This window comes from Lathamus discolor, chromosome 4 (assembly GCF_037157495.1).
Source record: "Lathamus discolor isolate bLatDis1 chromosome 4, bLatDis1.hap1, whole genome shotgun sequence".
Taxonomy (NCBI): Eukaryota; Metazoa; Chordata; class Aves; order Psittaciformes; family Psittacidae; genus Lathamus; species Lathamus discolor.
Window position 1 is genome coordinate 80,769,542 of NC_088887.1, and position 144,179 is coordinate 80,913,720.

A 144,179-nucleotide genomic window follows, 5' to 3' on the forward strand; every position below is an offset into this window, starting at 1 on the left:
TTTCTTAGGAATTGCACACCTAGAAATTTCTCATTTGCTATAACATACAAAGCAGTGATAAACCATTAGCATTGAAAGTTACTAATATGTGTTATCTTCTGCTGCATGTCACCTGCAGTTAAAGATATTTCTATCATTTAATTGTTTATTTGAAACATATTTGCATCCATTTCTATTCTCTACAAGTGTATTCCATATTTTTTAATCTTTCTGTGAATGTGTAAAACATTATAGCAATGGTTTATGCCTTTAAAATTCATGGGGTTTGCGGTTTTCCAGTTTTTCAATTAAAGCATGCTCCTTTGAGTTAGTACAAACTTAGAAATACAACATTTTACTCAGAGTTTGTAAGAATCCCTAAAGTTTAAGATAATTCATAATCACTTTTTTTGCATATTTGCACACCAGACATACTGCTCTATAAAATAAATTTTATCTATCAGTCAAAAGAGTTATTTATAGCATGGTGATGTCATGAACTTGCTTATTAATTATCAATTATTTTTATTCTGTTCTCACAATGGGACATTGTCTTGCTTTTACTTCCAACACATGCATTGAAGTTTTTTTTATAGATATCGGATTTCTATCATGTATAATGCATTATACGTTCTAGAAAATGTACATATAGCTACCCTAAAAATGTACTTATTGAACACAAGAAAATATTTTTTTCTATAAATTTTATTTCTACATTCATATCCATTACATATCACAAACTTCTAGGCATCTATTGAGTTTTAAAATTTAAACCAACCTACAATCTCACCTATTTTAAGTGTTGACTTCTCCAAAAGGAATTTAATTGGTTTAAAGTAGTTCTTAAAGTGGCTTAATTTCCATTTTCAGACTTGTGCACTTACACATTTTTCTTAACTCTTTCACCTTTGCTTCACACACAATGACAAAACTCTTATTTTCATTATTTTTTTCAAAATCCTTTGGCAGTTATCACACCATTTCAGATTCCAGGTAATTCCATTAAGATTAGTTAAGATTTTTTTCTGAACTTTTCACACACATTCAAGACTGATTTTTGTCAGTCTTAAATTTTACTTCACCTAAACAGCAAATATACATATATATGTATTAGCAGATAGGCATAGACAAATAAGCGGTGTTTAGTCAGAATATATCCTCATGAAAACGATCAAAGAAATTTGTGAGAACAATTCAAAAACCCTAATCTATCATTTAGGTATATGAAAAATTCTTAGAAAATGTATTCAGAAAATGTATGTCTTTTTAGCATTCTGAAAAGCCAGACAAAAGCACTATTAGGCTAATAATGAAATAATTATCAGATGAATTAAGGGTGTGTCACACTTTTCATCCCATAGCCATATGGCGTATCTCCTCAATTTGAAACCTGAAAGGAGAATCATTAAATAATGACAATCCACAGTGGAAGATGACCCTGACTATATCTTTGTCTCCTCAGAGCTTCTCCTTCCCAGGTGTTCCAGCTTTAAGCAGCCTTAGCAGAAGGGAACTTCTCAGAGAAGAAAATGTACACAATTGAGCTATCTTCCTGCCACCACAATAAATGTCTCCATGACTGATGTATCAAAATCCTGGAATTATCTAATCATATACTTCAGATGTAGCACACTTTGTGGAGTATGTAGTATGTCAAATGCCAAACACAAAATATGATGAAACCATGCAATCATTACCCGCATAGCTCATCTGTAGATACTCTCCCTATGTGTGCTAGGGGTTTACAAAATATTCTGTGTGGCCTACAGCTGCTCTTCCCAAAGCTTTCTCATAAATCCTTAACTGGATTGCGTAAGTTCTGTTTCATATCTGCCAGCCCCAAGCTGATATTTTGGACTATCACAAGGCACCTCCAAAAGCATTAGGAAGTTATTTTTACACAATTGTTTCCAAAATTGGATGCCTAAAGACAGCTGAGCGTATTCATCCCTGTTACCAGAGGACAAAAACACTCATATGACATTCTTTCTGTTTCTGACATCTCAGTGCTGATCCTCAAGATAAACCTTACAAACCAGATTTCTGAGAGACAAACTAAGGAACTAAACTACATGCATGGGTTTCAAGGCATAGAACAATTTTCATTAAAACCTTTAGTCATTGCATGTTTCACAGGAAAAGATTTCCACCTCACCATCTCTAAGGGATATATTATCTGTGTACTTGGTAACCCCTCCTCTGTTTCACACCTTTTTTTGCCCAGTTTTTCTAATCTATGTATCTAAACATAAACTATTATTGGCAGCACCTATATTTAGTTTTGAAGGCAATTTCTTCTGTTTCGTGTACAAAAAAAAAATCTACTTGAAAACTCATCTGTTTGTTAAATCGAATTGGTCTAATAAAGCTGTTACATCTCTGTGCAAACTTAATCTGGTTATGTCTTAAGATCAAAGCCACGGCAATGCTATTATTCCATGAAAAGCAATTTCAGGTATGCAGTACGAAAGTCACACATGTATAAACTGTAGAAGTCATATTTAAGAAGCCTGAAAATTCACAGACATAAGATGATTTAAATATGTCTGTGAATCACCATTTTTTTATGGGCCTTCAGTTAGCTTGCTTTGATCTTTTTTCATCCAGGCAAAGGGCAAATAATGACATATTACCATCTGAGGCAAATAATAAATAAATAAATACATTAAAAGATTTGCAAATCCAATACTAGTCCATCTACTAGTTTGTTACAACACCAGGAAATCATATTAACTGATCTATCTTAAGGAAAATTCCCCTCTTGGTGCAGTTTTGGTTTGTTTTTTGGTTTCAGGGGAGTTTTTTGAGACTGTAATACATACCACAAACCTAAGCTGTGATAGATTCCTTCATAAAAAAGGTAGTTGATCAATGTGGTTTTGGATTGGCTTGTCTAAGTAACATGAAACTACAAGGAATTCGAGGCTATTAAAATAAATTTGTATCATTAAAAATATTCAGATTGCTCAGCCTGTATTTTCTACAGCCTCTCCTACAAATGCCTGACTCAAGTACAAATTCTTCAAACCCAGTCAAAATATTACACCATTTTGTGAAAATCTGACACATTTGGGGAACCAGATGCTCAATTAAGGGTTTCTCTCTTTATTAAAATAGCATTGCAACATATTTAGCTAAGGTTGGCAGAAGTCACTTGGGAGAACCCAGATTTCCATCTGGAAGCAGCACTGAAATATCTGTGTGTCTAAAATTAGCCTGTTCTGACAATCCAATTAAAAAACATGAAGGTTGCAATCATGACATTGCACATAGAGATGTTAAGCTAAAAAAAGAGCAGGTTTTAAAAGTCAGATCTGAAGTATTAAAGAATTGAATTATATTAAGTATTCAGAATCTGAAAAAAAAGATTTTTTTATACCCATAGTTGTACAGAATATAAAGTCAGAAGGAGTTCAGAAAAGGCCAACAGGACTTCAGATAAGGTCAACAGGACCAGGGAAGTGATTGTCCCACTGTACTAAGAACTGGTGTGACTGCATACTATGAATACTATGTTCAGTTTTGGGCCACTTACTACAAGAAAGACAGCTGTATTCCCAACTCTGGTTCATGGAACTCTAAGAGTCGCCCTGCAAACTTACAGACTGCAGGTTGTTAGGTACTCCTACCCCTTTTCATTGACTTGTGCGAATGATTTTTGAATGGGCAGCACTGCTACTGCCAGACAGGTGCCAAGCTACTCGGTGCTATCTGCTCTCTTCCTGTGCTGAATGGACAAGCAGAGGCAGCACCTTTCAAAAATTCTAAGAGGAAGAGTCAGACTTTCACATCAGAGGATCTTGTGAACAAGAGTGGCTGACCATCACTGACATGACCGCATCTCCAAAAGTGGAGGAAAACTGTTGTCAAGAGCTGGTGAAAAATTAAAATAAATAGTGGTGGCTTGAACGGATCTATTTATTGTTTTGATCACCAAAAAAAATAATTTTAGTATCAGAGTCTGGAACCTTGATCCACAGACGACTCCAGTGAAAGTGAAACAATCATGTTAATTTCTTTTCCTCATAGCTCATGCCCTAAGCACACATTCTAAATGAGTCCGCTGAGTCAGTTATGTAAAAGTTAATTGTTTTCTTAGGATACCTAATCAAAACCCACATTAATCAAAAATGCAAGTTAACACCTAAGATAATTCTTCAAATTACAGTAAATCCATTATGTATCGGATCAACACCTAAAGATTCACTAGAAGAAGCATTCTGGTTCTAATCTGTACACTACTTCTATTTTATAAAATGAGGATAAATGTTATTAAGAATATGTGTAAAAAACATGTAATGGGAAACGCTTGAAGGTTTTCTAGGCCTGCCATTATAACTATTGTTATTACAAATCAATGCTTCTTTTGCATTTCATGTCTTTAAGTGAGATGTTACCTACATATGCCCATGCAGGAAAACCTGCATCCTCTTTCATTTCCCAAATGCTTGGGAGACAAAAAGAATATGAAAATACATCTGGTGAAAGAAATTTAATCACATATTGTTTATAATGTCACTCTTTGAGGGACCTTTTGTAAAAAGATTTTTAGAAACTGCTTTAGAATCATAGAATCATAGAATAGTTAGGGTTGGAAAGGACCTCAAGATCGTCTAGTTCCAACCCCCCTGCCATGGGCAGGGACACCTCACACAAAACCGTCCCACACAAGGCTTCATCCAACCTGGCCTTGAACACTGCCAGGGATGGAGCATTCACAACCTACCTGGGCAACACATTCCAGTGCCTCAACACCCTAACAGTAAAGAATTTCTTCCTTATATCCAATCTAAACTTCCCCTGTTTAGGTTTGAACCCATTACCCCTTGTCCTGTCACTACAGTCCCCGACGAAGAGTCGCTCTCCAGCATCCCTATAGGCCCCCTTCAGGTACTGGAAGGCTGCTATTAGGTCTCCACGCAGCCTTTTCTCCAGGCTGAACCTGGGTCGGAGCAATCCCAGGCACAGCTACAGGTTGGGCAGAGAAGAGATTCAGAGCGGCCCTGTGGAGAAGGACTTGGGGGTGCTGGTCAATGAGAAAATGAACATGAGCCGGCAGTGTATGCTCGCAGCCCTGAAAACCAACCGTATCCTGGGCTGCATCATAAGGAGCGTGACCAACAGGTCGAAGGAGGTGATCCTGCCCCTCTACTCTGCTCTTGTGAGACCTCACCTGGAGTATTGTGTGCAGTTCTGGTGTCCTCAACATAAAAAGGACATGGAACTGCTGGAATAAGTGCAGAGGAGGGCCACGAGGATGATCAGGGGACTGGAGCACCTCCCGTATGAAGATAGGTTGAGGAAGTTGGGGCTGTTCAGCCTGGAGAAGAGAAGGCTGCATGGAGAACTAATAGCAGCCTTCCAGTATCTGAAGGGGGCCTATAGGGATGCTGGGGAGGGACTCTTCATTGGGGACTGTAGTGACAGGACAAGGGGTAACGGGTTAAAAATTAAACAGGGGAAGTTTAGATTGGATATAAGGAGGAAATTCTTTCCTGTTAGGGTGGTGAGACACTGGAATCAGTTGCCCAGGGAGGTTGTGAGTGCTCCATCCCTGGCGGTGTTCAAGGCCAGGTTGGATGAAGCCTTGTGTGGGATGGTTTAGTGTGAGGTGTCCCTGCCCATGGCAGGGGGGATGGAACTAGATGATCTTGAGGTCCTTTCCAACCCTAACTATTCTATGATTCTATAATCATAGTTAAGTTAATCTGCTATTTAGGAAATCTGTAGAGGGTTTCCTGAAAAGGAATTTTTCTTTGGTAAAATGTGTTAAAAAACAATATTTCTTAAAAATACATCAAGATAATTTCTAAAAACAAAATACATCCACAAAGCACTGTCTTTGTACAAGGAAAATGTGGAATTCTAGGCTACTTACTGTGAGGCTGGGTAACTCTTTTTGACCATAATGCCACAAATTGCATCCTGGAAATCCTGGTACAGTCCTTGTGATTAACATATGGGAGTACAGGCTTGAAACCCTAACCTGCAAGTTTGACGCAGAACTACTGAAAAGTGATAGAAATTTGAGGGTATGTATAAATTAATATATCAGAATACCTAACTATATTACAGCATATAGCTCCACTTGAAGCACCTGTGTCCACACACACGAGTATGAGTAATTGTTCTGAAAGAACTGGTTCATTACAAAAACTGCAGTTGACTAAAGAATCACAGTGGCCCCTATTTAGCACTCATTCTATATAACAAAAGACTTACTGTTACTTATATATGTTAACACTGTCAGATAAGACTAGAAAGTGTTAAGTATAGAGCATTTGTTTCCTCCATCCTTCTTCATATCTTCTGCAATATCCTGGCACTTCAGAACTGGTATGTTCAAAAATATTTTGATGCCTACAGAGGAAAATAAATTTTGAGATTTCTAAAAAGTTCTCAGTGGGGGGACATTTCAAGCTTCATCATCTTGTTTAGAATACAAATAAATTTGCCAATCACAAAATTTCCTAAGAAGTAGATTTCATCTCAAATATTTGGATTAAGGGAGGGGGTAAGATAAGAAAATTAGTGATAGAAATACATAATCATTGTGAAGATAAGAAAGGAAACAGTTCCCAGTGCAATTCATTCTAAAAAGATGGCCTGCTATAGAAAGGATATAAAAGAATATAAATGTTTCTTCAGTCTTTCTTTTTTCACTCTCTGAATTTAGCAATAGTCTATTTTCCTTTCTGCATTCATATATTTGCACAAAAATATTTTTTTGGCAATTTCATTGCCGTTCTCTCTGGTTTCCTTTCTTTTCAGTTCTCAAACTTTTTATTCATAACAGGTATACTGAACTGTCAGAACTGATAAGTGCAGATATTCTTAATATATATATATTTGTACGGATATATCTGTGTGCATATATATAAAATTATATAATTCCAAAAAGCTTTAAATTAATCTCACAGATTTAAAGCCTTAACAGTAAGCTGACTATCCCTGAAAAAAATTATAGAATCATAAAACTCAACAACTACTTTTATTTTGCTTGTCTATTATGCAGTCTTTGCAGAAGAAACAGAATAATAAAACAGATGAATTATATTCTTCATAATGTAAGCCTGTACCCTACAAGCTCTTTTTTTTTAGTAGAAAAAAACAGCGCTCCAAATTTTGAGATCTCAAGTGCTTTGAAAATCTTAATGTAAGTATTCATCTATGAGAGTAAGAAGAGCCTAGAGTCCCTACCTGTGAAAATGTGGTTCTTAAGATGAAAGATCTACTTCACAGCAGGTGAAATAGATGAGGAATACCTATAAGTACTAACTGAACAACCACAATGAAATTTCACATGGTTACATAGATTCAGGATTTGTTATTTTTTTCCAAGACATTAAATAAGCCAGTACAAAACAGCTACAGAACTTTTCTGTATCATCATAACCTATAGATGGCCAGTGTCCTATTGCTTTTTAATTTTAACAATAAAAAAAGAGTTCTAAAGCAACCCCTTTCATATTATTTAAATTGTAAACTGAAAAATCAGAGCTTTAGGAGCCCATCTCTTGCAAGATAAACTGTTGGAAGAGTGTTAGAATTCTACCTTAAAACTCTTGGAAGGCAATTAGAATTCTCCCTTGCAAAGAAACAACTGTTAAGCACAAAGCGACTTCTAACCTGAAATAGTTTGCATAAAAAAACAGAGTTGGTATTGCTTGTTAGTTAGACTCACAAAAAACACATCTGTTAGAATTCATGAGACTGACATCCACAGACTCCTTGCTCAGTGTTACAGTATGAGTCAATTTTTGTGCTGTGAGAGTTGCTACTTAAAACTGAGCATAACGAGCAAAATCCCTAACAGCAGGCTGTCTTCTGTTTGCATAAGCTATATCCTAGACATGTTCCCTTTGTCCTTTTGAGTATTTCACAGCTTGTCCTCTTTGCCACGTTAGCCACCAATTGCGCTCTATAATAAAACTGTAATAATGTGTATTTCAGATCAGTGTTGTGATACTACTTCCATTTAAGAAGACACAATTATTTAAGTGCTCTTGTTGCTATAAATGATACATATCACTGACACCTGTTATGTGCTAGAACTCCCCTCATCAACATCTGTTCTAGTGTCATGCAGTGGTGTCCTGTGTATTCCTTCTTCTTTCAGAGACTACCTTTATTTACTAGCATTTTATACTTGAAAGCTGTAGGTTTTTCTTTTCCTTTCCACAGGAACAAAATCTGTACAGTACCCTGTGGGTCGGCACAAGAGATACTTAACTAGGCTGCTGTTTCCTGAAATTTTCCATGGTATTCTATAGTGAGTCATCACTATATTCTTTTAAACAGTTTCCTGTTTTACACAGAAAATCTTTCCAAAGCACAGGATTTTATTTTTTTTTAACAGAATCTTCTCTCTTTTGATGATCTAATACAGAGAATAAGGTATAATTAAAAGTGCAAAAGAAACAGAGATTCCCAAATACAACTGTTGCAGGAACTACTGCCTTATAAAGATCACTTATATCAGTTCACAGCAATTTTTTAACTTCAGTAATAACCTGGACCTCACTAAAAGTCATATTACATCTTTTTGCAATAATTACACATTCTCCATTTTAATGTTCCATAAACTATTGCCCTTTTGCATTTGAAATATATCATGACATTATTTGTTTCAGTCTCAGTAAAGTTCAAAATAATCCAGTAAGACAGTCTTTGCCCTGTTACTGGCTGCTATTTTAAGTACATCAAAATGTTGGCATGTCATTTATAACTAAAAGTGTTAAATAAAAAAAAAAAAAAGAAAAGGAAGATTTGTGGCTGAAAAAAAAAAAAAAAGCTATTAAAAGGTTATTTATGTGATAGAAAACTCATCTCCCCACTCACAGAGGAGCGCAGAGGCTCAGGGCAAGCAGGGGAACACAAAAAACTAGTTGGAGGAATAAGCACCACCCTGGCCCAGGGGTCAGCTGAGAAGCACATGTGTATCTGGGTGTCTGTCTCAGTATCTGCTCATCTGTGCCTGAGACAGGTGAAGGGCAAAGATCCTGGACCAGCTGATGAACGGACTGTACATGGAATCCCAGTTACTAGGCGGATCCAAAGTGTCTGTGTGTTGGTGCATGTTTGCATCCCTCATGGGAGCGGGACTGCAAGACAGGGGCTCAGAGCAGCTGCCAGCAGCTAGGGAGACTGGAATCCAGGGGCAACTACTGGGCAGATCGGACGTCTGAGCTAGAGGGACCCACGGTGCACAGTTGTATAGATACACATACATATTTTCCATTAACTAGCCTTTATCCTAGCCAGCCACAAAGAGGAACAGGATGAGGTTGTTTGTGCTGTTTTCATGTGAGTTCTCTGTGTGTCTATTTGTGATTGGTGTGGCCAGCAGCATACTTTGATATGTGTCTGTTTTACATGTTTATCTCTGTGTGTGCCAATTAGGAATACATGCTCAGCCTCCCTCCTGGTTTGATATGGGTATGTGGAGCCAAAGCAGTCTTTTCTCCGCTGGTCGATTGGATCTGACAGCTCCCAAATACAAAAATGTAGACTGACATGATGATCTCAAATAATACTTCACTTCAGGTTAAGTCTGAAGGATTTGTTTGTATATCTGATCTTATTTTGGTGCTCTCAAAATATTTTATTTGTAACTGTAGCCTTTTGATTTGTTCTTATTACAATTATATTGAAGTCAAATTCATTCGTATAATTCGTATAATTATTGTGTTGTTTTCTATATCTGGAGATGTTTATTTTGAAAGAAACAAAATGGAGTTGGCAGAAGGAAAACAGTGTATACAGAACAAATAACAGAAAACTATTCTAGAACAAAATGTACAGTCTTCTGTGGTGCAGTATTTTAACAACTTATTCACAAATTTATTTAACAATTTATTCACAAGTCTTTTCTGGCTGTGTAGTAAACATGCCTTCTTTTCTAAACAAAGAAGGGCTGTGAAAGCATGTTTAAGTAATGGACTTCTTGTTTTATACTCCCTGCTCACACACTGCCTCTGTCATAGGCTTTTCCAGCAATCATCTCTTCAACTTATGAACCAAAGGGCTACTTCACTGTAGGGTAGGTGTTATGTATGGGACGGCACCAAATGTGTTTCTTTGCCTCTCCCAGGCACTTTGGCATCCTTTATAGAATCAAACTGAACTTCAGTCTTGCAGGAGATTCTGTACTATGAAAATCACAGTGTGTTAAGCACTCAATCACACCCAATCAGTGTGTTGCGCACTCTGGTACAGAGAATAAAAGTATTTTCACTATTCTAGACACTTTGAGCTGAAAGAATAGAAAACCCTACTTGTGAAACATTATTTAAGTCTTAGTTAATAGGGACATTATATGGTTGACAGCAAGGATTAAAGGCCAAGTGTGGGCATAGCCAGTCTGCTTTACTGTTGTTTAAGCTGATTTCAGATACAAGGGCTCCTCTGCTTTTCTTTGGGACTCATGGACAATTTCTTATCAGAAGCACATGTGAAAATACTGTCCTAGGCTTAGCTGTGTCAGTCATTTTTCTCCTTCTTAGTAGCTGGTGCAGTGCTGTGTTTTTGACTTTAGTCTGAGAACGACTCTGATAACACCGATGTTTTTAGTTGTTGTTCAGTAATGTTTACTCCATCAAGAACTTTTCAGTCTCATGCTCTGTCAGTGATGGGGGGTGCAAGAAGCCAGGAGGAAGCAGAGACAGGACACCTGAACCAAACTAGCCAAAGGGGTGTTCACTACCACAGCATGTCATGCCCAGTATAGAAACTGGGGGCAGTTACCTGGAAGGCCCAAGATTGCTGCTCAGGTCAGGTTGGGTATTGGTCAACGGATGGTGAGCAATTATATTCTCTCTCCTTGTTATTTCCCTTATTATTATTATTATTGGTGGTAGCAGTAGTGGTTTGTGTTATGCCTTAGTTACTGGACTGTTCTTATCTCAGCCCGCGGGAGTTACATTCCTTCAATTCTCTTCCCCATCCCTCTGGGAGTGGGGGGAGGAAAAAGAGAGGAAAGTGAGCGAGCTGCTGCGTGGTTCTGAGTTACCAGCTGGGCTTAAGCAATGATAAATACCAGTGTAACTGTCTGTATTTATCAGACTTCAGCAAAATTTGTCTTCCATAATGTCATGCTGGTACAGACATACAGGACAGAGAGAAAACCAGACACCTTTTGCAGGGGAAATCTTGCTCAAAAGCAGTCCACTGTGCAAGATTAACCTTCCTGAGCTGCAACAATAATGAGCAGATCTATCTTCCTTGAAAAAAACACCCTCATTATAGTAAAAAGATGCTTGAGTTACAGCTTCAACATTTATTGTAAATAATCTTTGTTCAAAGCTTGCTAAATCAAGTTTTGCCATGAGTGAAACGTTTTTGCCTTAAAGCTAATGAATACATCTTACATATTTTGATGTGCAGCCAAATATATTTTCCATGTTGGTTAGATATAACGGCAGTTACTGTAACTGTGTGAACAGCCGAGCATTACCTCATACTTTATGAACTCTAATGAACATTATGGCATTGTTCCCAGCTTGGTTTTGCTTATAATTATTTTTTCTTAATGAACTTGCATATGTGGATACAATCAAAAAACCTACTTAGTGGAAAAGTCTAATTCTGTTGATTTGAGAAGAATCTTAAAAGCAGATCAGGCATATATGCAATCAGGTATTATTGCAGCCATCTTTGCTTAGGCTGCTCGCTTCAGGTTGAACCCTTCTTGTTTCTTCTACTGCCCTGCCCCACATCCCTGTCCAGACCAAAGTTTATACTGTTAAGAAAAGCTGCTCGTTGCTGTAACTGTAGCCATTTTCTACCAGGTTTGCTGTTTTTTGGTTGATTGGGTTTTTTTTCATTCTCTCCTTCTTCATTCTTGCTTACCATTTGGAAAATAACCAGTAGATTTATTAGCAAAGTAGGCTTATCAATAGTAATAGGGTTTGCATTCATTTTCACAGATGAAGCCAAGCCTAAAATAGATGATATTTCATGGTATTACTTCATATCTCACTAGTGCTTACACCCAAATAATGTAACTCAAAAGAAAGTTTCAGAAATTTCAGAATGTCTATTTCATCACATAGCCCACAGACAATCTGGCTTCTACTGGAAATGAAAATTTATCATCCTTAGTTTCTTTTTCTTTTCTTTTCTTTTTCTTTTTTTTTTTTTTTTTCTGAATGTTACAACTATGAAAGACATTTAAAAGTGTACAAGCTATGGATGTTTCTGCCAAATACACCTTAGATGTATTTTAACAGTTTTTATCCTGTCTCCCTGTAATAACACAACATTGAACTTGAGAATCAACCCCATTCTTACTCTAAAAATGCTTATTTTGGCATTCCTTGTTATATATATGCCTGGAAGTGACTTCCATATCTAAGTCTCTTGTTCTTTTTGCTGTTGTTGTTTTGTTTATAAACAACTTTAAACTGTGGCAGATATCGGATAATAAGTAGCAGTTCAATAGACTAAATTAAATTTAAATTCAATGTTATATTATAATTTATTATGTGAAAAACAAGCATATATATTTAATACTGAAGGAGGCTTAAAAAAAACACCCTTTCCTTTAAAAACATAATTAATTTAGAATTATTTTTATTTAACTACCAGAGACAAATTCTTCAAAGAACAATGCATAAACTGCATATGTTATTTCAAAACTCTTTACCATTGTGGTTTGTTTTTTCTTTCTGATTACATGAATATCTGTCAACACACGAGGTATTTTACACTGCAGTTATACAAATGCAATTGTGATTGACTTATTAAACAAAAATATAATTAATCAAATGTTAACATCTAATTGGACTTTAATACGGGACTCTTTTGCATGGCTAAACAAATCTGATTATTAAACAGAAGTGTACAGTAACTGGAGAGGCTTCAATGCGTGAATGCATGAAAATCTTTTAAAAGGCTATGAAGTCTTTCATACTACTAAACTCACTTTTGATGAATAACTTTTGTGGAATCAAGCTGACTACTGAAGACTATGTGTAAGGTCTCTTTATGTATAATAACATGTAATAATATGCATAAATAGCATATGAAACAGTATATATAAGCTTTGGTGTGTGGAGCCCATGCAGAAAGACATAAATAATTAGAGACTTCCATTATCTCTCCCAGGCCTTGACTAGTTCAAAATGGGATTTCTTTTCTAAATTGTTAGAGGGCTCTAGTATATTTGATGAGCAGTGATGCAGATGAGAATTTCCCCTTCCATTTTTTTCAGAGGAAATAAGACACACTGGTGTGCCCACTTTATCAGTGCATTCCAAAGTTGGAATTCCGGATTTCAGATGGCAGGTTCTTGAAACCTTCCTAAACTTGTAGAAGACAGTTTTGTGATGTTGATGGGTCAAGTATCTCCTCCTTCAGCTGGAATATTACTGACCCCCGCCAGCCCTGCTCACATTTTTCTTGTGCTGCCTAATGCAGCTTATCCCAGTTGTATGTAGTAAACAATAGGCAGTCATGGATTGCTTGCTGGTGTTTATCATGGAAGAGAAAGAAAAGAGATATTCACTTAGATCATAGTGCTTTTCACCACTTCTTGCCCACCCCTTGACACCTAAAGCCTGTAAAATCTACCCTTAATATGATTGCTGAAAAAAGAAACTGACTGCTATGCAAAGGTGACTGGCTAAAATCCTCAGGCATGGTCTGTGGGAGACTGATGACAATTTAATAGAATAATGGAAAAGTGAATAAATGAACTGGGTGACATAGGACTGAACAGATAATAAGGCTGTCAGTAAATAAAGTAAAATATAGGCTCCTATTAAATAATTTGCCCCTTTTCTTTTACCCCTTCAGCTAACATTAGTCACTGCTTGCTCAAATATATCTTACAAAGAAATTCAATGGCTTAAAAAATTAGCCTTTGGGAGCTTTTTCTATCATGGATTAATTAATGTTTCTCAACAAGATGAGAACTTTTGTTATACAATTTTCTTTAGAAAAAAAGACACAGGAAATTTACATAACATTTATGGAACAAATTACTGAATTTAAGTAGACCAAATCTTGTATGCTTTTGAATATTGCTACTTCATTCTGATAAGGCTATAAATTTGTTCTGAAGTAGGTTTATTCAGCTAAATTTCTCAGTCAGCACAAAAATTTAAAACAGCAATTTACAAATGGGCACTTCTAGAATGAATACACACGAGCAGAGTGGAAGCAATCATCTGGTATTTAATATAATTTTGTCTGATAGTTGACTTTATTGTCTGCTTGAATAAAAAGGTGCAGAATCTCCTATAATTGCAGACTAACTAATCCAGGAAGATTCTTTCTAATGAAGCACACTTCAAAATTTTTTGTGTATTAGTTTAGCAAATTTTTTCCTTGTTTATTCTGTAACATATTCTATCTTCACTGCCTCTAGAGTTATTATGAGACTACAGATAGTGTCTTTCATTGACTCCTGTGGACTGTTTGGTACCTTTAGAGGTTTGTTGCACCTCTTAAACAGTGTTGTTAATTAGGGAAAAAAAGGGAAAAAAAGACTTGATTCTTTCTCTTTTATCTTCTTGTTAAAGTGCTTTTTAATCTAGTACATTTTATTCCGCTTTCTGTTTCAGTATGGGCTATTGGATAGAAAAAAAGTATATATTATTTTCTGATGTCTTTACCATGATTTTAAAATCAGTATTTTAAACATTTTATCCATGCTTATGACTATTCTGTATACACCACTCAAAGAGATTTAGCAGTAAGGTTGTATTGCATTTCAAAGGAGATTTTTTTTTCTACAGGAGGTGCATTTTATGAAAGCCTTGTATGCTCATAGTAAATGCAGATTTTTAATTCAAAAATGATTATTCAGTTGTGTTTTTTTCTGTTCCATTACCTTTATTTTTGTTATTATCCTGTCATTTACACAAACAGAGTGGAAAAGAAGCAGCAGAGTAATAAGGAAGGTGAAGCATAAAGAAGTTAGATAATAATGAAAAAAAAGTGTGCAAGCTAAGGAAAATGGACAGAATATTAAATCAGTGACAGGATGTAATCAAGAAAAGGGAGAAAAAGGTGGTGTATACTTAGATTTACATTCTAAATCCTAGAAGAATAAGAGAGCAAATCCACCATTTCCACTGAAAAACATTTTGTAGGCTGATGGTTAACAGAAATCAGAATCAGTTTGCTAACTGTAGTATGTAAATGGAAAGGTAGAAAATGTGGTTTTTTTTTTTTTTATAAGAAGAGGAATACATTTATGGAGAATTTTCTGCAGTTAAAGACGCAATATTTAGTAAAGTATGGTATACTCAGTCACACAAGTCTGAATAGAACTCAAGATTTTCAGTTTCAGATTTTAGCTAACATGACTTTAATGGAAGCAGAATCTAAACAGCTAAGACACTCTCAATGCAAAATTATCTATTCTGAAGTATTCCAAGACACCTGTCTTTTGCTTTTATCATTTTGTTTCTGACAGATGCAGATAGACAGATAAGTAGCATCTCACAGTGCTGACTGGTGACAGGGTTCTCATTCCCTTTAGATTTGTAGGGCTTTGTAAGGCTTTGTGGTACCAACCTTGAGACAGGAGTAGTGTTTTTCTGAAAGAGCAGACTGTGACCCCTACTCGGTGATCTCAGAAGAGCATGCACTTGTAGTTTCCTTAAATAGTTTCTAGGAAGCTTCTATCAGATGGCTACCTTTTTGTGACTGTGGTGGGTTGACCTCAGCTGGCAGGTAAGACCTCACTCTATTGCTTTCCCACTCTGCCCTGGTGGGACAGAGGAGAGAATTGGAAAAGCAAAAATGAAAAAAATGCACAGGTTGAGATAGATAAAAGCAGTTTAATAAGTGAAGGAGAAAAAAAAATAGAAAAAGAAACTAAACAAAAAAACAACCAACCAACTGAAAAACAAACGAAAAACAGAACAGAAAAAGACCCCAAGTGATGCTAAAGCTCACTACCTCCCACCAGCAGACTGATACTCAACCAGGCCCTGAGTAACAGCTACTTTGTAAAAATTTCCACCCCTCAACTTATATTGCTGAGCATGGTGTTGTATGGTATGGGATATCCCTTTGGTCAGGTAGGGACAGCTGTCCCAGATGTGTCCCCTCTCTGCCTCTTCTCATCCTCAGCCTCCTCGCTGGCAGGGCAGAGTGGGAAATAGAAGAGGTCTTGATGCTGTGCAATCACTGCTCAGCAATAGCCAAAACTATTTTGGCTCCAAATCTAAAACAGAGCCTCGTATGAGCTGCTGTAAAGAAAATTAACTCCATCCCAGCCTGACCCAGTGCAGTGATAAAAGACATAACCTCAAAATAAATACTTGATGCCAAAGGTCAGTGGTGTTACCTCCTACAGAAAGTTCACAATATGCTAATTTGAATCTGATCTACGCAATAAATTTCCTTTAGAAATGAATTTTCTGTTTGTCAAGAATACACTGTGTGGGACTAAGCCATGTGACTGTAGGTGTGAAACCAACTACTTTCTGAGAACTTGCTCAGTGGAGAATGCTTAATGGTCTTAAAAAGTTATGCATATTAAAAAACATCAAACCATTGTGGCGAAAAGAACTCATCAAAATTATGGACAGATAAAAAAAGAAAAGAAAACCATCCTGGTTTAGTACTATTTTGTTATTCTAATAAATTTTCTTGTTCACAACTAGTGAAAAGGGATATTTTTTTCCAATCATTTAAACATATATTGTACTAAAAAATGCAAAAGCTTTTAAAAAAGAAGCTGCAAATTCTGTATATCCTGAATTGTCCAACCCATTCTTTATAAAACAGTAAAAAAGAAAAAAGGGTATGGAAAGGATGATATTTTGAAAGGAAATGTACTGTGACAATAGCTGATCAGCCATTCATAATAAAGATCAAAGAAATGTAAGGTGGCTGCTATTGGAAAAAAAAACATCCAAAATTTGGAAATATCTCCTTACCCATTGATCCCTTTGTTGTAAATTTCAGATGCTTATTTGAGTCACATCTTTAATACATGAGTTCTGTGCTGGAACAGCTTTCTAATACAAGTTGTTTGCTCACAGGTATCTTGACATAAAGCAGTAGAATTCCTCTAAATTAGAATTCCTCTAAAAAAATGTGGAAATTGTGTTCTTTAACATTATGACCCATATAATGGTCACCCAGGAGTTTGTCTTGTGATTTGCATTTATTACAAGTTAATTTTAGAATACTATTCTCTGACAGTCTTGTCATTCTCAGATAAGAGCAGGTTCTGAAGGATAATGTTAGCCTCAGTTAATACCCTGAATCTAAATAGCTGTCTAAAATTCTGCATCATATGTGGCATAGTAGTTAATTTATATGGTAAATAATTCTCTTTTTTCTATAAGTACAGTATTTGTACTCACCAGATACCTGCAATAATATTTTTAAATTAATAAATAAGGGATAAATAAATAAGGGATAAATAACTTCAATATTAGCCCATTGTTTCAAGCTCTTTGAGAGCTAGTAGGTGGTGGTTTTGAAGATATTTTTTCACCTGCAACAGATGCACTTATATTTATTTGCATGCTCTTTTATTTATGGCTGGAATGTTGAATAAAAGATATCTTTATAAGGAATGTCCTTGGGCTAGACCTTTACAGCCATCAGGTGCTGTAAACCAAAGAATAGAACAATATGCTTGTTTTAAAATACTAAACAGTCAGGAAACATTTATTTGGACTAGAATGAAAACATATGTATTGTCAGATTGTTAAATTGAAGTTTTATCCTGAGTCAGCTAACATTCCACACATGTGTGTTCAGGAGTCAGAGATCCTTGTTATGAGGATGTTTAGTGGTCACTGAGTTTTGTTCCCTGCCATAACCCAGAACCATTCAAATATCGTGCATCATGTGGCTCCAGAGATACTAAAGCTACAAAGCACAGCCACTCTCTATTTTCTGTTTCAAAATTTTGTGACTTTGAGTTATTTATGATTTTTACAAGATATCAGAAGTCTAAAGCTATCTGTCACAGGAAGAGAAGGGGGGAGGGGAATGCTAGCTAGACATTTACTGTGTGAAAACAAAATATTCTGTGACTGACTTCATGGAAAATTCATTCTAGTAATAAAAATTATAATCTAGTGATGTCAGACATGTAAGCAACACCAACCACCTTAGAGTTTCACAAGCATTTCACAAAGCTGTTATGATGACAAATGTAATCTATCCAACATTGTTTTAATTCCTGAGGCCAGCCTTGCATGCTTCCGCACACAACGAACAGCCCAGCATTCCCAGAATTTTCTCTATGGACTTACAGAGAAAGCAAAAACTTCTTTTTGCCCTTGCATGGCTTTTGCTTCACTGGCCTGAAGCATAGAATAAATACAAGTATTTTGAAAAAAATGTAGAAAACTCTCAAGATTATTACACATTAGACTACTAATGGCTAAAAAGTCCTAATTTCCTGTCTAAATACATGCATGATTTAATTAATACAATCATAGAATGGTTTGGAGTGGAAAGGACCTTAAAGGAAGTCTAGTTACAACCCCCCTGCCATGGCAGGGACACCTTCCACTAGACCAAGTCGCTCAAAGCCCCATCCAACCTGGACTTGAACACTTACTGGGATGAGGTATCCACATCTCTGGGCAACCTGCCTCATCACCCTCATCCTAAAAAAAATTCTTCCTTATGCCTAATCTAAATGTACTCTCTTTTAGCTTAGAAACATTGCCCCTTGACTTATCACTACAGGCCTTGGTTATAAGTCTCCTCTGTCTTTCTTACATTTGAAAAGATGCAGTCAGGTATCCCCAGAGTCTTCTCTTCTGCCGGCTGAACAGCCCCAAGTCTCTCAGCCTTTCTTCATTGAAGAGATGTGATAGCCCTCTGATTATTTCTGTACCTGCTTTAAGAGGTCCATGTCTTTTCCTGTGCTGAGGGCTCCAGAGCTGGACTCGGTACTCCAGATGGGGTCTCACAAAAGCAGAGTAGAGGAGGAGAATCACCTCCCTTGACGTTCTGGGCACCTGTTTTTTTATACAGCTTAGGATATAACTGACCTTCTGGCCTGCAAATGTATATTGCTGGCTCCAATTTTTGATCCACCAGTATCCCCAAGTCTTCTCTGCAGTGCTGCTCTCAATCCATGCGTCCTGCAGTCTGTAGATTTATACTTGGGATTGCCCCAACTGAGGTGAAATTGCACTTAGCCTTGTTGAATTTCATAAGGTTTGCATGAGCATACCTCTCAAGCTCACAAACATTCTTCTGGATGGTATCCCTTCCCTGAAGCACGTCAGCTGCACCACTCAGCTTGTCATGATCTGCAAACTGGCTGAGGTTGCTCTCAATCTCACTGTGTCATCAATAAATATTAAATAGCACTTGGATATTGAGCCATTGACTGCAACTCTTGGGTCATGGCCCTACAGCTAATTCCTTATCAAACAGCACATCCATCAAACTCATATCTCTCAAATTTAGCAGCAAGATTGTTTAGGGGTATCATTCCAACTATTTTGTATAGAACTATGTCCTGGGTTCAGCTGTAGTAGTTATTTTTCTCCTTCTTAGTAGCTGGTGCCGATGGCGGCGAAAAGGTAGAGGAGTTGGGAGTAAAGTTGAGCCTGAGAAGAAGGGAGGAGTGGGAGAAAGATGTTTTCAAAATTTGGTTTTATTTCCCATTATCCTTCTCTGATTTGATTGGTAATAAATTAAACTAATTTCCCCAAGTCCTACCATTACCATACTTGCCCATGATGGTAGTGAAGGTGAGTGATCTTTCCCTGTACTTGTCCCTGTCTGTGGGACTCAGGTATGCCATTTTCTGTGATGTCTCAGAAAATCTGCCACAAATTTTTACCTTCTGCTCAAAACGGCCAACTGAACCAGGACTATTGTGGCCACAGAGCCTGTGTGTTAGGGGGCTAAGAAGTCCTAGTGGGACAAGATGCTATTTGGAGATTCATCAAGAACAATCCACCACACCTCATGGCCAGCCATGAATGCCCTCACCCCCTCACAAAGACAATTGGCATAAAATGGATGATGCGGAATGACTCAGCGAAATTCCAAGTATAAAAGAGCGTCACTCAAGAACCCATGTGTGCACCCACAACCAACTGCTGAGGACCATTATACAGATCCACGGGGCACCACAGGGTGGTGACTATCTCTACTTTTAACCTTTTTTTTTAACCTCTCTCTCTTCTTCTCTCTTCTTCTCTCTCTCTCTCTCTCTCTCTCTCTCTCTCTTCCTCTCTCTCTCTCTCTCCTTCTCTCTCTCCATATGTTAGATAATTACCCCCGGGATTGTAACTAATAAAAAGTTACAGGTTTAAGTTATCGTTACTGTGCCTCAATTGTCCTTTGTCCAAACTCAGGGATCTCAAATTTACTTCTTTATCAGTCAGGATTCTTAGGAAGGGCTTACTTTATTTGCAGGTGGGTAGAGCACACCAGTAAAACTATAGGTGGGCTCCATTTGGGGCTGACTGCATTGTGTTAACTGTGGGTTGCTGTCAAGGGACAGTGGCTGGGCAACCACTTAAACCTTGCACTAGTGAAAACTAAGTTGGAACCTGATATTTTAAATTGGCATCAAGGACAGGATCCCTCGAGTTTCGGAAGGTACCAGTAACCTAAAAAGGAATGGCTGCAGCTATGGAAACCAGGGAAGTTTTGTATGAGTTCTTAAGGAAATTTGAGCCATACCCCTCTCCATGAGGGGATGAGTGGGCCCAAACAAACTGGTATCAGTTAGGAAAGGTTGTAGAGTGAATTGAGTTATTGCAAAAGGAAGATAGAGTAAAAAAAAGGCACAGGTAAAGCTATGGTATGTGCTATTTTGGGCGCAAGCTTAGTAGCAGCTGTAGAAGCTAGAGAGCATGATCTGAAAGATCTAAATCAAACACCACAAGCACTGCAAGCTTTAGTGCAATCATTACAGGAGCAAATAGCAGGTTTGAAACAGGAGAATGAAGGGTTCAAGGAACAGGCTAGAACATTACAAGAAAAGATCTTAAATGTGTGCAAAAATCCTGGATAGAAAAATAAAGGGCAGAAAGCTGTCAACAGGAAGCTCTTTCCTGCTCTGACAATTACCATAAAAGGCAACGTATACCCTGCCAAAGAATTAGAGGAAGTTAAGGCTCAGTATGACTCCCCACAGGAATCTCCGCAATCTTTAAGACCGCTGATTAAGGTAGAATGTGCTTATGGACAGGATGAGGATCATACCCCTAAAGTGTTAAGCAAGGAGGTGCTGTATACAGCAACTGAATTAACAAAACTAAAAAAAGAATACTCACGTAACCCTAAGGAATCTGAGGCAGAGTATGGTTGGAGAGTGTCATTAACCAGTGAAGATCAAATAATGTTAAGTGAACAAGAAGCTGAAGGATATTGGGGGCCGGGAGTATTTCTGATCCCTGGAGAGCCCCTTGGTGGTTTACACAGCAAGCAGTTTATTGGGCTGGAGGCCTAAATCCATTAAAATTGGGAGACTCATAGGATCAATAGATCAGCTGGTGGAAAATGTACAAAAGGCAGCTTGCTTACAGATGATGTATGATCGGGAGCTAAAATTAAGGCAGGAATCCCCAGTGATGATACCAGTCGATCCAGAAAGAATGACTCCCCTCATTAGAGGCTTACCAGATTCATTAAAACCTGTAGGAATCCAATTACAAAATGCTATTACCAACACCCTGCAGAGTGCCTGAGTATCAGTGGCCTTAGCAGGAAAACTAACCCCAGACCTCCGCACTCCAGGACAAAATATCTGGACTTGGGGAGAGGTGTTTCAGGAATTAATCAATTACAGATGGAAATATGATCCAATAAAGTCTGAGCCCAAAATCGTTAAGGCATGCAGAGGCAAAGTTTCCCCGAGCAAAAATAGTATCTCCGAGTTTGGATAGACTAAAAAAGGACAGAATATCTCAGAGAAAAGAGTTATGAATAATAGTTAAACGGAAGGGGGTACCTTTGAAATATGTGGATGGGGTCCCTACGGGGCAACTAGAGAAGATGATATTAGAATAGCCAGAGAAAAACACAAAAATAACTACCAATGGTAAGGAATGGACAATACAAACTACCGCTGCTGGTGTCAAAAATGTGCCTTCTGCTTCTCTCACCGTAGCAGAAGTGTTCTCTGAACTTTCTCCTCCGAAGGAGGAAAACTGATTCTTTCACCAGTCTCTAGTGAACAGATGGGTGAAGGGTGGATGTACATTAGGCAGCTCACTCTTACGCCAAGAGGTGATTTAATCATATATATATATCATATATTATTAATCATATCAGAGACCGTGTATTAGGGGGCTAAAGAGTCCTAGCAGTATAAGGCGTTAATTGGAGATTCATCAAAAAAAAATCGACCATATCTCGATGACAGTCATGAACGCCCTCTCCCCCTCACAAAGACAATTGGCATAAAATGGATGATGCGGAATGACTCAGCGAAATTGCAGCTTTAGAAGAGCATCACTCAAATACCCGTGTGTGCACTCACCACCAACTGCTGAGGACCATTAAGAGATTCATGTGGCACCGCAGGATCCAGGGTGGTGACTATCTCCACTTTTAACCTTTTTTTTTCCCTCTTTCTCTCTCTCTTCTATCTTCTCTCTCACTCTGTGTACGTTAGACAACTACCCTCAGGACTGCAACTAATAAAACAATACAGCCTTAGGTTACTGCTACTTGCCTTGGTTGTGCTCTGTCCAAATTCAGGTATCCCAAATCTATTTCTTTATCAGTCAGGATTCTTAAGAAGGGGATTACTCTATTCGCAGGTGGGTAGAGCACATCAGTAAAGCTATAGGTGGGCTCCACTTGGAGCTGACTGCATTGTGTTAAATGTGGGTTGCTGTCAAGGGCAAGGGGCCGGGTGACCATTGAAGCCTTGTGCTAGCGAAAAATAAGTTGGAACCTGACAGTGTCCCACAAGTCTTTTGTTATATATTCTTTCCCCTGTTTAGCTGAAGAGAAGGAGTGATAGAGCAGCTTTGGTTGGCACGTGGTCTCTATCTGTGGTCAACGCACCACAGCAAGTCAAAGAAATAGGGACATCTGTAATTTCTAAGTAAGTTTAATTGCTTATCAGTACCTTTGTTGTTATTGAGCATATTTAAATCACCTTCCTACTTCTATTTTATTTTTTTGGTCACATTCTTATAGTCTAAAAATATATACTTATCTTCTTTTAAACTGTATTTCCATCCCCTCAGGGATCGGTGTTGGGACCGGTCTTGTTTAACATCTTCATCGCTGACATGGACAGTGGGAATGAGTGCGCTCTCAGCAAGTTTGCCAATGACACCAAGCTGTGTGGTCTGGTAGATATCCTGGAGGGAAGGGATGCCATCCAGAGGGACCTTGACATGCTTGTGAGGTGGGCTGATGCCAACCTTATGAAGTTCAACCATGCCAAGTGCAAGGTCCTACACCTGGGTCGGAGCAATCCCAGGCACAGCTACAGATTTGGCAAAGAGAGATTCAGAGCGGCCCTGCAGAGAAGGACTTGGGGGTGCTGGTTGATGAGAAAATGAACACAAGCCGGCAGTGTGTGTTTGTGGCCCAGAAAGCCAACTGTATCCTGGGCTGCATCAAAAGGAGAGTGACCAACAGGTCGAAGGAGGTGATCCTGCCCCTCTACTCTGCTCTTGTGAGACCTCACCTTGAGTATTGTGTGCAGTTCTGGTGTCCTCAACATAAAAAGGACATGGAACTGTTGGAACAAGTCCAGAGGAGGGCCATGAGGACGATCAGGGGACTGGAGCACCTCCTGTATGAAGATAGGCTGAGGAAGTTGGGGCTGTTCAGCCTGGAGAAGAGAAGGCTGCATGGAGACCTCATAGCAGCCTTCGAGTATCTGAAGGGAGCCTATAGGGATGCTGGGGAGGGACTCTTCATTGGGGACTGTAGTGACAGGACAACGGGTAACGGGTTAAAACTTAAATAGGGGAGGTTTAGATTGGATATAAGGGGAAATTCTTTCCTGTTAGGGTGGTGAGGCACTGGAATCGGTTGCCCAGGGAGGTTGTGAGTGCTCCATCCCTGGCAGTGTTCAAGGTCAGGTTGGACATAGCCTTGGGTGGGATGGTTTAGTGTGAGGTGTCCCTGCCCATGGCAGGGGGGATGGAACTAGATGATCTTGAGGTCCTTTCCAACCCTAACTATTCTGATTCTATGATTCTGCAAAGTGGTTTGAAATTGAAGGTACAGATAAATGTGCTATCAGAATGTACCCAGCATTTGGTGGATCTCTTTCCACTTTGGTCCTATTTGGAAAAGAATAATTAATTCAATACCACATTTCTCTCCTGCCACCCACAAAATCCATTCCTCATTCCTATGCTCTTTTTAGCAGTTAGCTTGTCTCCTATCTCTTTGTTTTCACAAATATATAGAACTGAAGAGTTTGACATTTATACTAAAATGTTAGCTTAAGGATGGTAAGCCACACTGCCTGGGTGAACACCTCTGTATTTAATTTTCCAAATGTTAAATCATTTTGGGCAGTAAGTCTTACAAACATTGTAACCAATTTTTTCTTATTTAGGATTTTCAGAACATCATGTGGTCACAGTAGCTGCTTGTAATAGGCAAGCTTCACATAAATGAAACAAGATCTATTGTGCTTTAAGACAAAGACTGTTGTCAAGTGCTGATGCAGAGCACAACACCCCAGAAGGGAGAGGAGAAGCATTTTGCTGGTGACATACACCTCCAGCAAGAGCTTCCAACTATTGAGCTGTTGCACAAAGGAATTAATGATAGGCTTTCAGAAGAGCCAATATAGTCTCATGGAGCCAGCCGTTCTTTTCTAATAAATGTTGGGGTGAGAAGATCTGGCATCACTGGCACATTCCCATCTCCTTTTTGAACTAGTACTTGACAATACATAGTAAATACTCTGCTGCTTACCTACAAGCATACTAAGTTCTAAGCAATACTTATGTGGTGCACATGAGGTCTTAAATAATTTCAGAAGCAATTTTACTTTTAATAAGTATGGTCAAAATGCTGTGTAACAATCAAAAAGAAACTTATCTAAACCATCATTCAGCACAACTTAGCTCACTAGCTGTCCTGGGTTCTGCAGTAGCAGTCATTTTTTCTCCTTCTAACACTAGCAGTCCCTGAATTTCAGGAGTGACTACTGCTTAAAGTCAACATTCAGTCAACTCACCACTTCTTGATTTTGTGTGTAAACAGAGCAACATTTGTTTGCTAGCTTACAATAGCAAAATCATATAAAGGGATGAGGTTAATGTGTACTTTTCAAGCATAATGATAAATAATAAAATATACATTATACTTAAATTCATTTTTCAGGTGACTATCGTTCACACAAGGATATAATTAACTGCTGCAGAACAGGATTTTGATGACAAATCCTGCTTTTCAAATGAATTATAGAGAAAGTTTGTTTAGAAAAATAGACAGCGGTTTAGATAGTATTTGGACAATCTTTCTAATTCCCTTTTTTCTTATAAAATTCTATTTGACTTCATACCTGGTCTATGCTTTGTGCAGACAATGATCTCTGTGGGATATCAGTATACTGTGTATTGTATTTCAAAAATGCTAACCACAAAAATGAAGGGAAAATCTTATTTGCTTTATGATTCCAAAACCAAGGTCTTCTGTGTCTACATAGTAAATTATTTTCCTTCATATTAAAAAAAAACCAAAACATTGGTTTAATGCATGCATCTTTCATTTCTGAGGATCTTCAGAAATTTCTGAAGGTTTCCTCCATACATGGAACAAGAGCAGGAAATATTCTATCCTCAGAACAAAATTTGGTTCCTGTCCGCAGTTCATAAAGCTGGCAAAATACATATGTTTTTTACTTTAAGCTTCTATTTGCTGTTTCCTGAATAGGTGCTAGGGTAATTATGATTAAGGTCTTTTTACTGGTGGGATAGTTATTCATGAGTAGTAGTTAAAAGTGGAAACAATAGGGTCCATAGGATCAACTTTCCCAAGCCTTATGAAGAAAAGGGAAAAAACAACCAAAAAACCCCCCAAAACACAAAAAAACAACCTAACAAAAAAAATAAACAAAAACCCCGCCATAGATGAATCCTGTAAAGGATGAATGTTGAATAAAAATTCAGGGGTGTTTTAAATGCACTATTTCTAACATAAGCTTCCATAAGGTCAATATACTCTAATATATGCAGTCTTACTTGGGACAAGAGCTGGCACAGAAATTCCTTTAAATCTCCACAACAAGGGAACAGTAATATGACATATAGTGATAGTTATCAATTTCAACTCATTCAGGTGAAATTTATACATTTTTGCACAAAAAATAATGCAGTCATTCTAGCACACCGTATTATTAGCTACACTGATACAATTTTCTGATCTTTTATTTCATTTTAATGGCTTCACAAATATCTATTTCTTCATGCAAGAAGCTACCCTTCACTATTTATTTTTTTTTTTTAGAAGGAATGAATTGCATAGTTTACACAAGGGGCAGTTTAGCACCATTTAAGGCTGCTGTATATTATGTATATTTTATAGCATGAAGCCAGGGATAATAATTTGCAAAGATAATAAAATAAGAAAGCAGTACTTGATTTCACTGCGAATATTTGAAATAGGATTTTTAATTGCCATTTCCTTTGGGAGATTAAAATATTAAAGCTATGCTAGTCACACAACCTATTCTTATGTTAGTACTATGCATAAACATCTCAATATTGATTTTATTTCCCAGCATCTTTCATATAAGCTACCCATTAGCCACAGGCAGATGCTGATGTCATCTGGCCCAAATAAGATACTGACAAGGTAGTATCAAGATGCTCAGAATGTTTGTCCAGAGTTCTCTTTCTAGCTAGGGAAAGCAACCTGGATCATCCTGGCCCTGGAAGCAAATTTGACACGTATGGTCAGAGCCACAAGTTTAGGTTATTTTTCTGATTTAGATTGTGGTGATCAGCTGCAAGACAGGATTGGCTTGCAAGGATCCTCATACAGCCCCAGTCACCTGGTTTGCATACCTTACTATCCCTTTTCCCATCTCTTGACCTTACCTTCTATTGCTACATATCTCTCATTTTCTGCCCTTTATTCCCAAATAAATGACCCATTCATTCCATCTTTGCTACATCCATATCCAAATTTGGTTCATCTGATGCTGTTCCCTGAAACATCTCTTTCATATGTAGTATCGTGATGGGGTTACTGAGGCACTACTGGCTGTGGATTCTGCTCTCCTAAACGTCCACAATACTCCCATTCAGCTGCCTGTGATGTCTGGCCATTTATCTCAAACCACTCTGTTAGGCATCTGCACATACCTCGGAGTGTTATCTGTAATGTTTGTGTCTCACTCTCTTACTTATAACATCCAGCAATTTCTGATCTCATGCCTTACAGTATCTCATGTCCTGTTTAGTTAGCTTAATCTCAGGTGAGTGCCTAGTCAGTGCCCCAGCCATTTGCCTGAAACCCTAGCATAAACATCCTCATTCGGGCATCAAGATAAAAAAAAAAAAAAACAAAACAGGTATCGTATTGCGGAACTGTATTTTAAAAGAAATGAGTTTTGCCTTCAAAACAAAAAAACCTTAAAATCAAATCTAACAACGAATATTACAATGCAAACTAAACTAATAAGCAAGAATTTTCCAGTACTGCAGAAGAGATTTTAATATTCACAGTCTTTTCCTATTGATAAGAAAAATTATTTATTCGCCTTTAAGAAATTTACAAATTTGTCATGGGTTCAGCAGTAGCAGTCATTTTTTCTCCTTCTTAGTAGCTGGTGCAGTGCTGTGGTTTTGACTTTTGGCCTGGGAACAACACTGATAACAGCAATGATTTTAGTTGCTGCTCAGTAATGTTTACTCTGACCAAGGACTTCGTGAGTCTCATGCTCTGCCAGGGAGGAGGGGAAGCTGGGAGGAAGCAGAGACAGGACACCTGACCCAAACTAAGCAAAGAGGTATTCCTTACCACAACACGTCATGCCCACCATATAAACTGGGGGCAAGATCATTGCTCAGTTGGGCTGGGTATCGGTCGGCAGGTGGTGAGCAGTTGTATTCTCTTCCCTTATTATTTCCCGTATCGTTATTGTTATTGGTGGTAACAGTAGAGGTATTTTGTTATACCTTAGTTACTGGACCGTTCTTATCTCAACCTGTTATCTCAACTCAGAAAATGTGTCCTTGGCAGTCATCACAAACATAGTATACATATCTGACATGCATTTTCTAAATTATTTCAGGAACACAAACTTAACAAAGGATTATAGAATTTCTTAATTTCTGTATTTTTAAAATTTGAATTTTATATTTACAAATATACTTTTCTATTCAAATATCCATAAATAGTAAAAATTAGATATTCATCAGCAGCAAACAATATTTTGCATGGAAAAGGTGGCTGATGCAATGAAAATCTGAAATACTGTTTTATAACATAAGCTTACTGCCAGTGCTGTTGTCCTAAATCTGTGTTCTTTCACCCGACATGGATGAAGCCAGTAAACACACAGGGTCAAGGTTAGAATCATAGAATCATAGAATAGTTAGGGTTGGAAAGGACCTCAAGGTCATCTAGTTCCAACCCCCCTGCCATGGGCAGGGACACCTCACACTAAACCATCCCACACAAGGCTACATCCAACCTGGTCTTGAACACCGCCAGGGATGGAGCACTCACAACCTCCCTGGGCAACCGATTCCAGTGTCTCACCACCTTAACAGGAAAGAATTTCCTCCTTATATCTAATTTAAACTTCCCCTGTTTAAGTTTTAACCCGTTACCCCTTGAGGTATTTATTTATTTAAAGTCTGCAGAGATAGGTGTTAGGTGGTAATTCCTCAGTGCTATCGCAATAATACTTCTCAAATCACAATTATTTACACACCAATAATTAACTTATTCAATCTTCTAATACATATGTATTGTTATTATGTTATATGATTGATTAAAACTCACTTACCTAGCATGTAGATTAATACACATGCTCACTATAATTTTCAGGATTTTTCACTTCCTTTATCTTTTGAGGAAGTGGTACACCTGGGGTAGGTGCTCTAGAGTTAGTGGTTGTGATCTTCCTCTGCCAAAATTACCTTTCCCCTAGTTCCATCTGGTTTTGGTAGCCCTAAACAGTACTTCATGGACTGTTGTCCTAAAAAAAAAACATTATTCACTTCTATGGTCACCATCTAAGACAGATATAAATTGCTACCTATTGTTAAAATTGGAAGAAGTCCACCAAAAAGTTTAGCAAATTTAATGTTAACCTTTAAGTTCTGGCATCAGTTTAAGTCCTGACACCAGTGCCAATAATGTTCTCAATTTTGTTGTAATAAAACAACTTCCTCACTCTTTATTAGATACCTGTATTCTTTGTGTTGTACAGGAACCTGTAACTGTGAATCTGATGTGGACACAATTTATTTTTCCACATAGAGGTTTTGATTTTTCTCAGTTTTGGTGGAAAGAAATCATGCAGTGTTTAAGAGATTAAAGTCTTAAGAAAATTAAAAAAAAAAAAAAATCTTGTCTCTTTTAATCTTCCATTCTGTGGGGTTTTGTTCAATATGTTTTGTGTTGGGTTTTTTACATAAAAGAGAAAGGAGGATAATCTTGTGCTATTTTCTTGCTTCCTGTACTAACATTTAAGAGAAGGCTGCTTGGAGACCTCATAGCAGTCTTTCAGTATCTGAAGGGGACCTACAAGGATGCTGGAAAGGGCTTCTTCATCAGGGACTGTTGTGATAGGACAAGGGGTAACAGGTTCAAACTTAAACAGGGGAAGTTTAGGTTAGGTATAAGGAAGTTCTTTACTCTGACAGTGGTGAGGCACTGGAACAGGTTGTCCAAGGAAGCTGTGAATGTTCCGTCCCTGGCAGTGTTCAAGGCCAGGTTGAACAGAGGCTGGGTGACACTGTTTAATGTGTGGTTTCACTGCTCATGGTGTGTGGGGGGTGGAACTAGATGAGTGTAAGGTCTTTTCCAACCCGAACTATTCTATGATTCTATGATTCTGTTATCTGTTAAAAAATGCCAGTGATTTTTTATTTCAATAGCATCCAGTAATAAGTATGTATTACAAAATGTTTTGTGAGTTACGGCTTCCTTTGTTAGAAGAGGCAGAAAATTTTCTGTAGCCTAAACTTAAACTTTGAGCCTTTGATTTTTATGCCATTTAGGAAAGTGATATTAAGAGCATCCTGTTATAACATACCTATTAAGTATTAGAGGCACCCTGCTCTTCCCTCATCATCCTTATCTACAGTAAGGTATAGAAGATTCCTTGACTCTTTCATGATAAAGCCTGTTTAGTAACATTCACCCATGCTTTTGGTACTTTCCTGAATCTGATTCATATATTTTTACATATATCTCAAAGTACTGGGAGATGGGAATATAATTTTATGTGTGACATTTTGGCCTGCTGTCTAAACTAATGTAATTTGTGGTGTGATTTGCTTTAAAAGGTGAGGCTCGAACATTGTAAGGCAACGTAATAACTCATCTCTCTATACAGTATAATGTGTTTTTCTGTTCACAAAAAGCATAGCACAGCTGCCTAAATAAATCAGCAAATTTGCTGGGTGAAGTAGTTTTGTAAATTATCATTCAGTAACACTGCCAAAGACAGTATATTGATGCTAATGAACCAGTAATCTGTATAAGTAAGGTAAATTGCCTGAACTAAATTCTGTGCTAATTTACAGTCTGTGACGAATCAAAGAAATCATAAATTATTTGTATTGTCTGTTCCAATTCCTTAATAATTGCATTATTAATAATTATTTTAGGTCTATTAATTGTTAATCTTATGGATAATTTATCCTAACTGATAATTCCAAATTTTCTTTTCAAGCAAATACTTTATTTTTCTTTATAATAAAACCTACTTCAGCAAAATAGAAAAAACAAACCAAACCAAACAAAACAAAACCAAACCCACAGAACTCATTATTTTACCCCGTATGTAAAATAAAACATTGCAAGTAAATTTCCCCACTGCCTTTAAGTAAATCAGTTTGCAACAGCTGGAAATATAGAAAAACTCTTTTGAAATAGGCTGGCACCCCAGGCACCAGTACACCAGGGGCCAACCATCAAGAAAGCAGCTTGGCAGAAAAGGTCTAGAGGTTCTGGTGGACAGCACATTGACCATGAGGTAACAATGAGCAGTTGCAGCAAAGGTGGCCAGCAGTATCCTGTGCTGCATTAGGAAGAATATCATCAGCAGGTCAAGGAAGATGATTTTTATCTTCTATCCAGCACTGGTGATGCCAGATCTGGACTCCTGGATACAGGTCTGTGCTCCCCAGTGCAAGGGAGACCTAGGCATACTAGAGTGAGTTGAGCAAAGTGCCATGAAGATGATTTAGGTCTTACAGTATCTGTCATATGAGGAGAGGCTGAAAGAGCTATGATTGTTCAGCCCAAAGAAGAGGAGACTCATTGGGAATGTATCAGTGTTTAGAAATACCTGGGGGTGGGGAGAACACAAAGACAGACTTTTCTCAGTGGTGTCCAGTTATAAGAGAAAATGGGAGCAAATTGAAATACAGGAAATAACACTTCGACATAAGAAAATAACTTTTTCACCATGAGGGCAACTAAACACCGGAGGATGTTGAGTGGAGAGTTTTGCGATGGAGTTTCCATCGCTGGAGATACTCAGTCCCTGACTAGACGCAGGTTGGAACAACTTGTCCTAGCTCACTGTGCTTTCAGCAGAGGGGTTGGTCTAGATGGTTTCTACAGTTTTCTCCCAATAACAATGATTTTGTTATTCTGTTAAATCATTCTGCACTAAAAATAATAAATTGAAGAGCAGAGGACTAATTTAATTTAATGTTTTTAGTAGATCCATTAATTTATTGGTGTAACTGTAATGTAAATTTGAAAATACATATATGGAAACAGGGAAAAGTCAGACTTTTAGGAAGAGTTAGAGCAAATTAAAAAAGGAAGCATGACTCTTGTCTTTCATATCCCTTTCCATGCTTATTATTGTTCTTTGTTGAAGTTTTTGTTTAATGCATCTCTGGTTTAATTAACCTCATTCAGCTTTATTTACTTAAAAGGTATTTGTAAGCTAGATTTTAAATCTACAGTTCATTTGTCATATATGATGACTTGCAGGCATCTTCACAAAGCAATTTATTCAATCTAAGTCATATGTCTACATTAGTCAAGAAGTGCTTTTTTTCCATCAATAGACTACAAAGCCTAGACAACCATTAATAATAGACCTGTAAATTTTATGTGGATGATCTCAAGTGAGATGAACACAGAACAAGTCATTGATAACTCAGTAAAGATTATCCTACTTTAATATGCATGCAGATGTAGATGTGCTGTCAGAAAGATTCTGTGGCATCTTCAATTGCACCTGTCTGTGAGACTGAAGTGAGTGTCAAAAGAAACAAGCAGTCATTAACTTAATTCACAATATTTCTGAACTTGGAACATTCAGACCATTTTTAAGTTACTCTATCCTATTTTCCTCCAAGCAATCTTGTTACTTCTGAAGCTTAAGGGACAACTTTTCATGTTGCTTCTGCACACATCAGTCTAAGAAAGACTTGACAGTCAATAATTACACTGAACCTCAAAAATGTATATTTATATTGCTTAAACTGAAGCATCACAATGTAAAAAAAAAAAAAAAAAAAACAACCCCTCAAAAAACCAAACCAACAACTGAAACTTTGATAATGGAAAGTTCCTATAAAGACATCACCAGACTGATGACAACCTTTCTAGACAGTTAACCTCTTTTTAAGAGGTTGATGGCAACTTCCTTCAGTTTTTAATAGTCTGAAACAAAATAAAAGTTTTCATTATCATTTCATACATGAGGACTAGGTTTGATGAAATTGATGATTAGAAACTAGTACGCCAATCTCATTAGATTATTTCTAATGAGCTTAAAAAAGCTTCAAATTTCCATTAAGCATTATCTCAATTACAGGTTTTATAGAGAAAAGAATGTTTTTTTTTTCACTTGCTCTTCTGTTCATTCATAGCTTTACTATGTTGTTCTTTTATATTTAATTGATATAAAGTCGTGGCTTAAGCCCAGCTGGCAACCCAGAACCATGTAGCTGCTCGCTCACTCCCCCCTGCTTCCTCCCCCTGCTCCCAGAGGGATGGGGGAGAGAATTGAAAGAATGTAACTCCCATAGGTTGAGATAAGAACAATCCAGTAGCTAAGGTATTACACAAACCACTACTGCTACCACCAATAATAATAATAATAATAATGATAAGGGAAATAACGAGGGAAGAGAAAACCATCACCCACCACCCTCAGACCGATACCCAGCCCAACCGAGCAGTGATCATGCACTTCTGGGTAACTGCCCCCAGCTTATATAGTGGGCAAGACTTGCTGTGGTATGGAATACCTTTTTGGCTAGTTTGGGTCAGGTGTCCTGTCTCTGCTTCCTCCCAGCTTCTCCTCATCACTGGCAGAGCATGAGACTCAGAAAGTCCTTACTCAGAGTAAACATTACTGAGCAACAACTAAGAACATTGGTGTTATCAGTGTTGTTCCCAGGCTGAAAGTCAAAAACACATCACTGCACCAGCCACCAAGACTGAGAAAAATGACTGCTACTGCTGAACCCAGGAAATAAATATAGCCCAAACCTACATCTTTGAAACAAATAAATCTGGACTATCACTGCACACATAATCTATGGAAAAAGACTTAGGGTGGAGCTGCTTAGCATATTCCTAAAGGAACTGAATTCTATATTGTTGTCATCATGTTTTGAAGAGTTTAGGAAGAATTCATTGTCAGAATGGGGAAATATTTGGGTTAAATAAGCCCTTCATTCTGTAGCCAAAGTATAGTTGTGATAGCAACTGCATTTGTCAGGAAATATTAGGATGTGTTAGCCTTGAACCCAAATAAAGGTAGACTAAATGTGTACGCAACAACAGTATATAAGCACAGTGTAATATTCTGATAACCCAGTGGGTCACAACATCTATGCATGTTACACAAGTATTTGTGCGATGCTGCCACCCAAGGAGCAAATATATGTGTAGCTGCACATAACAGGGATATGAGCAACAAAAGTGTTGTGAAAGGACAAGACAAACACAAGGGACTGCAAACAGAGAGAATGCCCTGCCAAGCACTCAAATAGTATAACTGGAAACTCAAAACAAATGAGATAAACAGTATTAGCAGTAGGTGGAATCATTCTTTTGGGGGAGGAACAAGAAGCAAAATCATTAGGTGCAAGTGGAGCAAACTGGAGAAATTAGAGGACAGCTCATTTCACTTCCGGCTTCCCTCATCAAATAACTCTCAAGGATGATCACCTTGTTTTTCACAAAGAAGAACCAACCAGGAGTGCTGCCATCAAAGCTGGAAGCATCAGCTCTGCGTTATTGTGTACTCACAGTTAATACAGAATACCTATGTCAAGGATTAATGGTTTTGTCTAGGTGGTGGTAACAGCTAGTAATGGGGAAGAACTCTTGGAAAGGAGTGTGCTGTAAATCAATCTAATGAAGCTTTATTTCAAGGTTTAAGACCGATTTGTCAGTGTTCAAGTCACTCCTGTCACCCTGATTTATAAGTCCCTAAATGATATATAAATATATTTGATTGCAACAAATCTAATAGCCATTAAAATTACTTTTTAGTTCTGTCAATTACAGTATGTTCTATTTTTTTTTATTGAATGAACATGCGCCACACATATTCATCTTTCCACAACAAAAAATGCTTTTATATTTAAGTTATTTAAGATAAAATACAAAGTCTAATTTATATATAATTTGAGATTACAGATGGAGGAAAGAACAGATCAAAGTTTTAAATTATCCAGGTGAATGTGATATGGCACATAAATTATTTATTCACTTAATTTCTGTTGCCAGTGACTGGAATCCATTCATAGTCAGTCAGGATTTGTAAAACAAAGTGCATTGATGTATTTTTTTGTACTTTTTTTTTCCTTCTCAGAATATTCTCTACACTTTTTTTATTCTAGAAATAGATGTTATAGAATGGCGCGTACTGTTTCAAAGACACACAGGCATACTTTTCAGAAATTTCTTCCTCAAAATGTAGGGTTTTTCATACCTGAATACATGAATAGTAGGAGACCTAATTGAAGAACTTTCAAGTATGAAAACCTGCTAGGACTATTTAATAACAAACAAAACACTATTAGTGGATGAAATTAATTTTTGTACAAAGCATTCTATGAAATCTCTTTCTGTGCGGAAGACCTTGTTTGGAAGACTTTTTAGAGTCAATATATTTCATGAGGTTAGTGCCAGGCCTCATAGTATCTGCAATGCTTATTAGTCATTCTACAGAAGTTGTAAAATTGCCCTTTTTACCTTGCAGATTTGGAGAAACCAAATGTGTTGATTGCAAACCTATAGTTTCATGGGTCATATGATGTATGCTGTTACTTCAGCATTTATTCTGGATATATTTATATGTATTATATACTGGTCTGGTTTTGTCTGGGATACACTTAATTTTCTTCCTAGCATCTGGTCCAGTCCTGTGCTTTGGCTTTAGTATGAGAACAATGCTGATAACACACCAATGTTTTAGTTGTTGTTAAATAGCACTTACCCTGATCAAGGACTTTTCAGTCTCATGCTGGCAGAGGCCAGTGAGGAGGGGAACGGGAAGCCGGGAGGAAGCAGAAAAAGGACACCTGACCCAAACTAGCCAAGGGGGTACTCCATACCACAGCATTTCATGATCAGTATATAAACTAGCGGGAGGTACCCAGAAGGCCAGAAGGGACCAGACACTGCTCAGATTGGGCTGGGCGTTGGTCAGCAGGTGCTGAGCAGTCATACTGTGCATCGCTGCTGTTTGTTGTGTTGTTTTTTCTTTTCTAATTTTATATCTCTGTCCTTGTTATTTCCCTTATTAGTAGCAGTAGTAGTAGTATTATATTGCACTTTATTTTAATTATTAAACTGTTCTTATCTCAACCCACAGGTTTAACATTCTTTAGATTCTTTAGTACCACTGTTCCAGATTATTTGAAAGAGAACATTGGCCACTTTCTGCTCCAAGAGGAAAAAAGGCTAGAGTGTAGGGCTGAAACCATGATGACAGGGCTAAGAAGAGCTTGTGCTAAGAAAAAAGAACTCCAAACCCATTAGAACACTGGTGGGAAGAAAATGTGAAAACCATTTCATACCATCTTCTGGCCTGATGTAATGATGATTTTAAACAAATGTAAAAGTTTTTGTTTATTAAACTATTAAATTTTCCCCATCCAAAATGTTCTTTTCTACTTCTCTCCCTGAAAACTAGATGGGAAACTAGTTTTCTTTCTTACATTGTAACAAGTATCACTTCTTAAATAGGAAGCAAATTTATCAGAATATTACATCAAATGTAAATGAGCAAATCTGTGTAGCCATTTAAGAAATATGGAAATTAAGAAATTTAGTGCTCCATATGTCACAAGAAATTTCTAACTCACCCGAAAATATACCTTTTCTCAGTGGTATACAACAGTAGCTTAAATACAGGTAATAACCTCTTCAGTATGTTTTTGCTCCTGGAAAATCAGTTGGTTTTGAATATTCAAAATTATCCATTCAAAATTGCTTCAGCAACTCCTAAATACGAGCAGAGACTTTCTTTACTTTTGTTTAATCTAGCAGCATGACATGCACCTGCCTATGGCATACACTTTTTCATTGAGTGCTATGATGTTATGTCACATATAGACAGGTTTCCAAGTATTATATTGATTCTGAGGATATTCTAACTCCTATTTCAGATACAGGCCTTTTTATACAATGCTTTTCCACCAATAAGCGGACTGAGACACTAAAGACCACAGGTAGCTCTCAGTTAGATACATATTCCTAAGTGAAAGAAGTTTAGAAAAAAAACATTCTATTTTCATTAAATTTTATGCCCGTCAATATTTGCATCTTCATTTGAAATATTTTTGTTCAAACATTGAATCATAAGACTCTCTTTCCATGCATGTTAATAAATCAGTCATAAGAGGTCACTTCTGTGCATAGATTTCACACCTTCAGTAGAATTTCTCCGGTAAATTTACTCTGCAGGATCAACATATTACAGTGACAGTCCAAATTTATCATTTTATATGATATCTCAATAGGAATTGTAAAATAAATTACAGCCTGTAGTATAAACTTTGATGGCTCTTCCAAAGAAGACATTCTTTCTTAAAGGCTATAGTTGAAGGCTTCAGAAAGAATTAGAATGGAAACAATGGAACTGGATGTGAGTATCAAAATACAGACTATTATGTATTAGCTCATTTATTCTGGTTGTATGTAGAAAGGTTGAACTCAGCCATGTATGAACTCAGAATTCAAGGCCTGGTTTAGTTTTATTGTGCTAAAAATGTGTTTATTTGGATATAAATGTCATGAAGATATCATTAGACTATGTAAAAAGTGAACAGATTAAGGGGTTTGGATAGAAATTGATTAAAAATAGTTAGACCATACGAATTATAATATACTGACTCAGTGAATATGTAATGATTAACAGATTCTTGCTGTAATGTCAAACTCCATCCTTGTAGCATTTTGGTTTTGTATTCTTATAAGTAGTGCCTAAAATCTTACTGTACAAGATAACCTCAATAAAAGAAAATATTGCATAACGAAACAGAATCTGTAATCCTTGATCAATAACTATCAAGGTAATTTTGCAAAGTAGGACTACTTAAGAGTTAAAGTATGAAGTAAAGCAATTTAATGGAAAGGGAAACAACATTGAAAAAATTACAATGTAATCAATCATGGTGTGCTAAATAATAACCAACAAATAATAATTAATGAAAATTATATGCAATATGCCTAATACAGTAATTTCAGGAAAACATTGGACTCTGCAACCATATTTTAAAATACACATGCATGTATGTTACTGAAATACTGAACCAGTTATTCATCAGAAACATTATGCTCTAGGGAGGAATGCAAAAGTTAAGAAAGGCCATAGGGACATAATTTAGTATATTTAAATGTCGGACATGAATATAACCTTTTGACACAGGATAATATCTTGAAAAACATTTAGGGAAAAAGTGTTATCGAATATTTAGATATTATACTATGTAGCTGTCACAGAAAACACTTCCCTTAATAAGAAAAATGAAAAAATAGCCATTTAGACTTTCCACACCAGCTTGCCAATATAGCTTGTGGTTTATGAGAATAGAGGAGCAGGTTGTTTGCCTCTACCTTTTACCTTTTTTTTGTTGTTTTTGTTGTTTTTGGTTTGATTTTGGCTTTGGTTCTTTGGGTTTTGGTTCTTTTAATGAGAAAGTCTGCCGTTTTCTTTCCTTTGGGGATGAACAGAACATAGCTTAGAAGAATATTCTTTTCCTCAATTGATGTGTTTTGTATCAAACCCAGCAAATATCACCTGAGAACTTTGGCTTTTATCTTGGGTTTTAAAGTTCATTATAAATTAAAATTTATACAAAGGCATTCTTATCCTACATAAATTGAAGACACTATTTAATGTAAATGAAATGAGTGCTATAACACAGAATATCAGTGTTGTTGGATTCCCATCCCCCTCCACCCCTTAGTATCTGAGGCGGTCTTCTTGATTTGAAGTGAGACAGGTAGAAATCAGTGACTTCAAAAACAGCCCACAACTGTATATAACATTTTATTATTAACTGTATATGACATTTTATTATTATATATACTCAGATTAAATGGGTGCTTCAAAAAATTAATACGCAATAAAATGCAATGGCTTTAAAAGAACTGGCTGTGCAAACAAGTGCTTTCTCACAGGAATTACTCTAGGATATCTGAGATATGACCGTGTGGTTGGCAGGTACAAAAGTTGTAGACAGACAGTTTTCCAGAAAGGTACACAAGAGTTCAGAAAGACTGCTCCATAGGTGATGTTTTTATACAGAAATACTCACATCCAGCATAATACAGTTGCTTAAGGGTATTTAGTCCATTTCAGTCCATGATTTTGGGTGTCCAGGCATCTGTACATGGTTGGCAGATATGACATAGATTTACAGAGGGACAATACTCTACATTGTTAGCTGGAGTCCACAGAAAGCTATTTCACAGTCTGAATGACACTCGATGCCTATTTAGAAGTAATTGGATCCTGTGCCTGCAAGGAGACATCTACATTTAGGCATGCCTGTGTTGAACTGAATCCCATCTCAGATAATGAAATAAAAGCTAAACCTGTACTCTTCATTACAAGAAGTGACTAAGCAAAGACAGAAGTAGAGATATTATTACACTTTGATTCTGGCATGACTATTGTTCATGTTATTGAGTGTAAGGAGGCATAATAATGTATATTTAATGTGATAAGTGTTTATAAAACAGTTAACACCAAATGATAGTTTATATGTCACATTTGCATGTAATACAACATTCATATTTTTTTCCAATCTCACCAGGATACGGGGGGAAGAAGAGGGAGAGTGATTGAGCAGCTGTGTGTTCTGAGTTACCAGCTAGGTTTAAACCACGACAGGGAGATAAAGTAACTAATCAGTACCTAGTCAGTAAAGTTACTATTCAGAAGTAAGTAACCAGGTTAAGAAAGGGTGAATTTGATTGGTGCAATAGTTGCATGGCCTGTTTAAGTAGTGGACTAAACCACTAGCTAACAACAGACAAAATCCCCTGACAATCATCAATCATATGCTAGCTCTACCTTTTTAATACAACTTAATTAATTTTTCTTTATTTTCTTGCCTAAAAATGGTATGAATAGCAGAAATGTAAAATATAATAAATTTAGTATACATAATGCAACGTATTTATGTATGATGGTACATATTTTGTCATAAAAGTAGATATAATAATTCCCAACTCCAGCTAAGAACAATGTAATTAGAGAAAGGATACTGCTGCTTTGATGTGAAGGTGTCTGGCAGATATCTCAGAGGATTATTGAGCTACCCATTTCTAAGCAACTTTTGTCTCTAACAAAAAAAAAAAAAAGCCAAGGGTGAATTCTGCTTAACAATGGAATGCACAGTATGCATCTAAGCTGTGTAAAGATCATATAATTAGGCTTCCATTCTTACCTGGTTCGATTCAGTTAATGTTAGATGCTCTGTGATTTTGTCGTTACTGAAGGAAAACAGTTTTTTGTGATATAGTGTAATATATACTACATATTGAAAGATTTTAATAAATAGTAAATAATTAGAATCAATCTACTCTCAGAATTTTAAAAACTTCTGACAAGTTGGGGTTCTCACATGAGCAAACATTGTACAGAGATTTTGGATATATAGATTATAGGAAGTATTTTTTATATACACATGTATATGCTGATATATATCTGATTCAATGTCAGGTTGTAAAAGATCTTTAAGGTCATCAAGCACAACCATTATCCCAGGACTGCCAAGACCATCACTAAACCATGTCACTGAGGGCCTCATCTACATGTATTTTGAACACTTCTGGAGACAGGGATTCCACCACTACCCCCAGGGTCCTTTATTGCTCAGCTGCTTTCCAGCCACTCTTCCCCAAGCCTGTCGCATAGCATGGGATTGTTGTGACCCAAATGCAGGACCTGGCACTTTGTCTTCCTTTATATTACTCAGTAAGTCTCAAATGTCTGTCTATGGCAAATAGTATCTTTCTTCTACAATTTCCATAATGACACATGCCCCAGAAATACTAGTACAAAAAAGTCAGAGAGGAAAATATGACCGTATGCTGTATTTGGTCCTAGGTACAGTGAAAACTTTCTAGGTGTTTTCTGTTTGTTTTTTTTTTTTTTAATGAGATGAGGAAAAGGCTGAGTACTTAGAGCAACAAAAGTAAAAATAGAGGTGGGATACGTAAAAAAAGGAGTGAGCAGAACAGGCAATGTCACCTCTCTAGATACTTGCAGATTCCTTCATGGTACATAGGAGACAGGTTCAAATACTTCCCATTCTTTTTCACTAGAGACGTATATTTCTTCACCAAAATAAATTTAGTTAGCTACAAGTGTGCACAATGAAAATATCTAAAACTCTTAGAAGAACAGGGAGAAGTAAAGCAACAGTCATTCAAGCATGCTGGTATCAAAAAAAACTATTGCATTACTCAGGGTTCCTTCTCCTGACAGCATTTTGTGGCTACAAACTGAAACATTAAATTTGTCATGTAAACGTCTGATGTGAGTTATTATTAAAATCAGTTATGTAAGGTAACATATAGCTCCCAATATTGTATATTGGGCATTTTCAAATTCTTGATTCATTTCTTTTCCTACCTCTTCACGGAATAGCTACATTTTATTATACACATTGACAGGCGGTTAAACTGAGGCCATAGCAGGAAAGGAAGTGGCTGGGGCTCAGATTTTTAGCTAGCTTGCTATCTAAACAGTAAGAAAGCTTATAGCACAAAGCAAATAAATATATCAGGCATTTATAGAAATCCCACTCACATCTACCTATGTCTTTACATGCTCAATTAGCTTTGAAAATTTGGCCTTACATGCCTAGACCAGTGTAATATATGGAGTTTACAGCACAGTTGGAAGTTGAATACAATTTTGCTAAATATTAGGTTAAGCTCCTTAACCACTAGAAAATACTTTGTTGGGAAAGGATCTAAGCATTGACGTAGTATAGAAACATTGTCTGAATAGATAGGCATGGTGCTTGGAATGCCAAAGCCCAAACAGCAGTCAGTGAAGGTTTCTGAGGACTCGAGATTCAGAGCGGCCCTGTGGAGAAGGACTTGGGGGTGCTGGTCAATGAGAAAATGAACATGAGCCAGCAGTGTGCGCTTGCAGCCCAGAAAGCCAAGCGTATCCTGGGCTGCATCAAAAGGAGCGTGACCAGCAGGTTGAAGGAGGTGATCCTGCCCCTCTACTCTGCTCTTGTGAGACCTCACCTGGAGTATTGTGTGCAGTTCTGGTGTCCTCAACATAAAAAGGACATGGAACTGCTGGAACAAGTCCAGAGGAGGGCCACGAGGATGATCAGGGGACTGGAGCACCTCCTGTATGAAGACAGGCTGAGAAAGTTGGAGCTGTTTAGCCTGGAGAAGAAAAGGCTGCGTGGAGACCTCATAGCAGCCTTCCAGTAACTGAAGGGGGCCTATAGGGCTGCTGGGGAGGGCCTCTTCATCAGGGTCTGTAGTGACAGGACATGGGGTAATGGGTTAAAAATTAACAGGGGAAGTTTAGATTGGATATAAGGAGGAAATTCTTTCCTGTTAGGGTGGTGAGACACTGGAATCGGTTGCCCAGGGAGGTTGTGAGTGCTCCATCCCTGGCAGTGTTCAAGGCCAGGTTGGATGAAGCCTTGTGTGGGATGGTTTAGTGTGAGGTGTCCCTGTCCATGGCAGGGGGGTTGGAACTAGATGATCTTGAGGTCCTTTCCAACCATAACTATTCTATGATTCTATGTATTTGCATAGTTACATATAGCTATATGCATGTGAATACAGTTATGCACACATATATACATATGAATGAGGGCCACAAGGATGATAAGAAGGCTGGAGCACCTCTCATATGAAGACAGGCTGAGAAAATTGGGGCTGTTTAGCGTGGAGACCTCATAGCAGCCTTGCAATATCTGAAGGGGGGCTACAAGGATGCTGGAGAGAGACTCTTCGTTAGGGACTGTAATGATAGGACTAGGGGTAATGAGTTTAGATTTAAACAGGGGGAGTTCCGTTTAGATAGAAGGAAGAAGTTTTGTTAGTTCTGTTGCTGTGAGGGTGGTGAGGTACTGGAAGGGGTTGCCCAAAGTGGAAAATGCTCCATCCCTGGCAGTGTTCAAAGACAGGTTGGACAGGGCCTTGGGCAACATGGTCTAGTGTGAGGCATCCCTGCCCATGGCTGGGGAATGGAACTTTAATATTAATATGAATGACAGGCTGACCAAGGCTGATAATGCTATGTAGAGTTCTTCCTGACATACCTCCAAATTTTATTATGCTGCAGCATTCTGTCGTATTTTTATACATCATTTTATCTGAATACCCTTTCTTCAGCAACTTTCAGTTCTAAGTTTTAATGTTATGTAAAAAGTTTCACAAAATTCAAGACAGCTTTTTTGTTTTCTTTCTTATTTTTTTCCCACCCTCTTCTGGGGAATTTCTTTAATTGCAAAAAAGATGCTCCAGATATGGAAAGTACAAGCCATATCTGAAATTTGAAAAAATAAACAACCTGTGTAATGTGACATACTAAAAAATTATTTTCTTTTGAGTATGATATATATTCAGGATGTCTTTTCAGCATGCATTTAGTATTACAAACTTAGAAGCAATCTCAAAACTGTAAAACTGTGGAAAGATTGACAGCATATAACACAAGCATATTAAGCTACAAGTTTGGTCTGCCACAAATACCGGTGTAGATTCTGACACTGACATTGATGAGTCCTGTGTATTGACAGCAAAAGATGAAAGACTGAAACACAGACACAAGGAATCCTCTAGACATGAGTCCCTTGGCACCAGACTCTTTGACAGCCCTAATTACCTTGACTAGAAAATGAATGTCTAAGAATGTCTATATGGGTTTGGATTTTGTACTATAGTTTGTCAAAACTGTTATGTCTTGTTAAAGAAGTATGAGAATTTCACTTCTTGGGGAAAAGATTGTTTTTACCAACATAGCACAACTTGAAAAATGTTGAAAACATCTTACTTAATCATAGAAACTTTGCATTTTGTTTCCTAAATAAATCTGAAGTGAGGTTAGACTATTGCTTAATTTTGGATGGCCTAATCAGGGGGAACTACATAGAAAATGAGTGGACATGAGGACTGTGATCTAATGCAGAGGATACAAATGTAGGTGTCACAATTCCTGCAGCTTTTACCAACTTGCACAGAAACTGGTTCTTTAGCAGAAGTCTCTCCATGCCTGGATAGTTACATTTATTCCCTCATGACAAATTTCTGAACTTTACCATTAAAGTCTTGCTTTTGAAAACCTAACTTAAATATCTACCACATGATATTCAAATAGTATTTACTATTGTAACTCAGATAAGAATGTGTAAAAAAATGCATTCCATACAGTAAATGAATGTATGTTATGCAATTTGTTAATGTCAGCATAAGGCTAGTTAGAATAGACTTGTTTTATATGTGTGTTTTGGCACTTCTCCTATAAATAAGATAATTGTCTTTTCCTTTATTTTTTAGAAACAAATAGCAACCATAAACAGAATAATCTTAAAAAATATAAAAATCTCTGCTCTAGCAAGCATGCTTCTTTGTTTTTTTCTTTGTATAATAACCATGTTAATGATATAGCAAAATTTACATATTCTACATATAATCTATTCTATATATAATATATTCCACATATAATCTAGTCATGTAGAAGTGTAAAAATTTTACGGTTGTAAGAACTACAAATGTAGAGCTAATTAACATTAAAAGTAAATGCTCAGCTTGAACTACTTAAGTTCTTAAATGAATTCTTTTAATTGAACAAATGAGACAGCCACAGTTCCTGCAATTCAATTAACAGAAATAAAATTTATTATATTTGTTTAAAGATAGTCCAAGATTTAGACACTGACCCTTTTGAAAATGTTTTATGAATATATATACAAAAAAAGGAGATAACAGAACAAGAAACTTTTCACCTCATAGTTCTTCCTCTGTTTAAACAATAGTTACGTCGCAGATGACTGATACTTATTTATTGACTTAATGTAAGCAAGAGTAAGTAACAGTGCTGGGGAAAATAGTCTAGATAATCAAAACTACATTGTGTAAACTATTCAAATTATATTAACTAGAATCCATTTACTTTTGCAGTATTAGAGTCTCTATCTGGCATCTGTTGTGAGAAGTTTCAACCCAACTGTAGCAACTCTATTCAAAACCCACTTAATATCTAAAGTTTATAGATATATGGATATGTCTGTTTGGGTGCAAATATTTGCTTGCATGTGTTCCTGTGAGACATGCTCAGCTTTGCTGCTGGTTGAAAGTGCAAATAGGAAAGCAGCAGCCAGGTCTTTCAGCCTGGAACAGAAATCCTGGATCCCTGGGTACGTTGGAATGGGCTCAGCAGCTGGGCAGAGGAATTTTGCTCCTAATGCCTCTTAGCAGTAATAAGAAAGACAAGGCATATCCTATTTCTGTCAGTTTTCAGCCATTTTGAACCAAGGAACAAAAAATTTGCCTAAGGCAGAATCCATAACTCCCTCATCCTCATTCTAGGAGGATGTATTAGCCACTTGACTATTTCTAATTTCCAAGCAACATTAAGTACTTTCTTTTCAAAATAAATTTAAAACAGGATTTATATTTTTCTCCACTGAGTAGAAACTGTAGTGTTCTAGCACAATGACAGATGGCAAAATCAATCTGTGCACTCCTACCATAAATTGCAAAAGCAAAGGCAAACTAAAAATCAGAACCTATTATAAATTAGCCATTATTTTATCAATCTTGTTTCAATCTGCGTGTTCAAATTGCAACTAGATAAATTTGGAACAATCTATAAAAGGGCAGTTATGCAAGAAAAATATTGTGTGATGAATTAGACTCTTCCTGTACAGCATCCAGCTGACTGCAAAATAAGGATGCAATTTCATGCCTTTACAAGTAACATTTAAAATAAGGTGTAATTTGAATTTCACACTTGTCAACAGTGATCATGATCTAGCTTAGCCTTTTCTTGGGTGAAAATACTTTGCCACTGGATTCCTAAGTTTATTATAGATTTTGTCCTTCTGACATTAACTTCTGTTTTGACAGTCATTCCTGATTAAATTCAGCCCATCAAAAAGTACTAAAGATAGCCCCACCAATTTACCAGAACATTTATTTTCAGTTTATGTTCTGTCTGGCAAAGAAGCAATCATACTTAGATTTTCCTTTATAAGGAGGAAATCTTGAAACCTTACTCATGATAATCCTTGAGTAACAGCACTCAGTTCAGTTGGACTACTTGCCACACTATCTTTTCTCAGCCCGAGTTAAGGTATTTAAGGTATTAGAATATGTGACCTGACTACTGTTTTTCTTGCGGGACTATAAGCATTGTCGAGATGTTTAAGCACCCATTTAGATTCCATGCAAACCCTGTCAAAACAATGTTACCTTAAGAGGCTGAGAAGGAATTAATTGCCTCAACAGAAATATGCAATATTGTTTGAGACCATGACAAATACAAGACATCTATGATGTCTTAGTACATAAGACAAAATTAATGGGATTCTCTTCCACAGCTACAGCCAAAACTTTGGTGGGGAACCACAAGATGCAAAGTGAAGCGACACTATGAACCTACATGAAGACTGCTCTTGGCTAAGACTGGATTAAGGTGAATATCACACTGAGAAGTTATTTCATTGATTCTGAAAATAATGCCCTGCACAAGGAAAGTGTGAACTATATTCTGCATTTATGAAAATATAATTTCATTTGACTGTTTAAAAATAATACTCATAAAATCAGGCATTTTCATGATATTTGCCACTTTCCTTAGTAACTGAGTTGTCTACACATGCTGTCAATGATATTTTGAAAACAAAACAAAGCAAAACAAGGGCTCCAAGTGATGAAAATAGAATTCTAGAAGAATTAAAATTAATTCAATTTTAATGCTCTGTTTTCAGCTGTATTTTCAGACTTTACAGCTTTAAATCTGTCAAATGCTTACCATTCAATTTTGCAATATCGTAGTCTCTTAATTGAAATTTGGAGTAGAATGTTTGACAGTAGTCTAAATGTGTTATGCCACCTAACAACCAGATGTGTTATTTTAAAAGAAAGAGTAGCAAATTACTTCACAAACATTTATTACCTCAGGAAAAAAAAAAAAAAAAAAGGTTAATTTCTTTATTAATTTAACACTTGGTGCTGTTACATCCTAAAGACAATTTCTCTTTGAGGAAGAAAGGACAGTACATTGACACTTGGCTTTTCCTTTTTTTTCCGAAGCCACTGCTCTGTAGCCCTTTCTTTAGAGCAAAGATGCAAGATATTTTTTTTTAGTGGCAACTAGATGTCAATGTCAGCTTTAAAGTTCATGCAATTTTTTTAAATAGGCACAGTATGGTACTTTATTTTTTGTGATTGACTTTTCCAGAAAATGAGTTCTTCAGGTCATATCCTGACTCTAATGTTTGTAAATGCAATATAAATAGATATATGTGAATAGCAGTTCAAAAAACATTAAAAAACACCATTTTTGAGTGGTAAATATGAATGCCTGATAGATATAAGAGGTCGTTATGGAATTTAATAATTTTCTCCTTTAAATTTGCAACTGTGTAATTTCATAATATAAACACAAGACTTTTTCCTCTTTTTTTTTTTTTAAATTATATAAATCAATATGAAATTAAATTTCCACCATTTTAGCTGCACACTGGTTTCACAATAGTTTGCTCATACTGTCAAATGCTTATTGTTGAGTGTCACATTTAGTTCTAAGCATTTCCAGTCTTTATACAATTTCAGCTTTCGTGGTTTTGACAGTATAAAAACGCCCCAGACTACATGGTGTCTGTAGGAGACTGCAAGTATTATTTACTTCCTTATTTACTAAGCATTTATCAGAGGGATTGAACTGATCTTGTTAATCCAAATGAAAAGTTACAGGAGAAGAGGAGAGAACAAGACAGAATGGGACTTTGGCATGTTCTGTTTAAAGAGACATAGGAGGGAAAGCTGTCATGGGACACGAAATCAAAATAAAAAAATTACAATTAGACTCAATAATTTTTTTATTTCATATGAAGCACATTTCTGGTAAGAGCAGAATGCAAAATGGTGCACAAACCAATTTGCAAATTTAGAAAAAAATAAGAAACAATTTTTAACTGGAAAAAATTATACATTGGGTGACAGATCAAGGTTGGACTAGATGACCTTTGAAGGTCCCTTCCAACACAAACTGTTCTATGATTCTACCTATTCTATGATAGAATGTGAAAATAATGGAAAATGTTTAATGGCTTTTTAAAAGATTCGGAGGGTTTTTTTGCTTTGCAAATTTTAAAATATTCTCAAAATAAAGTTTATTAAAACATCTTTATTAATTTCATAAATTGAATTTATCAGCGTAAAAGGATTAAATAACATAAACCCAAAAATCATAGAATCATAGAATAGTTAGGGTTGGAAAGGACCTCAAGATCATCTAGTTCCATCCCGCCTGCCATAGGAAGGGACACCTCACACTAAACCATCCCACACAAGGCTTCGTCCAACCTGGCCTTGAACACTGCCAGGGATGGAGCACTCACAACCTCCCTGGGCAACCCATTCCAGTGCCTCACCAGCCTCACAGGAAAGAATTTCCTCCTTATATCCAATCTAAACTTCCCCTGTTTAAGTTTGAACCCATTACCCCTTGTCCTGTCACTGTAGTCCCTGACGAAGGGTCCCTCACCAACATCCCTATAGACCCCCTTCAGGTAAATGAATATACACGACAAATATATAACAAATAAACATGAACACATTCCTCACTCTGTATTGAAACCTGAAATTTGCATAGCAAAATAATCTACTCTATAATCTGGCCTTTAACTTATCCAACCTGCAAAAAAATAGAATAATATAAACTTTCTGTTATTTTTTTTTGTACGAAGACGAGTGTCTTCTTTAATCTGAATTTCTGAAATGAAATGCATGTCAGATTTATGAAAAAAATGCTGATATTAATATGATTTCAAAGTATGTATTATGCAAACAAATAAAACCCACGTGGAGAAATCAGAATGAATGGTAGATAACACATATCTGGCATGCAGAACAGGCTGATACTGACAATGAGAAAAGGAATTCATCTGCTGAAACAGACTAGTCTTGATTGATGACAAAAAAAAAAAGCATATTACACTAGCCATATGTAAGAGCAACTGGTAAATAAAGAAGATACTCCCTTCAGTTCCAGCTTCCCTTGTCAAAGATCTCATGCTTGGCCATCTCAATCTCAGAAGCCAAGAGCCATCAACAGCTCTTAACAATCAAAAATTACTCATGGTATGCCTACATATACCTAACTATACTAGGACTGACGAATATATTTGATTATAGTAGTTATTAACAGTCAGGTTCAACTACTGGAACCTAAATAAATGCTTTCTTGAAACATTGAGATTTAAGTTGTGTGTCAAGTCTATTTGAATACTTCAGTTATAGCAGTCCACTCTTTCCCAGTAACAGTGCAACTCCAGATTTCAGTATTCTCCTCTTAAATGGTTATATGCATTTCAAATTAACATAGAGACCTAAAGACACTCATAAGCAAACACAAGTTTTTAATTCCCTCTTGATCTTCCATGTAAAATTTAATCACAATGCACTCAACGTTGTGCTCATATCTCATATGAAAAAGCTTAACATAAGAGTGAAAAAAATGTTAAAACATTTTAAAAGACATTTTTTAGATTATGTGGGTATTAAAAATGTATGTCTTCCAATGACATCTGATATAATACTGTAACTGCTGTTCAGCAGAAAGTTGTAAAAGTTTTAACAGCTAAAAATTTTTGTTTATCTAATACTTTTAAATTATGAAAGAAACAAATGATTGGCATGGCTACCCTGATAATGAATATTTAATTCTTATTGTATTTATTATGCATTGGTGACAGCCTGCCGTTGCTGGTTTGGGAACATAAACTAGCTTTCTCTTTCTCTATTTTTTTACCCCATAGGAATCTGGGATCCCAGCATTGCATGAATAAATCAGCAGAGTGAACAACAGCTCTGAAGCAGTCTGGCAATATTGTGAGTTTTGGCACACATAAACCACTAGCCTTTCTATCATGAATAATTTCAAACTTTGAAGTGTCTTTACAGTAAAGGCACAGAATTTTACGAAGTTAACCAGACAGTCTGGCTTTTCACAACATACCCAGAAAAGGGAGATTGTTGGCAGTTATCTTCAAGAGTTAACCTTTTACTTTCAAATTTCTCTTTTTCTGCCTTGCACAGCAGGCAGGTCTTCTGGCCAGCCAGTACTTCTGATTCAACCATTCCCTAACAGACAGACTGCAGCTCAGCTCAATCAAGAGATGTCATATTATAGCTGAGTAAACACAAAAGAAAGCCCAAGTAAACACAAGAATACACTAGTAGTACATCATCTTTATTAAAATTATGTTAATTTAGGACTTATGTGGTCGGTTTGCATTTTTTAAGTATTTTATATCAGATTCATAGTTTTTACATTGACAAAGCTTATGGAGCCCTTCATATTTCCTCGCAAATGTCAGTACAAATTTAGTACCTTTGCACTCATGGTTTCAATATTTATGTCATAATTAAAAAACACATAAATGAAATGTACAGCACACTACTTCTAACGATAAAATAGCATTCACCTCTAAGTGAAGGAATATAATGCTGTGACAGAAATTCACTTACACTTTAATATTTCTCTGAATAGAAGGAAGGTCTTATTGCAGTTAAATTCCATCTGGTTATCACACTATCATATCAATTTTGTTTCATATTTCTATGTCTTTTCTAAGCAAACATACATGGAGGAGGGGGATCAGTTACCTTATTGGAACAATGAAGGTCAGTAGATACCAAAGAATCCTGACTAACATGATTTTAACAGATCTTCCCATTTCTTCTATACCAAATAAGAATAATATTCTTTAGAGAAAAAAATATGCAGAGGTAGACTGGTCAGAGTAGAAACTAACTAATAAAAAGGTGCTCTGGATTGCAACATTTAAGAATCAATGGCAGAAAGACTGAACAGTACTAAGATATTTGTATTATAGTATAGTCCTGGTAGCAAAAGAAATAGAAGAACGTTCAGATTTTAGTGTACATATGTACCACCCTTCATATGCCATGTTAAAGCAACCCCTTAGATAAGGCTAATGGATTATGGATTGCTCTTTTAAATGTGTAATGTACTAATTGTTCAAAAGTATAGCATGGCATTGGATGGTTAACTAGGCATAGCCATTCGAGTTGTTTGTAGGCTGTTCGTGAGATAAGCATGTGTACAGATGATGCATGGATTAGAAAACACATTGCTATGTGCTGCTTTAGCAAAGGTTGTATAGTAGACATAAATCCTCTCCCTCTGATCACTGGAGCACTTAAAGACAAAGGTCAATAGAGCTTATTGCAGCTCAGTATATAGATTTATACACCAGCTACGGAACTGAAAATTGGTCTAAGGGCAGAGTTTAGAAGATTGATAAATCAAGCTGTTTCAGACTTGAAAGTAATCTTTTACTTTTACTGTTACTCGCTAACTGCACATTACCATTTGCTGTTTAATCACTAGCAAGCATTACCAGCGCATAGATGCTTAGTACTTAAAAAGTTTGTCCTAAACTAGCTGTAAGTATACAATACTTTGCAACTCATATTTTAATTAGCATTGTTGGCTGTAGCCCATGATTATTCTTAGTTACCAAGATCAAGGTGATCATGTTCCAGGGAAGCTGGAATGCTTTCTTTATTCCCCACCTTTCTTGTTTCAACGCTGATACTTTGTACTCTTTTGTCACCATGCCCAAAGAGACAGGAATGATGTCATCAGGTCTTGGCATATTATTCAAAAGTAATATTCCTGAGGGAACAGAACTTGTTATGGTTTTGCTTATTCTTCAGGATAATTCTTGTTCTGTCAGTTGCTATGTTGGTAGCCTCTCTTCTCTGCAAGATTCCTTTGCTTTCAACAGATATCTTCACTCTTACTATTGTCAGATAATTAGAACTCACATTCAAAATGTACCATGGACATGGAGAGTTGTAGAAGGAAAGGTGGTCTCAGGCCACATTTTTTTGTACTACACTTGGAACCATTTCTCAGACCCTGGCATTGGTGCTATGGCCAGGCTGGATTCAAGTAAATACTTTAGGCAAGATTTGACAGGCCCCAGATTTGAACTCTGATGTGTTCTGTTTCCTGTAACTGAGCTCCAGGTATGCAGAGAGGTATAAGCAGGATGTTTTGACTTGCTACTAGTCCGAGGAATATGCTATGTCATGTAGTAAATTGCTATCTGTCCCCCCACCCTTGCCCATTCCTTCAGTGGGGCCAATAAGGAAGGGCAGCAGGTGTACTCCCTCACCCCATGAGACAGAAGGCTGTCATTCCCTCTGCACCCCAGGATCTGTCAGCTCTTTAGCCTCTTTAGCCTTCTTTGTACATATTCCGCACACTGACATTTTCTTCCCTTACTCTGAGATCACATAAACCTTCTGAGTGTGACCTTTCTGTGCAGTAGCTGGGAACTCCCATTTATTTTATTTGTAATCCAGTTGTTTTACTTCTTTTTGCTGAGAAGATTTAATAGAAGAAAGCTGCAATGAGACCTCATACTGCTCTGAAGTTTTGCTTTAATAAGATACACGTCTCTGATTTATTAGCACAATTTACAATTATATTGTAAGCAATTAAAATAAAAACTCACTTGTCAAAATAAATGAGCACAGTATATTTTGTGTGGAGGCAACCTTGATGGCTAATTGCATTTGTGTCCTTAGCTATTTGAAAAAAAATAAAATAAAAAAAAATCATTAGTCTGTGATGAGTGTTGTCAGTATTACTACAAATTAGAAAATTTTTATTCTTCTGGACTCTTTTGCTAAGGGTAGTCAGAGTTTCATTTTATTATACTGTCTTTTAAGAAACAATTAGCAAGTTCCAATTCTACACATTTCAAATGAAACATTATGAAAAACTGCAGTGGATTTTGAAAACATCTCTTGATTACTTTGCTCTGGACTTCCATAGCACCAAGTTTTAGGATATAAAAATCCAGCCTGATTGCCTTCAAGCACAAAATAATCTGTGTATAAAGGAAGAGTAATGAATGTCATTTATCTCAAATTTAGCAAGCTTTTTCAGCATGTTTCTTTTATTTAAGTTGGTACAATACAGTCTGGATGGGCAGATGATTAGACAAGTAAAAACTATTGTGGCTGATGTGTCATGCTCTGCCAGGAAGCTGGTAACAAGGAGAGTACTGCAGGGGTATGTACTGGAACGTCTCCTGTTTAACATCTTCACCAGTGACCTGGAGGAGGTGACACTGTGCACTTTTATCAAACTCACACATGGCACCAAATTCTGAGAGATGCAGCAGATACACTGGAGCACCTGGCAGCCATACAAAGTGACCTTGACAGGGTAGAAGAATGGGCCAGCTAGAACCTCATGAAGTCCAAAACACGAAACTGTCCTGGTCTTGGGAAGAAAACAAACCCAGGACGCTATTTTTCCCCTAGTTCAGAGAAAAGACTGAGGGGTGACCTCATTGCTCTCTGCAGGAGAGGAGGGGAAGTGGAGTTGGAGTTGCTGATCTGTTCTCCTTGATAACCAGTGGCAGGATGTGTGAGAATGGCTCAAAGCTGCATCAGGGGAGGTTGAAAGTAGATATTAAGAAATATTTATTTACTTAAAGGGCTGTCAAATGCTGGAACAGCTGTCCTAGAAGATGTAGTTTATGTCCCATGCCTGACTGTGTTTAAGAAGCATTTGGACAATGCCCTAAATAACATGCTTTAACTTTTGGTCAATCCTGAAGCTGTCAGGCAGTTGGACTAGATTGTCAAACTTTGAATTTGTTTCTTCTAAAACCTTTTGGTTACATGGACATTATTTGTTTAGATTTTCCTGTTATTCTTAATGAATTTGGAGAAACATTAAGAGCGTCCATGTCCTAGTTCAGCAAGAGCAAAAGAAAATCAATATAAAATATTATTAATGAATGCAAATTTAAAATGTTTTATAATACAAAATTAATTATTTTATTCAGTATGTATTTTATTACACTGACAGGACTGCAGATATGCTCCTTTCATCTTTAGAAGCTTTAGTAGGGTTTGTTTTAATTATTTTCCCCAAGACCTTAGAAACACATTACTGGAAGTAGTATGATCTATGATCATAAACTCCACACTTTTATTAATTTTTCATTTTGCTAATTATTTTCAATAGATCCATTAGATAGATGATCAAATCTTTAAGAAACAATGTACATGTTCAGCTAAGCAGTTTTATGTTCCACTGACAATGATGGAAATAAATAGAAAGGACAAATTCTTTTCAGGTGGCTTACTACCTCAATCTCCTTTCCTTCATTTGTTTGTCATCATTATAGCAACAGCAGCAGAATAGGTTCCAGCTAATTTGGGGTACAAATAGTCAAGGGATGTGGTTTTCAGATAGTCAGTTTGCTTACTGCTCTGTAACCATTCCCTAACTCTTTCAGGAAAATATGGTTGCTGGATTAATGAATCCTGTAGGCCATCTTTTAAGACTATATTGTGAATCTTACTGCATTCATAGAATGAATGGGACATTTAATGATCATCTACTCCAAACCTCCTGTCAAGGGCAGGGACACCTTCTATTAGGCCGGGTTGCCCAAAGCCCCATCCAGCCCGTCCTTGAACAGTTCCAGGGATGGAGCATCCACAGCTCCTCTGGGCAACCTGTTCCAGTGTCTCACCACTCTCATAATAAAAATTTATTCCTTATATCTAACCTAAACCTTCCCTCTTTCAGTTTAAAACCATTATCCCCTGCCCTATTATAAGTGCTGGTAAAAAGACATTCTCCATCTTTCTTGCAGTTCTCCTTTAGGCAGTGATTAAAAGAGATTCTCTGTCTTTCTTGTAATTCCCCTTTAAGCACTGGAAGGCCTCCCTAGAACCTTCTCTTTGCTGTGCTGAGCAACCAAATCTATAAGCCTTTCTCCATAGGGAAAGGCTCTGATCATTTTTTCGGCCTTCCTCTTGCACCTGCTATAAGAGGCCCATGTCTTTCTTGCACTGGGGACCCCAAGGCTGGATGCAGTACTTGAGGAGGGGTCCCAGGACAGCAGAGTAGAGGAGGAGAATCACCTTCATCAACCTGCTGGCCACACTTCTTTTTCACCCCATGGTAAGACTGGCTTGCTGCACTGCAACTGCACATTGATGGCTCATGTCCAGCTATTCATCCAACAGTACCCCCACATTCCTCTCCACAGGCCTGCTCTCAACCCATTCATCCCCCACCCTGGTGACCCAATGACACTGGTGACTGGCCCTGTGTAGGCGCAAGACCTTTCATTTGGCTTTTTGGAACTTTGTAAGGTTTGCACAGGCTGAATCCTCAAGCTCGTCAGTCCCTCTGGGTGACATCCCTTTCCTCAAGCGGATCAAGTGCACCGCTCAGTTTATTGTCATCCTCATTATGTATTCCTCTGTAACTGAAATTTCTGTATCTGTTTCTGAGGTATTAATGTAGTATGATTATGCTTCCTGAAGTTTTCTATATTTATTGGTAGATTTAAATATTGTTTATAGTGAGTCAAATGTTGCAGAATTATTATTAATTCATTTTCTGAATCAATACTGCATTTCATAGATAATAGTGGCCATTCTAATGAATGCCATATGTCTAATTGCCGTATTTTAGCCATCCTGTTTTCTGTTATGTTTTTCCCTTATTTTCTGATCTATGGCGATACTTTTTTATGTTTTACACTGATTCCTTGTTTCTTTTTCTTTTTTTTTTTTTTTTTAAATCAACATAACCCTGCAAAGACCTATTAAAGGGCTTTTGAATGGTCAGATGTATTTTATCATCCCTTTATTCTCCAACGAAAATTTATAGGACACATCCAAATAACTCTGGAAGACTGAAAGGAAATATATGACAGTAGACCACCATTTTGCTCAGTTCTTTAATTCCATTTCAATTGCTTCTTTAATTCCTGGAGGCAAGATTAACATCATTTGAGTTAAAAACATAAAAACTTGTCACTCAACTCTATGGGGACAAAGAAATTCTTAGGGGAAAACTTAGCAGAATGGTGGCAGCACCCAGTTTTGGTTACAATTAGATAAATACAATCTTTCTTTTTAAACAGAATTTTAAGATCAGCATAACATTGGATTTTATTATCAGAATACCATAGGGTTTTTATAAACAGAATCAGTGTACCACAATTTTATAAATGGTGCAGCACACAATTTTATAGCCCATCTTAATTTAGAGTTATCTTACTAATAGCCTACTGTTAATTAATTTGTCTAATCCCATTTTAAACCTACTGGTATGGTCTCCTGTGACAGCAGGAACACAGAATTTCATTACCTGTTCTGCAAAGCGATATTTTCTTTTATACATTTAAAATCTGCTGTCAATTTATTTGCCACACTCATGAGTTTTTAAAGCTTGACAAAATCCCTTAGCTTTCTCCTCTCTAAAGCGAATCCTAATAGTTTTAAGTTCTTATTCTAAAGGCTCCATCTCCTATATCATTTTAGTTGCTGTTCTCTGTACCTTTTCTGACCAACGCATCCTTCCTAGAATCCAAAGACCAGAACTGTGTAGTTCTTAAGGTGTCAACACAACCAGATTTTATACAGCATCAACATGATGACTTCTATTGTATTCTCTTTGCCATTCTTGATGTTCTCAGACATTTTTGTTAGCTTTTTTTTTGGAGAGGGGCAGATTTTTCACATTGAGCCAATAGTTTTAAAGGACTGACAACGACTCTAGGGTCTGCTTATCTGTTAAGTGCTAGCATTTTTAGCATTGCATATATATGTGGTTAAGATGGTATTTATTCCTTTAAACTATTGTCTTGAGGTCTTCTTTCACAGCTTCCCAGGCATGTTCAGTTATGGTGATCTTTAGTTTCTGAATAGTTCTTATGCAGTTAGCTTGGGGAAATAAAAAAAAAGGGCATTTTTTTTTTTTAAACTTTTGGACTGTCTCTCCACAATTGATTTAACACATTAAGAAAAGGGATATTTTGCAAGGTTTGGGGTTTGTGGTTTTTTTTTTGCAATAATACATAGAATTATCCACTTTTATCAAACTATTGCACAGTTAGTGTCTAGGAACCCTCCTAACATTCCCAAATGATTGATTAAAAAGTAGGTGTTTTCTTAAGGAAAAATCCTAAACCAGTAATTTTCCCTTTACTTATCTACACCTGTGATCCATAGCTATTTGCTGTCTTTTTTGTCCTTCATAGTTTGACTCCTGGAACATAATTCTCAGTTATGAAATCTGGCTTTGAGCTTAAGCAGCTGCTATCCAAGAGGCAAGGTTGAGAAAGAATACTGAATCTTGCTTCTTCTGTAGATAGTAATTTGACCTGGAACTCTGCCAAGACTAAATGAAAGAAAATCAAAATCTAATCACTTAAATCTAATGAGACTGCTACCTTTACTTGTCTTCTGCAATCTTCATTTTTTCCCTTTTTTAGCTAATGAATAGATTATATAGTGCTACCAGCATCTTTGTATGCATTATGTATTTTATTCTATTACAAAAGTCTCAAATATGTTTTCATCCTTCTTCTGTACATTTGTTCATTTCTGTATACATCTATGTAAACAGTTGCACAGTTCTGCTTCCTGACTTTAAATAACATAGAACAGAATTTGCAAAGAAGCAAAAGTATGTTTTTAACAGCTTTATCTTTTTTTTTTTTTTTTTTGGTCTTATTTGCTTACTTCCTGATCTTTTTTTGTTTGTTTCAGATTTAAATATGTACTACTGATAAATACTTTGTAAGCAGTATAGCCCATATAGCTATTACTGTATCCTAAACTTGTAAAAATTATTTTTCTTTGATAAATAATGATATGAAAACTGATACATACTGCAGAGGTTTACATTCGATGTTTCTCTACAAACTTACCATGCATATATAGTTTTTCAGGGAAGATTTTACTAGTCTAACTTTGGAAACCTAGAGATATTAAAACTACAGTACCACTTAGTACCTATTCAAGAAGGTGCTGCATGGGGTACCTATGTACTAGAACTAGAGATACACTTCATGAAACTAGTGACAATTTCTGTAGATGGGTTAGTTCTTTCAGCTGATGAGAAATGAAAGACCCGGTAACAAATGGCAACAATCTGCTCTCATCCATATAACCGGCAGTCCTTGAGGCAATGCTCACACGATGCTAGTGAAGGCCTGAGACTGCTCCTGAAAGCAGCATGAATGCAAATGCTCTACAGGAGGAAATAAAAATTTATCTGTGTGGATGGGAGACATACCGTGCTATTTCCTCTCTGGGATAAAGATTAGACATGAACACTTTGATTTAAGGGTGCCCTGATAAAGTTCATAGCCACCTACATTTCTGATAAAGAAAATATATATAATACAAAATCCTCATGTCCTGAAATTTGGTATTCATAAGAAAAAATCAAGGAGAATTTGCAAACCTAGTGTACAGCTACATTTCCCTAACTTGGCTGTCTTCTCATAACAAGTCCAGGAATGTGCGAATAGTTTAGGAAAAATGCTTAATTTATATGAGCCAGTGTATGGGAATCTTTCTCTACTCTTAAATAGAGTGAGGGAGAATTTTTCTTGTCCTCTGATTTGGCATGTCAACACTTTCTTAATATCATGCTGAGGTGAGCTTAAACCACCCATGTTCATATTTATATATAATCTAAACTTTACTTCTTGAGGTCTTTAAATCTATTCTTTTATAAGACAAATGAATTTTTGTATGATGCATTTTATTACAATATTTATACAAGGTTTTGTTGGAAATGCAACTGGTATTGAAAGCTCGTATTTAAACTACTAACAACAGCTGGGGCCATTCTACCCAAGGCACTCTTTGTAAGTACTTTTAATTATTTTCTTCTAGCTGGGCTCTAGAACTGAGAGTCTATGGGTTTGTTGGTTTGTTTTATTTTTCTTTCCTCTGATATGACATTGATATTTATGTGCTTGTCATATTTGGTTATATTGTTGAGTTGTCATACATAAAATGACATGTGATATTTGTCCCCCTTTCTTTTTTATATATTTTTTATATTTGCATGTGTAAGACAGAATGAGAGAAGAAAAAAAAAAAGCAGCATATTGGACTTCAAGGTTTAAGAATCATGTGCCTTATAGTATCCCATGTACCTTAGTCAATATCCAGAATAGTTTTTACAACTTGTTTATTCAAGTTCCAGTGTGAAGTATGAATTCTCCAGTATTGAAAGAAATCATCTAGACAGATAAGTGAAGATATGAATTCCATCTTCAATTTTAGTATGACCTACCTTTTTCTGCATTAATTTGATCTACTATTTTCTATGTCAGCATTTTAGTTAGCTACGCTGTTTCTCTTTCATCTTAATTTTGACAGATTTCAGTTTATCGATTTTCTTCTTTAGCCTCAAATCAAAACTCCTCTTCTCCTGAAAGCTACTTGATCTTGTAGACATACCTCCCAGTGCCTCCCCTTCCTTCCTCTTCCCTTAATGGAAAGTTCATTTAGTTATTTATTTATTTAGTTATTTTATTTTATGTCTGTCCTCTGTTTAGTCTCTTGCCTGGTCAAAGATTTAAAAAATGATAACTCTACTCTGCTCCTCAAGTAACTTCTCCCTTAGCAAAAGAAGGTTTTCCCTTGTAGAATTATGGGATAAATGGACTTTCAGAGTGCTAAGTTTTGTTTGTGAAATTTCTTACAGAATCAGAGAGATTCTCAGATTCTTTTTTGTTTTATTCCTACCTGCTCCATTTAGTGTGTCTTTTTTTACATATATCCAATTAGTGCATTCCATTGACTACATGAAACTGTAGACAAATTTTTATGCCTATTATGATTATTTTGTTTGCTTTTTTAATTATGGTAGTTTTATGGATTGCATGTTTTCTTTTTTTTTCTTTTTCATTATGAAATTTCTTCACGTACTCCCTACCAAGTGATTTTTTCATTACTGTTAGCACCAAGTTCTATCCATTTACCTCTACTATCTATGCAGCATTTCATCCAGTATTTGTATATCTGGTTTTGCCACTGCAGTGTCTTGTTTATCTATGTTCAGCTTGATATGGGAGTATATGCCATTTATCTTTTTACAGCAATTGCTGCACTTTATATAGAGGATTATCTTCGATGATTTAAATATATAGTTTTACTCCTATTTTTCCACATTAACTATGTCCCTAAAAAACTCAGATTAAACGTGTGTCCTGGGTTTAGCAGTAGCAGTCAATTTTTCTCAGTCTTGGTGGCTGGTGCAGCATTGTGTTTTGACTTTCAGCCTGGGAACAGAGCTGCTAACACCGATGTTTTTAGTTGCTGCTCATTAATGTTTAGTCTGACCAAGGAATTTGTGAGTCTCATGCTCTGCCAGGGAGGAGGGGAAGCCGGGAGGAAGCAGAGACAGGACACTTGACAAAGCTAGCCAGAGGTATTCCATACCACCACACGTCATGCCCGGGGAGGTAACTAGGAGTTATCCGGAAGGGCATGGGCTCTCTTCTGGGGTCAGGCTCATTTAGGTGAGCGTCATTGTATTCTCTTCCCTTCTTATTTTCTCTTATCATTATTATTATTGGTGGTAGCAGTAGTGATTTGTGTTATACCTTAGTTACTGGACTGTTCTTCTTTCAGCCCGTGGAAGTTACATTCTTTTGATTCTCCTCTCCATCCATCCGGGAGAGGAGGGGAGTGGACTGGGGGGGGAGGGGGGTGGAAGGAAAGAAATAGGGAAGAAAGGAGTGAGTGAATGAGCTGCGTGGCTGAGTTTAAAGCACAACAATGTGTGACTCAATTTATGGCATTGAACAGCCGAAATCCATAGTAATGCAAAATCTTTTACTTTCTAAAACAGGTGGGCAAAAGAAAATTGTCTACTGGGAATGATGTCAAGCCATGAAGCCATGATCATAATTTATGGACTATACCCAAGAATTTTTGGGAGAGCCTGGTAGTCATCACAGACCAAAAGCATAGGTGGGGCCATTTTAACAACTAACAGTAGAGTTGACTGAATTCCAGTCTCTGGGAATATTTTTTCCACTATGTAATTGAACAGCCTGAACATGGCCATTATATGCATTGTATTGGCTTTATAACTGAATGGTTTATTTCTGATTTTTGTGGTTTAGTTTGGGGGGATTTGGAGGGTTGTATTTTTTTCTTTCATTTGTTTTGTGGGGCTTCTTTGGGGGTTCTGTTTTTTGTTTTGCTTTTTAATTTTTAAGATAACAGATATTCCTTAACCTTTTTAAGTAGTCCCAGGATATGTAACTCCACAATTCAGTTGACTGATTAGTCTGTGAAGTGTCAGTTTTAGTTCTACACTTCATATTTATCCTGCACACGGCCTGACATAAATATTGCCAATTTTTATTTTTCTATTATGTGCAGAATTTCAATATGCTGTTCATATTTCATCAGGTTAATGGGTTAGGGAAACTTACTTCAACACATTTTTCAAAGCCGATGTCATAGTTTAAGCTCAGCCGTGAAGCACGAAGTCGCTCTACCACCCCCACCCCCTTTCCTTCCCTGCTCCCAGAGGGATGGGGGGGGAATTGAAAGAATGGAACTCCCACGGGTTGAGACAAGAACAGTCCAGTAACTAAGGTACAACACAAACCACTACTGCTACCACCAATAATAATAATGATAAGGAAAATAACAAGGGAAGAGAATACGACCACTCACCACCCGCCGACCGATAATACCCAGCCAGATGATCTCTCAGTTTACATACTGGGCATGACGTGCTGTGGTAGGGAATACCTCTTTGGCTAGTTTGGGTCAAGTGTCCTGTCTCTGCTTCCTCCCAGCTTCCCCTCCTCCCTGGCAAAGCACGAGACTCACAAAGTCCTTGGTGAGAGTAAACATTACTGAGCAACAACTAAAAACATCGGTGTTATCAGTTTTGTTCCCAGGCTGAAAGTAAAAAGCACAGTGCTGCACCAGCTAATAAGAAGGAGAAAAAATGACTGCTACTGCTGAACCCAGGACAGCCCATATTCGGCTTCGCTAAATATAGGCGGCTAAATTAAGTCTAAGGTAATTAAGAGCCTGAAATCCCATAATATCCTATTGAGATGTAAAATTCTAGAGGATGATACTGCTGCAGTAAAGCTAAGAAATTCAGAAGATTACAGGGCAAATTCATATTATATAAAATAGAAACTTGAAGTTTAAGTAAATGTCAGGAATAAAACTGTCTCTGAGATTTGCTTTGTAAATCTATTGAACCTGTTGTATAGGCACATCTATAGTAAGGGGGGAAACAAAGCTATCCTATGTGAAAAATAGTCTCAGTAACAGGCCCGTGATAGAAGATCTTCTCTTTGGAAGCCGCTCGATTTGACATCAGCTATTATGTTTTAAGCCAGCCTCAGTAGGGTTCAGTGAAGCAAAGCAAAAAAAACTCTCTTTCCCAATCCATCAAATTATTCCCATGGCTTTCAATTGTCTCACATCCTTGATAAAGTATGTAAATTGTTGTCTCAGTCCTAAAAATCTGCAAGTCTGATCCCCATATATGATTCTGCTAGGGAGAGAGAATAGTCCATCTTCCTCAACTCTACTCACCCACTGCAAAACTGGACAGGAATTAGGCACTCCAGCTAGGAGAGAGGACAGTGTCCGAGGTTCACAATGATGCTGGGCAAACTCCTCTGTCCAGAATTTGTCTGGATTCTATATTAAGCACCCAGTTGTCTTAAACAAACAGAAAAAAGCATATGACTAGGGGGGTTGGGTTGTTTTAATCTATTTAATATGCACATAATTTTAAAGAGGTAAGGTGCAACTAATTAAATCATCTGTTTCAGATAATATCCTGAGGAATTCAGCAATCAAGACCACTTTTAAACTACCGCTGAAATTATCAGTATCGATAAGTTCATTATGCATGCCAAGTAAATGCTTCATAGAAAGTGTAGAAGAATTACAACAGAACTCTTTGGTACTTAATATCATAAGGGTAAGAGCACACGCTGGGAAAATCAGGTTTTGCTTAATAAGTGAGCATTTATATAAAGTCAACTAAAAAATAAGACAGAAAAGGGAGAACTGGATGATACACAGAGAAGATGAACTTGAGGTTTCTGGCTAGTTACATAAAAGATGGGTTTCCTGCTAATATTTTTGTCATTCATTCATTCATTCATTCATTCATTCATTCATTCATTCACTCATTTATATAATACAGATATTTATATTTTGTATCACTTAAAAATTCGTATGATATATTTGATGAATAGAAGAGACTGCTAACTGTGTTTCAGCCACACTACATTCTGGCTGACTGTTAAAAGTAATAGCTTAACAGACCATCTTTAGAGAGCACCATGTCCCTCACTCATCCTTAGAAAAAATGAATGTAAGTAAAAAGGTATAACTGACAGAAAGGCAGGCTGTATCCCTGAAAGAACTACCCCTCTCCTTATTAGGTGTGATAATTTTTGGATACACCAGCAAATATCAAAAAACAACCACCAAAAAAAAAAAAATCTGAAAAAAGTGCCCCACTACTTTGTTCCCTTATTTTATGCTTTTAAGAAAAATATCTTAAGGATAATGTAATAGCAGCAGTAAGTGAAAAATAGTTAAAAGAGAAAAAACTCTGAAATCTTTCCTTTGCAAGAGAAGGGGAGCTTCCTAGCAGCTGCACTTGCTATAACAAAGGGCTGTAACAAATAACAATAGCTTTGCTGTGTTTTTCTTCTGTTAAGTACTGAAGTGTCTGAAAGCTTGAAAGAGTGTTTAGAAGTCTTGACAATTTAGTATGTTTAAAAAAAGAAATCTGGCAGAAGCAAGTAAAACTTTGTGGTATAGCTGCTTTGTGCTTGCTGCTAAAAGCAGCATATCGAGGGGTACGAGGGCACTGTAAATAACATGGAGGACTCTAGTTTTCAGTCATAGCATCCAGCTACATTTAAAGTATTATAACTGCTTCTGAAAGATAGAAGTATGACACTTCTTAAGCTTCTGGTACTCTTCTGCCAAGTGCAAAGAAAGTAGAATGAACAAGAAAACAACACCAAAAATTGCTATTCAAATTGCTTTTTGTCATCCTGTGAAGTATTTTCCAGCATTATAGCAAAATCAAAGTGTTTAAGTAGTTCTAAACTGAGAAGTATTTCAAAATTATTTATTGTAAATAGAGCCTAAGGAATCTGAATATCTATCTCTAGATATATTTTACTGAAAAAATGTGATTGTTTAGATTATTCCTTTAAAGCCTATTTTCAATGCATTGATTTTTCTGATTGAACAAGTGGAACAATATTTTTAAAGATTCAGAACTCCTTTTTTTAATCAGAAAGCTATTATCTTTTCTGTCCAGTCACTTAGTGTTTAGCCTGACTACCAACTTCTTGCCTGTTATTTTGCCACTATGGACAGAATTTCTACCCAGAGTTTTGGGAACCAAATAAGAATAAGCCTGGAAATGAAAGAAGCTGAATTTTAATATTATGGCTACAATTAATTTCAGGCAAAAAAGAATGGAAAATATTTTTACGTGTCTATATACACCTTAAAGTACATTAGCATGTATTTGCAAACATGGTATAGGTACAAATCCACATACTAAATGTGTATTTTAATTTATTACCCTGTAGGCCATTTATAGGATCTGCTCTAGTAGAATCTACCAGGAAAAGAAAATATGATTCTCAGTAATGCTAACACTATTACACCAAATGTACTTTAAGAAGATCTAAAATGGTGTAAACCCATCTTGCCAGATTTGTGTTAAATGTCACTTGTAAGTATGAGAATCAAACATACCAGCCCCCACCGTTTCTGTGTAAATCTGTATAGAAGATCAGGCTAGATTATTACTAAGAAAGAAACTAAAAAAAAAAAACACAAAAAACAAAAAACAAAAAAACAAAAAAAAAAACCAAAAAAACCCAAAAAAACCTGTCTTTAAAATGACCCTGTTGTCTCATGTTTCTCAGTTAAGCACCTGATGTTTAAATGGGGTTACAGCAATAAGAGTAAGAGAGATTGTTCAAATTCTTCCCTCATTTGCTTTAGCTGAGGAAAGATTTTGATTCCTTAGTCCCTCGAAAGCTTACAGCAAATACAAATGTAGACAGGTGGAAAAAGAATCACTATCAGCAACAGATACTTAATTCTGACAAAATGTTATTAATAAATAATTTTTTAATTATTCATTTGTACTCATTGCTAACCAATTACATCCTGTGCTTTGTTGACAAGTTGGAAATATCTTTCCAGTGTAAAGGATTCCAGAGAGAAAACTGTGCCTATGGTCTTCAGAGCTCTACAAACCTCAGCAAATAGAAAGTCCTGGATTCATAACTAAGTGATCTATTCAGAAGAAAGGTCACCATGACACAGAACCCAAGGACAAATATAGTAATAAAAAAAGCCAACAGCTTTAAAGCAGCAAGTTTTTTTTTTTTTTTTGCTTATAAAAATAAATAAATCAACCAACCAACCAACCAACCGGAAAAACAAACCACCACATCACGTCTAAAAAAACCCAGCAAACAAAAAAAATGAACACGACAAAAAACCCCCAAACAACAGAACCTTTCAAGTTCACTTTGCATTCTGGCTTATATCTTATAATTTTCGCAGGTACTGCATTGTCTAAAGGAAGGTAACTGAGCATGAAGTTACTAAGCTATGCAACAAGAGGAATGTAGCTGTTGAGCAGTTTTTCTATTAACAGAAAAAATTATTATAATCACAGATGGCTGAACAATTATTAGAATTTGGCAGGCATATTAAAAAGTAAGTATAGGATTTGCCTAACTCACTGGTCTGTCATGTCTGATTTATTGCCTCCGGCAATGGAGATTTCTTGATTCCTCAAATCAAGAATGCAAAATAAATTAATAGGATGCACCTACACAAATCAGCAGCATTGTACCTACTATTGTCCACTTAGATGAGTGGTTTTATATAAGGAATGGGAATTTATTACTTCAGTTTGAGCATGCTGTTATTACCAGAAGCCAAAATACCAGCAGATTACAGCTCCTTCTATTGCCTCTTCTGGGAGATCAGCAGGGCTGTTGCACAAATACTGAGCCAGCAGTAAAATGGGGATAATTTAGCTCTGAATATGAAACACACAGGAAATATTTGTAAAGCTCTATGCTTGTTCTCTTGGCTGCATTTTTAAAGTAACTAGTTGGTTGTGGCACAGATATGCAGCTAAGTGCATCAGCCTATTTCTGCTAAACACTGAGGAATGTGACTCCTGTAATTTTAGACAGAACTGGCTACTACAGTCACTTTATTCTTTCTCCCCACATAGCTCTCTCTTGCAACTCTCATTCATCACCACCATGAAGATGAAGCTTGGATCTAGGATCTGTCTTCAATAGCCAGCACTGAAGGAGAAAGGAACATTTCATACCACAGAAAATCAGAGCTACAGTATTAAAACGAAACTTAGAATTTAACATCATAGTGTTAATTAGTTAGAGTTAGAAGTTGAAGTGATTTTGGAGCATATGACTGATGGCAACTACATTACATGCAGTCACTGTGGTAATGAGTGATGGTTTTCTGCGCTGAGACTATAAGCAGCAGAAAAACCTCTTACCCTGTGAGCCAAGAAAACATGGCTCCTGTAGCAACTGCTGTTTATTGGGAAAAAAGAGAGTATGCCATTAGCTCCACTAAAACAGTTTAAATATTCTTTGGTGAGAATCAGAACAATCTATATATTTAGCTGGCCAAAGAGCTGCAGATGTGTAGGGCCAGTGCTCACTTGCATGCATGTAGAATGAGATTTATAAATGTCAGCTGGTGAATACTATGCATTGAAATCATAAAAGTGGCTGTTTCCAGGATCCACACAAATTTAAGCTCCTAGCAACAGGAGTTTTCAGGATTAAAAAATAATTATTTCATTGGAGTATTGATTTTTTGAAGTTGCTGATGAGCTAATTTGCCTGAAATGCTTATCATTTGAAATGTAGGAGTAAACTTAGAACTTTTAGTCATTGTCAAAGTTACTGAATTTAGTTAAATTGCTGCCAATAAATATTTAATGTGTAATTTCTTTACTGTTTCTATGAGATCGTTTTATTTGGTTCATACATCTATAAGGAAAAAAGTCAATGTGGTATTCATTAACATTTTGATTGTGTTTACTGCCTTATCACTAGACATTTAATTTTCGAGTAAATTTAGAAATATTAAGAGGATAACATGATCATTTATTGGCTAATATAAACAATAAAGATCTAAGAATAGTCAGCTACTAGGCTAAGAGTTAACATTGTCATCAATCAATAAAACGCTGATGCACCTTTGCTAGACAGGCAAATATCAGGCAGGTGGAGAAAGGCTGATGTCAAGCATCAGCCAGTTGCAAAAAGCAAGAGGCATTATTGAGTTCCTGTTTCCTCACCTTATTTCTTTCTATTTGGGACTTTTACTCCATTTCTGGAGCACTAGCTTCCGAAACTGTCATGAAGAGCTTGTTCTTGCATAGGCTCTGTGTACTGTATTTGCTTGTACAAAATCCAGTGTTTATACTTCATATTTTATTAAGGTCATTAATCTTTTATAGCTATCACCCAGGCATGAAATAAGGTAAAAAAATGGATTTCAATAGATACAGTTATACCTTAAACAAAATGCAGATGAAAACAGTGTGATTCTTTCTACTGGTTTGAACAGCTTAAGATTAGACATTCACCAGTAGTTGTGTTTATATGTAGTGACTTTCATAGTTCTGTTCTTCTGGATCTGAAAAGATTAAATTTAATTCTAGTTCAAAACACATAACAATCTTGAATTTGAATTAAATAAATACAATTAAATCACTTTTATCTGAATTAGGTCTACTAAGTCTTTGCTACCAGGTTTATCACAGGGAAAGTCATCTCAGCCTACACGTTTTAACTCAAATCAGGACAAGTGCAGTTTATTCATCTATCCATTATGACAAATAATTAGCTGACCATCAATGAATCATAGGTTCAGGATTACTGGCAGCACTCCAATAGATAAAACACAATCCTAGACACTCAGGAAGTGGTAATAAATAACTACGCTTTTTTTTTAACACCCTTAAATATTGAACATTCTTCAGTAACTAATCCCAAATATTCTACTCTCCCCTGCTCCCTCTCTGCCCATGTGCTTTGCAGATGCACCCACATCTATTTCTTGCATACAAAGTGGCACCATAAATCCCAGTCCATGTCTCTGAAAACTGGATTCAGCTACTATTTTTACTAGTTACAGGGTATGGAAAGCTTTGATTATAGAGTCAGCCTACAATACGATTAAATAAAATGACATATTTTCTCCAAAATGCAAAACATTTTTCCGCAAGTATCAAGTGCATATACCCCAGACAGTCAGTGTAATTTAAATATGTTTAAATTAAAGTTTTAATATCTTTCAACCTCACTATGAAAAAAAGTGTCAGACTGTGTCTGTAGCAGTTTCTGAGAAGCAAACTATTCACAAATACATGGAAATAGAGTAGATGTTGAAGAAAGGGTAAGAGATGTCCTGGTACTAAAATGAAAAAATAAAAATGAAAAATGTTCTCTCCTTATGCATGCTTTGACCTGTTTTATGCAGCCAAAATAAGCATAAAATCTTTTCTTGACATAGAAAAGTATCTGTTATTGAATTTATGTAGCAATTACTTAGACTGTGAGTCATAAAATAGGTGCTCATAGCAGTCTGAGAAAGCTCGTTTCTTCTTGAGCTTTTATAGAAATAACTTACAGAGTTGATTTCCACAGAAAATACATTGTCTGCATGTATTTCTAATATAGATTATAATATAGATTTATTTTTAGAAGCTTGAAATGATTTAATTGAAAGACTTCTGTAATAGAACCAGCAACTCAAGCACAGGTTGATCTTCAGGTGATTTTGGAGGGAGAAAAGAACAGAAGTCACAGGTAAAAGGCAGGAGGAAAACCAAAAAAAAAAAAAAATGGAGGGGGGCACTTAATGGGACTTTACTGTGTGCACCTTCAAATAAGCTGTAGTAAGGTATATGGTTCTAACAATCTGTGGTTACTCCATTGTTGAAGAGGTGTTAAGGGTAGTATACTGAATCCTGTGCTATTGATGCATTTATATATAAATAAGTTTTTCAGAAATAATATTTTGGCAATCTTTAAATTTTAAAATATGCACTTTCCTGTAGATAACCTCATGTTTTCCATCTATAAAAGCCGCCTTATTTCAAATAGGTGAGATCTGAAAAATTACAAAACCGAACTAAGATAGCTTTTCAGGTGTTCTATTTATCAAAATACTACAATTTTGAGATTAGGAATATACTGGTGCTCCCCTGTGAATTCTCTTTTTTAATTGGCATTAACACAACTAATTTTTACATTACAGGACCACAGAAGAGTAAAGTTTAGAGGGTCGATTTAGATTAAATATTAGGAAGAAATTGTTTACTGTGAAGACAGTGAGACACTTCCCAGAGAGTTTGTGGATGCCCCATTCCCAGCAGTATTCAAGTTAGTCACTTCTCTCACAACCTTTATAAGTCTTCCCTCTCTCTTCAACTTATATCTTAACAATTATTTGCAGTGCAACAAGCAGGCAGTTTCCTTCTTCTCTTCCCCTTCACGCCTCAAACCTTAACAGCTCCCCACACCTTGAATTCTCTGACATCTACATTCCTTTTACTATACTCTAGACAAGGACTGCAAAGGCAGTAGTCTTGCTTCAGAGAAAAGGAAATCACAGTCAACCACCAGTCAAATCTTTCAGCTAATAACACAGAAGAATTTTCAAAAAGAACATAGAGGTTCCACTGAATACTTTCCAGTCTTCTGTAATGGGATATTGTAGATAATAATTAGAAACATAGTAACATAGAATCATTTAGGTTGGAAAACAGCATCTTTCGAGTTATTTTAGATGTCTATCATATGACCCTAAGGCATTTCTTTCCCAGGTTGAAGGGTTGTAATCAGTATGTGATCAGTAAACTACTCTGTGTCTTCAGTAGTAATTTTTATTACTCTGCCTTTCAGGTTTTACTGTTTTGTCTTTACTGCAAGATACAGTGAACAGTGCCTGCAGTATTTCAATAACTTTTAAGTTTGATTTAGCACTTTAGGTTTTTTAAGAAACTTTTTTCTTCCTTTCAATAAGAATTTTATCTGCTGTTTTATTTCAGAATGGCTTACCATTCCTCCAGAGGTTTCAGGAATACATTTGGGTTTCATTATCCAAAATTTTAAAATTTTATAACCTCATTGTGCCTTCCTCCCTGAAAAAAAATCAAACCTATGCACTTCCTTCATTATGAAGGGAAACGTTTTATCTTTTTGTTTTCTCTCTCCTAACCTATTATTAAGTACCTCTTATTAAATCACAACAGTACTCCCTTCATAGAAGAGTTTAGTGCCTTTACTAGGCAGCGATGAAGTACTTTTTAAAGTCTTTTGTGCTGGAGTTTATCAGTAGATATTTGAAAATCAAAGTGTATTTTGTAGACTGCCTATCCACAAGATTAATTTTTATAGCATGAATATCTGCTATAAAATTTCTATTCCAAAAATGTATTAGCCCATGCGTCCATTTATTCTGTTCTTCACTTCTGTTATTTCAGTTTATCTATTGCAAAATTCAAATTTGCAGCTTCATAGTTTTGTTGGTTTTGGGTTGTTTTTTTTTTTTGTTGTTGTTGTTTTTTTTTGGGGTTTTTTTTGGGTGTTTGTTTTTGTTTTATTGTTGGTTCAATCTTTTTGTTGGTTTTAAGAATTAAATCCTTTATAATGTATTTGTTGGTTGATAAAGCTCTACTATCATTCTTTCCCTATAGAAAAATGGAATGCAATTCAGAGATATTGTGTAAAGTACAGTATTCTAGTTGATTTACTTACATTTTTCCAGCTTTCTGCTCCTTGAAACCTCATCCTCTCATCTTCAGTAATACTGAGTAATATCTTATCTTATAAGAAGCAGCAACGTTTATGGATAAAGCACTACTCATTCTGATTGCAACCACCTTAAATTATTTTAAGCAGTGAAAAAATTGTGGAAATCTTTATTGTTTTCTTTGTTAGACTGTTTTAGTTTTTATGTAAACTTACTCTCTTATAGATATATTTCTATCTGGGTACATATTTCCAACCTGCTATTTGGAAAATGGACAAGACTCAGAACTGTGATGATACTCTTATAATCCTCAGTCTTAATAGATATTAATTATATTAGTTATATTTATCATCTTATATTACACTGCATCACATTATGTATTAAAAGATACATTTTATAAATTCATAAATTCATTTATAATTAAATTTATAAACTTATAATATGTGCATAAATTAATATCTATATTAAAGTGAACAGCAATCTTGAGATATAATGTTCTCATTCCTTGCTGAATTTTAGCTTAACAAGAAAGTAGCTCTTAATTGTAGAGAACATTTTAATAGTGGGTCCTTTGCTATAGGTAGAGTGAAATTTGAAGTAAAAGTAACTTTTGAGCAAATACAGAGTACAGTTTCACGGAATATTTTAAGGTCATGTACATTTTTAAGAACATAAATATAATATGAAGGTTCTCAATACTGGTTAGACCTACAGACAGAGAGTTTAGGTGAAGAGGAAAATTCAGAAAAGAATTGACAGAGTAACATACAAAAGAAATTTATTTAGAAATATGCTGAACTGATCTTTTTTATCTTTCGATAGTATTTTCTTTAGATTAGATGCATTTGTTTAATGTTTGCCAAATACATTTGGAAACTTTTATCAATTGCCTCCTCAAAAATAGCTAATATTCTAATATTTTAGTACTAATTTTGACTTTTGTTTGATAGTCTGAAAGGATTTCTTTTTTCTTTTTTTTTTTTTTTTTTTACCCAAGACTTTATTTTAGCTGTCTATTTTATAGTGATCATTTTTTGTCTCCTAGTTATTAGATCTATATTTCTGGCAAAAAATACACTGAAAATGTTGTTGCCCAAACTAATAAACACATCCCTACAAAATAGAAACACTGATGTTAACAATAGTTATCTCTTCTGTTGAAACTGCAAGGAGCATGGGGAACAGAAGCTGACACAACTGTTTGCATTAATGAATTTTGATAATTTTATAAGTATAGAATTCCATTATTAGCTAGGATGCTAATACAGGAGATCATGTTAACTTTAAAATTACTTTCTTGAAGATCTCCTGAAATATGTTGAATAATAAAGGAAAGCAGCTATGTTTCTAGGTGGAACAGATGAAGACTGTATTTTTTGCAGCACAGATAATGTTTGTCAATGAAGCTCTTGCTACGGGAATGTCATAAACGCTACAGTAAATGTGTCTTTTCCAGATTAAATTGATGCAATCTATTATACTATTTTGATTGGGAAAGTCTTCAAAGATGTTTGACTTTATCATCTTCTCACACAGAACTGAAAGGCTTAATTATCTGAAATGGATTCTAAGAGGTTATTGCAGAAGCAAATAATGAAATTGCAAACTAAATCATTTGTAGCTCTTGCAAGAGCATTATTAAGGGTTGGGTTTTTGTTGTTGTTGTTGTTGTTTGCTTGTTTGTTTGTTTTTCCCTTGTCCTGGAAATAATGTAAAGCTAAACTCAAAGAAGAATTTTTTTCCCTTCCTCATCCACATCTAGACCAGTGGTCTCCAAACTGGGGTACAGGCATGGGGTGCACAGCATGATTCATTGGAGTTTAGGAAGAAATATAAGAACTTCACTAGTACACAGTACACTCACGAAGTTTTCACTGATGGGGTGAATGATCAAAAAAGTTTGGAGACCACTGATCTAGACTGTCACCTGTGTTATGATCAATTTTTTTTGCCTGACATTAAAAAACAAAAAAAAAAGGTAGTCAATAATTAGGCCAATTTCAGTTTGGTGGAAAGAAACAAGATAAGCACCCAAACACATGATTTTTCACCTGTTGAGCTGCCAGAACTGCAAGCACATCTTTGAATAGACTGATACTGTGTTTCAATTTTTTTAAATTAGATCCATGTGATCTTAAAGCTTCTAAGAAAGTCTCTGAAAATCGGTCAAATTTTTCTATAATGTTTAAGTTGACATTCAGAGCCTTCAAAAGAGGCTTCAATTATTTTGAATGATTGATCACATTTTTTTTTTTTTTTTTTTTTTACTGGTTTGTTTTTCCACCCTTTGCTTTAAAATCAGAAAGAGATGTATCAACTAAATAAGAAGAGTGGAAGAATCATATCATTCATTCATACCAATAAGCTGGTGAAAAGGCATTAATAGCAAAAGTGGTGATCCCCAGGCAGAATATCACAGTTCCAGGAAACAAAAAAGCAGTAAATCCTATCTTCTTTGTCAGAGAAATGAGCCATTCACTTACCAAACAATGACAATAGAAACCAAATAAACTCTCACTCTGTTTACCTTAGTTGCCACACCTTTCTGCAGTGTTAAAGTAATTAAATTTGATTTTCTAATCGTCTGTTTTGGTCCAGGTAAAGAATACCTCCTTGGATCAACAGTCAGGTGTGTTTGGCACACTAAATTCAGATTGGTAGCATGATACTATTTCTTATTAAAGAAAATAATCATGTATTATTAAGCAAATTACTAAGTATTATTTCAATTCCTTCAACATGTTCTGTAATAGAGATGAAATAATAAAGATGGTCCTTGAGAATTACCAGCTTTGTCATTTTCTGCCCATTCTTGAAAAATGTGCTATTACAATATCACATCTGAAGTAGCACTCAACGTATTGTAACTCAATAATTAAAAACTGTGCAACACAAATTTTAGAAGTTACAAAATTAGATAGTTCATTAATTTTAGCACTAATACTGTATTAAGTAATTTCAGTATATATTTTAATAAATAGATAATATTGTTTTGTAAATTCTTTAACCTAGAAATTTCCCATGCTAGGCCATGTTCATTATTTGTGGAAGTGAAAACTAGTCGCTTTTGCATAGTTTTATAAATTGTAGCAAATGTACTCATTATGAACATATGAGCATATTTTCTCCCTCAGAGAATGAGTTCTGTTGCATTTTAATAATTTAAATCATATTAAATATAAATAAATGTGAGATGCAATCTGATTTAGACCACTAGTTTCGTACCCTCATCTGTGACCTGAGTGTGTGTTAGTGCTTGTCATCTTTCTGCAGCCATTTCAATTTGAAAGACCACTGGGAAAACAGACTGTTTCACTCTGGGCTCTTCAGAACGCTATGAGCAAAAATGATTTTCTATGCCTTTATTGTGATTAGTGTTTATTATAAGCTGAAATGTGCTTAATATGTTTTCTCTCTTTCTCTTTTTACTGTTATTTTAAATAACTGGTAAATGCATCAGAAGAAGCAAGTGCTGGTCCCCACTTTCTGAACCGTGAGTACATCTCTGCAGCACTAATTTTCCATATAAGATGGCATAAAATCAGACCTAAATAGCCTTGTTACAACATATTTATTTTCATAGAAGTCTGTTGAATTTTGAAGGTACTTTGTGAAAGATGCAATATTTTCTTCTTGTAAGTTTCATTTTTATTTATTTTCTAACAAAATATCAGGTTCCATCTTGAAAAAAAAGAAGGAAAACAAATAAACAAACCAAACAAACCCCAAACCAACCAACCAAAAATAAACAAAAAACCAAAACAAAAACAAACAAAAAAAACCCCAACAATTTGGTATACTGATTTGGGATATTACATGTCTGCCTCATGTTTCCATCCTCCTATATAGGCCAAACGCAACTCATCATCACAGAGCACTTTTGGTCATAATGCATATGCTATAGTTTGGGGCTTTTTTTAAGGTGAAATTAAATGCCTGTTTACTTTTTCATCATGCTGCTGATGTTAACACAGCAGTTGCTTAATGATGACAAGGATTTAAAGGAAGTAGATACCCGTTTTCATAGCTACCATGATTTTGATGTCTTTTTTTAGTCTCACCTGAAAATTAGTAAATCTTAAAATTTAATATGGACTTACAAAGGCTTCTGATCCTTCTCACTGGATTCAGTCTTGTTTGCATTATATGCTACTGGTAGAGTGTAGTATTTTGCTTCATGATTTCTTTATTAATTGCTGATCTATGTCAAGAGAAATGGAACAGCACTGCATTACTAGTGGTGAGTGACTGAACGATTCTTCCCTATACTCTGCTGAATCATGTTACTGACCCTTCAGCTGGTCCCTATGTGCTGAGACCAACTATTCAGTCAAACACATCTTAATTAATGAGAACAAACTATAGTATGATTACCCTTGCATGACACCTGTCTTGTGTTATTTTTGCCTTCACTTCTTTCCAGTTGTTAGAGCAAGCTGGAAACTGGAAACCTCAAGAAATTTATGTGATTTCAACTATGCAATTAGTATTCACATGAATGGTACAAAGCTGCCAGAAGTACTAAGAAGACAGAAAGTCTTGACAAATCACATTCCTCTGTGAGATGGGAGTGTAACTTTTCAGAACAACTGGTAATTAATTTGCTTGAAGAAAAAATATTTTGGCTGTTATATTTTTGACTGTGACTAAAGGGTTATCTCCAAATGTGAGAATTTTTAAAAAAGGAACTGAGAAACAAGGTTTAAAAAAAACCCAAAAACATATGTCTTAAAAAAAGATGAGTTTATTGCACAGAGGTTTAGAAAGCATTTTTTTTTCGACAAGAATAATACAGAAGAACTCGACTTAGTTCACCGCTCATTCCTTCCTTAGGCATTGATTGATGTTCACATCTGCTAGCCTATTTATAATAGCTGTGTTTCTGAACTTCTACATACTGCTTAGACTACAAATTCTTTGCACCATTTTCTCTATCTTTAAATAGAGCAGTTAGATTTGGAAACTGTAATACAGTGCTTTGATAGTTACATATGAAAAATTATTATTTTAATATTCTTATTTTGTTTTATTGATTCACTAGTGGATCATCATAATCTTGTAGTTAAACATTTTATGTTGGCAGAGTGATCATGATCTCATCAGAAGATGGTTTAGAGATTCATGAAATTAATCTAATTGAAGAGATTAATCTAATTGAAATGCACAGACCTTCAAAGGGGGAAAAAAACCCACCTTTCAATATTCTTTTTTTTGTTTATATTTTGTAATCTATATGTACTATGTATATATACACATTTACAAGGTCAAAGCAAAGAATTATAGGCTATTTATTGTTACAAAAAAAAAAAGTTAAGCATATTGCTGACGATTAAAAATACTGATCTTAAAAAATAAACACAGCAAAGAGTTACCTGGGGTGATGAGACGGCTAGGACACTACAGAAAATCCTGGCAATGGCAGTAGGGAAATTACCACTCCTTGAACATGTTAATCTTTCTGTATTGCCCATAACTGGAGCCTGAGTGAACATCTTAGATGCCAAAATCCAGGATGGCTAAATTTAGACTATTTGTTGATAGTGTATGTACATTTCTTTCCTATTTGTTTAAAATAGTTGCATTAATATTTGAAGCAGACAGACAGAAGACCTTGAGTCAGAAGTAGGGAAGCACCATAATGCTTTTATTATACAATAAAGAAATGGTAGCAACAAAAGAAGTAATTTCAGTCCTGTTCAGTGAAGTAGAAGTTCTGATCTGTAAAGGTAAGTAAAAAAAATAGAAACTACTAGAGGAGTGTGATTAGAAGGTGTATCCTCATTATATTAAACACTTTAACATCATTTCAGCAAAGTATGATGTCCTGTCAACCGTAAATTCAAGACCTCCTTCCAGAACAATAATAATGTAGTGGTTGATTAACACTGGAATAATTTTCTGGTGAGTAGGTGAGAGCAAGGAGTCAAAGATGAAGTAGAATGGGAATTGAAAACAAGCAAGTCAGTTTTATAGAGAAAGAAGCTGCGAAGACGAAGGTGAATGACAAAAAACACGGATATGGAAATTCTGTGTTTAGAAAACTGATAGAGAATGGTGTTGAATGATGAGTAGAGATATGAGTAAAGTATAGTCAGGATCATTGTTAAAAGGAGACTGCTGAAATCTTGTTATTCTTTTGAACCTGAGCACCACCCTGAAAGGCATTTTATTGCAGTCTAAGCTCCATGCTTTGCATATATAAATCAGAAATTTAGTGAAATATCACACAGTGAAGAGGCAAGAAAACTGTCATGACAGTAAACATTTTCTTCAGTATTAATCACGATAGAAAATATTTCACCTTGACACTATAGATGTTTACCCATACATTGCATATCCTTTTGAAAGTGGGCACAGTCGGATGCAATATTTACTACTATGAAAAGAGTTTTGGTATTATTCTACATTCTCTCAGTGTTGTCTTTGAAAAAATTTTCACAGGTTATTCTCACTTTTTTCCTAAGTATTTTAAAATGCAATTATATTTAGCATGTTGCATTCTTAAATATTTACAGCCAGATATATTTTTCTCTTTCTGAAGGTTAGAATTTGAAAAAAATTTCTGCTTCTGTAATTGGTAGATGAGAGAACCAAATGCTGCAGTTATGAGTAAGACAGTTGAAGAGAGATTACATTTCAAAATGTACTTGAAGCAAATGCAAAAGTGGAAACAAACTTCAAAGGATTACTTTTTTCCTTATTAACATTTTTTTCTGGACTGAAAAAAAAGTTTTCTTTAATTACGACTTTGACATATATAATGTTACAAACTTTGGTTTAGTCATGCCCATTATTCCTAATATTAGAAAACAGTAAAATTTTTATAATTAAGAAATCAGTATGACACTATTTCAACATGAAGTTCATTCAGTGACTTAGTGCGGAAAAGTTACAAAGCCATTTGGCTGTTTCATCACAGTATGAAGGCAAAAGGAAAAATAAATCGTGGACAGTGCATGCCATCGCCAATCACAATCTAATGCCAGAAGAATGAGGAATACCCAGAAACACTTGCGAGGGAAAAATGTTTACTTGAATCAAACCAAAATCTAATTTCTTTTGTTTATAAAGGAGTGCGTTATACATTCCTTTTTTTTTTTATTGTATCTAAATACTATTTTTCGCACTGCCTAATTTTATTTGTTTATGAGAATAATTGGTAAATGATGGGAATATGGTAAATATTTAATCACACAGAACTGAAGTTATTTCAAGCAATTGTAAACTAAAAAAAATACAAACCCAAACAATAATGGCAATAGTCACCCACTATATAACCAACTAAATAATGTTTCAAAAACTTCAGACAAAATAAATGTTATGTATTACAGCCAGACCTAGTAATGACAACATCAATATTTTTATGGTCATGATTGCTTAAAAAAATAATCAAATATAGTGGATATAAAAATTTTACTGAGGTCTTTATTTTGTAATTGTTTTAGCACCAATTTCTTTTTTTAACAACAAAGCATTCAGCATTATAATCTTTGTTGGGATTGGTTCTTTTGTCATTTAAGTTGGTGATATTCAATTAATAGAGTCTAGTAAAGTATCTAAATTGCGTTCCACAGATTTGTCATGGGGAAACAAAGTCAAATACAGAATTGATGCTTCTCAACAATTTTTTTTTTTTTTAAACAATACTTAACCAAGTTTCTTATATATTTCAAACCTGATAACATATTTCTGAGAAAATGGAAGTCTAAAGAACAATTTATTGTCTAGTAGACCCCAGTGCAGGTATGCTGAATTAAATGAGGCACTGACCTCTCAAAGACAATTAGATAATTTTTACCATGGCCAATGTGAGTATTACTTAAAATTTCTAGATGTTAATGTGTTAGAGATTACAGTTGCTGTATAATCGTTTTATTAATGTTTTTTTCTTATGAGTATTTTAGGCTTTATAATATTTTATTTTTATTATTCATGGGAGTAGCTTATTTCTCCCAAACTATATATAAATTATAAACTTTCAAATAACAGATTTTGTATATGCTTGCTTGCCAAGAGGTAAATATCTTATTTCAGGTTAAATGATAATAGATAATTAAACCATTCACATACCTTCTTTCCACAAAGAAACTGTGTTTAATTTTTTTTAGTAGTTATTATTCCTATTCGAAATAACCTAGAGTCAAAAGAATATGTCATCGGAAGGAGTCAAAATAATATGTCATTCAAAGTAGTCAAAATATGTTATCCTTAAACAAGTGAAAATGTATTTCCTACGAATTTGTTTAATTTGGCTAAAACAATTCAGCTAAATCTATCTGAAAAAATAAAATAGTTTGCTGCCTCCTCAAGTGATTTTTCTGAAGAGAGGAGAGAGAAAGAAATTAGTGTTTCTATTGAAATGTTCATAGAGTCATACAATATTTCCTAATCTATCATGCTCTAGGTTAGATGTAACAAATTATAACTGTCTCTTACATTGGCTATGACATTGTACATGATTGACCTAATTTTTCAGAAACTGTTTAATTTCTGCTATAGCATTAGAGATAATAGCCCATGCTGAAACCTACTTCTAGAGGTTTAAGAGCAATCAGGAATTTCCTGTGGAATTATGTAAAAAATTAGCATTAGATATTTCCAAGTTGCAACAGTTCTGAAATAAACTGTCTCAAATTCTTAGCACTTAATGTTCTGATACAATATGTAAGAGTGTTTAAGGATGTCCTCTTCAAGACTGCCAATAAGACTGGAGAATAAGGTGTATAAATCTTTAATCACTATGCAATTATCTATGTGTGTAGGGGTGAAATACACACCTGCCCCAGAAGCCCTTTATTATTAAGGAGTTACTTTAAGGACTTTTTTTTTTTTTTTTGAATGCTCACTGTTATTACTGAGCAGTAATAATCTTCTTGGAACTTACACTAATACAGAAGACTTAAAAAATTTGTTTAAAGGAAACATGCTTTATGAATAATTGAGGGTGTGTGAACACACACACATCATAATGAATTAACTGTGTCCTTGAATGAAACATCTAGAATATCCTCACTTTTTACATTGAGTGAGTACACCAAAATCTTTTGTTCACATACACCCACCTAGGTAAGGATTCAGGTGCCTTGTTACACTGCATCTCTTTTTCCAAAATATAGGGTCCACCAGGATATCCTGTAGTCCCATATTTTTTTGATCTAATGGCCATATTGAACCTTCCTGGTTGGTGTTTCTCCTCATCACTCTGAATTTGTAAAAGAAATTACTCTATATCCATCCAAAAAACCTACTTTCTGTGCCAACCCCACCTTTATTTTAAGAAGATGCTAGCTAAGCTATTCCATTAAGAAAAGTCTTTAGTTTTTGCAACGGTAACGTCCTAGTTTTCTGTGAATCGCTCTTGGCCTGCTGTCACAAATCAGTGAGCAACCGAATGGATTTTTTTATCATTTCTCTTTTTTGAAGACTCAAGTGATTTAACACTGAAGTGAGTTTGGGTCTATAAGCATTTTTACATCTGTTAAATGATTTGTTTCCTCCTTTGTTTACCATTCACCTTTTCCATAAGCATCTAAAAAAAGGTTATTAAATTTTGTCAGCTTTGCCTTTTGTAGCTTCTAACCTGCACTAGTCAAATTCCCACCTAAGTACAATATGTGAACATTGTAATTGTGATACAGAAACACAAAAACAAAACCAAACCAGTCAAATATAGCACAGGTGGAGACAATACCAGTATATGAAACAAAGAAAAAAACTTAACTAAAAGTATCAGTGAAGATTGGGAATTATCTAAGTTTGTTTCTTTGTTTGTTTGTTTCAGTAAGTGAAGTATCATCTGAGATATAGACTTTGAACATTGATCTGTATTTGTAGTCAGAATTGCTTTTTATCAAATAGATATTTGCTCAGGCAAACCATAGAATCATAGAATAGTTAGGGTTGGAAAGGACCTCAAGATCATCTAGTTCCAATCACCCTGCCATGCGCAGGGGCACCTCACACTAAACCATCCCACACAAGGCTTCATCCAACCTGGCTTTGAACACCGCCAGGGATGGAGCACTCACAACCTCCCTCGACAACCGATTCCGGTGCCTCACCACCCTCACAGGAAAGAATTTCCTCCTTATATCCAATTTAAACTTCCCCTGTTTAAGTTTGAACCCGTTACCCCTTGTCCAGTCACTACAGTCCCCAGTGAAGAGTCCCTCCCCAGCATCCCTATAGGCCCCCTTCAGGTACTGGAAGGCTGCTATTAGGTCTCCACGCAGCCTTCTCTTCTCCAGGCTGAACAGCCCCAAATTCCTCAGCCTGTCTTCATACAGGAGGTGCTCCAGTCCCCTGATCATCCTCGTGGCCCTCCTCTGCACTTGTTCCAGCAGTTCCATGTCCTTTTTATGTTGAGGACACCAGAACTGTACACAATACTCCAGGTGAGGTCTCACAAGAGCAGAGGAGCAGGATCACCTCCTTCAACCTGCTGGTCATGCTCCTTTTGATGCAGCCCAGGATACGGTTGGCTTTCTGGGCTGCGAGCGCACACTGAAGCCAGCTCATGTTCATTTTCTCATTGACCAGCACCCCCAAGTCCTTCTCTGCAGGGCCACTCTGAATCTCTTCTCTGCCCAACATGTAGCTGTGCCTGAGATTGCTCCCACCCAGATGTAGGACCTTGCACTTGTCATGGCTGAACTTCATAAGATTGGCATCAGCCCACCTCACAAGCATGTCAAGGTCCCTCTGGATGGCATCCCTTCCCTCCAGCATATCAACCGGACCACACAGCTTGGTGTCATCGGCAAACTTGCTGAGGGCACACTCAACCCCACTGTCCATGTCAGCGATGAAGATGTTAAACAAGACCGGTCCCAACACCGATCCCTGAGGGACACCACTCGTTACTGGTCTCCAGCCGGACATCGACCCATTGACCACAACTCTTTGCATGCGGCCATCCAGCCAGTTCTTTATCCACCGAGTGGTCCATCCATCAAATTGGTATCTCTCCAATTTAGAGACAAGGATGTTGTGTGGGACAGTGTCAAACACTTTGCACAAGTCCAGGTAGATGACATCAACTGCTTTACCCTTATCCATTAATTCTGTAGCTCCATCATAGAAGGCCACCAAATTGGTCAGGCAGGATTTCCCCTTAGTGAAGCCATGCTGGCTGTCACCAAGCACCTTGTTGTTTTTCATGTGCCTTAGCATGCCACCCAGGAGAATGTGCTCCAAGATTTTACGAGGCACAGAGGTGAGACTGACTGGTCTGTAATTCAAGCACAGCTAGTTATGACATCGGTCATTTTTCCCTTTTATAACTCTTAGTTATAGAAAGTGTGGGTCCTTAATGACATTTAGTGTTATGAGATGACAAAGCCTACACATTTTTTTTTCTTCTGAGATTAAACTGAAGGCGAATGAAAGAAATTCTCCTGATTTGTATTTAAAATACTGTAGCTTCCTAGACTAATAAGCTGATTAATAATCAGAGTGGATGTAAGATAAATATGACACAAAGCTTCTGGACAGAAACTAAAGAAAAAGTAAAATTGTAATCAGGAAGAGCAAATCAGACTGTCATTGATTAGCTAGCTGTAACTGGGAAACATTAAGAGATCCTAAAGCAGAGTAAGATCAAATTACTGTTGGACCAAACAATCAGTGGTAATGGTGAGATTCTCAGCTACTAGACACAATGAATTGAGAAGAAAAGCTTGGTTGAATATTAAAAAAATATCAATTTACACAAAGCATGGGACCTGAAGTGGAAATTAAGTTATTTTATCTTATCATCTATGTTCTACTGGATAAACAGCAAATTATCATCACAAAGCCTTCTATCTTCATAGTCTTCGAATCTGTATCAGCATTTTTCCTCTTGGCAACAAGGATTTGTTGAATAACAGGTGGTAAGACACACAAAAAAGAGTTTATAAAATACATCATTAGCGCTGTCAAGGAGATTAATATCTGCATTGTTTGAGAGTTCATAAATACTAAGGTAAAGCATGGCTAATACAAATTGCTCAGGAGGAAGATACAGGTTTATAATAGAACCTGAATTCTTGTACTGGCTATTTTGTGAGAGTGGCTGTCCCTTAGGATTAAATATTTAGTATTTTCCCCACAGCAGACGTGAATAGGTATTAAAAGATATAAAAATTCTGCATCTTTCTTTCCATATCTGTTTCCTTCTCATGTTTTCAGTCTCTTTCTTACCATTATGACCAACACTAGAGTCAGAATTCCTGAAAAGTTCCTTTCTTTGGTGATGGGAGTTGGGAGAGGGGAGAAAGAGACCTCATTTGTGGATAGTTTAACAAGACATGTCACAGTGCAAGGTGTAATTCACAGCCCCAAGGTATAATTCACAGCTGACTGAGAACATGGTAACTACCATGAAAACCACCAAGGACTGAGAGCATATCTAGAAAAATCCCTTAATAAATTGTGCAGGTTAGACACCTATATTCTGCATGGCAACCATGACGTAAAATAAATCTCCTCATATAATGATTCACTACATAAACATATTTTAAAATGCTGAAGCTCTTTAAAACTTAATCTACAAGAAAATGAAAAATGAAAAACACAACTCAAAGTAGTATCATACATCCTTTAGGAGTTTTTATTTTTTTTTTCTCACTAGTCCATTTCTTGGTTAGAATTCTTCAATACAAAAGTAAATGCATCACAGTCAGTAACTAAATCAATCTAGAAAAGCAGTTCACCCTGAAGAGATATTGATATAGTCAGTTTGCCAGGCCTCCCCATATTTGTACTTCAGCCATCATCCTCCATACCAGAGAGGCTTTAACAGCTTGGCTTGCTTAATTGCAGTGCTGAACATTAATAAATAACCTGGGCGATGGTGTCCATGGTCAAGTCCACCCCTCAATCATGAGCCCATCTATATGTTATATCTCTGCCCTGGTGGCCTGATGTTCATGGCCCACAGGGCTAAATATAATTCACCCTTACGTTGCCAGTCTAAATCCACTTCAATCTTCACAGCTTGAGCCACTTGTTGGTTGTTCTGGTATTCCTCAGTGGCCCAACTCTTGGGTATACAAGCATCTGCATGGCGTACCTTCACCACCAGGTTCTCCACCCGGGCAGCGATATCTTGCCACAGTGCAGCAGCCCACATGGGTTTACCTCGGCTTTGCCAGTTGCTCTGCTTCCATTTCTGCAACCATCCTGTCATGGTTTAAGCCCACTCGGTAACCCAGAAAAACCATGTTGCAGTTTGCTCGCTCCTCACCCCCTGAGGGAGGGGGAGAAGAATCGAAAGAATGTAACTCCCACTGGGTGAGATAAGAACCGTCTAGTAACTGTCCTGGGTTCAGCAGTAGCAGTCATTTTTTCTCCTTCTTAGTAGCTAGTACAGTGCTGTGTTTTGATCTTTTGGCCTGGGAACAGTGCTGGTAACACCGATGTTTTTTAGTTGCTGCTCAAATGTTTGGTCTGGCCAAGGACTTTCTGAGCCTCCTGTTCTGCCAGGGAGGAGGGGAGGCCAGGAGGAAGCAGAGACAGGACACCTGACCCAAACTGACCAAAGAGGTATTCCATACCACAGCACGTCATGCCCAGGATGTAACAGGGAGTTACCCAGAAGGGCTAGTTCACGGCAGGGTTGGACGAGGTATGGGTCGGTGTTCGGCTGGGGGGACTGGGGCGAGTTAGTGGTCGGCTGGTGCTGAGGTGTTGTATTCTTTCCTCTTGTTATTTCCTTTATCATTATTATTATTGGTGGTAGCAGTAGTGATTTGTGTTAGACCTTAGTTACTAAACTGTTCTTATCTCAACCTGTGGGAATTGCATTCTTTTCGGTTCTCCTCTCCGTCCCTCCAGGAGCAGGGGGAGGGCAAGAAGGGGGGAAGTGAGTGAACAAGGTTTGTGGTTCGGTTTAAACCACGACACTAACTAAGGTATAACACAAAACCACTACTGCTACCACCAATAATAATAATGATAGGAGAAATAACAAGGGAAGAGAATACAACCACTCACCACCTGCCGATCAATACTCAGCCCAACCCTGGTAGTGAACTAGCCCTTCTGGGTAACTACCCCCAGTTTTACATCTTGGGCATGACTTGCTGTGGTATGGAATACCTCTTTGGCTAGTTTGGGTCAGGTGTCCTGTCTCTGCTTCCTCCCAGGTTCCCCTCCTCCCTGGCAGAGCATGAGACTCAAAAAGTCCTTGGTCAGACTAAGCATTACTTGGTAAGAATTAAAAACATCAGTGTTATCAATGCTGCTCCCAGGCTGAAAGTCAAAACCACAACACTGCATCAGCTGCTAAGATGGAGAAAAATGACTGCTACTGCTGAACCCAGGACACATCCCCACAGGTCATTTGCCACTATCCATGAGTCAGTACAGAGATAAAGTACTGGCCATCCTTCTTGTTCAGCGATACAGATACTGTACAGAATCCCAAATGACATTTTATGGCTCTCTGTAGGCAACTGAGTATATGCTTCAGGAGCTGTTCAGCTGTTAGTAGACAATTCCATGTACATGACGATAATCTGGACCAGTATTGGGTGTATTGTTTTGGTAGTGTATATTTGCGAAAAAAAAAAATAATTTATTTTTTGTAGTCAATTTATATGGTGGAACAGAATTTTCTGTTGTTTCACTGATACTATAAAGAAACTTCTAAATTAAGACTATGAGCATGCCTATCTCTGACCTTGGCCTTTCTAATTGCCAGTATTCTCTGCCTGATAAGGCTGAGAATGGAACTGAGTCAGAATTAAGGATGTTATCTGACAAAATACTGTAAAATATTGTAATAACATTTTCTATCAGGGTTGGAAAGGACTACATTAAAGATAGTGTTCTTATTAGAAGAGAAACTTGCAAAGCTGGGGAGTAGAAGACTTTTGGATTGTAAAACCAGAATAAATTACTCCATTTATTGATAACGTAAGGACAATTATTTTATGCTTTATAAAAACTAATCTAAACAATAAAAATATATTAAATAGTTATATGCACAAGAGACCTTCCGTTTAGCCAGTGGATCCCTTTTTCTGTGTACAGGAGAAAACTGTCCTGTTTTGTAAAAGCGAAAGTCAGCAATTTGTTCTTTTTCATGGCTCCTCATTTTTGTTTTCTGTGAAAAATATACATGGTACAGGACACGCAAAGGGAGTTTTTACAAGTGATATGAATACTGAAAAAGATTAATATGCATTTCTTTTCCTACTCTCCCCTCCTTCTCTCCCACTTCTCTCCTCAGATATATTCTGCTTTTCTGCCCACTGAAGCTTCAAAAACTGTTTGTCCAGGAATTTTGGTAGTCAGTTTGGAAAATAAATTTCAGTTAGAACTGAAACTATAACAACAGCAATGAAAATAAAAAGATAAGATGCAAAAAAGTGGCTATGGAGGTAGGAAAAATGGAGATAGGAAAATGCTTGTGAAAAGAAATGCTTGTGTCAACGTTTGAATGCAATTAGCTGAATATCAAAAAGTATGGGAAAGAGAACTGGAAGAAGTGTTATCTTTGGTAGAAGAAATACACAAGCTTGATTAAGAGTTAACTAGAAAAGCAGAAAAAGGCAAAAAACATTGAACAAAAGTGTTATAGAAATGATACTTTTTATTTTACTTCTGGCAGACCTTAGGGATGTAAACGTTTTTGGCTAAGATGCTTTAAAATAACTGAAGTTCCAATTAAAGCATAACAGAGCACAGGACTTTTTCTTCCAATTCCTTTTCCCCATCCCCTCCATTTCTATGTTGTCTTGCCTTTTTTACACCTTCAGAAAAGACTGAAGCAACAAGAACAATAGTATATTCAAAATTCAATGTGCATTAGGGTTCCAGGGAAATTCACACCTTGAGTATGTGGAAGTTATTTTTTATGTAAAAGTTTTTTTAAGATATCTGAATTTTAAATTTTGTTTGATCAGAACTGATTTAGTCTGGATTTTCATTACTACTACTTTACCAAAAGCAGTCTTATTTTACCGTAGATTTTTAAAGAATATATTTTGAAGAAAGGTATTTTTCCTTCAATTACTACAGGTGAGGGATTAAGTAAGGGCATAGAAAAGCTGTTTGTAAGAAGAGCTTTTCTACTATTAATCTTACTGTAGAAAGAGAAGGTGATCTTCAAGTAGCCCTTCAACACCTTTTATTTATATTCACAGAAAAAAAGGAGTATACAATATCCATTCTGAGCCCCAAACAAACATCTTACCTTACTAATTTATTAAAAAATCTAAGAACTCAGTAGAACCAGGGGAGAATGAGCAGAGGAATTATATTCTTATGTGTTTAAGAAAAGCAAAACTTCTAAGATTATCTATGTTGAAAAGTAAATATTTTTGAAAGGCTAGAAGCTATGATGACACAAAACATTTAATTATTGAGAAGGTTGTTTAACTTTTTTCCCAGTTATCTCACAAAGGTAAACACTACAGCTTGTTAATTAAAAATTAAATGATGCATGAGGGATACATAGTTTTCATCACAGAGGAACCAAAGACTGTCTTAAACTAAGACAAGATTTAGTTCCAGACACCAAATATTAGATGACTACACATAGATGTGCGCATCTACATAGATGTGAGTTGGATGTCAGACTTCAGTCTACAGTGATTTCCCTGACCTGACATAGAAGAGTTGACAGTTTCAATGCAATTTCCTGCTGCAATTTGATTATCCAAGACATCTTTATGGGACAACACATAAGACACTGGACTGTAGAATAGGCTGTCATTCTGAGTAGCTACTGCAGGTCAGGCATGGTATCCTACAGTACCTAGAACTACATTAATGATTTGATTGCTTTGTTTATAGATAAGGAACTAGAGCCATTTAAAATGTCCTAAAGTACTCTGCCCAATTTAGAATCATAGAACAGTCTGGGTTGGAAAGGACCTTCAAAGTCTATGTAGTCCCACTCACCTGCAATGAGCAGGGGCATCTTCAACTAAATCAGGTTACCCAGAACCACATCTAACCTGGCTTTGAATGTCTCTGGGGATGGCACACTTACCACCTCTCTGGGCAACCTGTTCCAGTATTTCACCACCCTCACTGTAAAAAATTTCTTCCTCACATCCAGCCTGAATCTTCCCTCTTCTAGTTTAAAATCATTACTCCTCATCCTACCACAACAGGCCCTGCTAAAATGTCTTTTCCCATCTTTCTTGTAGGCCCTTTTTAAGAACTGAAAGACTACAGAAAGATCTCCCCAGAGTCTTCTCTTTTCCAGCCTGAACAACCCCAACTCTTTCAGCCTTTCCTTACAGAGAAGGTGCTCAATCCCTCTGATAATTTTTGTAACTCTCCTCTGAACCATCTCCAATGATTCCATATCTTTCCTGTACAGAGGACTCCAGAGCTGGACTCTGTTTCCGGCTGTGAACTACAGAAGATCTCTGATCTTCAGTGTTACAGCTCTCAGCTTCATGGGGTGTCCTGGGTTCAGCAGTAGCAGCCATTTTTACTCCTTCTTAGTAGCTGGTGCAGCGCTGTGTTTTTGACTTTTGGCCTGGGAACAGCACTGATAACACCAATGTTTTTAGTTGCTGCTCAAATGTTTAGTCTGACTGATGACTTTCTGAGTCTCATGCTCTGCCAGGGAAGAGGGGAACCTGGGAGGAAGCAGAGACAGGACATCTGACCCAAACTAGCCAAAGGTTTTCCATACCACAGCAAGTCATGCCCAGGATGTAAACTGGGGGTAGTTACCCGGAAGGGCTAGATCACAGCATGGGTCAGGCTGGGTATTATCGGTAGGTGGGTGGTGAGAGGTTGTATTCTCTTCCCTTGTTATTTCCCTTATCATTATTATTATTGGTGGTAGCAGTAGTGATTTGTGTTATACCTTAGTTACTGGACTGTTCTTATCTCAACACGTGGGTGTTACATTCTTTCGATTCTCCTCCCCATCCCTCCGAGAGCGACTGCGTGATTTACGACTGAGCTTAAACCATGACATAGGGATACCTTGAATCCCCCATGCAACTGGCATGGCACCTGACACGTAGGCATTTGAACTCAGTTCTTAAAATGATGTTTAGATAAAACAAAGTGTCAGAAACTCGTTTGTTTGCCTAAAGATTTTATGATCTCAGTGTCATTTCGGATCCCCTGATTTGGCCAAATTCCTTCCCTCCACGGGCTTGACAGATAGGTCACATCAACACGAGGTCCAGGATCTGGGCCAAGAGCTGTTTGCCAGATGGATTACCATGAGGCATCACAACTGGAAGTAGATCTATATGCTCAGGTACTGACTCGTACCCTCAGCATCTACTTTAGTGTGAGATGCATCACTATGTAGGCTCTGTTGACTTATCTCCTGTAAGTATAATGAGTTATTAGGGCGTTATGAACACCTCCCAATAGTCAACTGTAATTTATTTTCCTTTGGAACTGAATTCCACCCAATATGCTAAATACTTTTTAATTTGTAATAATGTATCCCATTTTCATGATTTTTGTATGCTGTCTTCCTGCATTTAGTGGGAATGAGGCTGAAGGAAATCTACATACTCAAAACAAAACCAATAGAGCAAAGAAAGGGAGAAAAAGAATGCCAAGTAACCCAGTGTTAACAAGCAGTCTTTAGAAGAATCACTTTTTCAAGTGCTTACCCAGGCCTCCTGAATCTAAGGAAGGATATACATAATAAATTTATGCCAGAATTTTCATGTGAATTAAAGAAAGCTCTTGCTTTTTTTTCTGAAGTAAGGGAACAGGAGGCACAGTAACAACCCAGAATAACTAAAATAATTTATTTTAGCGTTTCCAATGCTGATTTTAAAACAGCCAGTGATTTGAGACCCATTGTCATTGATAATAAGTTATGAGAGATGACTGTAGGAAAGAGCCTTGGCTTGAAAGATGACATTTATTTTGTTTAATTTAGAAAGCTAAGTAAAGCAATGTACATAATGGGGGTTCCATACTTCAAAAGGGAAACTTACACAAATTAAAAGAATTACAGGAACTGCAGACTAAAATGGGTATTTAAAGGAATTGCATTTAATATCTTTAATACAGAAGTTTGTGGCTTTGTCACATTTTCTTCTTTTATGAGCTGAGGACGGATTTGTGTGGTTATGGAATAAATTAAAGAGCAAGATTATCCAAACAACAACAATCCTAAACTTGCATCTCAGTAGCAAGAAGGGATATAGTTGCTCTTTTCAAATGATTGTCACCACAAGGGTAGGCTAAGAATCATTTACACTAAAGGACAATGAAAGCATATAGTGGCATCAACGGGTCATGGGTAGAAATAATTATGTTTCTGTCATTAGAAAATAGTTGTTTTGGAGCCAAACACATCAGTGAGTTAAAAAGTATATCCTTTTAAAATAAATTTCAACAAATACTGTATGATTTCCTAAGAGTCTAAAGGAAGAGTCTAGAATAAAAAAATAAAAATCTCTGATACAAAACAATTAACGCAAGGGTAGTAGGCTAAACAAGGTAATTTTGAGGAAAATTGGAGTATTAAACCCCCCACATTTTTGCTACTCTTTGGAAAGAAGCCTCCATAATTTTTGCATTTTCATATGATTCTCCTTTTGTCTGGCATACAGCTTCTGACAATTTTTCACCAGGGTGTCATGGTTTAAGCCCAGCCGTAAATCAGAAATACGCATTCTCTGTCTCTCTCCCCCTCCTTCCCCCCCATCCCCCATCCCCGTCCCTGCACCCAGAGGGATGGGGAGGAGAATCAAAAGAATGTAACTCCCACGGGTTAGGATAAGAACAGTCCAGTAACTAAGGTATAACACAAACCACTACTGCTACCACCAATAATAGTGATAAAGGAAACAATAAGGGAAGAGAAAACAATCTCCCACCACCTGTTGACTGATACCCAGCCCAACCGAGCAGTGATCTAGCCCTTCTGGGTAACTGCCTCTGGTTCTACATCCTGGGCATGACTTGCTGTGGTGTGGTGTCGTGCTTTAAACCCAACCACAAACCTCGTTCACTCACTCCTTCCCCCTTCTTGCCCTCCCCCTGCTCCTGGAGGGACGGAGAGGAGAACCGAAAAGAATGCAACTCCCACGAGTTGAGATTAGAACAGTTTAGTAACTAAGGTATAACACAAATCACTGCTGCTACCACCAATAATAATAATGAAAAAGGAAATAACAAGAGGAAAGAATACAACACCTCAACACCAGCCGACCAATAACTCAATAACTCGCCCCACTCCCCCCAGCAGAGCACCGACTGATACCTCCTCCAACCCTGCAGTCCCAGCCCTTCCGGGTAACTCTCCGTTACATTCTTGGCATGACGTGCTGTGGTATGGAATACCTCTTTGGCTAGTTTGGGTCAGGTGTCCTGTCTCTGCTTCCTCCCGGCCTCCCCTCCTCCCTGGCAGAGCAGGAGGCTCACAAAGTCCTTGGCCAGACCAAACATTTGAGCAGCAACTGAAAACATTGGACTGCTACTGCTGAACCCAGGACATATGGGAAACCTCTTTGGCAGAGCATGAGACTCACAAAGTCCTTGGTCGGAGTAAACATGACCTAGCAACAACTAAAAACATCGGTGTTATCAGCGCTTTTCCCAGGCTGAAAGTCAAAACCACAACACTGCACCAACTATTAAGAAAGAGAAAAAAATGCTGCTACTGTTGAACCCAAGGCACAGCGAAATCCCCATAGTGCCTAATTAACTTTCTTTTATGTCGTTGTTGCAGTTCAAATGCTAGAAAAGCTTTCTTAATTAACAGTTTCAGCTTCATGAAGTAACAATTGCAAACAGGTCAGGTGGGAATTAAATTTTAGTGGATGTAGACATATAAATACATGTACCTTTAAGGTAATTATTATTTTAATGATTTCATACATTTAAGGTTTTTATTAGTTTATTTTGTACCTTGTAGTAATGAAAGTTATATAATACTGAAAGACAAAGGGGATGCTGCACAGTCTATGTGGGGTTTTGTAAAAAATTGTGGGGTAAATATTAGCATAAGCATTGATTTCAGTGGAACCACAAAATTTAAAATATTTTAGCAGGTTTTAGTCCTATGTCTTCATAAAGTGGACTTAGACTGTACAGATTCATACGGGGCTTTGGTTACAATATTTGGTTACAAATATTCTGATCTGCCTTTTCACAAAACTGTACCTATATATGAGACATGTCTATGTATGTATGTGTGTATAAAGACAGATATCAGGGAACTGGAGACAGCTGTGGTGGGAGTGTCTAGAAGACAGGCAAGTTAATTTGTTCAAGTTTTATAAAATACAAGCTATTTAATGTATTCATTAACAACACCCTTCCGTGCTGACGGTTAGTTCTTCATTATCACTAAACCATTATTCCTTAGCAAGCTTACACTAAATTAGCTGCAGGTGCATGAAACTAGAGTACTACTACTACAGTACTACAGAAATCACACCAATCACACCAGTGCCTGCAGTTCCTGATTCCTCTTAGTCAATAAGGCAACTGTGATCCCAAAAAGGGATTCTTGTCTGTCTCTAATACTATTTATATTTGTCTCAATTTTTAGGAAGGTCTCCTACCTGCTTGTAGTTCTTCGGGATTACTTCATTTCTTTTTCTGTAATTTGGGTGCTCCTGCATGCAGCTACACATCTTTGAGCCTTTGGAAGCGTGATGGTCAAGAGACTTTTTTTGCGTGTGCCTCAAAAAATTTCGAAAGACAGAAGGTACTGAGGGAGGCTGAGCACCTATCCGTGGTGAGCAGCGCGTCAGTGGTGAGGGGGCAACCCAGGATCGTGCTCCAGGAAGGCGGGGTATGGTTTTTCGTGTGCCTCCCCTGAGTCCGCAAAGGTCAACTGCCCGGAGACAGCCACACAGACACTGTGGCACCTGTCAGGACACAGCATTTGCTGGGTCTGGGGCTCACCACATCCCCCTGGCACTGCCTGGAACACTCCAGAACAGTTCAAGTAATGCAAGCTTGGAAACAAGAGGAAGGATCCAGGCCTGCCTGCCTGCCCTGTAAAAGGGCAAAACAGCCCTTCGACAGCGTGTTGTGCGACCACTGGTTTCTGGGGGAATTACTGACTGAAAGGACTACTCCTAGATGGGCTACAATTCACTGACTGAGAAGATGTCGCTTGGGTCTATTGAGTGGTGAGCCTATTTATTGTTTTTTGGGTTTTTTTTTCCTTCTTTGACTACTTCGGATTTTGCAGTGAGTTTTGTTCCTCCTGACACAGTTTTAGTGTAGTTTACAATAAAATGTAAACCTCTGGAGGGTTTGTGGATTCTCCTGCAAACCGCGCAGTGTTACAAAAGATCCGCTCTGCCTCTCTTGCCCAGCAGGAGGGGACAGGTAGTTACATTGTTCTTACCCTCATGGAAAAGTCTTGTATTGTGTCTGGCTATGTAATCAGTTTTATGAAGTAGTTATATATTATTTTGTTTATGCTCTTTCAGTACACTTCTATTTGAGTTCAAGGAAAACAATAATTATATGTTACTCAATTATAATTTTAGGTGTCAAAGGCCTGACAACAGCATGGAAAGAAATAAATTATAAGGCATATAGTAACCTGGGTATCTTAGACTTTCTTATGCTTGTCCTTTATTATATTCGGGTAACTAATTTACTGTGCTATTTTTCAGCCAAGCTAGTATCCTGTTAGAGTAATTGTTCTACTGACTTTGAAACCTTTCCCTTTTATTACTTTATTTTCTCCTTTGGTGCATTTTGCTTCCCACTCCATTCTATGCTCTTGTGTTATCGTACTCTTCCCATTTTTTTATTCTATGTATGATTCCTGAAACTATTTCCAACCACTAATTTTATGGTATTTAAACATAACATCCTTGTGAAAAGGGAGTTGTTTACTAAAGACCTGAGGCCGTAGTTTTTGTTGTTGTTGGTTTTCCTTTTTCCTTGTCTGTTTTTTGGGTTTTTATGTTGTTGTTTTGGTTTGTTTTTTTTGGTGGTTTTTGTTTGTGGGTTTTTTTTTGTTTGTTTGTTTGTTTGTTTTGTTTTTTTTTTTTTGTGGTTTAGATGTGTCAGAATAAAACCAAGGAAAAAATGTGAGTGAACAGTTAAATGACCCAGGAACTGCTGCATGATTGCTATTCTTTCTTCCTTTCTCTAAACTACTACAGTTCAGATAAACTAAACTCCTATTACAACATTCAAGAAAGTTGTTATTGTAGAATAGCAATTTTTTTTTCAGCATAACATATTACTGGAAGCATATATGTTAGACAATTTAGAAATCCGAATAGTTTCATAAAGACATTGCCACCTAAATTCTCTTTTTAATATTCAGAGAAATGTGTATAGTATGTAAAAAAAATTTTTAAGACTTGGTGAAAGTGCCTGAATAAGGTGATTCCTAGATGCCGGCAATAAAAATAATTTAGGCGTTGGTTTTGGCTGATGGTGTGAAATCAGCTATAACTGACTTGCAAAAAACAAAACCTAAAATAATTGGAAAATCAAAAAGCAGCATGGCCTCATGTATTCAACTCTTCCTATGGGTTCCTGGATAAGGAAGTAACAGAACATCTGTATTACTCTCTTTCTTAATGGAGCCAACTTCTTTAAATGTGAGACTTCCCACATCATAGGGGGAGTTAAGCAGTAAGTAGTACACGGAGACATTTTCCACATTTCCCCCTTGATGAAGCAGTTTGAGGGAAGAAGAGGATGTATAAATAAGGAATTTGTAACTTATGCAGAACAAAAGCATGTTAACTCAGTAATGTTTAAATTTTCATCGCTTCGATATAGGTAAAGTTTAGTTTAGATGGGATGCTAGAATAAGATGGCATTTCTGACAAGTTTAAACAAAGTAAACCATGCAATACCAATAAGTTCTGATTGGGTAGAAAGTTTTCTAATAGAATATGTACAATGCAATTCAGGAAGAGAAAACAAGTGTATGATGCTGAGTGAAGGACATTTCTTAATTTACATAGTTTCTCTGAGAAGGTGTTAGATATTAGGAGGGTGAAAGATAAACTTGACATTTAACTTAACATTTCCTCATTTTCCTGTTTCATGCTGCACATGTGTCCTGGGTTCAGCGTAGCAGTTATTTTTCTCCTTCTTAGTAGCTGGTGCAGTGCTGTGTCTGAGAACAACACTGATAACACACTGATGGTTTTAGTGCTGCTAAATAATGTTTACACCAATCAAGGACTTGTTCAGTCTCTCACGCTCTGCCAGTGAGGAGGGGCATGGGAAGCTGGGAGGAATCAGAGACAGGACACCTGACCCAAACTAGCCAAAGAGGAATTCCATACCACAGCACATCATGCCCAGTATATCAGCCAGGGGCAGTTACCTGGAAGGCCCAGATAGCTGTTTGGGTTGGCCTGGATATGGGTTGATGAGTGGTGAGCAATTGCATTGTGCAGCACTTGTGTTTATTGTTTTCTTTTCCCCTTTTATTTTTATATTCTCTCCTCTTTTTGTTTCCCTTATTATTATTGGTGGTAGTCGTAATAGTTTTGTATTGTACCTTAGTTGTTGGATTGTTATCTCAGCCTGAGAGAGCTGAATTCCTTAGATTTCCTCCCTATCCCTCTCGGAGTGGGAGGGGAGGAAGAAAGGAGAGGAGTGAGCAAGTGGCTGCATCATTCTGAGTTACTGGCTGGGCGTAAACCATGACAACGTGTAATTTCTACATGCATTCCTGTTTTCCTTATTGCATGTTTCAATCCACATAATATTTGGTAGCATTTATTATATAGTCATTTCTTAGGCTATTCAATGAAAACTTGTACCACTGTGTTTAAGCTTCAGAGAAGGACATCGTATGCTTGTAAACTACACATTTATGCTTGTAACTCAAAGCACACAAAGGCAACAAATGCCTCAAAATAAAAAAAAAAAAAAAAAAAAGTGTTGTTATATTGATCTTCAAGATTGCAGGTGTGAATAATATAGTACATATAAATTAACATAATTTTTGAACAACATAATAGGACTTAAAGCTGATGTGCTATGAAAACGAAAGAAGATAGAAGACAGGGATTGACAATAGTGGTTTCATTTTGGAAATATCATGGTGTTCTTGCTATATTCCCCAAGCGGCAGACTAAATTGTGCAGTAAAAGGAAAAATTCAACATGAAGCATAGACATTCCAGTGTCAGCTCCTTAAGAAACTGTTTTCTCAAAAGAAAAGTGTATGACTTGAAAAGTCACACAGGATCTGAAAGATATGCCTTTACCATGATGAAAGCTCTAGAGGTCTGAGAAAAAGGGACAAAACAAGGCATGCCAGAGGCTATCACAGAAAAGCTTTTACTTTCAGGTGATATCAGTCACTGCTGTTGGTAACAGATGAGAAAAGATCAAGTTGAGAAGCCAGTGGGAACCCTCAGATTTAATAATTTCCTATTTTTCATAGTTGGTGTACTCTATGTACAATGCAGACATCTGTTTTTAAAATAAATCTGAATAAATCCAAAGATGCTTGGAACACAATGTTAACTAATGTGAAAGCTGACTACCCTAAAGTGATCTTTCAATACATTTCAGCAAAGCAAGATGACAGAGAGCTTTTGTTATTGACACACTGAAAACAGTATTGTCCTGTATTTTAATACTAGCCGACACTACTATGAGACAATATATGTTGCTTGAAACAGTAGCTAAAGTTTTGTTTCTTTGAGGCTGTTTAGCTTAAATAGTGAATAGACATCTTCTCTGAGATATTTAAAATACATCAGGTGAAAAGTATGTGTATTTTATTATAATTAAATTCCAGTATTTGGCTTCAATATGTGTTTTTTAAACAGGAAGTAAGGAAAATATTTTGGAAAAAAGAAAAAAGATAATTAAAAATATAATTTTACACATTTTGTTTCTTCTGTACATACCCACAAGATCAAATATTTATCCAGTATATTTTTCTGATGCTATGAAATTTTGTATCAGTTGAGGATATTGGCTGTGAATTGGTGTTGCTACTTCCACATGTCTGTTTTCAGCTGTAGCAAGAAACTGAAAGACCTCTAAAATACTAAGTCAACATGTTTACTTTTGAAAAGACTCACATACTCAACCTGCTTAACTGGCATGTGTCTGAATATGCTTTTCTGGTCAAGTATGTTACAAGAATAATATTTGAAATTGAGCTAATCTTGAAATTCCTCCTTTCATGTAAATTACTTTTGTTTTAGTCTTTATTTTAAGTGATTTATGTCTAAAGATACGGAAGAGGAAAGTAAATATAGAAGTGTCTGTGGTTTTCTGCCTTCATTTTAATACAGGCTTGCACCCTAAGTAATTGTTGGCAGCAGTTCCGGAGTTGTAAATGAATCTTATGAGACTGTATTAACCAGCTGCCATGTGTCTAACCTTCGTGAGAAATCTCAGTATTCTGCAAGCACGTGGCTAAATTCAACAAAATATGTGACTGCATCCCGTGTTCTCTCTGTCACAATACCCTTGCTGCCTTGGAATGTTGTAGCTTTTTTTAGCTGGCTGCTGTAAACAGCATAGATCCATACAAATGCTACATATTGTCCAGCTCCCTAATCTTATTTTAAATGTAAACTGCCTTCCTAACATGATAGAAACAGGCAAGAAACATAGTTTAACAAAGGAAATAAAAAGCTGCAAGAACTGGAAAGAAACTTGGGCTGACATGTCTAATAGGGTTTTTTTTCAGTAAATCACAGCACAAGTTGAAGGTTTTGTTGCTTTGAATTGTATTTTTTTTTCTTTCCTTTCCCTTTCTGCTGTTATTACTGAGAGTGAGTTTCTGCGGTATGGTTGAGGCTTTACTTATTGTTTTTACATGTTTTCAATTGCATGAATTTTTGCATAAATCTCTTGAGGGAATACTGACATATGCTTCTGTATTATTTACATATTTGTTCAGTACCATAATTCTTTAGATACCTGCTTTTGAAGTTTATTTTGATTTTTTTTCTGTCTATATGATATCTAGACAATCATGTCATCTAAGGACGGAAATAAAACAGATTATCTTTTTTTTTCTTAGATTTAAATAGCTTCAGTTGTGTTTTCTTTCAAGCTTCATAGAAATTGCTGTTCATTATGATAGTTTCTGAACTTCATATTGTTTGTATTGCTGATTAGATTTATAGACATAAAATGTTAGAATTGTAGAACATCCTGAGTTGGAAGGGACTCATGGATATCAAGCCCAACTCCTGTGACTCTACACTGGAGTTAACTGTTAACTTTTAAAAGTTAACTTTTAAAAGTTAACTTTTACAAGTTAAACCTAAATCTAAGAGCGTTGGTCCAAAATATTTGTTGAATGTCAACAGGCTTGGAGCTGTGACCATTTCCCTGGAGAGCTTGTTCAGGTGTTTGGCCACCTTCTCAGTGAAGAACTCTTTTCTAATATCCAGTCTGAACTTTGCCTGATGAACTTTAAGCCATTTCCTTGTGTCCTATCACTAGCCACCAGAAAGAAGAGATTGCCACCTCCCTGTCAACTTCTCCTTATGAGGAAGCCGTAGACAGCAATGAGGTCACCTTTGAATCTCCTCTGCACAGAACAAACCTAATATCATTGTTTGTTGCTCATAAGTCATGCCCTGCAGTCCTTTCAGCATCTTTGTTGCCTTCCTTTGGACGCACTCTAGTATCCTTACATCCTTACATTACGGAGCCCAAAACTGCGTATGAAGTGAGGCCTCAACAATGATCAATACAGTGGCATGATAGCTTCTTTTGCTTAATGCCCCCCAGGACAAAGTTAGCCCTTTTGACCATCAGGGGACATTGCTGACTCATCGAATTTACCAAGAAACCCAGATCTCTTCCTGTAGTTCTGCACCCCAGCCTTTTGGGCCCCAGGCTAGATGTACACCCAGGATTACACTGTCCCAGATGCTGAATCCAGCATTTCTCTTTGTTAAATTTCCTGCAGCTGGTGATTGTGCAACATTTAAACTATTAAGATCTCTCTGTAAGGCCTCTCTAGTAGCAAGGGAGTCAACATCATCTTCTACTTTACTGTTGCCAACAAACTTACTTCATGTACACAGCTTCTATGCCCAGGTAATTAATAAAAGCCTAAAAATTAAGCCCTCAGAAACTCTACTAGTGATGGGCTGCCAACTAGATGCTACCACCTTTAGTACAACTCTTTAAGCCCGACCTTTCAGCCAGTTGTTCACTCATTATATTTTATATATGTCTATCTGTATGCTGGACAATTTGTCCAGTAGGATACTGTGAGACATAGTTTCAAAGTTTTGATAAAATATGTAAAACAACCTGTCCTGGGTTCACATCCACTGCCTTCCCTTCTTTCACTAGACAGGTAATGTTGTCAAAGTATATTAAGTTTGTAAGGCATGACCTTCTCTTCATGAACTGATGCTGACTTTGACCAATGACTGAATTGACTTTCAAGTGGTTTCAGTAACTCCCAGCATACTCTCCATTTACCCAGCACTGAAGTGAGATTGACAGGCCTACACTTAACAGGGTCTTCTTTCTTGCCCTTCTTGAAAATTGGAATAACATTTGCTAGCTTCCAGTCAACTGGCATATTTCCAGATTCCCAAGACCCTTCATAAATGAGATAGGTCTTGCAATAGCATTAGCAAACTTTTTCAGTACCCTGGATGAATTCCATTGGGCCCTATAAATGTGCATTTGGTTACATGAGCGAATACTGTACAAGTTCAAAGTGAACTGTGACTATCACTTCCCCAGTCACAGTACTTCAGGCCAGTGATTTGAAGGTCCCAGGTCCCATCACTGGCATAAAAGACAGAGGCAAAGAAGGCATTAAATATCTCTGCTTTATCTTGATCCCTGATTGTGATAGGGGTGACTTACCACCCTCACCTATTTGTAGGGCGACCAGCCTCATTGAGTAATGTTTTCTTTAGTCTTCCTTTTGCTGTTACCATACTTAATTAAGAAAGGTTGTGGGGTTTTTGTTATTCATGGTACTGGCCAGCTTCAAGTTCAGTTGTCCTTGGCCATCTAAATTTTCTCCTTACAGTGGCAAACAGCATCTCTGTAGTCTTCCTGTTTAGCCAGACCTTGCTTCCAAAGTCCATACACTTTCTTTTTCTTCTTAAGTTCTAGAAGATCCCTGTTAAGCTAAGCCAGCCTTCTGCCCTGCTTGCTTTGACTTGTGGCAGTCAAGTGTCAATGAACTGCTCTCCTGTGCTCTTAAGAGATGACTCTTAAAAAGCGAACAGGTTTTATATGCTCCAATACCCTCAAAATCAAATTCCCAGGGGACCTTACTAACTAGTTCCTTGAGCAGCCTAAATTCTGCTCTCCTAAAATCCAGAGTAGTACCTCTGCTGATAGGGTTTTTTTCCTCATTTTACCAAAAGCTTTTAATTCACACTTTTCATGATCACTGTGGCCAAGACATCCACCAAGTATCAGTACACCCACAAGACTATTACTATTTACAAAAAACACACCTAAGAAGGTACTTTTTCTAGTCAGGTACATTGTCTGTGGTATGGGGCAACATGGACATTGCTCAGACATTTATGTACAAAGATGATTGATCTTCGACACCTTGATAATTTTGTGTATGCCCAGAACTATGAAAAATACAAAGGAAGTCAAATTGAAAAATTACAAGTCTTTCCAAATTTTCTGTAAAAGAAAAAAAAAAAATCTGTAAAAAGGTCTCTGTACTAAATTCTCTGTAGCTAAGGATTGCTAGGGTAATAAAAAAATTTGAGAATGAATAGGTAAGATCATATTTATTTATATGTTTCACAACAGTTTCTGTGTATGTATAAAGTTAACCTCGTTGTCAAGAGTCAGATGTGGCTGTTCACTGAAAAATATTTTAACTTCGTATATGACTTCAAATTATATATTAGTCATGTCTGGAGATATTTTTTCTTCAGTATCCAAGAAAACCTGCATATGTTAAAAGGCATTCATTAAATACTGTCTATGAATAGCTAAGGTTATTGAAATATCAACACTAGATCTTAATGCAGTCGCTATCACTTAAGTAAATTCTTCTATTACTGCTTTTTAATTTTTATGTTTTTAAATTTTGATTATGCCTTTCTGAATAACAGGTCATCATTAGAATCATAGAATCACAGAATAGTTAGGGTTGGAAAGGACCTCAAGATCATCTAGTTCCAACCCGCAGAGACATCTCACACTAAACCATCCCACACAAGGCTTCGTCCAACCTGGCCTTGAACACTGCCAGGGATGGAGAACTCACAGCCTCCCTGGGCAACCTATTCCAGTGTCTCACCACCCTCACAGGAAAGAATTTCTTCCTTATATCCAATCCAAACTTCCCCTGTTTAAGTTTTAACCCATTACCCCTTGTCCTGTCACTACAGTCCCTGATGAAGAGTCCCTCCCCTGCATCCCTGTACGCCCCCTTCAGATACTGGAAGGCTGCTATTAGGTCCCCACGCAGCCTTCTCTTCTCCAGGCTGAACAGCCCCAACTTTCTCAGCCTGTCTTCATACGGGAGGTGCTCCAGTCCCCTGATCATCCTCGTGGCCCTCTTCGGGACTTGTCCCAACAGTTCCATGTCCTTTTTATGTTGAGGACACCAGAACTGCACACAATACTCCAGGTGAGGTTTCACAAGAGCAGAGTAGAGGAGCAGGATCACCTCCTTCAACCTGCTGGTCACGCTTCTTTTGATGCAGCCCAGGATACGGTTGGCTTTCTGGGCCACAAACACACACTGCCGTCTTGTGTTCATTTTCTCATCGACCAGCACCCCCAAGTCCTTCTCTGCAGGGCTGCTCTGAATCTCTTCTTTGCCCAGCCTATAGCTGTGCCTGGGATTGCTCCAACCCAGGTACTCTTCCCAGGCTGCCTGTCCTTGCTTCCACTTTTTATAAGCCTCTTTTTTCATTTGAATTTTCCTCAGCAGCTCCTTATCCATCCAAGGAGTCTCCTGGCCCTACTGTTGAACTTCCTTCTAGTTAGGATAAATATAATTCTGATATTTCTTTTTGAAAAAGAAAAATCTTGCATAGTTAAAACATTTTCACATTAATACTTCAGAAAGCCTTTATTACTGCTGCCTGTAGGTAGTATAAGCTTTTACATCATTCATTATACTGTCAAGCTCAAATTATTCCAACTTCTTGTTTGAAGTTCTTCCATTCTGCTTCCAATCAACTGAGGCTATCAACTACAACACATTCACAGGAATTTGGGAGCCACAAAGCTTGTTTGTCGAAGATAAATTAATCAGTTCATTCAAGATTTGAGTTCTGTTCTGGATGTTTCTTTATATAAAACTAACAGCTGGAAAATACATTAATATCTAGTTTCTAACATATTAGGTGTTGGCAGTGGCTTATGTCTCTGATGTGAAATCTCCCAGTTCCAGCTTCAGAGGAGTTCAAATACAATTTTGAATACTGAGATGTCTTTTTTTTGTAAGATCAGTCGTTGACTTGCTTGTGAAGTCTTTCCAGTACTGTTTCTATTGTGTCATCCTCTCCACCAGAAAAATGTTACACTGAAATTTAGGATTAATATTTGACTTGCTTATGATGACTGCTTTATTGTCCCCCCCACACCCTCCTACCGGCAGGGATCTCAAAAGTTAGTTTTTCAAACTTTTTCTCAATTGCTTGTCTTCATGGCTCTGGAATTGCTAATAAGTACTGAAAATTACTTGCATCAGTCAATGGTATATCAGTCAATTGTCAGTGTCCCATACTAGGAACTGAAAGGTTTTCTTTCTTTTATTTAGGCTCAGCGGATAATGCTATTGCACATATCTGAGGAAAAAAAGAGTACTCATTCTTGAATTATTTGCACTACAAAGAGAAACAAAAATGGCAGTGAAATAAACCTATTGTCACAAAGCCAATGATACTTACCTATTTACAGAAAATATATTTTCTTTAGATTTCTGATGCATTTGCCTGCATTCACTCCTTTGGTTGCTCAGAGAAACAGTTTTGCACATCTGGAATTGTCTTTTAACTACTGGTGGAGTCTTCTGGAATTATTTTTTCTGTTACTTTCTTGAGTCCTTTTTATATTGGAATTATTGCTTGGTCAAATGTGTGTGACCTGTATCCTTTCCTTATAATAGGAAAATAGAGGCCAGAAGAAACAGATAAGTGATTTTAAAAGTTGTCAAAATAGTAAGGATGTCAACACTACTACTCAATACTATCTTTCTGTGTATGTGCTTGATTAGTTGTTTTGGTTTTTTTTCTAGCCAGCTGCCTAATGAAAAGAACTAGGTAAGCAGAAGACTGTATATACACCAATCTTAAATTCTGTTATGTACTTTCAGCATGATTAAATGACTGCATGATGATAAGCATCAGTGACATTATACTGGGATTCAATAATATTGTACTAGGATTCAAATATCTAAATTTAGGTGTCGAAATGGTTCCATGTGAACTGTTTCTAATCTCCTGTAAACAGTCAAGAGAAAGGTAGAGCTTAGCTCGCTAAACATAAGGGCACTTGAGCCATTTGAGATTCTCTAGAGCATCCAGATACTAGAGGGAAACTTAAAGAGAAAATATCTTCCTCTGTTGTCATTCAAAATGTGCAGCTGTACAGATGAAAAGAATTTGCATTAGAATTAGAAAATAGCTTCTTGAGTTGCATCTCTATAGAAATGTACTATATAAAAGAGCTGGGTTTAGGATTAAAACCTAAACTTTTAAGATTTTTAGGTTTTCCAGGTAATTATAAATGCTCGGAACCATGTAACATAGTTTTTTCTGCTCAGCAACAAAAAAAAATATATCTTTAACAAAAGCAACAAGTAGTTATGGAAATGTAATTTCTTTGTATTTTTTTAATAATATAATGCTTATTTATAATATGTAAATATATTTATATAAATGAAATTACAGTTGTGTTATCTTCTACTGATCTTAAACATATCAGTTTGAACCCCAAACATAAATTTGGTGAAGTGTCCTTGGAACAAGCATCATCTTCATTTAGTGTTCTCTCAAGGAAGAAATTACGCCTTCAATCAGAATTATAAGTAAAAGTTAGATTATTCATGGGCTATGCATGTGCCTCTAATAAGAACTAACTGATGTTGCTGAGGTAGCCTATGCTAAAGAAAACCTTAAAGACTTTCTGAAGTCTTATTTTTGAATATTTTTGTCTGCTTTCATAGGAGTAGAAGCAAATGACAAACAAATTTGCTGCAATTTCTTCTTTGTGCTGCATACTCAAAACCATTTAGCACGTCCTTTTTACATCTTCTGTTTTGATCCCAGTGTTTGTTGCTGTACTCATTTTTCATTCCATTTTTATTAGGCAAGGAGTCAATATATAATGTCCTGACAAGCAATTCAAAGAATAATAAATCTTGATAAATATTAGATGTTATTTTCTCATCCTATCAAACTGTATTTCAGATTTTTTTATTTTATCTATGCATAAAAGCTGCACTGAGTGACAATACCTGCTCCCAATGTGTGGGTCTTTAAAAAGGCATTGTCTGACTTGGGGAATGTTCCAAAAGGAGTAGGAAGATGTTTCCGTTCCTCCTGAGTAACTGAATATAGACATATAAAAAACCTTGTGGACTATACGTAGTAAAAGGCAAAGGAAAAAAAAAAATAAAGGAAAAAGGATCACAGACAAAGGCTGGAAGTTTCCCTTGAAGAAGAGGTTCTGCTGAGATAGAGAACCCATGCCTATCTACCCTAATGGAGGATTCAGGCAGTGACCCTGGAAATACTGTACCACACCCTCCTTACAGCCCCAAGGCCTCTAGCTGATAGACAACAGAGATATCTAAAAGGGTAAATTATGAACCTTGACACAGAAAAGAAATATCTTTGGCAAAGCGAGATAACTTCAGTGCCTTGAAAATGTAAGACATCTCAGAGACTGGAAGAAAATTAATAGTCATCAATCATTTTAGTCTATACGTTATTTACAGCTGGACTTTGAGATGACAAAAAAAAATTCTTTTCTGGCAAAACTCAGCACAAAAGAAAGGGTTTTGCAAGCAGACTACTAAGCTCTGATTAGCTTTGGACCTGTCATACATCATTTTAAGGGAGTTTCACTGGCTTTTTGGAAGACATATGGGATACAGACTTGATAGAAACAGTGAATTACAAACATGGAATAGGAAAGTGTCAGTCCCAATCACTTCTAAATGTTATACATAGTGGGTCATAGGGGTGTAATGGCAGTATGATACTCAATATGGTTTTATGCTTTTTATTTTCTGAAGTGAATCCACTCACAATCATACTTTTATTGTTTTGTTTGTTTTTCCAGCCAGGCATTTTGATTTCAGAGACACATTGCATTTATCATATTGCACTCAGATGACATTTATTACCACCAGTGTGTTTTAATTTACCCTTAGAATAGTACAGTGGTCATAAGTTGGACTCTAGCCTTGACATGAGTTATCTTTGTATAGATTTATTTGCTTAGTGGGTCAGAAAACAATTTTTTAATGTATCAATACTATCTGTTGCATTTTACCTCTAAGTTTTATGATAGAGTGAAACTGCCTTAAAACAAAGTTCTGCGGTGCTTTGTTTGGTTGTTGGGTTTTTTTGTTTGTTTGTTTGTTTGGAGTTTTTTACCACTAACATTATCCCTCTAATTCATGGAAAATATATCTGACTAGCCAGCAACTTACCTTCATAGTAAAATTGGATAAAATTATTTTTCTTATTAAAATCTACCTCATTTGTTGTGGAATATATACATAGAAACTTTGTATGGAATATAAAATTATTTTTAAATGAAACATTGTTGTGGTTTAAACCCAACCACAAAGCTCGTTCACTCACTCCCCCTTTTTCTTTTCTCCCTCTTTCTTTCCTTCCTCTCCCCCCCCCCCCCCCCCCCCCCCCACCTCCAAACCTCCCTACTCCTGGAGGGATGGGGAGGAAAATTGAGAGAATGTAACTCTCACAGGTTGAGATAAGAACAGTCCAGTAACTAAGGTATAACACAAATCACTGCTGCTACCACCAGTGATGATAAGAGAAAATAACAAGAGAAGAGAATACGATACCACTGTCGAACGAGTTCAACCCCCCCCTGAAGAGAGAGCGTGCCTTTCCACGTAACTCTCAGTTACTTCCCTGGGCATGACGTACTGTGGTATGGAACACCTCTTTGGCTAGTTTGGGTCAGGTGTCCTGTCTCTGCTTCCTCCTGCCCCCCCCTCGTCCCCAGCAGAGCAAGAGACTCACAAAGTCCTTAGCCAGAATAAACATTACTTAGCAACAATTAAAAACAATCGATGTTATCAGCTCTCTGCCCAGGCTGGAAGTCAAAACACAGCTTGCACCAGCTACTAAGAAGGAGAAAAACGGCTACTGGTAAACCTAGGACAAGCATACACCAAAAAATACTGGCAGTATCTTTAAAGATAGTGGTAACTTTATAGTGGTAACTTTAAACATTTGCTGTGAGATTCAGTCAGGTGTTTAGAGTATATGTGTGTAGTAGTTACTCTAAACTCTTTCTGTAAACTGAAAAGGAAAAAGTTTACAGAGGCTGGTTTGCTCCATCTAAATTAGTTAACTAAAATACTTTCTAGAAATGCCTGTTTTGTCATTCGCTATAGAAGAAGCCTAGACAGCTCTAAAATTAAATACCTACTTTTTAGACAGAATTATGTTGATGTAATTAATCACTAACATTGTCTCAAGACTTGTTCAGAGAAAACCTATGACAAATAATTATGGCTAGACATTCATGGTCATCTTACTTAGGATAAAGAATCTGTCTTAACAATTTCAGAAAAGGAGAAATGATCTTCAGTACCTGCCTGGCATCTGTTCAATCATGTTTATAATATCACAAATACTTCCAGTATGTGAGTTTAGACAAGTACTTATGATAAGTACTTTAGACAATGTACTTATTTTCTGCTGATTTTTTCACAATTTTATGTGATGCTATTCATATTAGGATATGTTATCTTTGTTTTCAAATAGTATACATTGAATAAATCATATGTCCAACATATGTGAGCTATTATCTGCATTTTTCATCTTCTGTGCAAATGTAGCTTTTCAAATGCCATTTTTATCTTGCTAATACTGTTATGAAATAAATATATTTAAATACATACTTATGAAATAGTAGGTCCATATGACCTATTACTCAGTAGAATTTTTTTTTTAATAAATGAAAAATTCATTACTTCCTTCTTTGATAAATCTGTGCTAAACACATAGTTCGTCACTTAATTTTATACACAAGAATTTAAATATGCCTATAAGGAAACCTATATTGTTTTATCATATTGTATATTTTCTTATTATGACCTATAATGTGATTAATTTTCATGTGCCTATCAATGGTAAGACTTGGCAAGTTTCTTGTTAATCTAGAGAAATACCATTTAGTACTCTCAGAAGAATTTGCATTCAGGGATAAATTAAGGTCTGTCTAATGAATCAAAATAAGACATTTTACTAAGAAAGTGATTTCAAGTCCTTCTCTTTTTTTTATGGAGCCAGAAGAATTTAAGCTTTGTTAGTGTTCAAAGTAGGTGATTTTTGAAGTTTAAGTGGCCTGCAGATGCCTTCTGCTAATCAAGGGAGCTTTCGTCTGCAATGTACGGGAGTCCATAATTCTACTCCAAATTAGAAAATGGAACATCTGATGTGTGTTAGTGATTGCTAAACAATTATTTTTTACAGCTAAAAAGTTAAAATAAAGCTTCAGACAAGCCTTAAAACAAGAGCGGGCAAAGCAAGTTCAACAAGGTCCAGTCCTGAAGCCTGGCAGAGCTGACACAAAGTCTCCAACACCTAGCTATTATCAGTGCTGCAGCCTAATAATGAGCAGTGGTTTAGGCCTGTTGGTGATTTTATTCTGTCTGCCTTTTCCCCAGGCATATTTTGTAATATGGCTTGGCAGAGTTACGTAAGTATAACAAGGCCAATATAACAGTACACAGCCTCTAGCTACCAAATAGAATCAAATCACTATCACACAGCTGCAACCATGCAACCAAATGAGCTTATACAAACCAGATTACATAAATCAGAGCCATCTGGTTTTTAATTTATGAAAAAAGCAAGCAATTCTTCAGATTAGACAGATCTTGTCCTATCAAAGTCACTGGAGTTTTTTGCACAGGGAAGATAACCAGTCTAGTTTGAGCTTTTTGGTTTTGGATTCCTTCAGCCTTGGCTCCCCAGAGTTTGACTCTGTCTTGGAAACTAAGACTCATCAAAGACTGCAGCCATCAGAACCAGTAGCCTATCATATACTTAGTGCTTCCCTAGTATGCATGCTTAATGTTTGATTCTTAGGTGTTCAAGATAGATTACATATTACTTGAATGCGATGAATACATGCTTATTTGAAGACCTGAGATTTTGCTGGTGACTCAATTGCTCAGACTTTCTTTTTTTCTTTTTTTTTTTTTTTTTTTAATCACAGTGGTCTCCAATTCCCTGGTGTTGACAATTTCAATTACGGTAATAACATTTCTTGAGCTATGGGCTTAAAGCAGTCTTATTCCCTGCTGTGCCTTTCATGAGAGAATACCCAAAAAGAAATTGTAAATAGTCATCACAGTTGATACGAATTAGGCTTTAGGAAGAGCTCTTCATTGTAGAAATAGTCTCTTAAGGATGCTGCATTAGAGATACAAAACTTGAGTGAACACTGGGTCTATAAGCATGTGTCCCACTAGAGATCATTTTTTTTGTGTGGCCCTTCTGTTGCAATTTTTATATTCATTCTTGATTGGCAGAAAGCTATAATTCCCCTGCCTGCTAGCAGAATACAAACACCATTTTTTGCACTTACGGGCAGGCAGAAACATTCTGAAGACATTTTTGAATTAGGAAATTGTCTAGGATACTGTGACATAGAGCAACTCACGTTAATTAGATTCTCTTATATCTCAAGACAAGCATTTGCCAGAATGGTGATACATATAAAAGTGATACATGCTAGAATGTTAGAATTATCATAGACGTAGAAAAGGAATAGTCAGTTTAAAGGCAGAGGCTTTGCTTTTTGCCTTTCTCAAGGTAAACAGTGTACTGTAGCATCTTACCAATGTATCATGCTCAGCTTTCAAGAAAAAGGTATCTCTAGCAAATATTTCTAGCAGTTATCTTCTATTTTCCTTGTGATTATATTGATTCCTTCTCACCACCACCCCACTACCACCCCGAGTTTTAACGAATAACAGCTTTTTCTGAATCTGAATCTGCATGGAGCAAGTAAAGGGAAAGTAATTCTCTAGGTAATCAAAATCACAATTGGTGGGGAATGGACACTTGAGACTTTACTGGGCATAAGCAACATGAGGAAAAAGCTATGGAATTGAAGCTCTGGGATGAGATGTACAGGATTTTTGTTTTTGTTTTTGTTTTTATGTGTTTAATTTTATTTTCAGGGTTCAGTTTTCTTAGAGAAAAGAACTTCCTATTATTATAGATATCACAAAGAGTTTCTCTGTTCTCAGAAGACATTGCAGTAACTGGTGAGAGAAGGGGGAACTTGGGTATTTGTTAATAGGTAATAACAGCAACATAAAATATTAAAACCAAAGATAATTAGTGAGCAGCAAAGAGCCCCACTCTAGAGCAGGTGGGAATATCTTGAAAGAAGTTGCAGTTGCAGCCTGTAGAGAGCCCATGCTGGAGCAGGCTCCTGGCAGGAACTGCGGTCTGTGGAGTATTCAGACTGCAGCAATTAAAGGCCTATAGCTCGTTGAGAAGACCTATGCTTAAAGAACTGTTGCAAAATAGCTACAGTCCCTCACTCTCCTCACTGCCCTGCACTGCCCAGGGAGGGAAGAAGGAGGTAGAGGAGTTGGAAATGAAGGAATGAACCTAGGAAAAAAGAAATAGGTAGGGAAAGTGGTTTGGGGTTTGTTTTTCACCACCTCCTTTATTATGGGGTAATAAATTAAATTATTTTTTACTGAGTTGAGTCAATTTAGCCCATGATGGTACTTGGCAAGAGATCTAGATGACTTTTCTTGACCTATGAGCTTCTCCATCTTATTTTCTGTACTTGTCCTGTTGAGGAGAGGGAGGAAACTTTGCCTTGGTGGGGAGCTGGCAGCCAATTAAGATCAATAAGAAAACCAGTCATTGCAGTAAGAAAAACCTTCATTAACTGAGTTATCTCTTTCTTGTTTTTCACCTCTCTGGACTATAAGACAAATTAACAAAGTTTTTTTGTACAAGTACCTTTTGCATATTTGAAGAATTACTGAATTGAAAGAATGGCAGGGTTGAAAATGAAATAGATTTGAATTCAATGAAGAGAGAACATAGCCCTAGACTGTCAGAATTTTAGAAAGGATAATCAGTACTTGTTAAACTCGATGACACATTAGTCTGTACCTTCAGGAGGACCAAATTTCCCTTAAAATACACAGTTTTAGTGTTGCATTTAGGAAATGAGAGTGGGAACACAGCCTGAAAAAACACTTAGCAATAAAGACGAAATATAAAGAAATGTCCACATGGTAAGCTGACTAATACTATAACTTAGATCTTCATTGGTTTATGAGGAGACTTATTAATTTGTTTATACCCTTATAAAGATAAGTCATTTTAAATCTTACACTTTTTTGTGGAAATTAAATGATCAACTAGATGGTAGTTATATTTTAAATCTAATGCAGTCTTTAAACATTCGACTAGCTCTGTCACTAATTCAAGGAGAAAGCGAACCTTTTCTTTACAGAAAAATATATATACATATGTATATATTGAAAGAAATGTATTTTATATCCATTTCATTCACTGCTTTTTATTTTATTTGTTACTTAGTTTTAACTATGGGACATTCTGGAAGCAGAAAACTTTTTATATCATCTTGGGTGCATTCAGTATGCATGGGACTTCTACAGGACCAATCATGTTGCACAGATGAGGATTTTCAGTGTTAAAATATTCAACTCTTGTTGTAGTGATACCTTTTAGAGTGCACTTCTGAGAACTATTTTGGTTTTAAAGCATACGTTGGTAAATGATGATTTATACGATGTAGCTATCTGAATTCTCACCTGCCTCCTTACACACATATGTACCATTTTCTCTCACTGAAAGGATTCTGTTGTTTTTCAGTTTTAATAATGTTTCCTTTCCTTATCCCTGTGATGGAAAGAGTTTGCAAGAATTATATTCTGAGGTAGGAAATCTCAGTGATTTTTGAATTGGCTAGTACACTGAGAATGTAAAGTCAATGATACGTGCATCATTCTATACTAATATTGCAGGTGGCCTTTTGTGACTTCAACAAGCATTTTAGGAGCTTTTACACTTCTGTTTTTTTAGCTTTACAGAATCATAGAATAATTTGGGTTGGAAGGGACCTTTGAAAGTCATCTAGTCAAACTCCTCTGCAATAAGGAGGAGTGCCTTCAACTACATCATTTTGCTCAGACCTCTGTCTAACCTAACTTCGGATGTTTCCAGGGATGGGGCATCTACCATTTCTCTGGGCAAGAGTATTCCAGTGTTTCACCACCCATATTGTAAAAAAATCTTATATCTGGTCTGTCTTACCCATAAGCTTTCAACCTCCTTGTGGCTATTCTTCAGACACAGCATGTTAACTGTATAATTATGTAGAGTTAGAATATTTTTCCAAAAACTTCAGTGACTTCATATATGCTAGTGATGGGAAGTCCTTAAAGAGACATGAATAAGGCTGGTGTGTTTTTCTGCTGAGCAAAAAAATGTAATAACCTTTGCAGATAAAGCTACTTATTCGTCTCTGCACTTTCTAGGATTTAAGATATACTTCTAGAAAAAATCTGACATATTGAACAGAGACATTTGCTTGTATTTCATCTTCCTTTCCTTTTCTGACTCAGTTCGCGTACCCAGCCATAATCTTAAACACGAACATTTACACAACCATTTACATAGTGTTCATCTTGTTTAAGTTTTTAAGCCTTTATCCTTTTCTGCTGTTTTGCTTCATGCTTGAGATGTGTCTATTATTTGTACTGTGGAATACGAAGTGGTATATCAGCCTACTGATGTGCTCAGCTGCCCTCCCTGTGTGCCTTCCACAGCTTTCAGAGTTTAACAGACATACATAAAAAACCCCAAACAATTCAGTCACTTGAGCAGCAGTTTGCTTCTCCTTTTCCCCCAAGTACCCCTAATAAGGTGTAATCTGTGAATTACCCCAAAACATGGGAGATCACCATTTACTAAGCTTACCAATTGCCAAAAAAGCCAAGGAAGAAATGCTAACAAACCAAACCACTGTTAATTTATGAGTTAATTCTTTTTCTTTCTTGCCCATGTTTCTTTTGCACATTGTGAGCTTTGGAAAGCTTGCATTTTACTGGGGTTAAACACTTATTTAATCTCCGAAATACAGGTCATTAAGGGGAAGTGATTTCTTCATTTCTGATATCCTCACATAAACACCAACCGATTTTTCCATCATGTACCATCCAGTCATTCCAGTTCCAGGTGCAGTTTAAGTACTGTACTTTCACAATGTAAGTGCCAGGAAAAAAAACCCACAAACAACACAATTTTCTGTATGTTTCCAGTTCAGTCTTAAGGGCAGGATCTGCAATCTCACACACATTTAAGTAATTCATTCACCACCTTCTAAGTGAAGTAAATAATCTTTACTCTGCAGTCTTGACTTTACTCTGCAGGCTTGACTTTGACATCACCATAAATCCAAAGTGATGGATGGAATACAAAAGGTGATACCAGTGAAGTTTTAAGTGCTTAAAGACTCTTCAGAAGTAGGCTCTCACTGTGAGGATGAAGTTCACTTTGGGAGCTTAATATCTGTGGACTGCAGTCGAAAGAAAGTTTAATAAAGAACCAGTTGCTATTTCAAATCATGTTAAGGTGGAGATAATACAAACTATTATATATTGCTAATGTGACAAAGAATAACACTTTATGGAGAGAGTTACATCTTTTCGGTAAGCTTGCAGAAATCCATATTGACATAAGCACAAAAAGCTCCTTGATTTACTGAACTGCCAGAAAACTTATGAAGTTTTTTATCTTTTGTAGACCTAGTTCTTAAATATTAGACTTTCATGCTAGGTACTGTTACATATGTTTTTTCAATGGAAACTGGAGCTAAACCCATTTTGTCTATTTGTGATATTTCCCTCTCATTTACTGTGCCTGTTGAACAGAAGGTGTTTAAAGCATATCTTAGTTTTCAGATTTCATTCAAATGGAAAACAAAACACAGTAAGCAGCCAGAATACAAACCCAAACGTCTCTGTCAATTTCAGCTACATGCTGAAGTAATTCACAAGAGAAGAATCGGACAAATAGGCATGGGTTAAGAACAAATAAATTCCTTCAGCTCACTTAGAAATAGTTAAAATATTTTTATTAAAACTTTCCAAAATATTTTTTTTTTTACTAAGACTATACTACTGGGAATCCTTGAATAGGAAATGACAGTCAGATGAAATCAGCTTTTTTTTTTTTTCTAGATCTTATCCTCAACTCTCTTATAAGATACTTATATCTTATAAGATACTCACAAACAGTTTAATATATAATTTAAAATATGTGTATAAATGAAATTTAAGGTATATAGTTATTTTTGTACAGATCATTATATGACACATTGAAGTATTTACTGGTTCAGATATTTACTTCTGAAGATGGATATATATATTTTAAGAATGTTAAGAATACTTTTGTAGAATCATTGAATGGTTGGGGTTGGAAAGGACCTGAAAGATCATCTAGTTCCATCCCCCACAGGCAGGGACACAACCCACTAGACCAAGCTGCTCAAGGCCCTGTCCAGCTTGGCCTTGAACACTGCCCAAGGTGGAGCATTCACAACTTTCTTGGGCAGCTTTCATATCATCATGAAACCTTTCATTAAAGTTATTCACGACATCTTTAAAGCCCAGAAAATTTTTTTCAGGTATTGGAAGTCAGGAATGTCTTGAACGAATGGTAAGAAAATAGGTACAATATATATATATTATACAGCTGTGTGTCATTTTAAAACCATCAAATTGTGAAAATTTTCCATTTAAGATGTTTAATAAATAATGACATTAAAGAAAATAATTGTTAAAGCGGAAGTGTTTCATGGGGATAAAACAAATGAAGAGAAATGAAAAAAATTAATTATTTTATATGACTGTGAAAGAAAGCTGTATCAAACAAATGGAATACAGATGCTAAGAATACTTTATACAACACGATCAAACAATTCTAACTTTATTAAGGTAGAGTTTTTAATCAAGGGATTTTAATTTTAAATGCTTAATTTATTATTATCCTTGTTTTTATTCCCAATATGTTATTTTCATGGATGTCTACCTCCTATTGCCCCAACAGGTAAATAAGTTATGTGACATAGTTAGAAATTGCAATAAAGAAAAAACTATTTGCACAGAAGAAACACATATCACTGTAGTCTAAATGGCAGACAAATGTTATTAGTGGACCAGATGTGGGGTTTTTTGGTTTGTTTTTTTGTTTGGTTTTTTTTTTCGCAAATGCATGATGAATTTACGAGTCCCTTTATTCTGAAGGTTTCTCTCAGTGTCTTTATAAAGATTTGAAGTTGAAAATTCTTCAAAATTCAGGATCTTTTGCAGCTTGCAAAATTCTGAAAAACACTGTAAAATCATTACCTTTTCTGTTACAAACTTTTCTTAATTCTGAAGCATTAACTTTTTTTATCGAAAAAGTTATTTCCATTTACATTAGCCACAGTTTTATAGCTAATGAAAATTAATTTAATGCTGTATTTAATTTTTAAAGTGTGGAGGAATATGAGTGATAGATTTTTCAGGCTATAATATACAGTGGAAATATTTTTTAACTCACTGAAAATAAATTTCTGTGTGATACACAATTATGTTAGGAATTTAGAATCATAGAATAGTTAGGGTTGGAAAGGACATCAAGATCATCTAGTTCCAACCCTCCTGCCATGGACAGGGACACCTCACACTAAACCATCCCACACAAGGCTTCATCCAACCTGGCCTTGAATACCACCAGGGATGCAGCACTCAAAACCTCCCTGGACAACTGATTCCAGTGTCTCACCACCCTAACAGGAAAGAATTTCCTCCTTATATCCAATCTAAACTTCCCCTGTTTAAGTTTTAACCCATTCCCCCTCGTCCTGTCACTACAGTCCCTGATAAAGAGTCCCTCCCCAGCATCCCTATAGGCCCCCTTCAGGTACTGGAAGGCTGCTATGAGGTCTCCACGCAGCCTTCTCCAGACTGAACAGCCCCAACTTCCTCAGCCTGTCTTCATACGGGAGGTGCTCCAGTCCCCTGATCATCCTCATGGCCCTGCTCTGGACTTGTTCCAGCAGTTCCATGTCCTTTTTATGTTGAGGACACCAGAACTGCACACAATACTCTAGGTGAGGTCTCACAAGAGCAGAGGAGAGGGGCAGGATCACCTCCTTCGACCTGTTGGTCACACTCCTTTTGATGCAGCCCATGATATAGTTGGCTTTCTGGGCTGTGAGCGCACACTGCCGGCTCATGTTCATTTTCTCATCGACCAGCACCCGCAAGTCCTTCTCTGCAGGGCCACTCTGAATCTCTTCTCTGCCCAACCTGTAGCTGTGCCTGAGATTGCTCCGACCCAGATGTAGGACCTTGCACTTGTCATGGTTGAATTTCATAAGATTGGCATCAGCCCACCTCACAAGCGTGTCAAGGTCCCTCTGGATGGCATCCCTTCCCTCCAGCATATCAACTGGACCACACGGCCTGGTGTCATCGGCAAACTTGCTGAGGGCGCACTCAACCCCACTGTCCATGTCAGCGATGAAGATGTTAAACAAGACCGGTCCCAACACCGATCCCTGAGGGACACCACTCGTTACCGGTCTCCAGCCGGACATCAACCCATTGACCACAACTCTTTGTGTGCGGCCGTCCAGACAGTTCTTTATCCACCGAGTGGTCCATCCATCAAATTGGTATCTCTCCAATTTAGAGACAAGGATGTTGTGTGGGACAGTGTCAAACACTTTGCACAAGTCCAGGTAGATGACATCAACTGCTTTACCCTTGTCCATCAATTCTGTAGCCCCATCATAGAAGGCCACCAAGTTGGTCAGGCAGGATTTCCCCTTAGTGAAGCCATGCTGGCTGTCACCAGGCACCTTGTTGTTTTTCATGTGCCTTAGCATGCCACCCAGGAGAATGTGCTCCAAGATTTCGCCAGGCACATAGGTGAGACTGACTGGTCTGTAATTCCCCGGGTCTTCCATTTTCCCCTTCTTGAAAATGGGGGTTATATTTCCCTTTTTCCAGTCGTCGGGAACTTCACCTGACTGCCATGATTTTTCAAATACGATGGCCAGTGGCTTAGCAACTTCATTTGTCAGCTCCTTCAGGACACGTGGATGGATTCCATCAGGTCCCATGGACTTGTGCACGTTCAGATTTTGAAGATGGTCTCAAACCAGATCCTCTCCTACAGTGGGCCCAAGGTCTTCATTCTCACAGTCCCTGCGTCTACCTTCTAAGACCTGGGTGGTGCAGTCAGAGCCTTTGCCAATGAAGACCGAGGCGAAAAAGTCATTCAGAACCTCAGCCTTCTCCAAATCCTTTGTAGCCAGTTCTCCCGAAAGCTTCCTCAGGGGGCCTATTTTGTCCCTAGTCTGTTTTTTGTTTGCTACGTACCTGCAGAATCCCTTCCTGTTATCCTTAACATCCCTGGCTAGGTTTAATTCTAACTGGGCCTTAGCCTTCCTAACCTGGTCCCTAGCTTCCCGGACAACATCCCTGTACTCTACCCAGGCCACCTGCCTTTGCTTCTATTTTTTATAAGCCCCTTTTTTCTTTGAATTTTCCTCAGCAGCTCCTTATCCACCCAAGGAGGTCTCCTGGCCCTCCTGCTGCACTTCCTTCTAGTTGGGATGCAACAGTCCTGAGCTTGTAGCAGGTGATCCTTGAATATCAACCAACAGTCTTGGGCCCTCCTGCCCTCCAGGGCTATATCCCATGGAACCTTACTAAGCAGGCTCCTGAAGAGGCTAAAGTCTGCTCTTTTGAAGTCCAGGGCAGTGAGCTTGCTACACGCTCTTCTCACTCTCCTGGGGATCTCAAATTCGACCATCTCGTGATCGCTGCATCCAAGGCTGCCCTGGAGTACCACATTCTCAACAAGCCCTTCCCTGTTGGTGAGCACAAGGTCAAGCATGGCACCTCTCCTTGTCGGCTCCTCTATTACTTGCAGAAGGAAGTAGTCTTCCACACAATCGAGGAACCTCCTGGATTGCTTGTGCCGTGCAGTGCCATCGTTCTAACAGATGTCAGGGTGGTTGAAATCCCCCATGAGAACAAGGGCCTGAGAGCGTGAGGCTTTTCCTATCTGTCTGTAGAGTGCTTCATCCACAGGTTCTCCTTGATCAGGCGGTCTGTAACAGATCCCCACAGTAATGTCTCCCACAGCTGTTTTCCCTTTAACCCTGACCCACAAACTCTCTGTAAACTGCTCACCTGTCCCCAGACAGAGTTCCATACTCTCCAGCCTATCCCTAACATAAAGGGCAACTCCCCCTCCCCGCCTGCCAGGCCTGTCCTTTCTAAAGGGCCTGTAACCTTCCATTCCAACACTCCAGTCATAGGAGCCATCCCACCATGTTTCTGTGATGCCTATTATATCATACCCCTGTAGATGTGCACACATCTCTAATTCCTCTTGTTTGTTCCCCATGCTACAGGCGTTCATATAGAGGCATCTGAGACGAGCTCCAATTGAAGCCAGCTCGTTGGCTGGAGCAGCTGGAATATTTCTACATTGTTCCGAGCATTTATTATAGGTGTTGGCAACTGACTGGGTGTGTGGGGATGGAATGAAGCCCCCTTCCCCCAACACATCTAGTTTAAAGCCTCCTTGACCAGTCTGGCAAGCCTCCTACCAAAACTGTTCTTCCCCTTTTTTACCAGAGCAGCTCCACCAGCCCCCAGTAGATCTGGCCTACTAACTTCAGTCTTATGTTCAAGACACCCAAACCCCTGACTATGACACCACCCTTTTAACCATCTATTGACCTGGCCAATCCTCCTAGCTTTTTCTTGGTCCTCCCCTGTGTCCTGGAGAATTGACGAAAAGACTATCTGAGCACCAGAGCCCCAGGGCTCCGTAGTCTTTCTTTATGGTCCCCAGTCTACTACTGCCTATATCCCTAGCACCCACATGGATCACCAGGAGCGGGTAATAGTCCGTGGAACTTACTAGAGCAGGCAGCCTCTCTGTAACATCCCTGATCCGTGCCCCTTGGTAGGCAGCACACCTCCCTTGAGACAGGGTCAGGCCGACAGACGAGTGCTTCCGTCCCTTTCAAAATAGAATCCCCTATTACTATGACCCCCCGCTTTTTCTTTGTAGCGCCAGTAGAGATCTTTACCCGCACATAATCCGGCTGTTTGTGGTGCAAGTGCGTTTCCTCGTTAGTCTCCTGCAGGACAGCAAAGCGGTTCTGCATGGGGACAACAGATTTAGGAGGAAGCTCCTTGCTTTTAATTGTCCTTTTCCTCCTTCTTTTGTTATTTTTCTTTGTCACCAATTCCCAACTTCCCGGGCTGGTGGCCTCCTTCTTTCCTTTATGAGCTGGAGGGGAAGCTTGAGGCCCCTGCACAGTTTGGGGCTGGAGCAAGCAGCCCTGCTTCCTCTCAGCTACCCTCACATCTTGCAGCCTATTAATAGCATTCCGCAGCTCAGCCACCTGCTGCAGGAGGGCCTCCACCAGGGAGCACCGAGCACAGCCCTGCCCATCGTGGTCCTTTCCCTCACCAGACCAGTGCAGGCACCCTCTACACCCCGAGCTCTGCACTGCAGCCTCCCCTCTCAACGTCTCTGTCTGTGTGCCTACGCTGGCCACCGCCGGGGCAGCCAGAGCAGAGCTCCCAGAGCGGGCCCTGGCCATACGACGGGTGCTCACCATCCCGCTCGCCTGCCCGCGCGAACTGCCTCGTCCCGCTCTGTTCGCCGCGCTCCTTTCTTCCTTTTTACAAATTCTTTTCAAGTCATAGATAGTGCTGTTTACAGGCATTCTATTTTTGTATACTGAAGTGCACGTTTAGCTGCAAATTTCATTGGCAAAATCTCTTATATCTCACAGCGGCAGAATTTTAGAATTAAGACATATGAGATTGAAGGATTTTAAGAACACTTTGATCCAATTAGACATATAAACATTGACTGAATTATATGAGATTGAGCTGTGTGTCCAAAACAGAAACAATCATAATTAACTACAAGTTGCATTTTGTTTGTTTCCTGCAATAAAAATCTAAATGCGATCCAAAGCGTTTGGCTGAGCATCAAAACTTACTCAGTGTTTGGCTTCAGCCGTGTGTCCTGGTTTAAACCCAACCACAAACCTCTTTCACTCACTGCCCCCCTTCTTGCCCTCCCCCTGCTCCTGGAGGGATGGAGAGGAGAATCGAAAAGAATGCAACTCCCACGGGTTGAGATAAGAACAGTTTAGTAACTAAGGTATAACACCAATCACTACTGCTACCACCAATAATAATAATGATAAAGGAAATAACGAGAAGAAAGAATACAACACCTGAACGCCAGCCGACCAATAACTTGCCCCACTCCCCCCAGCCGAGAACCCACCGATACCTCATCCAACCCAGCAGTCCCCTAACCCTTACGGGTAACTCTCCGTTACATCCTGGGCATGACGTGCTGTGGTATGGAATACCTCTTTGGTCAGTTTGGGTCAGGTATCCTGTCTCTGCTTTCACAGCTTCCCCTCCTCCCTGGCTGAGCATGAGGCTCAGAAAGTCCTTGGCCAGACCAAATATTTGAGCAGCAACTGAAAACATCGGTGTTATCAGCACTGCTCCCAGGCCAAAAAATGAAAACATGGCACTGCACTAGCTAATAAGAAGGAGAAAAAAGACTGCTACTGCTGAACCCAGGACATCATGTTATAGCAAAATGTGGTTCCCAGATTCATGATCCTTAAGAAGAGGTGAGATACCTCCTGGTAACTTAGGTTCAGAGCAACAGTACATTATGACTAGATTGACAGCAAAAAGTATGTCTCAATATTTGAATAACTATGCATAATCTTCTTCTGGAATACAGAGCACAGGGGTTTATGTCTTCTCAAGACAAATATCTTTCTGTAAGCCTCAGAAGAGGGTCTGTTATGTGAATAACAGTACATTGACTTGGGTACTCTGCTAGGAGTTAGCGATTTGTTTCACCAACCTTTGAACATCTCTTATGTAGGCAGCTATACCTGAAGTATTCATCTAGGCTCCATTGACAACCAATGAAGATAAACAGGGAATTGTAGGAAGCAGTTCCTTAAATCTGTTTTAGACAGATATTTTAGGAGAAGGTAAATCCTTCCCTGACACATGCATTGGAAGTTCCCAAACTATAATAATCCCATGAAGGAGGTTCAGCTAAGTGTGCACTGCACTGTTTTCATTCTTTTTAGTAAAACACCGCATCTCTTTAAAGACCAGTAATGCATCCTGAAGATTTATCTTTGGTATTTAAAAAACAATTTTTTTTTATTTTTTTTTTTTTACTGAGTTTTGGTCTGAGGGACTGGTTCTGTTTTGAAGTTGGGAGGGTTTTTTCCCTTTTTTTTCCCCCTTTGAAACATACCAGGTAACAGACATAATATGTACATCACTTTCTTTTTTTGTTTTCCTTAAGGAATGAGATATTTAATCATGGTTGAAGATTTCTATACCTATATACTCTTAACTAGCTAAATTCACGTTCACCATTGATACACAATCAGCAACTGATTAACTTGGGCAGCCATTTGTGTATGTTTTCAGAAAGTAGCAGGGTTTTATATACAAAACCAGAGTCAGAAAGGCTCCCAACGTGCCTCAGAGAGCAATGTCATGCACATCAAAGTTTCTATGACTGATAAAACTAAGATTTGGTATACAAATATGTAGTTAAGCTCTGAGGTGTTTTAGTTTTCTATGTACCTTAAAAAAAACAAACCTTAAAATAGTAGTTAATTTTTCATTCAAATTTGAAAGTCCTTGCAATTTCTTTTTCTACGCACCTTTTTTAAAAAAAAAAAAAAAAAGATGAAAAATCCACAGTGGCATTTCAAAACCTAACGATGGATTTATGTCATCAGACAATACAAAAAAACTGCTTTCAGTAACATAGTGCATAAATTAAAGAAATTAATCAGGAGAGACAGTCATATATCTAGTGTTTGATTTTTCCTTCTGTCATTTAATCATTTTAAACATGTAGTTGTCTAACTCAGATGGAATGTTAGTAAATCAGGTACATATAATTAGGAATATATGAGTGCCATTTAAAGTACACAGTATCCTCCAAATTTGTTGGAGCTAAATTTCCAGAGCCCTGAAGTCTAAATGATACTTTAGCATTTATCCGAAGCTGAATAAGTGCTTCAGAAACACAATCAGCCTCTATCACTAAAAATTGCTGCAAATTGTGGACAGTTTTGCAGACACTGGGTATGTGAAATAAGTTCTACCAATCTGAACATTCACCAAGAATTCATTCCTTATGTTCCCTTTGGTATGTAACTGCAGTTTCCACTAATATCTGCATGGCTTCTTTATCCTTTAAGTTAAAAAAATAACTCTTAACGCTATCATTTCTAATGTGTTTAGCAAACATAAGAAAGAATTGTGAAAACATCACCAGAAAGATTACTATGTCAAAGAAAGTATCTGCCAGTGCCAAGAAGCATCCCAGACCCTATGACTGCCAGTTATTGTAATATTATTTGTGTTACCATATAAGGTACTAATCGAGATTAAAGTGTTTGGCAGAGTAAAATGTCATCTCTGCCAAAGACAGCTTACAGCTAACATCATAATTAAGGAACAAAAATGAAGGAAATGGATGCCCTAAGGAGAATGTCAGTGTTTTCATTCTAATGTTTTTATGTGGCTGAAGTGCTGAGACAGATAGATCACAACTATATAAAAGTTGTGTGGAAGGAGTGGCCATGATAAAAACACTCCCAAAAACACAGACATTTTTTGTAACAACAGAGCCAGCCTTTCCTCCAGCCCAGGTAATTCTAGGAACAAGAAGATGCTACTGTGTATAAATGAGGATGCAATCTGTTGTTAATAATACAGGCACTACTGATAAAATCACAGCATTCCAGTTCCTCAGTAATACTCAGTGTGCAGTACAAGATGTATTAAAAAACTAAATGATACCTAAATAACAGGCAGCAGATGACTTTACATAGATATAGCAAAGACAGCCAAGTGGAAATGTTAAACATGGGGATATCTCTCAATTTTAAGCAAGTTTTTTTTATATTCTAGTTTTGAACATACTGACTCTTAAAATTTTAATTTTGTGAGTTTGCTGTTGGCATGATGGAAAACTGTTTTATCCATTGCTTAAAATCCTATGAGATACATGTGAAAGCACCTACCTAAATGCTTATATGGAATCATCAAGCATTCTAGGAAAGCTTTCACCAAAAGGGAAGGGCTCAGTCAGAATGACAACAGTGGAGTTTATAGAAGGCTTATTACCAAAAATGCTCTTCATTGTATATTTTGCATCCCTGACCTAGCTGTCAAAATTTTGACTTTTCTGCTAAACAGGCTAGCTGGATGCACAGCTTAGATTTATGAACTTTCAATGACACTACAGTATGCAAAACAATAGGTCACCAGAGCTAAGTAGAACCCCAAATACTGTATTATTGTAGAGAAAAGTATAGTTACAAATACTGTGGGTTTATACCTTCTTTTAATTGTGTTTAATTAATATATGTTAATTGTAGTCTTTGCAAGAAGCAAATGGGGCATAATTTCAGGTTAATGCAAGCAGGTGTAGCTCTACTAAAATGAATGTTTATTCAAGGTCTGAATTTGGCCTTGTTTGAATAATTCATGAAGGCAAATGCATATCTACATCATCCTAATTCCTCTACTAGGAAGTTTTGAAATAGAACAGTTTCTTATGTATAACAAATGCAGATTAATATTTATTTAGTCAGTGCTTCCAATTAAAGTATGAAAATAAAAGTTCTACAGAAGTAGAGAGCCACTTACCAGTTAAGTCTTCAGTTTATAGGTAAATTTTTAACAGAAAATGTCAGCTGTGTTTCTAATCTACTTAAACCTGTGTCTGTATTACCTGCTAATTTGACCCCTTCTCTTTCTTAAAAAAAAAATTAAAAAAAAAAATTAAATCCAACACTCATTTCCTCTATCCAGAAAAAGATAAACAAGCTCTTTCAGCTTAGAAAAACTGAGAGATTTAATGCAAATGAACTCTGAAAAAACAGGTTTTCAACTCCTATCAGCAGAGAATTATATCAGTCAAGCTTTATTACTTCAAGTTTTGTTATTGCTTCAACATCTGTTACAGTAACTTCATACAACAATTTGCAAAATGCATATTAGGATCACTGAATGGAATAGAAGCAAACAACAAAAAAATGTTTATTTCAGGAATTAAGTTATTCATTGGCAAACATGTTACTATTAAGCATTTGGTAATAAGGAGACTATGTAAGAATGGGGTTATTTTTTGTTCTTACAGCTTTATGTAAGAATGCAGTGCTGAATTTGTTACACAAGAGTTGCAATCTCTATGCTTGTGTAAATCAAGGTTAGTCCCAGAATCACAGAATCACAGAATCCCAAGGGTTGGAAGGGACCTCAAAAGATCATCTAGTCCAACCCCCCTGCAAGAGCAGGGTAACCTACAGTACATCACACAGGAACTTGTCCAGGCGGGCCTTGAATATCTCCAGTGTAGGAGACTCCACAACCCCCCTGGGCAACCTGTTCCAGTGCTCTGTCACTCTTACAGTAAAGAAGTTCTTCCTGATGTTAACGTGGAACTTCCTATGCTCCAGTTTACACCCATTGCCCCTTGTCCTATCACTGGATATATCACAAAATCACACTGATAATCTTTATAAAGGTAGCTTGTTCATGGTTTGGGTTTTGTTTGTTTTGGTTTTGGGTTGGTTTGTTTTGATTTTATTTTTTTTTAACTTTGTTTCCTAAGAAGTAGCTTATTTATGCACCAGAACAACATGACTACTTTCTATAGGTTTGTTCTTTTTTTTTTTTTTTTTTTTTGTTGTTGTTGTTGTTGTTCCTTTCATAGAATAATATAATAGTTTGGGTCGGAAGGGACCTTCAAAGGTTGTCTAGTCCAGCGCACTTGCAATGAACAGGGACATCTTGAACTATATCAAGTTGTCCAGAACCACATATTGGATACATATTGCTTCAACCAGCAGAATGTAAATGAGGAGGCTCTGAAAGGTGACTAAAGATTTCCTTCTAAGAGATATAACTGTGTTACGTTGCAATCAAAAGTGGGGTCATAGTTTTCCAGAATACGAAAAACTATTGCCGGAACTTTTGAGACTTTTTTGTGGTCTTCATGGAATATAATTTATTTCATGATAAAGAAACATCAACTACAGAAAGACATGATAGTTCAGTTTAAGATGCTAAGGATAAAATAAAACACAAGTTATAAACATAAAATGTGTACATCTGGCTAACTTGTTAAGGAAGAAAATAGCATCTGAATGATACCTAGAAAGCTTTTTCATCTTATCTGTGAAATAACAAGCAGTTTGTCAAAGCCTAAAGGTAAATATTGAAGCTCGATTCCAAGCTATCACTGAAAGGATTGTTATTTTACTCTGAACTGCAAATTTTTAAGTCTTAATTAGAGAGCTGTGAAGTAGGTGTGATATGCCAAATTAATTGATGAATCATTTTTTTGATTAAAGTATGATTAAACAGATTTATTTTTATTTCATAGTCCTTAAATGATAAATGACTCTAAAACTAGTTGTGTAATTAAGTTGCACATACAGTAAATGAAGAGATTAATGTTTAATTAACTAAGGTCTTAACTATAGCACATGAGGCTCTGTTCATTAAGGAAACTAGAGTAGCTATGCTGGCCTAACAGTTTTTCATGGAACTTTTGTAAAATAGAACTATTTTGTATGAAGAATTAGGCTAATTACTGAAATGGCTAAAGGGTTACCTTTTTCCTTAAAGACACTTGTAGGTGTAGATTCTTGCTTGTTGTAAATTATATCTGTACCTGTACTGATAAAAATTTTGCAGATTTCCATCACACAAGATTCTGATGTCAAGTACATTAGATAGCTGCTGGGTCAGATTAGTCTTGAACATGACTCCACAGCTGCATCATGATTATATTGGATTCGTATTTTATTAAGTAAAGCTGAAAACAAATCAACCTGAAGATTCTGAAATGTGTTTTTATTCAAGTTCAGAATTAAACTTGAACACCCTTATATTCTCTAGGAAAGAAAATTAACTTTAGTTACAACTTTCTTTTTCTTTTAAAGTTTTTATGTTCAGACATAAAGTTCAAAGCATAAAGAATGAGCAATGTGTTTTGAAAGAAAAAAGGTTGAATTCTGAAAAGGATATCCAGTCATCACTAATGTTTAGACAGTGTGGTTCTATACATGTCACAATACCAGCCACAGAAAGTAATGGGTAAGTGAAAGTGAATTCAAAGGGAAGAAATTTTAAAAAATCCAGTTAAAATTAACAGAAGAATTAAAAGTTACTTTGAACTTCTTTCAGTTCTTTTTCTTGACAGTCAGAGATAGCGGTTCAGGCAGAAGTCAGTACCTGCCTCAGCCATCATGCACATCAGTACCTGCCTTTGTGGCTGGTTTATGGGAGCTTTGGTTTCTGTAATCACAAGAGATGGGGAGACATGGTATCCCCCTATCTAGCAGAAGCAGGAGAATGTTTGCTAGCAGATTGGGTAATGAATTCTGCTTTAAACTAATGAGCTTGGGGTCCAGATGTGATACCTGTATACTTATGAGCAACAGGGTAGATGAGCACATGTACCAGAGTTGTTAGGAATGCTCTCCAATCCCTTCCAAAGACAAGAAACCTAAGTCCAGCCACCCCAAGTGCATATATACCAAGTGCATATATAAGTACATAGTCTATCCAACAAACAGGAGGAACTGGATTTCTGTGGCTAGTCCGAGAGTTAAGATGTCATAGGAATAATAGAAACTGGTGGGAAAGCTCGCATGACTGGGGGACAAAACACACCACCATGCAGAAGCTTGTATGAAGAACATTAACTCTATACCAGGCACAACGAGTACAGAGCTGCATTGATTATCTGTCTAGATCTGGAAATAAATATTAAGGCAGCTGGCCTAAAGAAAAGAATTCAGCAGAACTGAATATTAGAGAAGTAACCACCTGGAAAAAGTGAAGCTGCAGTGGTTTTGTGTGAAATACACAGAGTAAATTCTAAAAGTTTTTACTAGCTTTACTTGTTTTTATTGCTCATAAATCTTAAACTTATTGTTTTATTTTCAGAATAATGAAGAAAAAAGTAGTATAGTTCCAAAAATACATTGGCATTTCTTTTAAATTGTTTTAATTAATTGCTCCTGTAAAGTAAGATACATAAAAGTTCAATGTCTTATCTCTTCAGCACCGTATCATGTTGGTGCTTCTAAAATATTGTCATGGTTGCAGAATACCAGGTTTGAATTTAAAACCGTGAATCTTACAATGAGGTCATGACTGAACAAGCCCTTATCTCCATTTTCATTAGTAATAACAGCATAGTCACAACCAAGCAAAATCATGTCTACTCTGAGATTTCAGGGCAAACACAAAACAATCCCTGTCAGTAGTCCATACGTGATCATCAGTTCAAGGATTCAAAAAAAGACTTCAGCAGTTGTATTTTTACACTTTCATTTTCTGTTCAATACACTTGACAATATTAAACTATTTTATACTAATGAGTCATTCCTATTCTGAACTCAGGCACATTTGGTGTTAAAACCCTGACATCTGAATTTTACGAGCCCATGGGGAATGATATTTTTGTTTTGTTTTGTTTTGTTTTCAGCTGAGCTGAAAAACAAAGATCTGATAACAATATTAACCAAACAGAAATTTGTTTTGTTTTAAGATTATGAACTGCCACTTTAACATTTCCAAGCTTACCAACTGAATATATAAAACTAAGCCTTGGTATTTCAATTTCAATATTGTATTTCATAAATATATGATTATACATTCAAACTATTTTACAGCCTTCAACTGATTTCAAAACAGAAAAGCTTTCCTTTTTAGGGATCTGACAAGAGGGGGATGTCTTGGGGTTACTGGGAGTCCTGAACTCAAAGTACATTTGGCGTGATTGTAAGATGATTAAGAGAGAGCTTTACTGTTGATTTGACTTGAATAAATGTTAAAAAAAAAGTAGTATTTACTATTTTTGTTTTCATTATTGTTTGTTTATAGAGCTTTCAACTTGGAGTTGTATCCCTTTGCAAGGCTACTTATACACAATAAGTTTCTATTTACAAATGACATGTTTAAGCATAAAGCCAAAGAATGGCAGAGAAAGTCAGTACTAAAAACCTTCCAGTTTAATGTGCAGTTTCTGAAAGGAGCAATGCAGGTGCTTAGGAAAGAGTATAAGAATGGGACATGTGGATTGATGTTTTCCCAGATGGCTGCATTCTTCCAGTGTATAATGATTTGTAACTCAAGGTCTTCCTGACCTAGACATGATTTATTTTTATTTAATACACCCCAAAGAATTTTTCTTTAAAAATCTGTTCAGATCTTATGAACACAGGTAAATGTAGAGCACTCAAAATGTCCTGTGACAGACAGCTGAATATCTTAACTGTGTTTTGTGTGAAGAAGTATTTCCTTTTATTTGTTCTGAACCTGGCACTATAGATCTTTCACTAGGAAAGAGATTAAACAACGTACTCCATGACACTCAGGATTTTACAGATCTCTATTTTAGCTTTCTGTAGACTGCAGACCAAATAGCCCTTGTATGGATTCACAGCTACTATTGCTATTAAGCCCTTCATCTCTTTATCTCTGCAGTAACTGCATCGAATACAAATATTTCCTCTAATTTTCATCCAGAAGCATTGTCACAAAGAGGAAAAAAAAATTGGTTTTATCCTGCTTACAATTCAAATGAATTATCATTGCTGTAGTCCACTCATATGGTAACAGAGAAATTTGGCTATTCACTTTTCCTTTCTCTGGGATGTCATACTGCATATCATTATATGCACAAACATTTTCAAGGTTTGCAGGAAAGAAAAGTGGTAGAATTATAGCCTTCATATGTAGCCTTCACCTATTTCTGCATTCTAAAATGACATTATGTGTGCATACATGCATAAAATACCATTGATTACCTGATTAATGTTTTGGGATTTTTTTGGTGGGTATTTTTTTCTCCCTTTTAATGCTATTTCTGACTCCCATGTTCATTTGCTGTGATATTAGTATTCACACAGAAATTTAGCCTCCATGGAAAACGATCATAAACCCACATCTTTTTCTTCCTTTTCTTGTACATTACTCATTGCTGAACATTAAAAGCTAGTAGTAACTTAGATCAGTGGTACTTAACAAAACTTATTTAAAGCCAAAACACCACTACTGTCCATAAACAGGTTTAATTTGTGCTCATTATGATTTCTATATTGTTTGATTTTTAATGTTCAACTTAGAAGCCTAATTAAAAAAAAAAAAGATTACAAAGACAATGTTGAAAAATATGTTTTCCAGGACAGGCAATAATCTGGATGTATATTTGGAAGATGCAGTTCACATAGCAATTTCAAAAAAAAAAAAAAAAAAGAAAAAAAGAAAAAATATGAGTAGACTGTTTTATTGTCTCACAAAAATACTCCAAAGTTTATTCAGCTATAGAAATTTATATCTATTTAACTTTTCTCGTGTTTTGCAGCATAATGCTATAAGCAGGTCTTTGCTGTTAATTGACTTTCAGATTAACATTCTGCTTTCTTTATGAAATACTCATCTCTTCTTAGTGTTGTTTTTGCAGGCGTTCCTGTGTTCTAAACAAATCCTGTCCACAGACAGCATATACCTTCTTTCTAAGCATGATCATAGAAATACACATGCTTTGAAACTAGCGAAGACATCTATAAATAGGATGATGCCACACCACCATTAGCTTGTGAATTGTTCTGAAAATATTTTACAGCTATCTCAGTTGTCCACTTCATCATGTGAAAGGGTGATACTAGATGCACATGCATGGTCCATGGCAATAATTTAATATAGAATTTTTTTCTGAACAACTGTGAATATTATGTTCTTCCTGTTGGTAGCTATGAGAAAGTGAAAATAATCACTTGGGCAATTCATTAGTGCTTCTATGAATTGACCAGGACATCCACTGGTGCTGTGACAAATACTTGCCTAAATCTTTGAACATAACCTCCAAGAGGATTTCATACATATCAGAGGAAACTAAGATTAAAATAACATGAAAGCTTCTAAAGATATTTTTGTAACTTTCTATAATTCACAGTGGATATACTGGCTGTTGTGTTACTTTATCATATGATGCATAAGAGTTACAGTGAGTTTTACCTGAAAACCTTAAGGCCTTTGGAAACCTTAAACATATTTTTCAGTCCTGTGACTAGGAAGAGGACGTACTACCTTAGATCAAAAAAAGTATTGGAGATTAAAAAAAATCATCTATTTCTTAGCACGTTTATTTGTGTACATACGCAGTGCGGATTGGAGAATGAGCTTTTAAGGAAATGCTGCAAATGCATTATTCTTCTGCTGAAGTATTTCGATTCACATATATGTGAATATTTATGAAGGTTTTAACCCTTTTGCCTGATTCCCCTCTTCTCAGCGTTATGTTCTCATATACACTCACTCCAGTGATACATGGGTACTTCAGCTCATGGCCTGGCTCCAGATGCTGCACTCACAGACAGACTGCACTGAACAGGCACAGAACATCACCAAGCAATATACTGATCAGCAAACCATTTACTTGTGACTGGCCCTTTTTTTACCCCTTACAACTCTATTTTCCTAGTCAATTCCTCCAAAATTCTCTGCCCTCCCCACCCTTTTCCTGCCTTTGTTTGCTTCTGTAAATATATCTTCAGTTCTGTGCAATCCCAGGCACAGCTACAGACTGGGCAAAGAAGAGATTCAGAGCAGCCTTGCGGAGAAAGACTTGGGGGTGCTGGTCGATGAGAAAATGAACATGAGCCAGCAGTGTGCATTCGCAGCCCAGAAAGCCAAATGTATCCTGGGCTGCATCAAAAGGAGCGTGACCAGCAGGTCGAAGGAGGTGATCCTGCCCCTCTACTCTGTTCTTGTGAGACCTCACCTGGAGTATTGTGTGCAGTTCTGGTGTCCTCAACATAAAAAGGACATGGAACTGCTGGAACAAGTGCAGAGGAGGGCCGCAAGGATGATCAGGGGACTGGAGCACCTCCTGTATGAAGACAGGCTGAAGAAGTTGGGGCTATTCAGTCTGGAGAAGAGAAGGCTGCATGGAGACCTCATAGCAGCCTTCGAGTATCTGAAGGGAGCCTATAGGGATGCTGGGGAGGGACTCTTCGTCAGGGACTGTAGTGACAGGACAAGGGGTAACGGGTTAAAACTTAAACAGGGGAAGTTTAGATTGGATATAAGGAGGAAATTCTTTCCTGTTAGGGTGGTGAGTCACTGGAATGGGTTGTCCAGGGAGGTTGTGAGTTCTCCATCCCTGGCGGTGTTCAAGGCCAGGTTGGATGAAGCCTTGTGTGGGATGGTTTAGTGTGAGGTGTCCCTGCCCATGGCAGGGGGGTTGGAACTAGATGATCTTGAGGTCCTTTCCAACCCTGACTATTCTATGATTCTATGATTCTATGAATCCTAAACTGCTCTTCTTCTGCATACTGTAATTGGCCCTACACCACTTATATATTATGGCAGTATATATACCTATACTATATATGTAAGTGGCCCCATACCGCTTGTATTGGGCAGTAAACACCCCTCAGTCTGCAAGGTTGTTTGGAGAGCTGTTCCTTTTGACTATCTTGATAGGTTTCACACCTGGATCATGTGTCTGATGGCTCTGTGGCATCTGGAAAGTGCCCACGCAACGTATTGGTTCCTTAGGAGTCCTTAATTCGGTTTCCTGCCTGACACTGCTCACCCCTGTGCTCCTTGGAGTTTGTGGAGTTGGGCCTTTGATAGACTGGTGACTCCTGTGATGGGATTGGGAGTAGCCTGGTAGAGTGTTATTTGGGCATTATTTGAACCCTCCCATTGTCTCTCTGAGCTATTTTGTGGGCCTGCAGAGTTTTATCACATAACCTAACAACACCTACCTGTTCTGTTACCTTTAAGGAAACACCAATTTAATTTGATTTAAATGTGTCATTTAAAATAGCCAAATAGGATTCTAAATAAGAGAAAGAGCTAGTATCTCAAGAAATAGCAAAAATTGAATCCTGTTCTTCTATAGTACTGATAAACTAGAACAATAGAAAATAATAGATACTTGATTTTGATAACCAGTAAAGCAGAAAAATTATTAGATAAGCTTAGTTACCTACAATACAAGTATTCTACCACAAACTTTTCATGAATCTTTATATAAATCCTATGGTCCTATTGATGTGGAATTATAACTCATCCAGGAAATACTGTTACGTTCCATCCCTCCACAGTTCTTTTTTATGAGCTTTAAAGTGTTTTCTTGTCATTTTTCGCCAAGTCCATACTTTCCAGTTAAACTCCCTGTATAAACTCCCTACATATATATTTACAGAGAAGGTAGCAGTTTTACTGTCTTTTATGCATCAGTAACCATTTGGTGTCAGATTTAATCAGCTGTTATGTCTTGTTTCTGGCTATGGTTGGGCAAATACTTAGACTGTAGCATAGATAATCCTTCTTTAAAGAGGTCAGCCTACTGTTCTCCAAACATTTGCAGTTCAGATTTCGTGAGGTAGATAAAGTTATTATGAATTTAGTTAGTTAACAGTCCCCAAAGATTGCATCTATTTTCAGTGCTCATAGACTGCATTTCAATTATCTCATGTAGTCTCTTCTGATCCCTTGTGAACCCTGAACATCTGAAGCTTTCTTTGGCAAGGAGTGTCACTTTTAACTGTCTGCTGGATAAAAAAAAAATACTCCTTTTTCTTACCTTGAGTTTCCTTCTTCCTAGTTTAATTTGATGTCCCATTAATTTACCCTATCCATGTTAATCTCATTGTGCTGTAACACATAATGGAGGGGTGAAATCCATGTACTACATGCAGTAATGTAGCTAATTTAAGTCCTTACTGAACTGTGGTTTTACTGTTAAAAAGTACTAAACCCCATTATTCATAAATCTCACCTAGGTATTTCCCTCCTGTGTGTATCTGTATGTGTGTATATATATATATGAAAAAATAGATTGTGCTACTTCTCTTTCGTTATTAGTTTAGGCAGACAGAAAATGAGCTGAATGTGTGAATATTTGGTTTGGAAAAGTCTTGGGACAGTTTGAAGGTCTTTCTAAACTCTTTGAACTGATTTTAATGTGCCTGAAGAGCATGCAAATTGGGGATATAATGTGAGACTTATTACTTGTGAAAATAGTTTTGAAACACTTGTAAAACCAAGGAATTTTTAGACTTCAGTGGAGAAGAAACTTACAATGACAATGAGATATAATATAGAATGAAAGATAAGAGAAGATGAAGTGCTGGATGAAGACTGCAAGTGGGGCTGAGTCCAAGCAATGGCATTCACATGCCATTCAGACAATGAGAGAAATCTCATGTAACAGGAAAAATTTTATTAAGAATTTAAGACTGAAAATAAATAGCTATGTGTGCCTTTACTGTTGGGTGAGCCCGCATTTGGTCGCTCTGTACAAAGTATCCACATCTGCATGGCAACACTCACACTGTATCAAAACCTCAAGAACCTGCATTCAAACTTTCAGGAGTGAAATATACTGTCACTCAGCCATGCCCTTGACACGCTAATCTGGTCAGTCCTTAGAAGCGCACTGTGAAGGGTAAGCTTTCCTTGCCAGACAACAGCTGAGGAATTAGTCTTAGCCACTGCAAACTGTTACAGCTGTATGCTGTTTCGTTCACATCACATTCAACCACTGTGGATGCTGAATAGTGGAAACTCTTGTGAGAAGTTTCCACACTTGAGACAGAGCACAAAACACCCCCTATGAAGAACTGCAGTCAAGAGGCAGCATATTTTGCTGCCTTATAAAGGTGCCAGCATGCCCTACGGAGATCACACATGGCCTTAGTAAGGTCAGACAAGACAGAAAATAGTTCTTTGATACATTCTTTCAGTTCTGGTGCAGGAAAATGCTGTAGTTATTTGTTCCTTCCTGATACAGATGCCTGAAACTGCATTTAGAATTCTATATACCAGTTTCTCAGTTCTGTCAGAGGTCTTCATATAGGACCTATAGGAGGTCCTAGGACATACAGGAGGTGCTGCCAGATCAGAATCATGCTCCTTTTTCTTAATTACACAATTGTAGCTAAACACTCTTACTGATGTTAACAGTTGTTGGGTCGGTGATTCACAAAGCAAATATTGCTCCCTTTAACTGTGAGTTTTGAACAGACTTCTTCACCTTCAGAGCGATGTATTTATCAAGGGTGTGTAGACTGCCTGAATGGTTCACATGAATATGATAATTGGAGAGAACATTAGTAGCTCATTATGAATGTTTTGATCGATCAAGGAAGGATGGCAAGCTCCATGATCTACACCTGTAGAGTAATCAATTTATAAATAAAACATTTATTTACAGAACTGTAATTCTGCTGGTTCATTCATGAAATGAGGACAGAAGAGAACTTATCAAAACAGGAAGTAGGTTTGGCTGGATGAGATCAGGATGAGAGCTAAGGAAATGAGGTATAGTTTTGTAGTAATTCCCTTTTGCCAAAGGGTTACCATCAACTTGTATGATTTTAGTACACTACACCAGTGTGCCTTTATGACTGAATGCTTTTTTTCATCAGTTTTTACTGTATCAACAGTCTCAGATTTTAGAAGCTGCAATATTTCTTCTGCCTTTTTTTTTGCTTTCATTAATATCTGTACAGGTCAGGGATGTAAGGAACATTACACTAACTATGAAAATCAGTTCATCTAATCAGCTAGCCGTCTAGTTTGCTTTTTCTATGCACACAAGAAAGATAGGCACTCTTAGAGAATGGCAGTTTTCCCCTCAAGAAAGGAGTCTTATCTCTGAGTAATCCCCCTCTGATGGATGTATGGAAGGAGGAAGAGATCTTTAGGGGAGTAGTAAGATTTGGATCATTTGCATGACAAGGAGTAATGGTAAGAATAAATTATAAGCCAGAAGAAAAATGAAAAGTCAAAAGAAAAATAAAAAACACATAGAAATAATGTATACATTTAGAAAGACAAGTCCAAGTGACAGAAACAAGATTAAAGGAGCATATGAAGAGAAATTCATTTTATGTACATAGCAGATAGAGAGGTGAAACTGTTTGTCCACATCTTTCCTGGAAACTGGAAACTCAGTAGAAGAAGGAAAGCTGTCCTTTGCTGTACTGAGGTAGCAAGCAACTAGAGAAAATGCGCAAAAAATTCTTTGCAACTCGAACTATCTTACTTAAATTTATGCATAACTCCTTTTCAATTTCAATTAAAACTGCCAGTGTATAGCAAAAAAGCAGAATTCTGTATTTGTGCGGTAAGGAACAAATAAGAGTTAAACACAAATAAATGGCCATAAAATGTAATTTGGTGAAATGTAAGCAAATGCACATACACAGAGGAGACAAATAATTTGATTTTTACTTTTACTTGGATGACTTAAGACAATAAATATGCTTTCACTGTAATTTAAATCTTTGTGAGTCTGGTTATATTATTTCCTAATAGTAATGATCTGATCTGTGTGATTTGTCCTTCATGAGCTTAATTGTCAAGGTGAATGGATTTCAGTTAAGGAGAACAAATATATTGGTCCCAGACATGCTTTAAAAATGTTTTCTGGTATCCCGTCAAGCGTTTAAAAAGCCAAGTTATAAATAAAGTGGCAAAGGTTGTTTTAACTGATGAGAACAAAATGTTTCCGCTATATTATACACTTGCAAAATGTAAAGGCAATTCAGCTGTACAAAGAATCTATTAAGGTTCTACATCTTTACAAAATAGTAGAAAATATATGAAAAGTGGTGTTTGAGATAATTTATTTCAAGGAACTACTGGAATATTTACTGAGGGTTAGATGACATTATCTAATAGTACATTAACTAAATTCACTCATAATTGTAGAGTTGCCTTTCAAAGTGTCGCAATGAATTGAAACATGACAGCAGTTAATGCTTATCACCAAATAAACTGTTTTCCACAGATACAATAGAGTTGTTTCATTGTTTCATCTTTTAAACAGAAATAAGGTAAACTTAAAACATTATGCTTTATACTGAGTGGCGAATCACAGTAAATGAGCATTCAAAAGATGACAAGTCCTCAACATCAAGAAATTAAAAATGAAAGTAGAGGGTGAGGCTGGAATAAAAAAAAAAAAAACTGTAGGAAACTAAACCCATTTTAAACCCCATTAGTTTTTGTTACAAGTGCCAGTGCATTTCTTTAGTCTTATCTTTTCTGAGCCAAATTTCATGATATCATGTATTTATGGAAATTAACAAACTGTTATGTATGTGTATGTACACACACAGCAGCAGTGCTAAGAAAAATATGAGATTTTTCAGGGACTTCCTTTTTGTTGGAACACTGAAAAACTGTTGAATCTGAAACTTCTGGATCCAAGTACCAGTAATCTGTCTGCCAAAGCACAACTTCAGGATGGGGATGTTGGAGTTTCCTAAAATAACTAACAAGAAATTTACCCAGAATGACAGCTCTTACTTGTTGAAGACAAACCACAGAATTAAATTTTCTTTGTATTAACAGTGAGATTCAAGAATTTTGGGTTTTTCCATAGTCACAAAGAGGCACAGGCATTTCTAATGCATATTTACCCAATTCGTATTAGGTGTCTGCTTCTGGATGGAACAGGGGACAAAAAAAAATAATAATCAAAACCCTGAAAAAACAAGCAAAAAAACCTCAATCTAAGCAAAATCTTTTGCTTGTTTTGTAGGTTTAAATGAATGTAGAGATTAGTTCTTTTACTGAGCTTAGCTAAGTGAATTCCAGTGCATAGCCTGAAGACAAGCTAATTTACAAGTGTTCAGGAAGATAAACCCACCTTACTATGAGTTTTAATTGTCTTTCTTCATGAAAACAGAGCTTAATTTCATGTAATTTCATATAACTTCTTGAAAGTAATTTTCACATTCTCCAAAAGTATCTTCTAATAATACAAACAATGGGTCTTCAAGAAGAAACATAGAAAATATAAAACAACATACAGTATTTTACAGCTTTCTTATTTCCATAACAAGCTGTGACAACCATTGCTACTACTATGATTGGAAGCCGTGTCGGGACATGGTGGGAGATACCAGGATAAAAAAACAGGAATCCTGTGAATTCAAATATATATAAAGTAGATGAACAGTGAACTAACTAACCAAATGAAGACTAGAAAAAGGCTACTAGGCCCAGTTTGACTGCAGCAAATAAAATCGTTAATATACTATTAATAACAGGCATCATATCATCTTGCTTCCAAAAATCTGAAACTTTATCTTGGCTGACCAAATTAATTCATTAAGCATGGGTTACATAATATTTCTTGGGAATTAATTGCATGTTTGCTTTCACAGATGGTCTATGTTTGCTCTGTAGAAGGACTCTGGATTGTTGCGTATGTTTGCATTTTCCTAATCCACGTTTCCAGACAATTGTATGCAGTGTTCAATGCGTGATAAAGAATTGTTTGTTATTATGAGCATTGCTTTATACTAATGCACTGAATTGATGCAGAAGAAAATGAGGCACATTTCTCACATCACAAAGTCTCCTCTATTGCATTCTTACTTTTTAGCACATATGATAAACTGGTAATTACAGAGTGGAGAATAAAGATTGATTTTTTTTCAATGGGATGCTGTTTTACTTGTGACAATTGAAAAGTAAGCAGCTCTGCAAACAAGAATTGAATATATTTAGCAGATTTTTTTTTCTCGTTTACTCAAGCAGTTTCTATGTAAATAGTGATAACATTTGTTGTTTTCGAGGCAGAATTAAGCAAATAAACGTGTTCTGAACAGTACTTGTGGTCTGTACCAAAGACTTCTGTTGAAAAAGGATTCGTACAAGACGTAAACATACTTTTTTCTTTCACCCCTCACAAATATGTGTGCACACATATATATATATAGAATGTATATGGATATTTTAGATAGATGACATTAAGAAGATACATATTTCTTTTCTTTTCCTACTCACAAATAAATATGTATGTGCACACATATATATGTTGAATGTATATAGATATTTTAGATAGATGACATTAAGAAGATACATACTTTTTTTCTTTTCCTACTCACAAATAAATATGTATGTGCACATATATATATGTTGAATGTATATGGATATTTTAGATAGATGGCATTAACAAGATACTGTACAAATCTAGATGAAATTATTAGGTAAAATATGAATTGTTGTTAATTAATAATGCTATAGGACTTGCACTACACTTGTTAAAACACAGCATAAGGACGGAATAAAACAAGGAAAAACTCAGGGGATGTAAATATATACACATAATATCTTTTTATTTTAACACGGATCTGAACTCTTCTCAGAAACATAAGAGATGAAGAGCAATTTGCCAGGCTCTGTTTTTACACCTTTTCTAACTAGTCTGCGCATTCAGATGAAAAAATTAGCACTTAATGACTTGGAACAGAGAGTTCTGAATACCTGAATGAGTAAGATACTAGGATTCCATTATTTACAAAGTTTTCAAAACCTTTGATGGGTAAACTATGGCTAAAGCTTTTAACATACATCACCACCCAGACAAGGTGAAATAAAAATTACTTTATTGCTAAGTTAGGAAAGTAGCCTTAATTTCATTTAACTCTTGTGAAACCCTATATGTAAAAAGACAACATAAATAGTGTTTAATATGTTCCGAACAGTGTGTGTACTGTTACATGACATTAGATAGCATTGCACAGTGGTTAAGAGGAAAGCATGTCATATTTCTTAAATGATATATGTTTTTGCACGTGAAACACTGACTACATAAATACCAATTTCTGATAAACTTTTCCAGTTGCTAATGAGAGATTACAGTAGCTCAAAACCAATAGTTAGCAATAGTTAGATGGAGCATAGAGTATTATTGGGTTACAAGTAATTTATGATTACAGCCACAAATCTGAAAGGAAAAAGTGAAATGACTTTTTTATTTTATTTATTTTTATTGGATCTTTCTCCATCTTAAATATATAAAATCACTCCTGACAGATATTCTGACAGCTACATAGGTGTCCTGGGTTCAGCAGTAGCAGTCGTTTTTCTCCTTCTTAGTAGATGGTGCAGTGCTGTGTTTTTGACTTTTGGCCTGGGAACAGCACTGATAACACCAATGTTTTCAGTTGCTGCTCAGTAATGTTTAGTCTGGCCAAGGACTTTCTGAGTCTCATGCTCTGCAGGGAGGAGGGGAAGCCAGGAGGAAGCAGAGACAGGACACCTTACCCAAACTAGCCAAAGAGGTATTCCATACCACAGCAGGTCATGCCCAGGGTGTAAACTGGGGGCATTTACCGGGAAGGCCTAGTTCACTGCCAGGGTCAGGCTGGGTATCGGTTGGCGGGGGGTGAGTGGTTGTATTCTCTTCCCTTGTTATTTCCCTTATCATTATTATTATTGGTGGTAGCAATAGTGGGTTTGTGTTATACCTTAGTTACTGGACTGTTCTTATCTCAACCCGTGGGAGTTACATTCTTTCCATTTTCCTCCCCATCCCTCCAGGAGCTGGGGTAGGAAGTGGGGGGAGTAAGAGAGCGGCTGCGTGGTTCTGGGCTGCTGACTGGGCCTAAACCACAAAAATAGGGCATATTTTAAACCCCTGAAATTAGTATTTTTTTTTATTATAATTTTGAAACATACAGGTTTGTAATAAGTGCTATATGCTGTCAAAGAATAATTTTGTATCCACATTTCCTCCTGAGACCAGTGGTACAAGGCTATACTATATACTCTATATACTTTAATTCTTCATAAAAATTAGAGAAGTTGCATGGAAAATTGAAGATACGAAAACCGTCAATAAAGATTCATGTGTTTCAAGAGAAATAAGATGGGACGTTTTGTGAGGTTTTTTTTTAAAGCACAATTAATCTGACCTATTTTAGGAGTCTGCTTTAAAGTGTGATGATCCATGCCCTAGAAATGCCTGTTTATTTCAGTTGTTTGCAAAGAGAGTTTAGGGAGTCTAGGTGAGACACAGACAGCTACATGCATTCAGATGATTCCTGTGTTGTATAACTACATAGAAAAAATGCATGCCACTGCAAGTGTTCTAGGAGCTTACAGTGAAAACACCTATTTGTAAAAGTGAGCATATTACCTCTTAAGTATGCAAAAAAAAAAAAATCACATTTTAGATAATTGTATTTTATCAATTTGTAACCTGATTTTCTTCTTTTAAAATTAAGAATAAATATTTTCAGTTAATGCATTTTTATTTTGCCATTTTACTTCTTATCAAAACCCACATTTGATGCACTTAGAACTGAAGAATATATTCTGTAGCTCATTATAGAAATTTTGAGGTTTTATGAGGAAATATTTTAATGGGACTCTGTTAAAATATTGGCAACATATGCTTCTACAACATTTTTACATATGCCTTCATTTTTCCCTATGGAATTAAGGGTTCAGCTGCCCTCAGTGTGTATACAAAAGTAAACATTAATTATTTCTTTTTTTATTAATTTTTTGAATGGTGAAAAAGCATCTAAAAGCTTGCTTAGAGAATTAAACCCTGCAAGTCATACATATTTTATTCTGATTTCTATTTCTAAGTATCAGGCCACTAAAAAGAGCATTCTAATCAACTCCTCATGTCTCTGATCCACCACCATATTCTTCTTACAATCATATAATTCTTTCCTTCAGCTTCATACTTGAGGTCACTGTTTTGGTTGCTCAGATCTGTGCTCCTGACAGTATCTCACATTTAACACTAGTCTTGCTTTTTTTTTGCTGTTTTTAATTTGTTTCCTTCCAGCAATACTTCAACACTTCTTTCGGTATTTTCCAAACACTGAAAGGTCTCTAAAACCTCTGATATTCTCTGATTGGCGATTCAACTTGGGACTGATTTATTGGCATTAAACTTACATGAAAGCTTTCAAGGTAGAATTAAAGAAAACAAAAAGGTGACAAGTAAATTCCCCCACACACACCTTTGCTATGAAACCAATCACCTAGCACTGCTTGTAAAAGAAAACAAAATGCTTAAGGCATTTCATCCCCAAATATCTATGCCAAAATTGCCTGCAGGTCCCATTCGTGTTCTCCAAATTCCTCCTCAAAATTCATTGCTTTTGACCAGATCTTCAAGGTAACCTGTGTATGTAAGCATTAAGAGAGAGCACAAGGCATATCACATGAAACAAGTAACCTCCTTACCTTCAATATATATTCTTTGATATTTATGTGGTCTAGATGCAACAGGTAAAGACAGTTTTCATTGTCTAGTCAAAGGCCCATGTAACAATAAATAATAATGAAATTCAATACCCATAATAACATTTAAAAAAAAATACAGGAGAGGGGAGGGAGAGAGATTAAGATCAGACGCCCCACATTTTCCCTAGTCTTCCTTTTGTCTCCTATGTACTTACAGAAGTCCTGTTCAATTCATGTCTGCATGGTTGGACAGTGTCTCTGCATTCCTCACAGGTTATATATTCCTGCTTCTACCTTCTGTGTACTTCTTTCTTATACTTAGAGTTTGAAGAAGCCAAAATCTGCTCATAAGTTGTTTGAAAAGCTATATTAAGAAACTCCGATGACAACAATTCTCTTAAAATTTCTACAGTCTTTAAAAACATAGGTTATATAAAGAAAATGTTATAAATAATCTTAATAACCTTCAAAGGACAAAATGCTACTCTCATGAATTTAATTATTTTTAAATTAACAATGCTATACAAATAATGTAAAATTAATAAATATTATATAATGTGCATTCATTGCCCTTGCTAGAGCAGGAAGAACATTATAGCTAATGAGATTTTGGGTTTGAGCCAATCTACAATCACTTCAGCAGCAGCTAGCCCATGAAAATGCTGTGAAGTCCCTGTATTTCTCAAAGGGTGCTGTGACACAGGAATCAATCCTCTCCCAGAACTACTAATTAAATTATGGTACTTGTGTGTTTCCCAAGAGCAAGGTAATATGCTTCCCACATTGTTGTATATGACTCTAAGGAATTACTGAAGAGGATTTTCTTACACAAGGGGATATATCAGTTGTGTTCTCAGTTATTATTTTCATGCAGAATGTACAGGTTTTGATTTATTACATATAATTTTCTTATCACACTTTCAATTAAAAAAAACCTCTTGTATTTGGTGAATGGTCATGGGAGATTTTCAATAACAAAATGAGCTTCTGTTATTATCAGAAGTCTAAATCTGATCATTGGGACTATATTAAGGAAACTTGCAGTCTGATGTGAATGTCATACAGTGTGCCTTCCAATGAAAAATTCAGGATTCATCTGTTTCTATTCCCACCTGCCCTTATAATAAACCTATATATGGTTTAGTGGTTCTGCTCTATTTTTGTTATATTGTATTTTTTTTACCTTTCCTTACTCTTATGCAGTATTTCTCATTTTTTCTGTGATTTAAGAAGAAGTATGCCCTCATGCTAAAGGCCTCTTTTAAAACTCGCTTTCACATTACTGGATAAGATCTGAAAAAAGCTAATGTACTTTTACAATAACATTTCCTAGCCACTATGCTCTGAATCAAAACTGCTGTTTGTATTTGACCACGAACTCTGTAGGCAACTTAGGTGTACATCCTCAGACTTTTCTTGTAGTCTCTAATCTAGGTGCTGGGGAACAACAGGAACTCTGATCTACTACATAATTTTTTTGTAGGATATAAAAAAATTAAAAAACAGTATATAGTTTCTTGTGATATGAAGTCAATGAGACTTTGTAGAGTTTAACAGCAGGATTATGGGAGCTAGAAGAAGATGATTGCTAGCCTGATCTATCTTAAATTTTTATCACCTGGTCCTCTGAGTGTCTGCCCTTTCCTATAGATGCATCATAATAACTGAAATCCCTTAACAAGTAGGTTTTCCAAGAAGCAGGAGCTCTCAAGCTGAAGTCTTGTAAAGGATTTAAAACTGAATGTTTTGTTCCTTCTCCTTAAGTTCCTGGTGAAATCATTTTGAGAGTGTGATACATAGAAAATTTAGTTTAACATGCTATTCTAAAGCACAGTAATAATCCTCTCTTCTCAGTCAAATGATAATAGCCTCTGCAATTCAGCTTTTTTCTTTCCCTGAACAATGTTAATAGTAACTAAACCAAAGATGTAATAATATCTATGCCAAAGTACTAAATGTTCCCAGAAGTCAAGATGAACAATTCTCCAATACAAGCTACATTAGCATGTAAAAACTAATCTTTTATTTCTTTGAAAATCTACAATACTCAGGAGCACTACAGTGAAATGAATTTTGTTTTGAAAAATGCCAAAACAAATGCTACATATTTGTATATGAATTATGCAGGTTTTTTTAACAGTAATATTTTGCATTCTGGTTTGTTCCTTAGAATTTCTAGTCCATGGGACAGCAACTTTTGAATCATTATTATTTTAGGCTTAACAAAAATTACCTTTATAGTCTGTAACTATAGTCTGTAACAATTTCTGTTTATAGCTTTGTTATGCTCATGACATGACCTGAGTGGAATACGCTGAAAATACATAACAGTTTTGTTCACACATTTCTGGATTGATATAAAGATACCCATTTTTTTAATTTCTGTACGGAACGAATGGGTAAGTATTTGAGATTTTTTTCTTTAAAACTATGTAAGTGTGCAAGAAAAATTGTGAAAAGCAATCACTACACAAGGGTAATTTTGATCTTCAGTGAAATGAACTGAATTTGAAGAATTATCTGAATCTTTTTTCTTTTTTTTTTTTTTTTTAATGAGGTACAAATAAAATAAGGTCATAAACGTGCAGAATACACAGGGTTCCCAGTTATATCACCTTTTATATGTCACATCTGTAGGGCTGTTAAGCCAAAAGTGTTACTACTGACCTCTGGTAATGTAGCTGAAAGCAAATCTTGGCTTCACAGCACAATATGCTTAACCAAGTCACATCATAATCAAGTAATTTGGCTGTATAATTTACTTCCATACTTACCTATACCAATAAAGTTGGTGGTTATTGGAACTCTTGTGATCTCATTAAGTGAATCTTTTAATTTTTGATGTCAAGGGTGGTACCTTTCTGTATTTTAAATGAGTTGTAGATAAATGTAAGAACTTGTGTAGATCTCAGTGTGCAGTAGGTGGTGGTTAATCTCCTAACTGTGGGTTCCTTGTCCTATGAAGATAATTTCTCTGTGTTCAGAGAAATTATACAATATTTGTTTATACAATAAAATATAATCTGTGGAAAATTTCACTGTCCCGTAGAAACTGCAGTGTGCTGTTTTTATGTAAACTTCAAGTCTCTCCACTGAACCAGTGGAATGCCCCTCCTGGCACATGTTGGCATGCATCAATTGCATGTATTCTGGAAGTAAAGACAAATTACATGTATTCAGGCAGTGAGAAGACAAAGAAGATCAAAAGAGTAGAGAATTCTCATAACTGTCAGGCACAAGTGTTAACGTTTTGGGACATTTGTATTTTCCTACTAGAATCAAAGCTATTAATATAAGGAGGTGATTTATAAGAACTATGATCAGTTTCTCACTGAACACAGCTAACAAAGTACTGTGATGTTTCCATTTCATCTTATGTGTTTGGCTTTGTATGTCCTTGGTTTATCACTCAATTTACTTCTGTTAAGCAAGACATCCTTATCTGTGTACCTTTTTTTTATTGGTTTCTTAGCAAGACTCTCTTCCCAGCTGATCAAATGTCAAGATATTTTCCAGACGTCCATTTTTTTTTAAAACAAAAAATACATTCTGAGAATAGATGAATAATTAGATATTTTGTTTCTCTTGTGGTGTTTAAAGAAAATGACAACTTTCTAAGCAGCAGCAGTCTAATTATTGATGAAAAGGTCTCTTAATGCACTAAATCATGTAGTACAGCAAAAGTGGAGTAAAAAATATATTGCAAAAGAGTTTTCCTATCAAGCAGAGAACCAAAATGGGAGTTTAAAAAACTCCACAGCAAAGGCAGAGATTATTTAACTCAAATAGTTATGCTATAGGAAGAGTATTATTGAAATCAATGGCAAACTATTTAGTTTGCTCAGACATACATAAACCCGAAAACCAGTCAGAGGTACTCCTCTGTTTCTCTTTTTCCCCCTCTGGTTATAATATAAAAATGATAATACTGTTTATCTTTTTTCTAAGTTTTGGTTCTGAGTAGGACTTGGCAGTAAGCAGTATCAAGCTTCTGACATCAAAATTGGAAGCTTGTTCTTTCACTTAGAACGTCATCTGAAACTTTTCTTACTGCAAACAATGGAGTTGGGACAGTTAAACTTTTAGATGCAGGAGAACTAACAGAAGAAATATCCTGTAAGACACAAAGGATGTCAAGTTTCTACCAGGCTAAACGACAAGCACTACTTAACATGTTTATGGAACACAATCCAACTAAGTCTTAAACAGATGTGTCACTAATGAAAAGTTTTAATACTGGTTTACAAATGCAGGAAACAAAGAGGGTCCTCAGGGAACAACTGTGACTTGGATAACAAGATAATTTGTTCCTTTTTTACATATAAAGACACAGGTGATACAAATGTGATGGCAACAAAAAAAGTACAGATTTT